The following is a 116,638-nucleotide window of genomic DNA, read 5'->3' as shown; positions in this document are numbered from 1 at the left end:
CCATAGTAAACACCTCCGACTCTGAAAACAACAGTACATTTTCCATAAAGTCGTCCCACCCGCACACCTTTAACTTCCAGCAGACAACTCAAGGGGGGAGCACACGTCTACACACCTTAGATGGGTTGATGGACACACTGCTTCGTCGGAACCGGGCCAACGACACGGGACTGAAGACGGTCATCCCATCACTGAATAACCAAAACACATCTGTATTAGAAGATGAGGAGGAAGGAGAGGCTTCTTCACTCTTCATCAGCTACAGTCCACCTTGATCCACCTCGGGAAAAGTGGACCCGGGCTCAGTTTTAGACCCACCCTGGTTTCAATGTAACAGCTCCAGAAAATTCCAGGCAAGGAATAAATGCACATTTTAATAAAGAAGTACTCAGATAAAAATGGTGTTTTAAACATGTTCTTGTGTCATCTATCTGATGATAGAGGACATAAAGGACATTTAGCTAAAACATGCATTTCTGAGTATTTCTTTATTTAAATCACTGTAAATCAGGAATAGACAAAGAAAAATGCTTATTAGTAAAACCGAAATTACACCGGAGCCCTGCTCCAAAGTCTCTGCAATGGGGGGGGGACGGGGAGTGGGGTTGCTCTGTGCCAATGGTACCGCCCACAGCTCACAGGTGAATTACTAATGAAGTACTGCTGCTCTGTAGACACTATGTCACAGAAAACAACACAGGTTTTGTTCATTTAATTTAAGCTAAAATCAGCATATCATAATTAAAGGTCCACTGGGAATGCTTACAACAGATTTAAAGATGATCACACTGAGATTTTAAGGTAAAATTGAACATTTGTATGACCGTTTTTAAAAAATCTGTTCCAAAAGTCAATACAAATTTTGAAAACATTTAGAAAGAGTTTAATGAAATTTGTTCTAAGAACGTAAGAACGCTACAATGATTAAAAAAATTAGACAAAAAAAACAGTTATACATAAATAATATTAAAATCAGAATTTATTTATTTATTATGTTAATCATTATAAAATGAATACCTCATTTGTTTATTGGCTCTTTATAAGCATCCTTGTGACCAAAATATGAAATGAGAATTTTCTTTTTATAATTCAACTACATACCAGTTGCATTTCTTATTTTTTGGCGGGTCTTCACGTGAGGCTGCAGTTCCACTGACCTGACATTTGTGATCATGGGGGCGCTGTTCGATCTCCGAAGAGCCCCGCCTCCTGCGCCTGCGCATTGGTCCACTTCCATCCGTTCCATCGTTTGGTCCACAGGCCCGTCGGTAACGGCCCCCCCTGCCGGACTCAGACCCTTCGACGTCGGTCAGGGGATCTACTCTAGCCCGGTGGAAGCCCGACCCGCAGGCCTCACGAGCAGGAAACCACGCACCGCCGAGTCAGGGGACTCAAGCCCGAACCTGTGCTCCCTCTAGCGCATTTTTCACCGTTAAAACACAGAGTCCGCGTCCGAATTTCGGCTCCTCAGACATGCACCCCCTCCCCCGCGCAGATGCGCTTCACGTCTTCGTCTTCTACGTAAAATAATGACGGCATAAGTCGAGGGAAAATACGAAGCCCTACCCAAAACACCGGAGACAAAGTTTGGTTACCTCGGAAGCGGAGCCTCTCTCCGTTCGTTCCTTCTCTGTGTGGAAACTTTTAAAGCGACTCCGTACGGGTGACGTGACTTTTACAATTAGCTGTTGAGCTAACTTGTTTTGCAGTCAAACCTCCAACTACACAGGAGAAAACCACCGAACGGGTCCAGAAACGGCCGAACCGGACTCCCGCACGGGCGTAAGGGGGCCTCACAGTCGCGTGAAGCAGCAGGCAGACCTCTGTGGGGGCTGCGGGATTAAGAAAAACGAACAGTTTTAAAGATTTTGACAACATAAGTCCCTCAGCAAAAAGCGGTAGTTCGACAACTGAAGAAACAGCGCCGCCCGCCGGTCAGAGGAGAGATTGCAGCACGGAAAGTGGAGGAGAGAAAGTGAAGTTTCTGCAGAAATCTGCAGCTCAAACCGAAGGAAACCTGATGAGTTACGGGTTCCATCAGTGAAAGTACTAAATATGGGCTTTATTTCTAAACAAGAACATCCTAAACAATTAGTATTAACGAGAGACTACAAAAATAAAAAAAGTAAAAAAAAAAGGTTTTGTAGTTTACTGAACAAAGTGGAATTGTGATGTGGTAAAACCTAATATTAGTGACTTTTATATCCAAACATATCAAGATAAGTCAACACAATTAATGAGAAAAAATACTTTTAAAGCATTTTACATTTAAGTTGGTAGTATTTAATAAAAATAAATTGTATATAGCAAATTTAAAATTATTTTACTCAAACTTATTCATTTTAGTGAATTTCCAAAATATAAGTGTTGATCAAACTACATTTTTTCTTAGGACTTAAAAAAATTTGAGAAATAAAAAGACGTCTTTTATTTTGAAAAGATTTATTCAGTTTGCAAAGTTAGAATTTTAAAAGTACTCTTAAAATTCTAAATAGACTTATGACAAATTTAACTTAACAGACAACTTAGTCCAATAGTCAAATTGTCAACATTTAAAATAATACCACAAAAACTGAGAATTTAGAGAGAACTGAAGCCTTTAAAAAACTTCAAAGGTTTTTTGGCATCTTGGTGGATCCAAAAACAGCAGGTTCTTGAAAAACCTTAATGTCTGTAAGAACAGGAACTCCTGATGATTCTTGCTGCATCTGGTGCATGGCAGAGGAAAATCTTCATTCTGCCTCCAACCATCCAGGGCAGTTTCTGCAACTCAAGACACAAAACATCAAATATATTTTGAACTTCCATCTTGTGTAACCCTTGTGCTATCCTAGACACTTTAACATTGGGAGATGGGTCATCTAGACCTCACAAGACCTGAACCTTTTTTCTTCGATGATTTGCGATCTTCACTGTTGTCCCTGGATGACATGAAATCTTTCCACCTTTGTCATGGTAGGGAGAACACGTCAATGTAAGGGTGGGGTCATAGGATAGCACAAGGGTTAAAAAAGAGCACTCATGGCAATTCAACGGGAATGTGAAACCTGGAAATTATCTTTAAAAAAAAAAACTAGCATGTGTATCAGTTTTGAATATAAGAGAGTGGAAAACCAAGACAGCATCTATGCATCTGCTGAATACTTGTTTCTATGTCTTTTATCTGCTTGCTGGGCCACGAGGAGTTATGGACCAGACTAAAACTTTCTTTCATGGCTCCCAAAGAGGGAACCAGACTGAATTTAAACATTTTGATGAAAATGATTTTATACTTTTCACGACACTGTCAATCATCAAAATGTGAAGGCGATTCGAATGGTCTGCTCTCATCACCACTTTGAATTGTCTGACTTGAAATTGAAGACTGAAAATCACCTCAAATGAATAATTTTTTGTTAATCGTAATAAATTTTTGGGAATTAAACAACGATCCATCTCAATTATGGTTCCAGTGAACAGATGTGCATCCGTAAAACTCTTCTTTTATCTAGAAGACATCAAAGTCTTTCTGTGTTGGGTTGAAAATTAACATTTTAATGTGATGATATCAACCATCCTGGGGTTCACAAATATAAAAACCGATACCAGAACGTTGTTCCAACAGAGCTGGACATCGTCCTCCCTCCCACGGAGATACACAATCCCAACTTTCACAAGTACAGATTGCAGAACCGCAAAGCTACAAAAGTAATAACTTAACTTTTAATAAAAGCCATAAGTGAAAAAGATGCTTATTATTACTGAACAAACTCTGCAGGTTGTGGAAATTCCTCCACTGATAGACCAAACATTACATAATTAGCAATAATTGTTCACTGATTGTGTTTTCAGTTTTTACCTAAATCTTTTTCCTCAACACTTCTTTCTTGTGTGTCTGGGTTTGCCTTGAAATCCTACAACAAACACATGGTCATTTTTTAAAGCTATTTCAACCCAATGCTTAACTTAGTCACGATAAAGACTAAAAGCATCACAAAAACCGTTTCTTGGTTACGCACAGTGTTCATGTAATGCTAAAACTAGCTGACCAAGTTTACAGATCAATATTTTTAAACAAACTGAATGTGAACTACAGAAATATGCTTTCATTATAAGGAATACAACATAGGTTATTAAAGTCAAAATTAACATGACTCACAAAAAACGCTGGATAACTTTCATTCCAACAAGATGTCCACCAAAGTCCATAGAAGCAGTTCTTTGTGAGCACTCGCAGAACAAGTCCAAACTAGTCCAAGTCGGTTACAAGTTGGGCCTTTCTGACATTTAAGTTTGACTGAATTTATTAAAAACTACTTATTCATTCATCTTCTTCCGTTTTGTCCCTTTTGGGGTCACGGGGCTGCTGGAGCCTATCCCGTCCACTTATGGGCGAAGGCAGGGGACACCCTGGACAGGTCGCCAGTCTGTCGCAGACACACCCATTCGCTCTCAAACTCACACCTATGGACAAATTAGAGTTGCCAACTGACCTATGAAGCATGTTTTTGGACGGTGGGAGGATTCCAGAGACCCCGGAGAAAACCCATGCATGCAGGGGGAGAACATGCAAACTCCACACAGAAAGGTTCCCCCTTGATGTTCTGTGTCAGGTCCCCCAGCTGGGAATTAAACCAGTGGCCTTCTTGCTGTGAAGCCAGAGCACTGTAATAAATCCACTTAAATCAATAGCTTTACACGAACAATGCCTTGTTCCCTTGAAAACTTTAACAGTGTACTTTGTCTAAATGCAGTTCTAAACGGGTCGCGGTTGTACTCTACTAAGCATAGATAACACAGAATAACACTCAGATGGAGGGTCTAAAGGCAGGGAGGTCCAGGGTCTGTCTGTTTAGTTTAGTTATTTGCTACTGTACATATTTATTGACTGATTCTATGTTTTTGTAGCCCGTTTAGATAACTGTGTTGTGATATTGTGCTTTATAAATTAAATTGAATTCAATTATTAGTTTTCATGAAGACCCACTCCAATGAAAATTGTGTTTTTGGTGTTTTGAACATGTTCTTGTGGCATTTTGACATATATTTTGAAATTAAGATTAAAAATGAGTTTCTGACTATTTCTGTATTCAAGTCGTGAATCAGGACCAGACACAAAAAATGCAATCTGAAAAAGCTTTTTTGTGAGTTAAAATGTTGAATATTTTTTTAAGGATAATCAATGATAAACTGTCTCAATAAACAATTTTGATCTCACAATCAGTTTATGTTTTTTTTTTGGGAAAACGTTTATTTCCGTTTAGAGACCATTTTTAAAACTAGATCTAAAAAAAACAAAAGCTGAGTTTTAAAAGTGTCCTTAACCTTTTATTGGACTGTTTTATTACTATCATTATTATTATTATTATTATTATTATTATTATTATTATTATTATTATTATTATTATTATTATTATTATTATTATTATTATAAAGTGGTTTGCGGTATTTTGGTTCATTCAAACGGTGGATCTAGCGGCGGTCTGCGGGACTTTGCGGGTGGAGGTTCGGGGATTTTCACGCGTGTTTCCGCGGTCTGAGTCTCCGGAGGTCCAGAGCGGAAGGCTGCGGGAGGAGGAAGAGGAGGAGAGGAGGAAGGCTCCCGCCGCCTGCAGCTGCCTCTGTCCGCCTTAACTCAACTTTCTTCCGACTTTCTTCAGGGCTCTGGACGGCACCATGGCGGCCAGAACCGGACCCGCCCGGACGCGACTGTGAGGTGGGTCGAACCGCTGCTGCGCTGCCGTAAACAACTGACAGACAGCAGGCTCGGTCCGGAGTGTTCTGTGTCCGACCCTAACCTGTTTCAGTCTGAGTTGGAAGTTTAGGGCTTTTCGTTTCGGATCTTTTCGTTTTAGACTCGGATCTGACAATTTTGAAACGAATTAGTTCGTTCCCACACTAAGACCAACGTAACAGAATCAGGAGAACCTCCAGACAGAGTTTGGTCCAACTACAGGGGCGTGTCTAGGACATGGTTACTACGGGCCCAAGATGAACCCCAGAGGCAGTGTTTATGTGTGCGTATGTTTGAGTGTGTTTTTGTGTGTGTGTGTGGATGCGGTGTGCAGGTGTGTTTGTGTGTTCGGGGGCAGATTACAGCAGAGGAATAAATCCACACAACTTTGGATTCTCATTTTTCACCTTATATCCTCAGATTTTGAAGAAATTCTACAAACAAGACGTTACGAAATGACAGTCCATTCCAAAAGTGCACACTCAGCGTAGGTTTAACAAATGTGAAGAAACTCATCAATAAACATGAACAACTGAGGAACACAGTGGAGACCTTGATCCACCAGTTACAAGAGAGTAGAGAGAGAATGAAAGTGCAGAAGATGCCAAACATCATGAGTGCAGCGTCATGTCTGATGGCACTAAGGACAGCTGCAGGACGCCACAGCAAAGCGGCGTTTTGGGAATCCTGTGCTGACAGAAAAGGAAACTAGCTGAGGTCATTTTCTACAAAATAGTTTGTCTCTGTTGTTCACCAGGTAACCCCGCCCCCATGAAGCTGAAATCCAACTTTATCAAACACCATGAGGAGAATTTTCTGTCTGAAAACAAAGTTATATTTTTATGTCATGTGCATGTAACTGCTTTAAAGTTACACTCTGATCATCTTTTGATCTAGTATTCCCAGTTGTCTTTTAATTATGATTATCTCGTCTTTACCCAAAATCTGAGAACGTGTCGTTTCTAGGACATGGTTTCTGCAGAGCAGCAGGAGTTCATTAGAAATTCACCTCTGAGAGCTCTCTGTTTACATGCTCTACTCACTAGCTTACAGCCCCTCACACCCCCAACCTCACATTAGCGGTGCAACAAAAATGGTGACCAATACTGGATCTATCCAGCCGTGCAGTTTAGATCCAGATTCCAGCTCAGACCAGGAAAACAAAGACGTTCATGGATCTATTAGTCTGAGAGTGGATGCATCAGAATGGACGGGAGCAGAGAGCTTGTGACCCACCCTACGTCACAAATACAATCTTTTTCAAAGTTCTTCTGATTCAAACGATTTAAATAAAGAAATATATAGAAATGTAATTTTAAGATGAATTTTCTTTATAAAATTTCTTCCATCTTCAGAAAAATGTCACAAAACACGATAAAAAGAGCATTATCATTTAATTTTTTTCACAACTTTTTTTCAGAAGGAGGATGGAGGCTGAGAAGGAGTCAGCTGAGGAGGAGGAGGAGCTTCATCAGGGTGCAGTGAACTATCAAGACTTTCCCATCATGCACTGGGAAGACCTGGCCCTACGGATTGCTGAGCTGGAGAAATTGGAGCAGGAGAGGGCAAGGGTGAGCTATGAAGACACTACTACATTTCCCATAAGCCCCAGGAACTTCCTTTCTCTGTGTCAAGTGCTGAGAATCACAGCTAAAGAAAGGCTATCAATGAAGAGCAAATTAATCTTTTCTGTTTGTCTGTGTCCACATTTGAACCCCCATGTTTGAGTTCATCTGTTCCATATTTGGATCCTTTTAAACCGTCTTTGTGTGAAAGAAACTTTCAAAGTAGGCTGTATTATCCCGTACCTCCTCCATCAGAGTTATCCCAGCGATGTTACAGAGATGAAACCAGATGTTCATCTGTGGGACAGTGAAGGAGAACATGAGGTTGTTGAACAGCATCCAGGTCATGCTTTGTGCTGAAAAACTGTTGGTCTTTTTTGCTGACAACAGAAAACGATCCGTCATTCAGTAAAGAGAGAAAAAAAAAAGAAAAAAATCTGTAGACAGATGTGATTTCAAACCAAAACGTTTAATTTGAATTATTTGACGATTTAGTTTAGGAAACTTTTGTTTGTTTGTGCATCTGTTAAAGGAAAACGACTGAACGTTTTCAAATCCTGGGATTATTTTCTATCAGGGACAAATCCATGCATCCATCCATCCATCCATCCATCCACCCAGCCATCCATCCATCCATCCATCCATCCATCTATCCATCCATCCATCTTCTTAACCCGCCGTATCCCTTGCGGGACACTGGGTTCCCGGAACCTGTTACAGCTACTTGAGGGACAAACAATTTGTCGAAATAGAAAACGGTTTCATCCAGATTAATTCATCTTTGTGTTCTGCAGAAACGGACTGGAGAGGGGGAGGGGGGTGCCCTAGATGAGGAAGAGGACCTCCGGCGATGTCGGCTCGCCATAGTCTCATCCCGGTAACAAATTATTCACATCATTGGGTGTGTGATGTTTTAAGTTATTTTTCAGTCCTCATTCTCAGGACTACAAACATTGCCACATGGCATGTGGAGAACATTGCAACATTTGTCTGTGTCCCAGATTCAAAAGTACTCTTTGAAGCCACACTCAACAACCAACCACTTTATTAGGAACACCTTGCCAGTACCGGGTTAAACCTCCTCTTGCCTTCAGAACTGCCTCAATCCTTGGTGGCATCGATTCTACAAGGTTCTTGAAACATTCCTCAGAGAGTTTGGTCCATATTGACATGACAGCATCACACAGTTACTGCAGATTTGTCGGCTGAACATCCACAATGCCAATCTCCCACTCCACCACATCCCAAAGGTGATCTATTGGGTTGAGGTCTGGCGACTGTGGAGACCATTTGAGTCCAGAGAACTCATTGTCATGTTCAATAAACCAGTCTGAGATGATTCCAGCTTTATGACATGGAGCCTTATCCTGCTGGAAGTAGCCATCAGAAGATGGTACACTGTGGTCAGAAAGGGATGGACACAGGCTGTGGCACTGGAAATTGATACTAAGGGGTCCTAAATGTGCCAAGATACACTGACCCAAAATGTAAACACAACACTTTTGTTATTACTCCCATTTTTTATGGTATGAACTCAAAGATGTGAAACATTTTCCACATACACAAAATAACCAGTTCTCTGAAATATTGTTCACAAATCTGTCTAAATCTGTGATAGTGAGCACTTCTCCTTTGCCAAGACAATCCATCCCACCTCACAGGTGTGCCATATCAAGATGCTGATTAGACAGTATGATTATTGCACAGGTGTGCCTTAGACTGGCCACAAGAAAAGGCCATTCTGAAATCTTCAGTTGTATCACACAGCACAATGCAACAGATGTCGCAAGTTTTAAGGGGGCGTGCAATTGGCATGCTGATAGCAGGAATGTCCACCAGAGCTGTTGCTAGGGAATTGAATGTCCATTTCTCCACCATAAGCCATCTCCAAAGGCGTTTCCGATAATTTGGCAGCACATCCAACCGGCCTCACAACCGCAGACCACGTGTAACCACACCAGCCCAAAACCTCCACATCCAGCATGTCCACCTCCAAGATCGTCTGAGACCAGCCACTCGGACAGCTGCTGAAACAATCGGTTTGCATAACCACAGAATTTCTTCATATCAAGATGCTGATTAGACAGCATGGTTATTGCACAGGTGTGCCTTAGACTGGCCACAAGAAAAGGCCACTCTGAAATCTTCAGTTTTGTTTTATTGAGGGGGTCAGGGGACTCAGACAACCAGTCAGTATCTGGTGTGACCACCATTTACCTCATGAAGTGCGACACATCTCCTTCGCATAGAGTTGATCAGGTTGTCTACTGTGGCCTGTGGAATGTTGGTCCACTCTTCTTCAATGGCTGTGCGAAGTTGCTGGATATTGGCAGGAACTGGAACACGCTGTCGTATACGCCGATCCAGAGCATCCCAAACATGCTCAATGGGTGACATGTCCGGTGAGTATGCTAACCATGCAAGAACTGGGATGTTTTCAGCTTCCAAGAATTGTGTACAGATCCTTGCAACATGGGGCCGTGTATTATCATGCTGCAACATGAAGTGATGTTGTTGGATGTACGGCACAACAATGGGCCCAGGATCTCGTCACGGTATCTCTGTGCATTCAAAATGTCATCAATGAAATGTACCTGTGTTCGTCGCCCATAACATAAGCCTGCCAATACCATAACCCCACCACCACCATGGGTTACTCGATCCACAACATTGACATCAGAAAAACGCTCACCCACACGACGCCACACACGCTGTCTGCCATCTGCCCTGAACAGTGTAAAGCGGGATTCATTCGTGAAGAGAACACCTTTCCAACATGCCAGACGCCATCGCATGTGAGCATTTGCCCACTCAAGTCGGTTACGACGACGAACTGGAGTGAGATCGAGACCTCAATGAGGACGACGAGCATGCAGATGAGCTTCCCTGAGACGGTTTCTGAGAGTTTGTGCAGACATTCTGTGGTTATGAAAACCGATTGCTTCAGCAGCTGTCCGAGTGGCTGGTCTCAGACGATCTTGGAGGTGGACATGCTTGATGTGGAGGTCTTGGGCTGGTGTGGTTACACGTGGTCTGCGGTTGTGAGGCCGGTTGGATGTGCTGCCAAATTATCCGAAACGCCTTTGGAGACGGCTTATGGTGGAGAAATGGACATTCAATTCCCTAGCAACAGCTCTGGTGGACATTCCTGCGACATCTGTTGCATTGTGCTGTGTGATACAACTGAAGATTTCAGAATGGCCTTTTCTTGTGGCCAGTCTAAGGCACACCTGTGCAATAATCATGCTGTCTAATCAGCATCTTGATATGGCACACCTGTGAGGTGGGATGGATTGTCTTGGCAAAGGAGAAGTGCTCACTATTACAGATTTAGACAGATTTGTGAACAATATTTCAGAGAACTGGTTATTTTGTGTATGTAGAAAATGTTTCACATCTTTGAGTTCATACCATAACAAATGGGAGCAATAACAAAAGTGTTGCGTTTATATTTTTGGTCAGTGTAATATCTCCCTCACCACTACACCACCGCCACCAGCCTGAACCATTGATTCAAAGCAGGATGGATCCATGCTATCATGTGGTTGATGCCAAGTTCTGACCAAACCAAACTTACAAAGAAACATGTTTGTATGAGACAATAGAAACAGAATGACAGCGGATTGTAAAGACCCGATCCATGAAGTTGTCAGCGATGGTGAGGACATTAAGGCTGAATCACAGTGGTCAGTGGATTATTCTGAGCCACCAGATGAAACTGAGTTGATAGTTAGAGAATCTGTGATAAACTGGAAAGAGTCATAAAGGCACTAGCAGCTGGACAATCCAGAGAGGGATGGGGAGATCTGGGGTGAGGTGTTGGAGCTACAGACGCATGGGAGCTCTCTGCAGGTCCTAAAGCCCTTAGAACCAGGAATAAGTCAACAAGGAGGAATAGTCTAGAAGAGAATCTGTGAATTGGTCAGTCCAGGAGAGGCTCACTGAACATTGAAGTGCCAGCTGGATGTACCTCGAAAACAAGAGTTCAGGGAACAAACGACGTTCCAACAAACTCTGAAAGTGCAGCAGCTGCATACAAAGTAGGAAAACAGGTGGGTGGAATAACCAGCGATCCAGAACCTTCGACTCCAGGAAGTGTCAAAGTCTCTGCAGAGGATGAGCTGGATCAGGTCTGTTTGAGCAGAGCAGCATTGCAAACCTGCAGGACAGTTTTTCTGCAGGACCAGGGTTATAAACTGTAGGTGTTGCATTGAAAGTTTAGTGTTTTACCTCACTTCCTCATTGGTTGTTTACTGTTATGTTAGGTTTCTTCACCACAGAAACCTGCAGCTGTGCTTCACCAACAACAGTGACAGCGACGATGAAGAGGAGAAGGTAAAAATGAAGGTCTTCACTACGTCCAAATATCACCACATTAGAGCTTGTTTCTGCAGGAACGATAGTTCCTTCAAACAAACAGCTGTGATCTGACCTCATCCTGGTTGTCTCAGGGTCCCACCAGCGCGGGACACCATGGTTGCCATGGCACCGGATTGAAACAGGAAGTGGCTGCAGCTTTGAGGGCGCTGAGAGACAAACTGCTGGCAGAACAGAAGGAGGAGGTGAAGCAGACGCAGATGAAAGGAAAACCAAAGAGCAACTGTTGGGCTCTCACTCACAGCTGTGTGTTTCTGCATGTGTCTCTGCATGTGTGTGTGTTTTTGTGTGTGAGTGTGTTTTACTGTGTTTGTGTCAGTTTCTCAGTGTGTATTTCTGCATGTGTGTGTTTCTCTGTGTGCATTTCTGCGTGTGTTTCTGCGATTGTGTTAGTTTGTATGTTTGGATGTGCATGTGTCTTGTGTGGGTTTGTGTGTGCGTGTGTGTGTGTTTTGGTCTGAGTGTGCATGTGCGTTTTATGTGCGTTTTTCTCAGTGTGTGTTTCTGCGTGTGTTTGTGTCAGTTTCTCAGTGTGTGCTTCTTAGGGTGTGATTCTGTGTGTGTGTCTGTTTCTCAGTGTGTTTCTGTGTGTGTGTGAGTCTGTTCCTCAGTGTGTGTTTCTGTGTGTGTTTGTGCCAGTTTCTCAGTGTGTGTTTGTGTGTGTGTGTTGCAGTGTGTAGATGGCAGCAGCTGCTTGGCTGAGCGGGAACATCTGGAGCGTTCCGATCTTCAGGAGCGATCGTTGCAGCAGCTCTGCGGCTTGAGAGCGTCTCTGCAGCAGGAAGTTCACGGTTAGTTTAAACGCCGGTTCACGTCTGAACCAACACTACAGCTGTTAACGGGGTTCATTCACTCCTGTTCAGTAAAGATGGAGTTATGAAAATAATCAAATTCCAATGGAGGGCTGGTTCCTCATGAACACTTACCCATAATCCAGAGGATTCTGAACGGTGGAGCAGGAAGTGGGACGGTCTTGATTAACTCCACCTATCTCATCAGCGGCTAGCGTTTGGTCCGCCCACTGCATGACGTGAACATGTGAATGCTGCATGCAGAGCAGCTAACTGAAGAGGCTGAAGCTTATTGCTATATGAGACACAGAAGTTGAAGTTTATCCAAACATAAAAAATTTAACAAAAGTTATTTTATAAGTTTCCTGGAGAAAGTTAACCAAGCTAAGAAGAGGAAGCAATATTGCAATAACCGTATTTTTGGTCAAAGCAGTCCTGCTAAATAGTCTATTAATTGCTACATTGATGCTAAACTAGCTGAAAGTATTTGCTTTGGTCAGATGACAGAAAGTGGAAATAGGATCTCAGTGGCATGAAAGCTGGAAAGCATCCATGTTTCTTACATATTCAAACTTTCTTAAGGTAGTTTCAAAGTGATCTGATGAATTGTATGCTGAATATGTAATAAATTAATCATTAATCCTTCAGTGTTTACACGTCAGCTTCCTTCAAAATAAAAGCATGCATGTGACTTGCAGTTTCCCTGGTACAAGCCCGCCTCTAAACTGTCTCATAAAAAGCTTAATTTGTCCTTAAATTTCTATCTCAGTCAGTGAACAAGACAGGACAAATCCTGACTGTTCCATTTAAAGTGGAATTCTTTTCAAAGCTCTCACAGTTGTGGTTTTCTGGTTCCAGCTCTGAGCTCTGAACTGGTTGCCCAGCTGTTGGTGCGGGACCAGCTGCGGACGAGGCAGGATGCCATGCTGCTGGATGTCCAGGACCTGACCTAGCACCACGATCTAGTTCCCAGCAGTGTTTCTTTGACTCCACTGGAGGTGGTCCAGGACAGGGTCTAACGGTTGGCCCCGCCCGTGAAACATTTCCCCCCAAATCAAAACTACCCGCAAGTTTTCGATACCTTAACAACTTGTCTGATGGTCCTTATGGTCCTCTGGTTTGGACCAAGCAAGAGAGCTCTGGTCCTCTTGAGAACGATGGACTCTGGCGCGGTTCACTTCGGTGTAAACACAGACAAAACCCGGCTGTGGCGTTTATGTGAGGAACAGGAATCATGAAGACGTATGAAAATGTCTGCAGGGTAAACGTGGTATGGTGACGAGCAGCAGACACTTATTCATTAATGTGAGTCAGAGGAGTAGTGGGGTTGGATGCACCTCCTCCTTTTGCTTTTTCCCTCCTGTTAGAAGCTCATTTTGGATAAAGGCCCCCAAATGAGAAGCTCCTGGAATAGCACGTTTTTCCATCGTATCTCCTGAGAGTGCTGTGTGTGAGAGCAAACCAAGCCAGATCAAAGAACGACATTCATTAAAAATCTTTCCAATTCAAGAGAAGACTTTAAAGGTTAAACCAAACCTCTGAAGTTCTCCTGCATCACAGCTCGGAGCCCGAATAGAAGCTCAGCTGCTCCTTGGTTGGCTGAGCAGATTTAAAGTGACTTCTGCATAAGCAGACTGGCAGAACGTCTAACTTCAATGACATCTGCATGGGTTTAACACAGATCAGCTGATCTTATCTAGTTTTAATGAGAAGGACTGCCAGGAGAAGATTGATCTCAGCCGATCTCCAAAAGGTCAACAGGTCAGGAACAAACCTTGATAGACACTTGTTCTGGTTGGGTTTGGTCTGAACCACTGGTTCTGAAGACGATCATCTATGTCTAATCAACTCATCCTAAAACACTCTGTCCTGTTTTTCTTTTGCTGACAGTATTTATGGACATGATCCCCCGTTAGACCACTGCAGAAGTCTCTGTTAGAAGTTTGCAGATTCAGTTTTTGGAACTGTTTAAGCTGCTTTGAAGAAACTCTGGACTCACCTGGAAACTCCTAAAAATCTTACTAGTGATTTCAGACACGGATGTATTGTATCATCATACCAGCTTTTCTCAGCAGCAGGGGTGTGTGGGCCTCTCCCACGTCCCATCCAAAAAGTCAAAGGGGCCATTTCATATCAGTCAATCGTATCGAGCCATGCTACAGCGCCTCTGTTCTCCTCGTCTAAGTTCTTTAGGGGGTTGGTTAAATGTCCTAGCTTTGAAGGATCACGTGTAAACAATCAGAGCAGATCCACACAGTGCCAGAGTCCTCTGAACTGTGATCTAGATCATCTCTGCTAGCCGGCTTCTGCTTGGTTTTACTTAATCGCACCCCAGGATGAAACGAAGCGATAACAGAAGACAAACCAACCGGACTCTAGGCTCAAGCGGACTCGCATACGTAACATCACAAGATCAATGGCTGCCGTTTGCACCAGCTGACAGGAGGAGGAGCAGGGAGCAGCTGCTCTAATTCTCTTGGGGTATACTTCTTGGTTTCATTTCTTTCTCGATCATAACTTGAAGACAAATCTAATGAACCCGAGCTGTGACTTCAGTCCAAACTGTTTCCAAAGTTTTCTGCTCTATGACCTTCTTCTAATGACTGTAACAGCACAAGATGACGTTCGTTCAGCCTGAAAAGACGGTTCGAGCTGAGTCGAAACAAACGGCAATCATCCATTTGAACAGCAGCTGGAGGTTCTCCCTCAGCCTTCAGCTTTGAGGGTTTCTGGATCCAAGCTGTTCTGTCACAACACAAACACAACACAACACAAATGCATCTATACTGTTTTACAACAACTCTTCAAGCAGGGACATAACTTTCCAGTGTGATTAAAACAAGAGTGTTTTCATTATTTATTAGATATATGCAACAAGTAAACTTCCATAGAAGAAGACTTTGAAAGTCTTTATAATTTAAAAATCTTTTTTTTAAGAATTTAACTAAAACTCATTAAAATTCATTTGAAAGGAGTTCAGATCACTGAGCAATTATTGAAGAATCTGCAAATGTATTGCTAAATAATATTTTCATTACTAAGGAACAGTTTTTGTGTTCTCATTTACACGTAAAGATATACAATTATTTTATTTTCAGGGTTGAGAATGAACACTTTAGCTTGAGGGAAAGAAGAATATTTTATGCTCCAGAGAATAAAAAAACTAAAATACTAAGCAATAATTAAAGTATTTATTAACGTTTTTCTGTGGACTTATTTTCTTGTATTTGCAATGTACAGAATAAATATAAATTTACCATATTTCTAAGAAAAAATAAACTTTGAAAATATATTTTGAGAACAAATTCTGCCTCATTTTTTTTACTTTGATTTTCTAAAAATAATTTTTTTATCACTAAATCTATAAAGTGTTTTTAATGGAGAAATTCAGTAAAAAAATATCCATATATCTATCAATTACTTATTTTTTTAATTTATTCATTCTTCTAAAGTTACTTATTCCCGTTCAGGATTGTGTTCTTCTGTTCTGATGCTGTTTGAACTGCAGCAGATCGTCTGGACCATGTCTACATGACTAAATGCATCGAGTTGCTGCCAATGATTAGAAATTTACATTAACAACCAGTTGGACAAGTGTACCAAATGAAGTGGCCAGTGAGTGGCCTTTTGACCTCCATCTCTCTCTGCATGGATGCATACATCAGAAGTGATCATGCTCACAGGACTCCGCTGCAGCAGAAACCAGACCAGGGGGTCTGCAACCTTTAACCCTTGTGCTATCTTAGATGACCCCACCCTTACATTAACGTGTTCTCCCTACCATGACAAAGGTGGACAGATTTCATGTAATCCATGGACACCAGTGAAGATCACAAATCATTGAAGAAAAAAGGTTCAGTGCACTGTCTAGTGGGTCTAGATGACCCAACTCCCAATGTTAAAGTGCCAAGGACTGCACAAGGGTTACAGCTAAAAGAGCCATTTGGTCCAGTTTCTTATAGACCAAAACACAGCAGAGCTGCAAAGTCCCACTTCATGGTTCAGAAAGATGTTCTTTATTAATATTTTTGTTGCCATTAAGTAATTCACATATAAAAAATGTAGCTTATAAATGTTTATACTTACTGGATTATGACAGTGTTTTATTTCTGTTATAGTATTTATGACAGCATAACATTCAAGTTTCTTTCAAAGTAAAATACATCCTGAGTCACATAGGAAATTGATACAATAGATTCATTCCCAATTATACTTTGAGAACTTTGCTTTTGAATAGCTGGATATAACATAAGAATAGGAGTTTAAATTTGTTTTAATAGTAAACCGTTCTGACCATAGATCAAACCTTTTATCATCATTTTGGTAGGTTATCAGACGTGTGTTTAGGAGGAAAGGTAAAGCTCTTAATGCCTCTTGATTGAGGATAATGTCAGCAGTGGTTAAAAAACGGTTCATTTTTACTCATGTTATGTCACCTCTGTTTTAAAATCTAAAAACAAATGTTGAAACTAAACAAACAATCTGATTATTTATGCAAATCCTTATCATTTAATTCAAAGCAGAGCCACAATGGAGGGATGACAGAGCTGCATGCAGCTCCAGAGGCTCAGGTTGCAGACCACTGAGCCAAATGATCTTCAGCATCCTGGTTACCATGGAGACGGTCAAATCCAATCATTCTATTAACCAATCTCCTTCAAATAAGAACAGATTGTGTGTGTTTAGGTGAGCGTGTTCATGAGGTGTGATGTGAGTTCTGCAATGCTGTAATAACATCCTAATGATATTAAATAAGCATTTTAGTTACTTGATAAATGATCTGCACTCAGACTAAAAAAAGTAAAAATAACTTTAAAAAGATGTAAAGGTACATTTGAAAAAATGAAGTAAAACACAAAAGGGGTGGGATTATCTAAATTAGCACCTTCCTACTTTATGGAGTGCCGTTTGCAAAGTTACACAGTCAAATATTGACAGCAATATTGTTGACTATTGGTTTCATTTTTCAAATCCATATTTTCACTTTTTATTTCATCTATTTATAAGTGTTACATTTACTAACTAAACATTCAATTAGCAAGCTAAATATTTAATTGAAAGTTAAATGTATTTTTTTTATATAAAAAGATATTTGGTTTGTAAATGAAATATTCAATTTCATAAAATTGAACATACAGTTTGTAAATTGTATATTTAGATCTGACATCAATTTTTATTTTTCAGACTAAACAAAACTGTCTGAAACAGGCTAAATAACCAAAAATATTGGTATCAATATTTGACAATCATTATGATTAATGGATCCAATGTGTCATGTGTGGGCATTGCAAGTATAAATGAAAATCTGTCTTTTTGCAATTATGAGCGGTTATGATATTAAGAAAATAGAATCATTTTATAATCAATTTACAAATTAAAAGTAAAAAAACATATCAAATAGATTCGATATGCATTTTTTAAAAATATTTTATTCATATTTTTTCATTTGTTTATATTGCTTGAAATAAACTGTAACCACAGATGAGCCGGACTCATGAGGTTTGCTGCAATGAAGATAAGAGTTTAGCTGGAAAGAAGGACCTGTAAATGGAAAACCTTGGACATAAAGACATTCTTTTCTTGACACGCGGAAACAAGGTACTTTGTTATGTTTGTTTTATCCGGTTGTGTTTATTTCCTCCAATGTTTTGTGCTGTTTTATTCACAGCTTTCACTGCATAATGCTGCAAAGAAATGCAGGGTAAACACACAAGAAGACAGGTGTTAATGAGCAGACATGCAAATAAAGGCTTGCTATGAAAAGATTTACATAAACCAATATGTGTGTGCGTGGGGGTATGTTTGCGCGGGTAAGTTGTGTGTGTTGGAGTGTCTGTGTATGTGTGTGTGTGGGGTGTGTGGGTGTGTGTGTGTACAGAATGTGCGTGCACATCTTGTACCTTTCGTCTGAGGTTGGATGTTGACCTCGTAACTTGCATGTGAAGCGGCTTTATTTCCCTCTCCTTTCCTGGAAATGTTCAGATGCTGCTTTTTTTCTCTTTGGTGTGTGTGTTCGTACATTTAGGATTCTTTTATACATCCTTAACTTGTACTTTTAGGTGTTTTGTTTGTAAAGACATGTTCTAAACTGTTGATTGACTGTTTGAATAAAACTGTAATTTTATAAATGTAATGATCCACTCCTCTGTTTTACATCAACATGAAATCCGTTCACTGGCCTTAGCTTGGTCACACAAACACACCGGGACGGATCATCTCTGAGGCATCCAGAAGATTCCACACGGTTAAAGTGAAGCCTGAACTGGGACGGACTCATTGACCGGCGTTTACCACCTCGACAACTTTTGAGCAGAACCTCTGGGTCTGCCTATCTGCCAATCAAAAGTACATTCCCCTAACATCTCTGCTAATAAACCCCACGGTTGTCACAAATAAAAAAACAAAGCAATAAAAATTCACCAAGTTTTAACACCTGGCTAAAAATAGGAGGTGTAAAACCGGACATTTCAACAAGGGAGATGATGTGAAATTTCTGTCTTCTGATATCTGCCTGTAGTGTTTTTTTTTTTTTTTAGGAACTGCATCATTTGATTCTTCCTGGTTTCTGTCAAATTCCAGAATAGAGGTGAAGAGAGTCCTGTGAGATTTGTGGCATCGATGAGATCTTAAAATGACCAGCGCTCCAAAAGCACAAAGAGATGCTGGCTGGTGCCTGACACAGACTGCATCTGCGCAGACGTCTGCAGATGAGCCAGGGATATAGAGCGTCTAAGACGCCCCCTCCATCCTGTCTGGGTTTGTGCATGTGTTCACTACTAAGCAGCACAGCAGACACACTTGTGAATTTCACCAAATGGATGCAAAGAAACCCAGAAATCCTTAAAGGTATTCTAACAAGGTCATCAGTGGGCTTGAGAGGGAAAAAACTGTTGAACCCCCCGCCCACAACCACTCTCCTGGTTGTGATAACAACAAAAACCATCATGTGTTTGACAGATGATGATGATGATGATGAAGGGGGAGGGGCTGAAGAGGTGGAGGAGGGACTGAAGGGTTCACTTTGGTGAGAACCTCAGACGAGAGGAGGCGGACGGACGAGCAGAGAAGGTGAGAGATTTCTTTTCTGCGTGACTCGCCACTGTGTCGCGTCACACTTTTATCCTTAAATCCAAAGCTTAATAGTCGCAGGAAACTGCAGGTTTTGTGTAGAAAATGAAGTTCAGCTTCATTTTGATCCAAAGCCCAGCCCAGATTGGAGCCATTTCCAGGCTCTGTTGAGTTTTAAACCAAGAGAAACTAAAATTTAACATAAAAGATACATTTGGTAATGAGATTTGCGGCTCAGATGTAAAATTGTTTGGTGTTTCAAACATCTGAAGCAAAAGGAACCCATAATGTTCTGTAGAGTGGATCAAGGCAGACTCTGTCTGCACCTCCTCTGCAGTACCTGTATTGAGTTTCAGTGGTACCATTCTGATTGAATGAGTTCTGATCAATTATTTACAGAGCTGAAGGTCAGAAGAGAAACCCACAGAGACCCCACTGCCCCAAAATATGCTCGTCTGGACCACAGCGTCACCATGAAACCAGAGCCATGGACTGACCCTCTGACCTGATACTTAAGTTCTGGTTTAAAAATGTTGCTGAGCCAGTTGGCAGTACGGATGGTTTCTCTGGTTAATGACAGCACCTGCAGCTCTGATGGAAGCCTCAGCATCTGGTGAGGGAACTGCACGGACTTCAGCATCTTCTCCATCATAACAGATCTGACAATGAGCAGGCTCCACAGACCTATGGCACTGCAAAGTCTGAATGTGATGGGCTCAAGTCCAAGTCCACTTTTTAACAAATTTTATACATTTAAGCACTTCATGAAAAATGAAATCAACAGAGCACCAGAACTTTGGTTTAAATTAAAACGTTTAGATTCATACTTACATGCAAAAGGAAAATGTCTCCACCGCATAAAGCACAAAGAAGGGATTGGCTGGGTTTTATGGTAATTAAAGGCTAAACTTTCATCATCTCTGAATGTTGGCAGAAAAGCGGTGGCAGAGGTTCATTCCTCATGTGATCTTCTGCTGCAGGGACCTCCAGCTGTTGGTCGGGGTGAGGGGGGTTGGTGTAGACCTGGATGAGGGACACTGGGCAGATGATGCCTCTGTGGGTGAATGTCAGGGAGGAAGGAATCTGAACAGCTAAGAGATGAAAACATGCAGGAGGGTTTAGATCACCTGCTTGAGAAGATCAGTTCTGGATCAGAGCTGCAGTTCGAGGCAGAGCAACGTTTTCTGAAGGTTCAAAGGATGACAATTAAAAAACGAGAAAGTAGAGAAACAAATGACAGCGTGAAGGAGAGTGGATTCATTTATCTAAGAATTAAAATAATGCAACAGACAAAAACTGGCAATTTCTAAATATAATAATAAAGATACATTCTTTGTGTATTAGCACTGTCTTTATAACATTAGAGAGTCAGTTGCGGCTCCAAACAGATAAAGTCAATTCAGTCACTATTTTTATCAAGCAGAACAGGTTTTGTGTGTTACAACAACCTGTTGCAGTGAATCCATATTTCTGTAAATCTCCAGTTTCTTTCTGTGAAATGCAGATTTCTTTTCTTCTTCCGTTTAACCAACTCTTTTCTGCACAAAAGAAACTTTTTCAAAGATGTTTGCTTTTAATTGATTTGGCTAGTTTAAGAGTTTCAACTAAGCTGCCGGAGAAGCCGTTTTATGTATTTAAGGAACGTGACAGCGGCGACCGTCTTGACCATTGACTGTATATGGGAACTGGACAGAGTCAGTGTGACCTCACCCACAGAAAACAATTCAGGTCCGGCTTCAACCAAATTAGGTCAATTCAATCCCAATTCTGTTGAGATACAGACGCCACCATGTTGAAGCTAGATGATGTAATAAGCAGTGATTGTTCCTAGTTGTTCTGAGGAGTGAGGTTGATGAAAAGCCACACCCCTTTCACTTGAAAAACGGTTCAGGAGAATCTGTCAGTCGATTTTGAACGTTCGACGTCAGACCATACTTAAAATACCTTTTACTACAGAAAAATGTTCTTGAAGAAAAGTCTTATTTAACAAAAACATGTTAAAAAAAGAGTTTACAAAGCAAGAATGGTTATTCTGGCTAATGGAATGACTGAGTAACAGCTGTTTTTCTCGATAGAAGTCTATAGGATTTTGGCTTCTTGGAACCAGCAGCTACTTCCTGGAACCAGCAGCTACTTCCTGTTTGGAACGCCAGTCCAGTTGTCGTATACAGTTTATGGTCTTGAAAAGCGTCAAGAGAGAGTCAGAGACGGATGGAAATAGACCAGTCGTTTTTCAAAATAAAAGCGTTTTCTGAAGGATTTGTTACATAAATCACATGAATTTTGTATTTTTAAGTGGCCAAGTGGCCTAGTGACCCAGAGACCGGTGCCAGTCCATGGCCTGGGGTTTGGGGAGTACTACATCAGAGCGGACTTTTTGCTCCTGGTCTGATCCAGAGTTGCTTTCTGCTGAGGGTTCTCTTGGTTTGGCAGGTGTGAAAGCTCACCTGGGTTTTGATTTGGACCAAACAAGAGAACTCGTCCTTTAAAGAACCAGATGTAATGTATGACCCTCCTCTGGTTCCTGGAACAGGTTAACTTTCTTTGGGCATGTACTCCTTGGCTCACCTGCTGAAGCAGCGGCTTTCAGAGATTATTGGAATTTTGTCATCAAAGTCCACTGAAGAAACATAAACTTGTTCCAGAAAGTGGATGGTGCACATCAAGACAAGCGGGTTCTGCTCTGTCCTGAGACTTTCTCTGAATCCTGCAGCAAGCCTGCATGTAAACTCTGACCCCAACCCCTTAGCAGCTGACCCCAGAGACACTGCATGGTGGAGGTTTCCGGAGAGCTGTGTTAATCATTCAGGGGCTAATGGAGCGGAGCGTGGTCTTCATCAGCAGAACACGCCACTGGTACATTGTGAACAAGCGGCGCCGCACTAATGACCACTGTTGGCTGTTTGTCACTCAGGTCCAGCTGTCCACAGGATCAGTCCCAGCAGGCAGAGCCAAAGAACAGACCTGAGCGCCGCCATGATGCCGGATGAGCCCGATCTCTGCCACTGGTGCCCCCAGTAGCCCTCAGAGGTGCGTGATGGGTCTGACGCCAGCTTCTGGCTCCCAGCCCCAAGGGGGTTTGTTGGTTTTGGAGAACCCCCGGCTCGGGAGTTCCCCCTCAACGCCTCTGCCTTCGCTGTCCTGCAGCATCGATGAGTCCTACAAATACGTCTTCCTGCCCGTCTGCTACTCACTCACCTTCCTCTTTAGCCTCTCCCTGAACTCTGTGGTTCTGCTGCGCTCATGCCGCAACTCCGGGGGTGGGACTGGGGCTGCACGGCGCTGGAACACCTCCCTGATCTACATGGTGAACCTGGCCACCACTGACCTGATGTATGGCCTATCGCTGCCTTTCCTAGTGGCCAGCTATGTGCTGCAGGACCGCTGGATATTCGGGGATTTCATGTGTCGCCTGGTGCGCTTCCTGTTCTACTTCAACCTGTACTGCTCCATCTACTTCCTCACCTGCATCTCTGTGCACAGGTAGGAGTCCAGCATTCAAACAGCCATAAAGTTCTGTAGAGTTTCAGAAATGACTTGTTGAATGGGAAGATTTTGGATCAGTTTCCGTTCTTCCTCTTGGTGCAAAGTTGATCCGGTTTCATTCAGGAGCAGCACAGAGCCACAGATCCTCCACCAGTACTGAAAGCTTGGAGCTGCATTCTGGTGCTAGTCATGGAGACGAGGTGGAGCTGGGACAATTCTCAGTTCCATCTAACCATAGAGTCTTGAAGTCTAAGGAGAAAGAGGTTGGAGCTGAAGATTTAGGGAAACGCAGCAGCGTTTATAGCTCCAGGACATAAACGCTGCTGGAGTCAGGAGAGAACATATCCTGAGTTTGACTGATGCAGTCCAGCACTACTTAGCTTTGGTTAATGGTCTCCTGGTGTATTTTGATTATTTTTTTGTGTCATTATTTTAATCAGAATGATTGATGTGTCTTTGAAAGATCCCCAAAAAAGAAATGAAAAATATCACTGACCAACAAAAAAGGACTTCCTGGGTTAGAAACCTCCTGGATGGCTTCCTGGGGAGGTTTTCCATCTGCGCACCACCGGAGGCAACATTTTTAAACATCCAGCTTGAAAGAGACGCAGGGGACGACCCAGAAAAGATTGGAGAGACGATGTTTCTCGCCTGGCCTGGGTTAGGGTTAGAAGGGTTAGGTCAGGACACCTCCAGAAGCGCTGGAGAAAGAGGCCAGAGAGAAGTAACTCTGAGTATCTTTGCTTAGACTGCTGTTCCTGAAGTGCTGATGAGTGAAGGAAAATGGATGAATGAATGGGTGAATATATGGATTGATGGGTGGATGAATGAATGGATAGATGATCGGTGGATAGATGGATGGATAGATGATGGGTGGATGAAGGAATGGATGGATGGATGATGGGTGGATGGAGGAATGGATGGATGGATGATGGGTGGATGAATGGATGGATATATGGGAGGGGAAAAGGATGGATGGATGAATCAATGAAAAAATGGATGGGTGGATGAATGGATAAATAGATGAATGGGTGGATAATGGATAAGTGAATGGATGGATGGATGCCCTGGAGTTTTGATGTTCTTCAAACTTTTCATGGTCTGAACTGTGAGGTCTCTCTTCTGCCTCTGTGGGATGGATGTGTCACACAGCTGACTAGAACAGAGTCTGATCTCAGGAGTTAAGAGGACTCCAGTCCATTAGGTACGAGACACAAACAAGGTGATCTGTTGCCTCTGCCGAGTGATCAAGGTTTACCTCACTGTCATTCAGGAATGAAGATCACTTTAGCCATCATCATATTGCTCTTTTGATAGTTATTTTATCTGTTTGTGTTATTTTACGTTTTATGTACTTTATTAATTTACTTTACTACACTGTGTGGATGAACGAGTGCTGAGCATTATGTTTAAATGGAGAAAGATTTGAACCGCATAAATGAACCAGACCGTAAAAGGTAGAACGAGGTTGAACAGTTTGCCTGTTTTTCTTTCTGGTTGATATAAGAGTAGCTTTTTTCAAAGCTAACATCTGTTGTCTCTGTTTGCCCTCCTACTTTTAAAGCTGAGCCTGTAAACAGATGGAACTGTTGGGTCTGACGTCTGACCACCTGTGTCCACAGGTATCTAGGGATCTGCCATCCCATGAGGACCATCACCTTGGAGAGTAAGCGGGTGGTGAAGGGGACCTGTGCGCTGGTGTGGATCGTGGTCTTCATAATAACCTGCCCCATCTTCAGGTTCGCTCAGACAGGATACGTTTCAAGAGGAAAACAAGGTTCTGAGGATGGCAGGAACAGCACCCAACCAGGATTTGAGGACGGGTACATGAACTGCTGGGACGACGCAATTGACAAAGAGTTTGCTGATTACGTTCCGTACGGCATTGTGCTCCACCTGCTGGGCTTCTTCCTCCCCTTCGTCACCATCGCCTGGTGTTACTCTCAAGTAGTTCGGACAATCTTTCAGTCTCTCCGCTCTCCGCCAAGTTCCATTGAGGGCGGCGACGACGGTCCGGTGGGGGATGGAGTGGTAGAAAGTGGTCGAGATCGCGATAGGACCTCTGTTTCCATCTCAGGCTCTCAGTACTCTCACTACATCCGCCGCCGGCGAAAATCCATCAAAACTATTGTCACTATCACGCTATTGTTCGCGCTGTGCTTCCTACCCTTCCATGTGACCCGAACACTGTTCCTGCTCCTGCGGCGGGGGCAGCTCGTCGGCTGCGACGCCATGAAGACCGTCTCCATCTGCTACAAGGTCACCAGGCCGTTGGCCTCGTGCAACGCGTGGCTCAACGCCCTCCTCTACTTCCTCACTGGGGACCACGGCACCCCCTGCTGCTGCCCTGCGGGACAGAACGTTCGAAGACACCGCCGCAGCGGTGCCCTCTGGTGGCCGCTTGCAATACTTAAAAAGGACGGAGCAGGAGAGGAGGATCATGTGGCTACGGAGAAGGCAGAGAGGGAGCTGCAGACAGAAAATGAATCCAAGTCTTCCAGGGTGGTTTTTTAAGACATCTAAGAGAGAAACCCAAAGCCATATTCTTACCAAAGTTCTGCTGTCATTTCTTTTGGAAAAATCCCTGTAATCAAAGATCAGTTCCCTTTTTTTATTCAGAACGTAGTTATCTGCTGCAGCTGACTCCTCTCTCTAGTTGATGCTGATGCAAAAACTTTTTGTGGCTGCTTCTCTGGCTTGGACTTTGCTCAGACTTTGTTAACTAACAAAGTTAACATTTCCTCAAGACGAATTCCTGCAATGAATCCATGAATGCGGCAGAAAAAGTTCCGCTCAGTTTGAGGTCTTTTTTGTCTGAAGTGAGACAGCAGCAGCTCATGTTGCGGTTTGAGATGATAAAAAAGGGATGCGAGTCAGTAGAAATGTACTTTGGAATCCTGTGTAGTACATTGTGTGTTTGTAAGCTGGTGTGTTTTTGTGACGCTGTGTTGTTGCTCTGGATTAAAGTCTGCTGTCAGCCTCGTTCATGGTTAACAGGAGCTTCCGATCGCCCTCAAAGATCATTCATTCAGGTAATGTCAGCACTGTGATGCCCTTTGACTTCGCCTTCTCTTCTCACTCTCATTAGTCGCTCACTTTTGTGTCTGTGGTCCCGTTTGGGAAGGACAGGAGCTGCAGCTGGTCGGAATTTCAAAACTGATCATTTAGATTTGTGTGTACAAAAATGACAGATTTATGCATTTTTGGCATCATTCGTTCATTTAAAATTAGTAGGAAAGCACATTACTGATATTGAATCCATTCATCCATGTGTGAACAGCTCTTTGATCCCTTTAACCTCCTGAAAGGTTCAGCTCAATACAGAGTTTTTCTGGCTGTAATGAGGTCAAATCCGTCTACTGGAAGATTTTATTCTTGTTGTAAAAATAACAGCTTTGGGACATTTTTAAGTTGTGTCAGAAAAACAAGGTTCCCTCTTGTGGAGATTTGTACTTCTGCGGACACCTCACTCCCCCTGCCCCCATTATTTGAAATATTTTTTAATTTGATGACACAATTCAAACATTTTGGCAACACTTTTTCAGAATATTCTAGCACCATTTTGAAATAATAAAAGTTTATTATTTTTTATTACTTGAAAGTAAGGCAGATGTAAAAATAAAAACAGTTAAAGGACTTAAAGTGCGTGATTGAATGTTGGAAAAATAAAAAAATAAATCACTAGAAATCATTTTATGATGATGAGGATGACTAAATGTTTAAGGAAGAGTTTAGGGTTTGCAACCTCGGCAGCCGCAGTTCTCACGACAGCCACAAGATGGCACAACAGTAGAAGGGGCTTGGTCAGAAGGGCTCCTCTTTTCAGAGCAGAAAGAGGTTTGATGTTTCTGTGATCTTCGAGTGTAAATTCACAAAAAGCCCCTCCCACCCAGAAGCTTAGAGAAGCACCTGCTGTTCTGTCATTGGCTCACGGGTCAGTCCACTGCCTCCCACTCGGTGTCGCTGACAAGCCTGTAGTTGAGTTTCCGGTAGTTTTCAGGGTGGATCTGGCGTTGTCGCCACACTTCCTCGTACAGGCTGCGCACCACCGGAGGCAGAGGCGGGAAGCCGGCGGAGCGGGCCAGCTCCTCGCAGTACTGCCACTGGTTCTGGTCCATCTTCAGCAGGTGGCGCCGCTGAACTCCACCATCCAGCTTCCTATGCAGGTCCTCCCGAACCTCGTCCTCCATCTGTGTACGAGATGGTAAGGTGACGGAGCCGTCCAACACAGCGAGGGCGAACTGCACCTGCAGAGATGGGAGGAGTCAGGGATGCACGCACACACACACACACCTTGGTCAAACCCAGCTCACCTGGCAGTTGAAGTTGGGGAAGGGGCAGATGATTTTACAGATGCCGATGAAGAAGAGCGAGGGGAAGGCGGGGGGCACCATGTAGCGGTAAAGAGGCGTCACCAGGTGATCCTCGACCTCTAGACCCAGCTGAGCCGCGTCGAGGAACGGGTACCGGAAGTTGTACCCGGTACAGAACATCAGGACGTCGGCCCGGCCCAGAGAGCCGTCCTGGACCGACCACAGGCAGACAGTCAGGCTTCACTTCAACACAAAGATGGAGCTTCACATTCAAACGCTTTCCTGCTCAGATGGAGCTCAGTGACGGACAGATAAAGGGAAATGGAAGAGAAGATGACTCCTAAGGTAACAATCCTTCAAAAACCCCCATGTTAAAATGCTGACAGCTGTGGGTGAACTTCATGTGACACTAAAGTGAGTTGAACTCTGCTGCCGCCTGCTGGTCTCCAGTAGGAGTAGGTTACATTTGTTATTATTTATTACATTCGGAGATTATTTAACTTAATGTTAATGTGTTTAAATTAAACGTAATAACAATAACATTTAGTTGTTAGTAGGCTGCTAAAAGTTGAAGCTGGGGTAACTATGGTGCACTGGGGTTCTGTCCTCTTTTCTCATCTACTTCTCCCTTCATTCTCTTCTCTATTCTTGATTTTCATTCATCATTTAGTTCTCCATGCCTCTGTTTGGTGCAGTGCGATTCATGTACTGTCCCTCTTTTCCCACTCCCCTCCTGGGTGCTTCCAGATCCCAGTGGGCTCATCCGTACTCCTGTACCTGATCGTGTACCTTGTCTCGCTCCTACACCTGGCTGTGGTTCCTGTCTCCGGCTCGACTCGCGCCCCCGACTGTCCCCCCCAACTCCGGCTGGATGGAGCTCGTCTGCTGGACTTTATATATGCAGTCATGGTGTCAGATAAGTTAATTCTTCTCTATCAGTTCTGGTAATCGCCTGTCCGTCCTGGGGGAGGATCCCTCCTTCATGTGGGCACCCCTGAGGTTTCTTTGTTTTTTCAGGAATCCATTTTTTTGGGAGTTTTTCCTTACCGCGAAGGGGGGTCTAAGGGCAGGGATGCCAGTATAGCTTTGTCAGTTTGTAAGTTCAATTTAGTATTTTCCTGTTGAACTCTATGTATTCATGATCCTTTTGATTTTATGTTTCACTTTTTCAATTACCGATACGAAGCCCATCGAGACGACTGTTGTTGTGAATTTGGGCTAATAAAATTGAATTGAAATGAATTGGATTAAATGTAAAGGAGCCATCTGTGAACAAACGTGACCGTGGTACTCTCAGCATCAGCAGCACCGGGCCTGTGGGACGCCGTCGTGGCGTTCAGTCACCTGGAAGCGAAGGCTGCCATCGTCCTCGACCGCCACCACCGAGCTGGCCTGCTGGATCCCGGCAGGAAGAGGAAAGGTGAAGCGGGGATTACCGTGGCTCAGCGTCACCTGCACAGAGGAATGCCAGACTCAGCATCTGAGCGCGTGAGCACCAACCCACCCCCACCAGGGAAGTACCCGAGCTCCAGCTTTGGCCAGTTCGATGGAGATGTCCAGACCTGAGGCTTTGGCTCCTAGAACCACCACAGACTGACCCGAGAACGGCTCTGCGTACCTGTACGAGTGGCTGTGGAGCAGCTGACCTGCGGACAGATCAGCTTCATCTCAGAGCGGCTGTGGTGCTGCAACCGTCAGCATGACCGCTGTCAGCTGCTATTCAGGGTTATAGAATCACAAAAGCAAACATGGACATCACCTTTAAAGTGTTCGATCCCCGGCAGCTCCGGGATGTGGGGGTCCGAGTAGTGCCTACAGGTCAGGAAAGAGAAGGAGAGTTTGGTGTTGAGGTGACAGCAGCAGGAGGTGAAGCTCTTGTCCTGCTCCCTCACAAACATCAGCACTGACTCCTTCTGTCAGAGAGCCAGATGAGGAAAAAGAGGTTCTGCAGTTCCTGCAAGATCAACTCTATGCTTTGCTTCTTGGACACAGTCTGCAGCTGCTTTTCTGACTAAACTAAACGTGAGCCTTAAAAGATCTGCCCTAGAAAAAAAGCTTTGGTGCCGTTTTCGTTCCTGGTAATGAAATCACACACAAACAATTCTTTTATATTTCTGGATGTTTTACTCTATTAAAGTCATAAAAAACCCATAAACGTCTGTTGTCTGTCAGAGAACTGCCGTAAATTCCGGACTGTAAAGCGCACCCGATTAAAAGCCGCACTCACCCATTTTCACGTGTTTAACTACTTTTAAACGTACATGAGCCGCGTCAGAGTAAAAGCCGCATGGATTAGGTAACATGGTAAACCTGGCAAATCACATCCTGACTCCCAGCATGGGTAAGGTTCAGTACCACACTGTGGGAGGAGTCAGCTTGGCCTCAGGCCCATGCATGTGAGTACACCCACACCTGCCAAACAGCATGGATCTCTATTCTGTTCACAAGTTCCTCAGTTATGGTTTATTTATTTATTTATTTATTTTTTAGTTTTTTTAACTTATTGACAATCTATGTATCACACATAGAATTACAAACAGTAACCATATAATCAACATTACATCCCTCAGTTATGATGAGGAAATTTACATCCACGATCCCCCATTTCCCATGAGTCTTAGGGGCTAAAGGCGGGGCCAACGCCCGGCTCGCCACACTGTTGTACGTGTTTAAGAATGAGCAGCAGTGCATGGAGGGGTGAAAAGGAACAGCTCTCCTTCCGCTTGTGTTGCGGCAGCGTTAGGGTACTAACAGGGCTGGTTAAAAAAAAAAAAAAAAAAACACCAGTAAAATAAAGCAGCGGCGACTGAAAAGCGCACGCCTCAACGCGATACCAGCGCTTCAGCGCGGCGCGTGCGTCAGAAGTTTCTTTCCACAACAAACACTGTTGCTCCACGGACGCCTCTGAGCTCCGCGCTCGCCCCGCGCGCTCCCCTTCCTATCTTCTCCGACACCTCTGGCCAGGGCGGCTACAGGGAGGAGGAAATCGTGTCTGTGCAGAGCAATCGGACTTACAACTGTACGTGTTGTGGATGAGGGGTGGATGCGTTGTTACGTGTGGGAGCCATCAGACTGCCATTGGCCCCGCAGCTCTATGTGAAGGAGCAGCAGCCAGGAGAACATGTCTCCAGCTCACACGAAGGCTGTGAGATTTTCAATGCAAAATTCCGGTCAGTCCTCAGAAACCGTTAAAACGATCACGTGGATTTGTGTTTCCAGTCGTGTCCCGACAAAATAAAGGCTAATGTTATTCCCACATGCGCTGTTCTCTCCGTCACGTAGCTGACCGGCTTTTCCAATCCCGTTGGTGATGGTGGATTTTTTCACCCTGCTTTTAACGATTGCTTTTAACTTGAAAGCTTCATCATATTGTAGCGGCGATCACGTGCACGTTGGGTCTAACGGCACCAAAGGATTCTGGGATGCGGCCGGGCATGCGTGTTTCGTTTTTTGAACCATGACTGAAGTGTCTAAGACCTGAAGTGAGGTCCATGCTGTTTGGCTGCTTAGTTTGTTAAAAAACAAATGAGTGTGCTTGGTGTTAGATATTGAATTCAAACCATTCACTGAGTCTGAAAGTCCGTACATGGCGGCCGCCAATTAAATCCATAAATTAGCCGCGTCACTGAATAGGCCGCAGGGCTGTGAGCGCAGGAAAACAGTAGCGGCTTATAGTCCGGGAATTACGGTAAATGGATTTTAAAAAAACAGATCAAAATCTTTGATTTTTAGTTGAGTTTAGTCTAAAAATATTTCATTTTATTGTACTGTAAAAAATAATAAAAATCACTGTAAAACCTTTCATCCACTTATTTAAAAAAAAAAAAATTAAATCTCATCTTATTAGCTTAGCTTTTAGGGAGTTTTTTTCTTTAAAAGCTTTTAAGGAGTTTTACATTTTCTTGTGTTTAATTTGATGTTTATGGACTGTTTGTTGTTTATAATGTGTGTGTGTGTGTTTCGGGGAGCAGCAAACGTCTCAAGTGACTGATTCCATATGGAGCTTCTGACCTCCTTTTAGCGATTAATCTACTCTTTTATAAGCTTCACTGACTGGCTGGAGGTTTTTTTGTAGCGGGGGGGGGGGTCTGACCTCTGACCTGTGGGGGGCGGGACAGGTCGGGGGGGGGAGACTCATGGTGCTTCACGAAAGGCTGCCTCACCCTGAGCACACCAACACCGCGTCGAACGTCTCCATGCTCCGACGGCCCGAGGCATCCGATGATGTCACTTCCCACGCAGTCTTCTCCTCCACTCCCTCGGTTGTCACGACAACAGGTTTCACCTGCTCCACCAGTGTGTTGAACTTGAAACAGAAAACTTTAGCTTAGACTAGAGCAGCCTTCATCTGGGGGTGGGGGTGAGGGGGTGCTGACCCGGATGTGTGGTTGGACCCCGTGGCTCTGGCAGTAGCTCTCCAGGTACCTCAGAACTTCCTGGTGGGACAGGAAGCTGCTGAGGTGGGAGGCGAAGGGGAAGTCGGGGAACATCATGACCTCCTTAGGCAGGTTGGTCCTGAGAGAAACAAAGAGGTCAAAGGGGGGGTTTAGAGGTGGGGGTCCTCAGAGCACCCTAAACAGCAGCATAGCTGAGCTCACCTGAGGTCTCTGTACATGCTGCTGTAGACGGGCCGCCCGTCCTCGTGCACGTGCTCCGTGTAGCACCAGGTCCCGCCAACGCCGCCCGTGGCCTCAAACACCACTGGGGGGGCAAAGCTGCTTGGGGAGGACAAGATGTGTTTTGCAGCACAGAGCCCGGCTGCCCCGGCGCCGACCACTGCCACCCGCAGCATCCTGTCACAGTGACGAGGCGTTCACTGACTGTCCTGGAGCTACGGAAAACAGAACAGCAGTGCAGGAATGCTCCACCTTAAATTCTACTAAGCTCAGACTGGATGGAGTTCTCTCTAGAGGACAAATCCTAGAACCCACAAGGACAGGAGCAGACTGAAAATATAAACTCTAGCCGATATGATCTGTTTGATCACATTAACAAAGCTGGAAAATCATGAAGAAACCAAACTCTGTGCATCATCAGAGCAATGTGCGCAGGAAAAAAAACGCCATTTATTTGATCTTATCTGGACCTCTGGAACAGTTTGGCTTCTGCAGTCAAAAGTGAACCTCTCTGACACCCCTTTGACTTTACACCCCATCGCTGAGGTAAGAGGTCAGCTCCAGGTTTCTGAAATGAGCCTGGAAGATAAAACTTTGTTTTGCCCAAAGTTTGGATTTATTCCTGATGTTTTATCACAGTTTATCACTTTTAGTGCATCTACGCCTGCAGCTCTTACAGAAACTCCTCTGTCTGGTCACATATGTGTTTGTGTGGTCTAGATTGAACGTTTCTGGAAATATCTCAAAATGAGTCAAGACAAACGTCACAGATCTTTAGGTCAAGGGTCATCTGCTGCTAACCATCTTCGGGTTCTCTCAGGTCTGTCAGCACGCTGACAATTTCAGGAAGGCTGAAGGTTCACGCTTAAAAATATTTGTGGAAACATGAAGCTTCAGTTTCATGGAAAACTGTTAATCTGAGTTACACCCATGAATGCACAAATAAGAAACACGAAGCCCCCGAGAATACCCTCCAACCACCGGAACCAAACAGCCTCGGTCTGTGTTTCTGTCGGTCCTGTTATGTGTGCGCACTGTGGACTTTGCACGGACGGGCGAGGCTTCTTTATTAACGAGGCCACTGCTTCTCTTATTTATAAATATACTTCTATTTATCCCTAACAGTATTGTGACCAAATCGAGCTAACAGTCTGTGGGCACACGTCACGTCTGATCGGAAGTTTAACAAGATTTCACACTGCGCATGCTCACAGTAAAACAACAAACTTCAAAGCAGCGAGTAAAATGCACAAACAGAAAAACAGGCACAAAACCAACAAAGTGACAGTTATTCTCCTAGAAATACGAGGACGTGTGGATTAAACGCTACTTACCAAAGATCAGTATCCTTTCATTTGAAAATACGATACGAAAACACACACACAAAAAGCAGAAAAAAAGGGAAGTCTTTGACGATCCGCGGCCCAGCGCCGTTACTTTGAGCGGAGATGCAAAGGTGTCATGAAGAGAACGGCTCACTTTTCCCTTAAGGACCACGACTTCCGATCGAAGCGCTCCAAAATAAAACCTGAGCTCTGGACTCAACGATTTCAGAGAAAAACTCATTACAATTTATGAAGCGGATACAAATAGTGTTATAAATACGTTTTATGTATTCATAATGAATGAACCTTCTGTTTAGGTTAGACTAAAGTAAGATTAGCTAGAAGCTAAACAATGATTTATGTCAAGTAGGAATGATTGACTGATTTTAATTGATCCGGCTCACTGACCTAAAATGGATCCAGGACATCTTTATTCAAAACTTTAACCAGTGTCACTCAGAAAGAAATACCTGCTATTGAACAGTGCAGGTGAAGTGTTTCTGATTCCTTCAAGATAATTAAGTGTAAATTAAATGTGTACAAACAAACAAGTAAACAAGAAGGAAAGTCAAATCCATTCACATTTTGGTTTAAACATTTTAGTAAAGTTCAATCCACTGTTGTTTTTCCACATCCAAAGGGAACATTCTTAGAACATTCTAGCACTCTGTGTGGTCACATGACTTTCTAAATTCAAAGTGGATGATGGTTGATCAGTTTTTGCTGACATCACGTGTTTTTGGCTGTGATGCACTTGGTCTTGAATAATTAATTAAGTTAAGACTAGCAAGAAAAAGGTATCAGAGCAAGCGTGTTTATTCTGACCAATAGAATGACTGAGTAAGCGTGGTTTATTTCTCCATAGAAATCTATGGGATTTGGGCTTCTTAGAACTAACGGGTACTTCCTGTTTGTAAAACCAGTGGGGAAGGGTCACTCAGTCCAGTTCTCATATATTTAACAGTTATAGTAAAATAAACCTCAATCCAAATGGTATTTTCACATTTTGATATAATTTTTTTCGTTAGTTTTTAAATTATTTTATATTGAAACTATCTTTTTGGATCTAGGAATATAAATTGATTCACTGACTAACGTTGATTATTTATTACATCTCCAATATTAAGTGTGAAAAAATATTTATGTGCACAACAGGAAGTAGAACAGACAAAAAAAACGTTTATTTTTGCAAAAAACAATCTTGTGGATGAATATTTCACATTAATGTTCGTGATAATGTTCCAGGTTGGATCCTGACTGCAGTCTGATCCAGGAACAGTCTGTCCAGCTCTCAGGAAGCTCTGCTGCGGCTTCCATCCATCACAGCCTCATCTGAGAGAACGTTATGATGAAGAAAAAGATTTTCTTGGGCGTCACCTGAAGCTCCTCCTCTCCATTCTCACTTAGCTGCGGCGTTGCCGTGCGGCTGTGGCGGCTGCTGCGCCTGCTGCTGCTCAGCCAGCGCCTGCTGCAGCCGCGTGCGCTTGCGGGAGTAATGCTGCCAGTGCAGCAGCTGCTGCTCATCAATGAACTTGGCGCACTGAGCGTTGACCTGCTCCTTCCTGAAGTGCTCGTACTGCAGCAGCTCCAGCATGTGCAGGCAGTGGGGGTACCTGCAGGGGGCGCCAAAGACACGGTCAGAAACCTGCAGGCCAAAGGACCCGCAGACTGTCCAGTGTTCAGAGTGGAGAAGGAAAAAAACGGCGCCTTACTTCAGGAACTTGGAGTACTCTGGCTCCTTCCAGTACAGCAGGTACTTCAGGTAGTTGATGAAGGGTCGCTCCTTCAGGAAGCCCCTCTGAGCCAGAACTGCAGACAAACGGGTCAGAGATTGAGCCTGAGACGCAGGTGAGGCTGCTCAGGCTTCACAATAAACATGCTTTACAACATTCGTGCAGAGAACTATTTCCTATGAAGATCTATGGAGAAAGCCTGCAGTGATAGAATGGCGCCCCCTGGTGTAACAGATCTTGAGGTGATGCCAGAGCGGGACAGGAACCTGGCGTCCTGTTGGATGACAAGGCTCCTGGAAGTGTGAGTGGACTAGTTGGAGCGATGATTCCAGAGACGATCGCCGTTATCCATCTGCTCGCTTTCCTTCAGAAGAATCTAACCCCCCCTCAATTACTGATCCTGACCGTGGAGCGGCCCTTCCACGCCCTCGTGGTCACTAGAGATGACAGGCCCTCTCTCTCTTCTGTTTTTTTTTTTTGATTGACCAAATCAAATTAACTTCTCTGCAAAAGTACAAACCTGCCTATGAAAACAAACTGCATTCATGTGAAGTATATCTACAGCAGTGTCGGGTAAATTACTTCTGAAAAGTCATTGATTACATTACTTAGTTACTGGATCAAAATTGTAATTAAGTTAATATACTCATTACCGATTTAAAAAATTCACTACGTTACTTTACTTTGTTTCCCTCATTTATAAATCAAGGGAAAAACAGCACTGAAAAGATCCTCCTGCCTGTCGTTCAACTTTATTTTTAAAAACATGACCATTCAAAGTATGAAGCTGGTTCAAGACAAATCCTGGTTTCCTTTGAACTCAGACAACAGTGTGAAAAATGAGACAGAAATAAGTTACAGCACATGTGGTCTGTGACACTGCTCAAGGTCAGATGAACCTGTTATTCCAATCTATCAAATCTGAAAACACAAAGAACTATTTAATGCCTCCATGTTCATTTCTGCTGACTTTAAGTTCCATTACAATGAGTTGCACCTTTCTCTATCTACGTCTGTGTTTTGTGCAAAGTCCTTCACAGCTGTGAATCCCCTGAGCTACCCCCCCCCCCTTTACGGAGTGCATCGAGCGCCATCTCATATTGACCAGAGACACAGTCATGTGTAGCTTACAGTTAACAATAAAGTAAGAAAGGCTGAATTAATACTTTAAAAAAAAAAACAACTCCCAGGAAGGATCCGGGTCGTGTCTTTCACACCAAAGAGCCGACTTTAAGGTTGTTTCACTTGCTACTGACACATCAGTACACGAGTCTCTGCTCTGCTGCTCACCTGCTGCTCCTCAGGGATAACAAGACTCCTTGCAGGATCTCTTTTTGTCTTTTTCATCTTTGAGCCAGTTTGGAAAGCAAAGCGACTGCAGCAATGAGGGGATGTCTGTACTTTGACCGATCCCCCATGCTGCTATGTGCCAGTAATTCCGTCTTTTTTTATAATTAGTCTCTGTTTCATTTCAATTAACAGAGAAAAAGTCAAAGCCTGCAAAATCTAAGTAACAAAGTAACAAGGGTTTCTATAGTCCAGTAACTGTAATTCATTACAGAATATGAGCTGTAATTTGTTATGTTCTACCGTTACTGACAAAAGTAATTAAATTACAGTAATTTGTTACTTTGTAATCCATTACCCCAACACTGAGCAACATACAGAAGTGAGGATATTTATCAGTTTAAACAAACACATTTCTGTCTTTAATGAAGAAAGGTCAGGAAAAAAAAAAAAAAAAAACTAAATGAGTAAAATAGGTGAATCTGATCTTTAATGTGATACATAATATGGAAAAACATGAAAATTGGAGTAATATTTTTGGCTTTTCAGAGCTTTTTGTTCCTTCTTTTCATTGGGCAGTCATAAAAACAGGTTTTCATGGAATATTCGTGTTGAGGCCTTGCAGGGCTTCAGATTATTGAAGGATTTCAAGCCTCCAACCAAACGAACTTCCAGTTAAGGAATGTAGTTTCTGGCTTCACTTTTCAGGGAAGTTAAAGAACAAATGTTAAAGAAAAGATGAAGAGACTTACAGTTCAGGTAGTACGGATTTGCCAAACACTGCACAAACTCCAGCTCGGCCTGGAAGCGGTGCCGGGCCTGCTCATCTGGACCAGAAAAGACAGCATCACACAAAAGTAAAAAACACTGCGAATTCTGAAACAATAAGCAGTTTGGGCCTGACGACCTGCTGCAGTTATTATTATTATTATTTTTTTGCTGCTCTGATATTTCCATGATTCGTGTGTTATGCTAACACTGTAAATGAGTTTTATTTCCCCAAACACATTTCCTGTGTTAGACCAGTGGACTGGGTGATAAGTTAGAAACTATATAAGCGCGACGCAAGAACTGGTTTATTGTCAGACTACATTTTCACAAACGAGCCTCTGAGGTTCGGCTACTAAATACAACCAAACAAAAAGATGCGACCGACAAAAACGTCTGACTAAAGTAAATGTGAGTTCAACCAGTACACAATTTTACTAGCAGTGTCCTGAAAACCTTAGAGGGTCAGTCACCGCACAGTGAGTGCGGGAACAACTGTCACCAGAAATCTATGTTTTGAGTAGAACTCCTGGTTCCATGTTGGGGTGGAATCTCAGTCATTCAGGTCATGATAAAATGAAAAGTTCCAAAAGTATTCAACTGGACAAAGTTTCTGGTTTGAAGACGTTTCGCCTCTCACCCGAGCAGTTTCTTCAGTTCTGTCCAACTGGTGCTGAGCTAGAGATTTACATCCTCCTCGCTGGAGTCCTTTGATGGCCAACCAAACCCCCCAGTGACTGATTCGTTGACCCCTGTGTCCCGGTTGTGTCTATCTCTTCCTTTTCCTCACTGACGGTGCTTTCTGCCCAGAGAAACCTTTAAGAGGGCCTGACGCTTGTTTGTGTAATATTCAATAGAATGAGGGTTTTTATTTAGCGTTGTAGTAATGTGCGTTAGCAGCTGAAGGTGGGTAAAATGCCTGACTGAGGCAAACATCAAGCGTCACAGACAGATGTGGAGCAGTGGACGTCGTTTTTCAAAATAAAACCTTCATAAACACCTGATTAACAGAAAAAAGGAAGAGTGGTACCGATATGGAGCTGGAGACCACTGTCCCCGGTGAATCATTGAGTTAATGGGGTAGTTAAGGTAGTATGTCTGATAAAATCTCACATTTACAAAGTTATTCAAACCTGATAGAGCTTTATTAAACCCACGTGAACTAGTGTGTTGTCCTTATGTCGGTCTTTGGTTTATTTATTGGTTAAAGAGAGTTAGCAGTTTGCTAAAATTAGCCCAACGTTTTTGAAATTATGAATTATATGCAGTCTGAAGATCTTACTTATTCCTGCTCAAGCGACCTGTACTAGTATGTCGGGGTTTACTTTGGCTTCTTTATGAAAAATGTGTCAAGATGGACGAGCTTCATATTCTATCTTTTTAAACTTTCTCATAAATGTCATATTACTTATTTTACGGACTACAGCGAAAAAATCCCCGCGTTAATCGCCGACATTATTAATTTATTATTTACGAAAAATTTTCGGCTTGTTGTACGCACGAACTCAGGTTAATAAAAGCATCAACACAGCTTTAAGTCTTTTACAAAAGTTAGAAATACACAGTTTCTCAAATGTCAAATAAAAACACAAGAATAATGAAGACATTCATCATCCTCCCATATAGTTAGACTTAGAAGAACCAAAGCTAACAAAAATAGGTTTAGCTACAAACCTGTTTCCATGGTATCGACCCGAACAGTAACTATTTACTGTCCACAAACTGAGCAGGGCTTCCAGAAAGAGCAGAAAATCCTTATATGTGTTTAAATGTTTAACAAATCTTCAGTCCAGCTGCTTTTGTTTAGCTTTCATCAGCCGTAAGTGAACTACTCGGGCAAAACCACTTCCGACTTTGCGACACCTGCTATCTACTTTACGGCTTTTTTTCTTTTGCAACAAAACTTTGTTGTTCAGCACACGGACAACAAAAACTGAGACAGAAAATACCCAACACAAATAAAAAATACTTGTTAATCATACTTTTGGTTATATAGTGTTTGAAGTCTGAAGAAATAAACATTAAATGTCATCATGAAACAGAAATAATTTGAACAGTGAATAAAAAACGTCCATGTTTATTTGAGTCTTTGTTATTTATTGGAAAAACACAGAAATTAAATGATCAAAAAGCAGTAAACGGAAAATGTTTTGTTATTTTTCATCCAGTCTGATGTTAATGTTTTTCTCTGAACACTGAAAAATATGAGAATATGCAAAAACTTTAGGTAATCAAAATGTTTCACACTTGATTCATAGGATTTCTGATCTTGTAGTTCAGCATCTGGCCGTATGATTGCTGTATGAATGATTGTGGCGCTCCATGTATGTATGTATGATTGTGGCCCATGTGTGATTGTGGCGCTCCACAATCTTACTAGGCTGTGCTTTTCCTGCCAGCATCTTACACCCTGCAGTTATGTGCTGGATTGTTTCAGGCGCCTCTTTGCACAGCCTACACCTTGGGTCTTGTCTGGTGTGGTAGATCTGAGCCTCCATTGCTCTGGTGTTCAGGGTTTGTTCCTGGGCTGCCAGGATGAGTGCTTCAGTGCTGTCCTGTAGGCCAGCCCTTTCTAGCCATTGGTAGCACTTCTTGATATCAGCAGCTTCAGTTATGGTCCGGTTTGTCCTCCCATGAGGATTTGTCCTCTAGCACTGCATCCCTCTCCGTTGCCTGAGACATTCACTGAACACACTGTCAGTTGGGGCCTTGAGTTTGATGTATTTGTGTGCAGCAGGAAGAAAGAAATAAGAAAGTGCACTCGCTGTAGTTAAACACAGTGACGTATGCTTCAGAGGACGTTCAATTGGCTGTTCTGCATGTCAATCAAGTGACATCTTTCCTGCCGAGGATGATGATTCACTGACAGATTTTTAAAAAATATATTTTGATATTTATTTCTTATTTTTGATGACCTGCAATCTACAGTTCCATCCTTCGTGATCGACATAATGAGCACCCCTGACCTAAAGGATTTGAATGTGGACCATAAAATAACACTCTTTACATGTTTGAGTGATAAAGTTTTATTATCAACAAGTAAAAGGAGTTAGCAACAGGTTTGTAAAAAACAGGAAGATACATATGTACACAACACACACATACGTGCATACACAAACACACACACACACACACACACACACACACAAACAGGCACACCTTTGTTACTTATATTGGTTTATATAAAAACTAAAAACCTTTGTAGAGATCAGCAAAAACCTCAATAGATCTGCCGTTTTCAGATTCAAACCACTGCAACACAAGACGTCTAAAAAACCTGCTTCTCCACGTTTCTCTTAGGTAACACAGAGAGACTCTGACCCAAACTTCATTTACTGAATGTTAAATGAAGAAAACTGGTTGTGAACTGACCAAGCTTGATCTAAATTTTACCGTCCTTGAAGGACAACAGGAATGTTTCAGTGAAGGTTCATAGTTGTTTCTCATGCTGCATTTTAAAAATATACTCACAAAAAAGTCTTGTATAATGCTTTTGATTAAAATGTTTGTAAATATGAAATTCAGTAAATACTTTTGTATTTCTCTCCAGTTTCCACTTTAATGTCATCTTGGCTCAGAGATTCTGTGAAGGAAGTCAAAACCAAGTCGACCTGCAAATTGGATTTCAGTTGTTAAAATGTTTTTTTTGCAAGTTTATATTACAAATGTGGATATTTTTTGCTGTTTGAATTGTTTGCTCATTATAATATGAACATTTGCAATTTTGATCTCCAAAAACTTTGGTAACTTTGTGGAACTCTGGAGAACAAACTCATCAGTGAGAAGCTGAAAGCCATGAGTCCATGTTTCTGCAGATCTGAACACCGAGGTTGTTGGTTCTACACTGATGTGGTGGCATTGGCCCATGAAGGGAAGGAGTCCAGAGAGAAAAGGACACGCCCCCAGCTGTTGATGGCCAGACTGATGCAGCCAATCCCAATGATGTTCATTACCACGCCAGTTTTAGCCTGCAGGGGGCGCAGCACAGTTAGCATGACAGGGGTGAAGCAGGGTGTGATCTGAGCTCAGGTCAGAGGCAGAACTCACCATGTCGGACACTTTAAGGAACCCGGAAGAGAAGACAATGGCATTTGGGGGTGTGGCCACAGGCAGCATGAAGGCAAAGGAGGCGCTTAAGGTGCACGGGATCATGACGTACAGCGGGTTCACGCCAATGGACTGCGACTGCAAAGGAAGTGACAAGGCCTCAGCACGTTTTACAAAATAGTCGCCCAAGAAAACAGATTGTGTTCACCAAAACATTTTGGTGAACTGAAACAGAGGCTTTGCAGAAACACCAGTGAAGATCCTTCAGAATAAAAGCCTTTGTTGCAGTTCAAATAGTTTACGCTAAAAAGTGGTAAAAGGTGGAGAAATCTGTCTCCGCCCATTTCCTCTTGTTTTTTTGGAGATGACTAACAGCAGTTTATTGATTCGTGAGAGTGCGTTTGCTTGTCTCTTACCATGGAGGCCAAAATGGGCAGAAAGAGTGTTGCCGTGGCGACGTTGCTGGCACACTCAGTGAAGGTGGCGATAAGGAGGCAAATGATGATGGCGATGGCCCACGGGGGGATGGAGTGCAGCGGGGTCATCTGAGCACCGAGCCAGTGGGACAGGCCGGACACCTGACAGCCAAAAAAATAACAACAAAAATATTTCATAGAGACACCATTTAGGAAAAACGTCTATGATGTTTAAAAAAAAAAAGGTTAAAACTGGAGCTTCCATCAGCAGGATAGAGAAATGAAGGAAAAGCTTCACCTCGCTGCCTTTGGCCAGAGCGAAGCCCCCTCCCAGCAGCAGCACAATGTTCCAGGGCATCTTCTTTTGAGTCACCTGCCAGGTGAGAAGAGGAGGGGCGGGGCCTGGAGAAGCTTGGCTCTCTGGTTGGACAGAGACACAAAGACCTGACTGAGCCTGTTGGAAGCGTTGAGCTGCTCGGCTGCAGCGCTGCTCACCTGAGCCGCAGCTCTTCCAGCAGCAGAGGTAGTACGGCGGCTCCGAGGGCAGGACGAACAGCAGCACCGACACCAACAGCGAAACAGTGGCGTCCGTCACAAACCTGAACAAAGAGACTGTCTCACTTCCTGTTCTGTCTAAGGCAATTAGCATCCGGCAATCCTCAGCCCAATTACAGCAGACATCTTTAGACCCTGCAGCTCAGGTGGAAAACAACGTTTTTATTCGTCAGGTTGGGACCCCTTTCCACTGACCCCCTGATGAAGGTTCAATCCACTCCGCTTTCTTCTTTTTCCTCCTTAATATCAACTCTGTGTCAAAGAAGGACCACATCACTGTGCTGCTGCCTCCACTTCTACGTCTGGTAGTTTACTCTGAGGTGAAAAACTTTTTCTTCCAAAGCTAACAAACACCTGATGCAGATTATTGGGAACCAAAGACAAAACATTTCAGGGTTAAAAAAGATGATTTGAGTTAGCCTAGCTAAAAGACCAACAGGTAAACATTTGGTCTGATGGTGCAGGTAAGCAGGTAAACATCTGCTTTGAAGTTTGCACCATAAAAGTGCAGATCTGAGTAATAGTGAGCAGAAGTGAGTCAAGTCAAGTCCAGAAGTTCTGCTTCCAGGGTTCTTTCTGGATTCTGTTTCTTAACTTTATGTCAAAGGGCTTTATGAAATCAAACCCTCATCAAACATAATTGTTTTATAATTTATACAAATTATCTCTTATTATTTTTAACACTGATTCATCTACAGGTGGATAGCTCAGTTTCATGGCTTTCTATGGCATGCAATGAGCTAAAAACCGGTATGGGTCTTTGGGCAAGACCCTTCGCGCTGCTGCCTATCTTGGTCTCCCTGCGCCTTAAAAATACAGGGTTGTGTCTAGAAAGGCATCCGACATAAAAACTCTCTGCCAAACCTCCTGAAACTCTGTGTTGATGACGAAGAGCCCGTGGTGATAGTCCTGGGGTTGTTTGTTCAAAATCTGACCCTGAACCAGATAGGAACACATCCAAATCCAGCTCTGATCCTTTCAATCAGATTTCCCTCTGTGAATGAGGGCCTCGTGTCCACACTTATCAGAAACTCTTCTTTCATGAAAACGGGTTGAGTCACTAAATGATGAATGAACCGGTGGAGGAAAAACTGCATGGGGTCGTAGAGGTCACAGCCCACTCCGCTCACAGGCTCGTTACGTCAACAGAAGCCCACACACTCAAACTGTGCTCCCTCTTTAGGAGTTCTGCATCACAAGAAATAAAGATAAAAACCGAGTGAACGTGCCAGAGACCAACAACTGTTCAGGACCACATAGAGGCGGCATGAGGCCAGTCAACACCACATCAATGAAATCACCAGACAGTTCTCTCCTATGTATCATCATTTCTATTGGGTTCACGTCATTTTTTAGTCACCAATGTTGAAAGACTTTTATAGGACTTTGCAAAAACCCTTTGCATCTTAACGGACAGAAAAATAATCATATTGGTCGCCCATGAAATAACATGGAGCCACTAAAATAATCTGAACTTCTTTAGATGCACCCTGATGTCCTCACCGCAGCAGTTTTACAAAAATAAAAATAAAAAACACAAACACACTTTACCGTTACCATTAACCCTTTGACAGCAGGGATTTAGGTTCAGTGTTGACATTCTTTTGACTACTGTAACTTTTCAACCATTCCTGCTGTCAATGTAAACCAGCTGATTCTGTCGTAGAGAAAAGCAGCTTTGTGCCGTTGTGTAACGAATACTGGCACAAAGCTGACTTTCCTTTATGTCAGAGTCAAACAGTTGAAGAGTTCCGGTATGTCAGAGAGTGTGTGTTATTTAGGTGTCAGCGGCGACATCTCCAATGTTAAACAGCTATAGGCTAGCCCCCACTTTTGACCCACAGGGTCAGAACCACAGGCTCTGACTTTACACAGTTATCATTTGAAATGTATGCTCTCATTTGTTCTTCCGGAAATTAGTCACAGAACTTTTCCCCAGAAGTTTGGGTTCTGTGGTTCTGTAGCAGACTGATGATTCAGATTACACTGAATTCAGGTTTTAGTGCAGATTTCCACACTGACCTAGTTTTTGTTGATAAAACATGAAAGTGACCGTCCCAGGCCGACCTGTGTCCACACCGTCAGACCCTGACATTTGTACCTAGTACACGTTTCCAGTGTTTGTTCCTCACCTCTGGTTCCTGTTTGTTCACAGCTCCTGACCTGCTGCCAGCAGTAAACTGCCGTTTGAGTTCATTCCTGCATCAGAGTTTTTCCATACATCGGCACTCCAGAGTGACAGATTTATTCACAGCGGCACCTCTGCTCAGGATAAGCAGACCCTCACATGATGGCTCAAAACTCCTAAAGTTCGCTTTCTGCATTAGTGAAAACGAAACAAGAGCCAAACCTTTTCTCCAACTAAACAAAAAGGACACCATGCAACGCTGTGAGGGGTCAAAGGGTTTCCTCCTGCAGTCTCATCTACATCCAGGAAGAATCTAAAAACATTTGAGGTGCCGCAGAGACAGCGTCTCTGACATGAGTCAAATTTCCTTCAACCCAAAAAAACTGCTTTTAACCTCTCAAGACCTGAGCTCTTGCTTGATTTGCCTTTTTTATTTCGTAGTCACAGAGCCTCAGTTAAGCAGAATGAACTACTGTGGTAAGATAACCCAACATGTGATGTCCATAGACGTGTACACCAGGTCTTCAGAGGTTAAATAACAAAAAATGTGCCAATAATGTGGAAAACATTTGTTTCTAAGATTTCCTGTTCACATATATAAAACCACGAGACCGTTTTATTCAAAATACATCTGAAGAATATCAGACGCAAAATTTATCTCCCATGAAAGAATGCACTAAATACTTTAGTATTTTTTTTTAACTTTCATGATGCCTAGTTTTTGGAGTGAAAACATAAAAGCACAAGCAGAGTTTTTGCAATAAAGACTTGTGTTTCTGCTCCTGGTACCACGTGGTCCTCTGGGCTTGGGTGTGGAGGTGCGTGGTGGGGTGGTGGTCTGGCTTGGCTCGGGGGGGTGGTCCCTTTGCCTGTGCTGGGGGGGGTTGGCGGGGGGCCCTGCTCGGGGGGGCCCAGCGGCGCTGGATGGGCTGCCCATCTGCACCTGGGGCTGGGATCGGCCCTTCCCTGGCTCTGGGACGGGACGGGACAACCCTCTCGGGGCCCCCGGTCGCTCTGGGTGTCATCCGCTTCGGCGCTGCGGGGTCTGAGGTGGGGCGGGGTGGGGGGCTTGTCGGCCCTGTCCTGTTGGGGGGCGTTCTGGGGGGGAAGGGGGGCCCATTATTGGTGCGGGGCGGGGGGGCTGACGGGTCGGGGTCTCCTTGGTGGTTGCCTCGGCCGGTGTGTGCAGGTCCCTTGGCGACGGCGGTCGTGTCCCCTTTTGGTGCCGGCTTCCTGGGCCCGGCGGTGCTCTCTCCGCGCGGTGGGGGGGTTCACATTACACCTGAGCCGGGGGTATTCGTGTCCCTGGGGGGTGGGTTCTGGTCCTTGCCCCTGAGCGCTGGGCCCCGCCAAACTTCCAACAGTGGCCAAGCCTGGTCGGGCCATATTTACAACACCCCTTGTGGGCCCCCTTTTTTCCCCCTCCTGGGCGGGGGCGGCGGGCCCCTGCCTTGCTCCTCCCTGGACCAACCGTGGGCCGGGTGGGTGGCTGCCTGGAGTGCGGAGCGGGTCTCCCTTGGGGGGTCCTGGCTCGTACCTGGGGTTGGGGCTGGGGGATGCCCGGATCTCCTGGAGGGTGGTGGGGTGCTCGTCTGGGGCTGTGGGCGGCCTTCTCCGGTGGAGCCCTGCGTTGGGCTCTCCCGGCGCGGCGGGGGGGCTGCATTCCTGGTTGGGCTGGGGCGGCGCTCTCTTTCCCTCCGCGCCTCCCTTCTCTCTGGCTCTGGGGGCCTCGCGGCGGTCCTGCTGGCCCTGGCCTGGTTGGCGGTCTTGGTCGCCCGGGGGGCGGTTGTTCCCTGCCTGTTCCCGTGTGGCGTTGGGGGGATTCCGGCTGCCGCTGCTGCTGCGGCGGGGGTCTGGGTGTGGGGGTGGCTGGGCGCTCCTCCTCCTTCTTTTCACATTCCACCATCCATTTTAGAAGAACATAAACACTCACCTGAGCACAGGTGTTAGCACACCTTTGCACTAATACACTAATAGTTTGCATGATTGAATGAATGAAAGATTTCACACTAGTTGGTTTAAAGGTATAGGTATGCGTTTGTGAACACTATTTTGTGTACATGTTGACATGTGGACATTTTTGCAGCTAGCAGGTGTGTTGATAACATCTGAGTGTGTGTGGACAGGCCCCGCCCTTTTTGAACATTTGAACCTACTGTAATGATAAACAACCAGTAAACCTGTCTGCTCTATGTTGCTTCATGGTCTTACCCCACCCCCCCTCTCACTATCACCCCCCCCCCCCCTCTCTCTAACATCCCCCTCTCTTCTTCCTTTCTTTCCTTTTCCGTCCGGTCCAACACCAAAGATTTTCAAACATGGTTGAAATAAATAAAGTTTGGCCTCAATTACAAAAGGGGTTTATTCAGTCATACCTTTGGTTTGTCTGAAGATTAATAACCCCTCTTGTTAAAGTAAAATATGTCCAACACAAGAGGCCCTCAGCTCTCATCTGCCTGCCTAGCTGTTGGACAGGACAAGTTTAAAAAAAAAAATAAAGACTTGTGTTTACACACTTTTTTAGTTTAGGTCCACTTGAGCTCCGTGAACCTCCGTATACAAATGACGGCAAACCCTCAGAAAGTCCCGAGAAACAGGTGGAGCAGCAGAACAAGAAAACTACATTACTTCCAAATGTTTGTATGTTAGACTACACCTTCATGCTGGACTGATATAAAAGTCAGTTTCTGCTATTGACAGTACATAAGAACTGGACTGAGTGACACTTCCCCTCTGGCGTTCCAAACAGGAAGTACCTTCTGGCTCCAAGAAGCCAAAATCCCATAAACTTCTATAGAGAAATAAAGAGCTGTTACTCATTCTATTGGTCAGAAGAACCATTCCTGATCTGACACCTTTTTTTTTACATATTCTTGATAAAACTCATTTTTCACTTTTTTCATGATTTTTTTTTGTGGAGAAAGTTATTCCAGTCACAAATTGACCAATCAGATGCATCAATCAAAGTTTGTGGTCTCATGTCAAGCGTTTAAAGTGTTTGATTGACAGATTTTGTGTAAATTGTTTTCAGGCGGTAGTGGCATGGACCTCCAAGCTCACTCCTGATTGGCGGGAGTGGAAACGATGACTTAGACCAATCACTGCTTACTGATGCCGTCTGGCTCCAACATGGCGGCGTCTGTATCGCAAAAAATGGCAACTGAAATGACTTAATTTAGTTGGTGCTGGAAGGAAATTATTTTCTATGGTTGACTTCACACTTGCTCGCTCCAGTTCTCACATACAGTCAATGGATTTTACGCAGATGAGACTCTGATTGATCCTCATCAGTGCACATTCAGAATATTGGCTCAAAAACTGTAAATGAAGGCATTATTTCTTCTGTCATCTGCGTGAATGCTGAGGTTCTTCACGCAGCGCCTTACAAACGCAGCTCAGCTTCAACCTACAGTCAGCATCTACTCACTCAGCGTTGGTGTTGAAGGTGTGGGTGGCCCAGCCATCCATGAAACGAGGATCTCGGGTGAACCACAGTGACACCATAAGGATGAAGAGCGCCAAGACGCTGCCCTCTCCGTAGCTCATGGGCCCCAGTCGGTCATACTCCTCCTTGATCACCTTATATGCCGCCTTCTCTTTCTCAGACGGGACCGAACCACAACCCCACATGCTCCACAAGCTGCAGCGGATAAAGCAGAACTGAGAAATGCCACCATGTTCACAGCACTGTGGGACAAACTGTGCTTCAGCCTTTCTTGGAAGAATGGCCTCACTTGCTGCCGATGTAGAGGAACTGCAGCCAGAACCAGGCCAGCGTCAGCATTAACACCATGGTGGGAAAGGCGAACACAAACCACGACGCAAAGTTGATCACGTCACCGTTCTGCGGGAAGAGTCTGTGAGGACGAACGTGGAGAGGATCTAACATTAGCTTTCAAAAACATCATTTTTTTCAGCTTTAAAAATAAAATGAAGTATCAGTTGACAGGTCGTGTCCAGTCAGTTAAACTCATTCATCTAGAGCCAGATTATTTTGGTAAAATTGACCAGCAGATTACAGTTTAAATACAGTTCAATTCCAGCAGGTTCTGTTTGATGAGCTTCAACAGTGGTCTTCATTTAGTTTATTACCTTCAGTGTATTTAAGAATCGGATTTTCAGTTCTTTGTGGTCAGGTCATCAATTTTGTTACACTTTTACTCCATTAGTTTATCATTTTAACATCTTCAAATGTATGTATTAAATGTTGAAGTTTCTGGTCTCCTGCATACTGGGTGCTTCACCACCGTTTCCTGACACTGACCTGCTGGAGACGTTGACCTGGTTGAAGCAGGAGGCAGATGGTGAAATCTGGCACTGTTTACTGAAATGCTGGTGCTGTGAGAACAAAAGCTCTCTTGTGTTTAAGCATCAACCCGGAGCTAATAAAATGGTCCCACCCCGTGAGACCAGCATGTCACAGTAGAGAGTTCTGACCTGAACCAGGACCTGAACCTCTGTGGTAAGCCGTCATGTGTGTTTGGAATGATTGGACATGTGGGACGGACTGAGTTTGAGTGAATAGGAAGTTGTGTGTTCAGTTCTTACTGGCTCATCTGTCCCACCAGCACTAGGTTTGGTCCGGTTCCTGTCAGGGTGGCGATCCCTCCGATGCTGGCAGCGTAACAAACACACAGCAGGAGGCCCTTACTGATCCTTCTGGTCTCGTCTTCCTCATTGGTGAGTTCTTCCAGCTCCGGGACAGTGCCAGTGTTTTCCAGGTTTACGGCAACTGACACCAGAGGGGAGGGGGGTCAGCTATCATTACACAGCTTTTGACTGTAATAACTAACTTTTTTTCCATCTAGGACACAGTGACCATCACACCTGGGCATAGAACCCCTAACAAACAATTTGTGCTTTTTAATTCAATGTTTTGACACTTTTATGCCACATTTTCTCTTTTACTACTATATAAAAAATGAAAGAATTCATTTGTTACAAAAATGTCAGCATATAAATCCCCTTCATTTTCTGATAAATACTTAAATGCTTCTTCGATCTCAGTCAATCTGCATCTGAACATTCAAATGCCTGATGTTCCATATGAGAAAATAGTGCTATGACTATGTCTGAAGCTTTGTAACTTCGTGGTCTAAGGTTTAGTTCTCTGTGGACTAACCTGCTTTGCTGCTGTCTGATGGGGGTTTGTCTTGAGGTGTTGGTTTTACAATCTCTGTATCCTTGGGGTCCTGGGACATCCCTTCATGCCCAGGTGACACTTCGGTGGCGGTTTCCTCTGAGCTGCCTGGCGTCTGAACCTGTCCTCTCACACCTGGACAAACATTAAAGGGTCCAAACACAATTGGCTTGTATGTTCCAGTTACATCCAGATTATTCCAGTGGGGGATAACATCTTTTTCTGAAGTCAAGTAATGTAAATGTTTGAATAACTAACAGATTAAATGGAAGGGGTTTTGGGTGCAATTCCAAAATTGATCCTGAAACTGGGTAACTGTGATGGAAAAGTTTTTTAAAGAAGCAGATTCAGTGAAGGTGACAAACTTACTGTCTTTTGTCGTTTTCTAGTCCAGTAGAATCTTGATTGTTTCAGAAAGACTGGTCCTTTGTGAGAATTTACTATTGTTAAACAATCCGCAGGTTTGCTTCAGCATCCCTTTAAACACCTTTAACTCCTCTTTTTCTAAAATGGGACAAGCTTTTTTTCTGGTCTTAAAAACCCCAAAACAAATTTACGAAGATAAAGAAACCTTCAGTCGGACGAGGATTTAATTATTCTCGTTATGTGTTTGACCACTTTAAGATTCACAACTCAGGAAGAGTTTTTATGGCTGCACGTTTGTTTCCACAAGCTTCCTGCTGATATTCACCTCACCTTCTTCTGAACATACACTGGTTAGTGGTATGCCAGACTCTTTCTGGGGAGGTTTCTGATGGAGATTTGTGGCCCCGCTCTGGTTCCTGGATGAGGCTGCAGGGCCCACCTTGCCGTTGAGCTGCTCCAGGACGGCTTGGACGATGGGAACCATCATTGCAGTGGTGGCTGTGTTGCTGATCCACATAGACAGGAACGCTGTGACACCCATGAAGCCCAGCATCAGGCTGGAGACGAAAGGAAAGGGCAATCAGATGCTCCAGCAGGAAACAGAACAAATAGCTGAAGCAGGCAAAAATAAGACATCTTTAGCCTTAGTCACATGCACCCACACAGGGGTTTGACCGGGATGGGATTGTCTGGGCTCATGGAGGGTCGTAGAGAGGAGCAGCTGCATCTACGGGGCAGCTGGTGTGTCTTGCAGTTCGCTTAAAGCTGGTGCGGCTACCTTGTGTGATGTCGTGAAAATGGAACGTACAATTGTCGTGTGGGTGGTAAGTGTCTGGTGAAGTTCATGTAAGGGTGATAGAAGGTGCTGTCTTATGATGCCCTTACTTTATGTTCTTGTGACGTAAGGTTGGTGAGGTGCAAGTGCTGGCCTTACTGATCCCATGCAATTCTGATGCATGGGGTGTGCAGGTGATATATAAGTGCCCTTGTGAAGTGCACAGGATTTGGGAGGGTGGAGAAACTGAAAAATCCGTACAACACTCCTGCGTTTCATCTTTACTTCCTCTAGCGTGTTGTTTGAGTGTTCACTATGATCTGTCACTCGCAGGAGACCCATAGAAAAAAAGGTGCACTAACATTTTCACCCTCATTTTTTTGTTTTTAACCACTTTGTCGGTAACAAACTTCCCTGAAAACATTGGGTTTTTCTCCCCTTAGAGTGATCACAGGATCTTTCACAGGTATTAATGGTTGACTCTGAAGCTACAACTTCACAAATTCACCAGAAAATCCAGTGAATAAGTAACACTGAAGAAACCTTTTGGTTACTGAGGCTGTTTTTAAAGTCTGGCTTATTTAACTTGATTATTCATCTACAAGTGGCTGTTTTCACTGTTTTGGGTTAACAGTGGCAGCTTTATGGCACTAAAACAGGATATTTAAAACCTTGTATAAATATGTTTGGAGGTACAAAGAAAAAATATAAATGCAAACTACTCCAAGAGGCCTGGGATCCTAAAATGTGACTGATTTGTGCAGATTTTCTTTGGTGTTCACAACATTATTTTTTTCCTCAGTTTTTTATCTTCATGACAAACTCCAATTGAATTTTCTGAGCTGGAGCTAAATGAGCCGTGATTCTTACATTTAGCAGTCACTTCTCTCTAAAATTATGATTTTTTTTTTTTCAATTGCTTGGTCTCTGGATTGAAATATCTTGTCCAAGGAAGATCTGGTTTAGAATTGGAACCTCCGACAAACCCGTTGGCAGAAAAGCTGGTCAGTGAAATAATCCAGTCACCATAATGAACATGAGAGGGGATGTGTTGCTAAGGCTAACAGTTGCTGTTAGGCTCTATCTTTCATTGTGTCTGTAGATGCAGGCGCCCCACAAAGACCCTCTATCTACAGAATAAAGACCAAACAAGGACAGAGTGTTGCAATTCCTCAAATGATCACTGGGGGCTGGTTTAAGAAGAAATGAGGGTCTGAACTGCTCAGAAACTTACACAATAAATGCATTTACTGTTTGCTTCTAGAAACTTCATGTTTTTTAAATTGTTTTTCTTTTAAAGTCAACTGCAGACAGTGAGTTCTTTTGATTGGCATGTGGATGGACTCATGTGTGGACCATTAACCATAGAACCAGAAAATTCAACCTAATGAGCATAACCTCAGGCTGTAAAGCTCTGATGGGTGGGAACTCACAGAGCAGGACGGACTCCAACCAGCAGGAGAACTCGGAGTGCGATGCGTTTGTGTAGGTTCCAGTGCTCCACGGCCACAGCCACCATCAGCCCCCCCACAAAGAGCATGTTGGTGTCCTTCAGGTACTGCATGCACACCTGAGCAACGACAGTCAGATGGTTTGGTACTCAGAAACAGTCAAACTAAGGACTCTGTGTGATTCCAGCCTCACGTCTTTGGACTCCATGATGCCAAGCATGGGGAACAGGATGGTTGGCAGGAGCGCCGTCACCGCCAGAGGCAGCACCTCTGTGCACCAATAAACCGCCATCAGGGCTATGACATAAGCACAGGCCGCTTCCTGCACAGAAAGAACAGTAAAAAAAAATATCCATGAAGAGAAACAAGAAAAAAAGTTTCACTCTTTTTTGTAATCTGATTATTTCATCAATGATACTTCAAGGAGAAAATGGATGAACACAGCCAGCTAACATGCAAATAAAAATCACAAAGTTCACAAAAGTTAAAACATAAAATTAAAACCAGTCATATACATGTTGCAGACAATAATAATAATAATAATAATAATAAAATAAAAGACAGTAAAAGCAAAGTAAAACACAATAAAAAACAAAACTAGATGAACTAAAAGCTCTTCTGAAAAAACACTCAAAGAAGTCGATCTGGTGTAATGACGTTCTAAAGGGGAGGAGCAATAGGAGAAAGCAAGGTCTCTTCGGGCTTGAATGCAGGTTTTTGGACTTTGTGATAGATTTTGGTTTAAAGACCTCAGGGACCGGACTTAAGAGTCAGGGTTAAAAGATCAGCAATGTACTTGGAAGTTTGTCCATGCAACGCTCTGAAAACTAGAAGTAAAATTATAAAATAGATTCTAAATTGAACTGGAAGCAAACGTAAATAGAATCATGTGTGCTCGTTCATTGACTCCTGTTAATAAAAGCCTTGCCGTTAATAAAAAGCTTTGGATAAAACTGGTAAGAAGCGAATTCCAATAATCTAAACGTGAAAGAATAAAAGCACAAATAATCATCTTCAGGTCAGGTCTTGATAAAATGTTTTTTTACTTTTGCTACATTCCTCAGATGATACACGCATTTTTTTTAACAATTTGTTTAGAGTTTCCTTCCAAAGATAGGGATTTGTCCAACAACACCCCAAGGTTTCTGTCACTCGACAGGACAGAGGAGCTCAGGGAACCAAGGTGCTGTTTTATCGAAGGGATTTTATTTTCTCTGGCAGAAATCACTGTCTCTGTCTTTTAAACATTGAAGAGTAAATGGCTATTAAATAACACACGACTATTAAACAATCCAGTAAATTGGTCAAGTCTGTTTCAGGGAAGGAGCAATAAAGTTGAATGTTGTTTGCTTACAGATTGTGGGAAATTTGGCTAAATTGACTAGTTTCCAAAGAGAAATTATATATACAATGAATAGGGCCCAGAACTGCACCATGGGGAACGCCACAAGATGTTTTTTCCATTTTATAGGTTAATGAACCTAAAGCGATGTTCAAACATCTTCCAGTGAGGTATGAGACAAACCCATCTAAAACAGACCCAGACAACCCATAAACGTCTCGAAGACGTGCAATCATAGTGTTGTGGTCAACAACAACCGATTTCAGATCCGGAAGCATCAAGAGAGTGAACTGGTCAGAATCTGTTGCCTTGAGCTCATCATTAAAGACCTTTAAAGGAGCTGTTTCAGTCAATTGCACAATACATAATACATTTCAATTCCATGAATAATTTTTGTGTGGTTAAGTTGTTAGCATGTGCAACTATGTAAAGAATAAAGCATTTGAAAAAAAGAGTATTTCATAAGTTCAGGTATAGGATGTGTTTTTGTAGCGTTTTTTCACTTTGTTTTTTAGCAGTATAATAAATGCACTTGAAAAAATTGAAAAACATAATCCTCAAGATAATCCTAATGTCTCTCATTGCTCTTCAATTCCATTCCTTTCATCTTTGAGCACCATTTCCTCACTGATGTGTTTTCCTAGTTCTGTCAAAGAACTCAGGGATTCACTCTTTGTGCTTGTGTGCTCTCTACATTGTCTCGGTTATTTTGTTAAATTGATGTAAAGGGGTTAAGCAGAGGAAGATGGAGGTCTGCATTCAGGTCTGCATTGTGAGGTCTGCATTCAGAGCAAAGCCTGACACCGAACTCCAGGACGCACAGACAGTCTGTTCAAACACCTGGTGATGAAAGACCTTGTAGGGACCATCAAACATTGCAAGTCACATATGAGGAAACAACACTTAGGCAAGCAAAGAAAATAATAAACCACCCAGGTCACTTTCTCTTCCTGGAATTTGAGCTTCTACCTTCAGGCAGACGATTTAGAGCAGTCAAATACAGAACAAATCGATTCAGATCTTCATTTATTCCAGCAGCGGTCAGCCTGCTGAACAAGAACTGATTAGTTCTGTTTGCAGAAGGAAATCTTTGTAGAGCAGTTGTCCTAGAAATATCAAAATCGGTGTTCTTCTTACTTGTTTAAAGGAACTTATGTATTTATATTTTGGGTAAGTTTTAATAGTTTGTTGTAGATTAATGGAGTGTTTTGTGAATTTATAATGCATTTTACTGAAATTATTCTTAGCAATATGGTTTTATAGGTTTTAATTAGATATTTTATTATGTTTTACTACTTTACTGTTCATGTCCTTGACTGTGAAGGTCAGGCCTTGGGGACAAATCTGTATACTCTGCTTTTATTTATTTATAATGTAATTGTTTTATGTACTTTTATTACTCTCACTCCATGTATGTGATGTATGTAGGATGTTGATGAACGATGACGGATGTTATACAGTTTTTAGCTCTGTGGCTTAGAACAAATTTCCTCTCTGAGGAATAAAGTTTCCCTTTCCGTTTGATCATTGTTTGATCTAACACATGTACTTGCGGGGAGCCAGTGCTCTACTGGTTTTCACCTGGATCAGGTGTGTTTAGTCAACCAAAATCCAAATCCAGCTAGTTAGTCATGACTGGAGCAAGGTTGATTGGAAAATAGCATTCCATGAAGCTCTGGAGAAGCAGGGTTGGAGGTTGCTGGTTCAGCCTCTCTCCTCTGGCTGCTATCAGCTGCTCACTAAAAACAAGGAAGTATGGGAAATCTGCAGAATGGAACCAGCCAGTCCATGCAAACGCAGTTCTTCTGTCAGTAAAAGGCTCCTCAGCGCAGCAGGAGCATGCTCGAGTCGTGGAAGAGCCGCTTTCTGAGAAAACCTTTGATGGAGGTTAGTCCTGAGAGCAGTCGGACTCAAACACTGCTCTTCTTCCAAAACAAACACAAACGCCTGAATCTTGCTGTGAACTTGGATGCTGCTGACATGACGTGCACGGTCTTCACGTGGACTGTGAGGTCAGTGACCTTGTACTCGTTTCTGATGAGAATGGGCTGACTGAAGAATAAAAATAAACAACTTCTGAGCATATTTGCCTTATTTGCCTAATGTATCACAACATATACGAGGCTGACTGACTGAAAATTAACATTTCATTGAGAGAGAATAACGTCTGTTTAGAAAATACTTCTGATATTTAACCTTTTTCAGTTTTAATAAGCTGCCAGCAGAACCTTGTTTTCCTGTAACTTATGTCATACTAATACAATTTTAATATTGTTAACTTGACCAGAATTAGACAGATTTTCTTAGTGGAGTGAACTATTTTTGTGGGGCTCCATGGATAAGGTTAGGGGGCCACAACTGTTATGTGAAATGACCCTAAAATGTGTCTGAAAATATCTCAAGTCATGGAGATGTTTTCAGAACAGGTTCTTCTCACGTTTCGTGGTGTGTTGTTGGATAAAATCAAGTCTCCAGAGTTTCCTGAATGTCAGAAAACTCCCAGTTTGACCGAAAAAATCCTAAAAATAAACAGACACTTTGAAAATCTGTGACAGATGAGTATCTGAAACGTTTTTCCTGACTATTCTCTGAAATGGATGTCAGGGCAACAGTTGACCCCTCCATGCTGTTGGTCAATCAGTGACACTAAACTGTGAATGGAAGCTACTGTCCAAACAACAGCTGCTGTCCGTTTGCATGACACCACCATCCTTATTTCACAATTCATGATGTGAGTGAAAGCAGAGCGTCTGAAATTAAACCACATTTCTGTATTTCTGCTGAACCTCAGAACAAAAACCTTTCATTCCTTTGCATCCTGTTCCAATCAACGTCATGTAATAATAAACCACCCAGTAATGAACGTTTGAATTTTACACTCTATAATTTGACAGAGAAACAAACCTAAACAAGTAGATATGTAACATGTTGAATAAATGAACAAAAAAATGACTCAAAAAATGTAAAGTTCATAGATTAAAGTGTCCAAATTGTAAACACGGTCAGATTTTAGCGCTTTGCCTTTGGTTTTGAATGAATTTCAGGTTAAAAGAAAGCAGTTAAGGGTAGTTTTTCTGAGGTTAAACGTTAATCTGGTCCAATGTGAACATCCCTGACTGTAGCAGATTTGAAGCAGTGCTTTTGCTGTGGTGCATTGTTCTGATCTTAAGGCAGCGAGTGAGTCACCTTCAGCTTATAGGCTGTTGTTATAGGTAATACTCACCTGTTCACATTCATTCCAAAGGTGTGATGCTCTTCGTTAAGTACAGCTAATGCAGCTGAGGCTGGTGTGATTTCAAATTTTTTTGAAAGTTTTTGTTTTGTTTTATTTTTAAAGAGCCAGTAACAGACTGACGTGTGCACATCCCTTTGACCAGGAAAGGTCATCAAAGGACACTTGTACGGTGGCCCTGAAGTGCAAATCGCATCAACAAATCACTTAACCCAGAAACGCATTAAAGATCCTAACGACAATTAAAGAAGCAAAACAATTACGGAAAAAATAATATTACATTTTGGAAAACAAAAGAAAAATTCCAGAGACCAAAACATAATTCCGAAAAAGAAACAAAAGAAAAAGGAAATGTTCTGGAAAAAACAAAAGTAGGTTTGAGAAATCGAAATGAAACGTCAAAACAGGTGGGGATTATGGGACATCGCTGATTGGATGAAGATTTATGATCATCTTGTTAACAGGACGTAATTTGGTTCGGTATTATCAGAAAATATTTCTTTAGTCGTCTGACCATAGTCACTGCTAAAGTTCAGTCATTGATCAATCGGCTCTTCACCACAGTTCCGGCTAAACATCCTTCTACTTCCCTTTTCTTCAAAACTCAAACGTCATCGTCCGATCAGCAATGTCCCATAAGTCCTATCTTTTCCGGCTTCTTCATTGGTTTCATTTTTTAACATTTTCTTTTATTTTCTGGGAATTACTTTTGTTTTCTGGGATGTATATATATATATATATATATATATATATATATATATTTGCAATTTGGTTTCTGGAAATTCGTTTGATTTCTAAAATGTGATGCTGTTTTAAGAAATATTTGTTTTGCTTTTGATCGTTGATAAGTTTTGGTGTTGAGTGATTTGTTGATGTGATTTGAACTTCAGGGCCACCGTAGACTCGTGGTTGTGTCTGTCATCAGTTCAGATGTTTAACCAGCTCGTGTTTGGATCTGAAGTGTAGAAAGAACAGTTAACATCAGTGATCCCGGTTTATTCTGCTAAACTCTCAGTGTTGGTGGTGAAACTAGTCATTGTTGTTAAACCAGCAGTTTGATTCTGTCATGATCAGTTCCTCAAGCGTGAACTGAATTGTTTACTGTCAGCCAACTCAGTTTTTTTGCTAATTAGTCTCTCACTAGTTAAAAAAACATAAAACTTTAATCATCAAAGTTTTCTTTTCTGTCAGTAAACCAAAAAAAAGTTGCAGCTTTATATGTTATTTTTTTCAGGATTTTTATGGTGATGTTTGATTAGTTTTACAGTTTTCAAATGTCCTAAACTCAGAGACACAATCCTTCAATGAAACTGAGGCATGGTTTAGTTAAAAGTCATTATTAGACGACCCAGAAAGCTCCAAAATACTGTAAACAATCCCAAATACTGGTAACTACTGAAACATTGACTTACTATAGGGCTACTGGTTAGTTAATTGGGTAAGCATGTTGGTTAGTTGGCAGTCGGGCTAAGCTGGTGAGTGCAGTGGGGTTTGGGCTCACCGCGGTGCTCACTGCCAGCGGCAGCAGCAGGAACGGGCTGCAGACCAGGATGAAGACGCCTCTCAGCCTCCAGACCTGGTGCAGCATTTTACGATGCAGAGGAAGAACCGACATGATGGAGGATGAGGATGGTGGTGAGGAAGATGAAGCTGAACGATCCGGCTGCTAAGACTTTTCTTTCTTCCTCTGCTGGGGTCTGTGTCTCTCTCCCAACTCAATTGTGATGCATTTCACGGCCGACTCTAAAGATTAACTTTATGTGGATCTCTCTCTCTCTCTTACACACATACACACTGACACACACACACTGAAACACTCACCTGAACAAACTCAGAGGTGGACGTCAGCCTGTTTGCATGAGGCTGCCTGACCTTTCACCTACAGGACGGACCGATCTGTGTCTGAAAGAGCAAACTGTAGGTTTGAGCTTTGATTCATGAAGGTGCGTCAGCCGGAAGCAAACATGCGAGATGTTCCAAACTGCTGGTGGTTGGGAATGGCTGGAGCCTCTTCTGCTGGCCTCCTGCTGAGGCTGGACGGCATGGAGCTTCACTGAAACAACAGAACTTCTGCCCTCATCCTGACAGCCTCTGCACTGACCTGCATGACCTGAGTTTCAATTTCGCAAAGAAATGAATACGTGTGATCACATCTTGATGAGCCACGACCAGACCATGTGAGAGGAAGGTTTAGTGTCCCAGTATTTCAGCTTCTCAGTATAGTTCCCTGCATTTACACTGTTCTTGGAATGTTCTGGCATGAAAGAACGTTCTCGTTGTGTTTTTTCTTTGAGGGATCTGATTTTATATAAATCACAGTCTGACTAAATTTCAGTTCGTCGTGGGTCTTAAGAAGCACCAGATCAAGGAGATTAACCTCCAGCTTCAGGTGGGACCCGAGGTTTACCTGTAGTTGGAGCAGTGCTTCTCGATTATTTTTTGCGAGGCCCCCTAGGAAATTGTATCTTTTCAGATCAACAAAAGTTGATTTTTTTGCTGTCTTTATGTCAAATACTGATACCAACTAAACGACAGGCAGACAAAGAATACATTTATGGCAAGTAAAGACACGTCATAAAAATGTCTACAATAGTTAATAAAGAATGGCATTATTAGCATGAGCTGAGTCATCTAAAGGCACTCGATGATCCTATGAGTCTAATTAGTCTGTTTAGTTAAAGTTTTAGTATTATCCTATCGAATTCTATGCATTTATGTTCCTTTTTTGATTGTTTGTTTACCCTATACAATTACCGGTATGAAGCTCATTGAGACGACTGTTGTTGTGAGTGAAATTGAATTGAATCCTGGTGTTGCACAATAGGCAGCGATCCATGTGCACCGTTCCACCTCGCAGCCTGAACCCACTACCCCTCCCCTTTCCTTTTTATTTATTTATTTATTATAATTTTTATTTTTTCAAACTTGTCCTGTCCAACAGCTAGGCAAACAGATGAGAGCTGAAAGCCTTTTGCTTTGGACATATTTTACTTTTACAACAGGGGTTATGAATCTTATGATACGGCAGATGCATATGTAAATAAACCCCTTTTGTAATTTCAGCTAAACTTTATTGATGTTAATTATATTTGTAAATATTTTTTTGTTGGACCGGACGGAAAAGAAAAGGAGGAAAGAAGAGAGAGGGATGACAGATAAGGGGGGGTAGAGGGGTGACTATAGTAGAGAGGGTAAAATCATGAAGCGTCAGAAAGCAACAAGTTGATGGAGCTTTATAATCACAACTGACAGGTTAAGATTCATGAAAAAACTAAAATGGGCAGGGCCTGTCCACACACACACACACTCAAAAGTTACAAACACACCTTTCACCCAAACTGTTTGTGCAAAGGTGAGATAGCACCTGTGCTCAAGTGAGCCCCAGACAGGCGGCCCACCACCACCCTGGAGTCCTGAGCATCCCCCCGCCCTAACCCCTCCCCTTTCCTTCTCACACAAGCGAGCCGTGTGTGACAGGAGACAGGAGCAGCTGCAGGGACGGCAGTTCACAGGTTTCAGGCTGTTACAAACACTGTAACACAGATCTTTTTTTCCAAGCACAGAGCCGCTGTCACCACCATCCCCGTTAAATTTGCGCCCCAGGTAATTGCCCGTATTACATGTGCCTAAAACCGCTACTACGGCGCGGCCCCTGGCATCACATTCGGGCGCACCCCACTATTTGAGAAGCACTGAGTTGGAGCAACTCCTGGCTCATCTGCAGCTGGTGGAATCTGTCAGACAGTTAAAATGCTTTCATCAGCTCCTGCAGGTTGGTGCACTTTCTCTCGAGCTTTCAGCGCCCTCTGATGGCAGCATAAAGTCCCACTCCAATCGTTTAAAAAAAATATTGTCAGCATTCTTAGTGGTTTTTTAAGTACGAGTTTGCTGTTTTTAGCAAAAATCAAAGAACCCGTGTCATTTTCTAGGACATAGTTTCTGCAGAGCGGCAGGAGTTCATTAGAAATTCACCTCTGAATTGTGGGTAGGACTATTGGTAAAGAGCAACCCAGCCCCCACTTCCCATCACTCATCTTTTTGCGTGCTCTCCCGCTAGCCTACACCCCTCACTCCCCCAAGCTGAAATTATGGGAAAAACAAAAATGGAGCTATCCAGCTGTACAGTTTAGATCCAGATTCCAGCTCAGACGAGGACAACAAAGACATTCATGGATCTATTTGTCTGCAAGTGGATGCATCAGAATGGAGCAGGGAGCTTGAGGCCTGTTGAAGTAACAAACAAAAGCTTTTTCAAACTGCATAATTTGTTTGCACCTGATTCACAACGATTTGATGATGATCATGAAAAAGTTCTTCCTAACCCTAAAGGTGAAGAGAGGCAAAAATACCTGAGAGCAGAAATCTGACCTACAATAGACCTCGACTGACATTTGTCAAGCTATCATTGTAATGCAACTGTTTCCCCTCCGCTCATCAGCCGGTTCTGACAATCACTGTCACCAGACACACCTGAAAGATGCCCTTTACAATCATTCTATTTCTGCCAGATCATCTCACTTTCTTCTCAGTTCAAGTCAAGCTTGTCTCTTTCTGACCAGTTCATCTGTCTGTTTTTAAAATTGTGAAGGGCAGAAACTGTGACCAGTTTCTGCCCTTCACTTTGGTTTTCAAATTATGGATTTGACTATTGCCCCTATGGATTGTAATTCCTGATAGCTGGGGATGGGCAAATAAAGCTTCATGAAGCACTGAAGCCTTTCATCCAATTAGTTCACTCCAGCTCAAAGTTTCTTCATCTTTGGACAGTTTCTTCATCTACTAGCTGCAAAATCATCAGTTGGGATGAACTGGAAGCATATGGCATTTTGCAGAAATCCAGTAAATGACACTATCAGGAAAATAAATAACACAAATGTGTATATTGTAGTGATGAAAATACACTTGTGTGTGTGTGTATATGTATACACATATTGAAAAATGATTATTTGGAAGTGATGAAAATGCTAAGGATGATTGGGGTATGTGGACAGTGGTTGCGCTTTTGCAACTTTCAGGTAAGGCCAGTAATTATTGTTTAGGGGACGCATCATTGGTTTATATTTAAAAACAATGTTGCACAGTAATATTAATCAATTATTAATATTACTGTGCATAGAGTGATGACAACAGAATGTTTCCACACATGACCCCAACTCGATCTGGATGAAGCTCATCTGTTGGACTTTAAAAATGTAGTTGTAGATTTAGATAAGTTAATTCTTCTCTAAGAGTTCTGGTAAATCGCCTGTCCGTCCTGGGGGAGGATCCCTCCTTCATCAGGGCACCCCTGAGGTTTCTTCGTTTTTCCAGAATCTGTTTTTTTTAGGAGTTTTTCCTTACCACGTTCGAGAGTCTAGGGGGCATGGATGCCCAGTTTAGTTTAGTCTGTTCAGTTTAGAATTTTCTATTGAATTGTTTGTATTCATTTTCCTTTTGATTTTATGTTTTACCCAACATTTATCCGCACAAAGCCCATCGAGAAAACTGTTCTTGTGATTTTGGCCTATACACATAAAATTGAATTGAATTGAATTGAATGACACGCATTCTCTCTTGTCTCTTTCTCTTCACTCCTAAATCTCTAAATCAAATAACTTTTTTTTATGTGGCACCTAAATATGACCACAGACAAACAAAGTGTGACACATTAAAACTCAAAACATTAAAACTACAACTAAAAGGGTAATAAAAAACAATTAAAAAGTAAAGTAGTAAATATATATGTATTATACAGTAAAATAACAAAACAGAAAAAAACAAACAAAATAAAACTCACCAGCAGAGCACTCTGGCTGTAAAAATGGGCTTTTTGGAAAAAGGGACATTAAGGATTCTCACTGAAAACTCAGTTAAAAGCTCAGTGGTGACAAGTTCCACAGCGTTTTATCACATAGATTGAAAAGTTCTTTCCCCTCTGAGCTTCCTCTTTGACCTTGGTACCTGCAGGAGAAACTGAGAAACTTTCAGTTATCTCAACCTCTCTCCAAACTAGGGATGTTCTGCTCGTCTCCGCCTAGAGCTTATTAACAAGGAGTCATAGTATAATTTAAAACTGGAGGATGTTTTTGTTATCATTTTGATGAAAATAAGAAGAACATCATATGCCCATGGAGCTGGAACCTGCTGTAATGGCACCCGTGGAGGATCAGCATTGCGAGCTCCGAGGCCCTGCAACCTTGGCGGCGCACGCTAGCTTGCCACGCCAGCTTGCCACGCCAGCTTGCCACGCTGTCCACTGGGCGGCTGGCTAGTGTGGCGGGCTCCATTGCTCCAGCCCACGTGCTCTGTGACAGACTGGCGACCTATCTAGGGTGTGTCCAGCCTTCACCCAACAGTAACAGGGGGGCAGTCTTTGGCAACCCCGTGGATTTAGTGGCCATATTGTTTTTTTTCTTACTCTTTGATCGAGTCATTGAAAACATCACATGCCCAAAACTGAGTCTCTGATATTTTGACGCACCGCTTCAACCTCGCCACGCCACACCCAAACACAGATCGTGTCTGCACATTGGCTTAACATTGAAACTCAACACCCCTGACGCACAAATTGCATCCGGTGTGAATGCAGCATAGAGCCTTGATCCAAAACAAATGCGTCTGGGAATTCTGATTAATGCACAAGATTCCGTTGCCAGGGTAACAACGTTATGTGTCAGGAGCCTGGAATGGGGAGGGAAGTACTGTCAGTTCTTCAAGTATGTCTTGTTGTTTTCTAAAATAGTCTTAACAATATTCAGTGATACTACATGATCTGCAGCTGGAATACTCTCCACATCCAATCAGCAGTCTCTAGAACTTTAATGAAGAAATTATCAGATTGTGAAATGGTGGTTAATCCCTCACATGAACTCATCTTTATTGTTTTAAACTTCCAGTGGTCTGGGTTTTCTAGCTGCACTCTGTTTAGGCGGACTATATCCATGAAAGAGAAGAGCAGCAGAGCAGATGAAACTCACTGCTGACTGGAAAAGCTAAAGGTTGCTTTTGAGAACTTTGAACCACATCGATTAGACCTGAGCAAAGAAGCCATTTAATTTTCAACACAGTTTGCAGATGTTCCTGATCAGCCCACACACGCTTGATTGTCTGTGGCAAACGCTGTGTAGTGAAAATCTGCTTGGCTAATAATGATGCCCAAAACAGAACTTTCCTCATCTCCTGGAACAATGCTGTTGTCCCATGATCAGAGTCACAGAGAGCTCTGCTTCTCATTCAGAGTACTTTCATGCTGACACGGTTCATCCACACACTAAGTCTCTGATGGTCCTCTGGTTTTGGCAAGTGTAAAAATGCAGCTGAACTCGTGTTGATCATCACACAAAATTCTCTGGTCCTCTTGAGAATAAGAGTTCCTGTTCCGTTGCTGATGAACTTTGGTGCGGTTGAATGCAGGCAACAGTTTGGGCTTTTCTTCCAAATGCAGCAAAAAAGCCCACGCAGATGAGCTTCTTAACTGGAATTGAAATGTGAACGCTCCACAGTTGGGGGGTGGGGGTGGGGGGTAGAGGGACTTAGGGGTCGTTCTTACCATGTTACCAGAGGTCATCTGAATAAGATCAGTCTGATACGGCCACGTTTCAGAAGACCACGTTCTGATGAAAAGCTATTGGAGGTCCTGAAGAATATAGGATTGATGTGACAGGTGGTTGGAGGTCTGGTTGATGTGTGACCTGCAGGGTTTCGAACCTGCTGCAGTTTGAGAAAAGTTTTTTCTAGGAAGGGCAATCAGAAGAAGGTTGCCAAATCAAGTCTGGTACTGACAGGATTATGGACAGTGGGAAGGATGAATGAAGACAGTTGATTAATCTGTGAGAGGTGATGGAAAGACAAGTTGTTGATGGGTAAAAGTATGGAGTTATTGCTTTTGTCAGGAACTGGAGGAGAATGACCCAAAATGCAGGAGACCAGGCTTGGTGACAGAAAATAAAAATATTTAATAACTAGGGATGGCCCGTTTGACACCTTCATGAAGCAGAGTGGTTCGACACAATGTTTCGGGGGGTGTCAAGTAGCGCAGATCACTTGGTTGATGACGTATGAAGCGCCAAATGTATTGTTTGGTCGGACCACAGTTCAGATGTCACTTGTGTTCTAACAGTTGGGCGCGCTATTCTCTAGAAATACTAAATGAATCCTGAACGTTTCCCGACCAGTTCCATTGTTTCCCCTGTATCGGAATCAGCGTCAGTTCATTGCACTTTACCATGGCTCCTGGTAAAAAAACGTACTGTGGCTCAGGATCGTTTCAACTCGATTTCTCCTAATAAAGAAATTCTCCATGAACGTTGTGTATAAAAAAAGAATACTTCTATAAATCTATGATGGCACAGCTATTTAGTATCAGTAAAGATAGCTGAGTGGAAAAGTCAATGGTGTGTTTTCATCATTTGAGTATGTGTCCTTTAAGATTGAGTTAAAACAAACTCCTCCCTTACTCTGCATAGTTATGTACAAACCTCCTCAGCACAGCCAAAGTTTTATTGATGATTTCACTGAAATGCTCTCAGTTGTGTGCACAGACTTTGATGGTCTAGTCATTACAGGTGATTTTAATGTTCATGTTGATAATGTCAATGACAGAAATGCAAAAGAGCTCAATGCTGTCCTTGAAACCTTTGGTCTAATTCAGCATGTGAGTTGCCCCACCCACAGCAGAGGGCACACTCTGGACCTGCTCATCACAAGGGGGGTTACTATTTACAATGTCAGTGTGGTTGATGTCGCCCTCTCTGATCATTTCTGTGTATTCTTTGACCTGTCTGTTGCTCCCAAACCACCGCCTGGCCCTGCAGTTGTCCAAAGGAGACAAATAAATGAGAGCACTAGGGCACAGTTTGTAGAAATGATAAACCCTGAAAACGTCTCTGGTGCCAATGTTGATGAAATGCTGAATTCTGTTACTTCTAGCATCTTGAATGTTCTGGATGCCATTGCCCCTATGAAAGTTCAATTGAGAAAACATAGACAGAAAGCTCCCTGGAGGAATGATGATCTAGTCAGGGCACAGAAACAACAGTGCCGCAGAGCCGAGCGAAAGTGGCGCAAGTCAAAACTCCAGGTTCATTATGGAATATATAAGGCGGAGTTGTACGCTTATAACCAGATCTTATGCAGAACAAGGGAAAGGTACTTCTCTGAAATAATTGGAAGTTGCAGCAGCAACTTTCGTATCCTGTTCACAACAGTTAACAGATTAACTAACCCCTCCAACCCAGCTACCAATAGAATTGGTTTGTACACCTAAATGTAATGAGTTTGCTGTATTTTTCAATGACAAGGTTCAGGGCATTAAAAAAGCCATCAACTCAACAACACATATAACTATCGAACGGCCACCTACTCACTCTAAGCTGACTCACTTTATACCTGTCACTGACCAAACTGTCCAAGAGACCATCACCCGTCTGAGCTCGTCTACATGCTGCCTTGATGTGTTACCCACTAGATTTCTAAAGTCTGTCTTGAACAGTGTGTTGCCATCAATTACTCAAATAGTTAACATGTCTCTTCAATCTGGAATATTTCCAGAGGCCTTAAAAACTGCAGTCATTAAACCCCTCCTGAAAAAGAGCGGTCTTGATCCCACTGTACTGAATAATTACAGACCTATCTCTAATCTGCCATTTTTAGGAAAAGTCCTTGAAAAAGTTGTCTACCAACAGCTCACTGACTTTCTCTTATTAAACAATTCGTTTGATGTTTTCCAGTCAGGTTTTAGACCCCATCATAGCACAGAAACTGCTCTTATCAAGGTAACCAATGACATCCGCCTGAACACTGATGATGGAAAAGTCTCTGTCTTAATCCTGCTACACCTGAGCGCTGCCTTTGATACTGTTGATCATGGGATCCTTTTGCACAGACTCCAAGACTGGGTTGGCATCTCTGGATCTGCCCTAAGTTGGCTCAAGTCTTATCTAGAAGACAGGAAATATTTTGTTGAAATTGGGAGTTGTGTCTCAGACTACATGGCCTTGACTTGTGGTGTGCCCCAGGGATCGATCCTGGGACCCCTTCTGTTCAACCTCTACATGCTGCCACTAGGGCAGTTAATACGCAGTAATAACATATCTTATCACAACTATGCAGATGATACTCAGATCTATGTATCACTGACAACAGGTGAATATGGGCCGGTGGATACAATCAGCCACTGCCTCCAACAGATCAGTGCGTGGATGCAGAACAACTTTCTCCAGCTAAACTCAGACAAGACCGAAGTTATTGTTTTTGGCCTACAGAAACAAAGAGAAATTGTCAGCAGCTACCTTCATTCTCTGTCTCTCAAACCCTCAAATCAAGTCAGAAATCTAGGGGTAATCATGGACTCTGACCTGAACTTTAACAGCCATATCAAGTCAGTAACATCAGCGGCATTTTACCACCTGAAAAACATTGCCAAAATCAAAAACATAATCTCAAAGCGAGACCTGGAGATACTTATCCATGCATTTGTCTCCAGTAGGTTAGACTACTGTAACGGCCTGCTCACCGGCCTGTCCAAACGAGCTGTAAAACAGCTTCAGTACATCCAGAATGCTGCTGCTCGAGTCCTGACCAAAACCAGGAAGTATGATCACATTAGTCCTGTGCTCAGGTCTTTGCACTGGCTCCCTGTACCTCAAAGAATAGACTTCAAAGCAGCTCTGCTTGTGTACAAGTCTCTCCATGGCCACGCACCAAAGTACATCTCTGACATGTTAGTGCCATATGAACCATCTCGTACTCTGAGGACCTCAGGGACCGGCCTCCTGTTGATTCCCAGAGTCAGAACTAAACAAGGGGAATGAGCGTTTCAATATTCTGCAGCTAAAATCTGGAACAGCCTCCCTGAAGGCGTAAGACAGGCCTCTTCTGTGTTCATGTTCAAATCTAGACTTAAAACATTTCTGTTTAGCCGTGTATATGACTGAAAGGTCCTATCTGCACCTTTCTTTCCTTCCTTTCTTTTTAAACCTTTTTTTTTTTTTTTTTCTTTTAAAGTAAATTTTATGTTGATTATTTCTATGATGTATTGTGATTTTAATGCACTTTTCTGTTTTGTGAAGCACCTTGAATTACTTTGTGTACGAATTGTGCTATACAAATAAACTTGCCTTGCCTTGCCTTGCCAATGGGGTTTGCATCCACAGGTCCTTGGTTTAAGACCAGCATTATACAATTTTTTTATTTGCTTTGCGTTTATTTTCTTCATGTGATGTGTGTTTTGCTGTGTCAAGCACTTCTCACAGAAAACATCACATGTGTTGTCTTACGTCGTTTTAAAAAAAAAAAAAAAATCAACATTAACAACATTGTTTTGTTTATGTTTTTTCATCATTATTTCCACATTGAAGTGTTACAAGAAGCTTAGTTGAAGCATATAATATACGTCCAGTCCACCATGAACCCCAAGGAAAGATTCATGGGGCTTCTATTCCCATCCCTACCCATTCCTAGTAATAACCAAACCAAAACCTGACAAAACTACAGGGAGAACCAAAAAGGTGATACAACAGAGCAGATGACCTGACAAGGATGAACAGAAACCAAGGCACTTAAATAGGCTGAGGGCAATTAACTGAACTGAAGACAGCTGTGGATCATGAACCTGAAATTGGAGTGACTGACAAAAAGGAAACCAAAAACATAACCAAGAACAAAACCAAACCACTGAATCCTTACGATTTAGCAGGAAAGTAAGGGAATAAGTTTTTGGTGTTTTTATATGTTCTTGTGACGTTTTTCTCATGATGGAGGTCTATAAAACAATATAAGATTAAAACTGTGCTTCTGAGTATTTCTTTATTCAATGGTGATGGATCAGGAGCAGATGAGGACCTGCTGTCTGAAAAACCTCCTGTGCTTCACACCAAACGTGATACGCAGGCAGAGGCGGCCACTTTCAATGTTAAGTCAGTGGTACAGAGGTCCTGCGGGGCGAATTGGGTGGCACCCGTGGTGGGCCAGAGTTAAAAAAAAAGAAGTACTCTGTGGAGGTCGCTGCATCGCGTCAACCAATCAGGGACTCAACTTTGGACATGTGATGTTTTCAGTGACAGACAGTGACAGCATGTAGAAAACAACACAAACACATTTTTGGACATGCGGTGAGCAGAGAATTTGCTGCGCGAATCGCATTTGGATTTCTATTCCATGGGATTGAGCTAGATCAATCTACCTGAGGCTGAATTGAAATGAATCAACCAATACCATAAAAAAAACGTAGTTTCGGAATTAGATATATTAATAATCAAATCAAAATAAAATAAAAATACCCTTTGGATTGAGACATGTTAGGTGTATTTTACCCTAATGTGTAAAAGACCAAGTGCATCACAGCCGAAAACGCGTGATGTCAGCAAAAACTGATCAACCATCATTTCAGTCCAATGTGTGGAAACCCTTTGAATTTAGCAAAGTCATGTGACCACACAGTGTGCTAAAATGTTCTAAGAATGTTCCCTTTGGATTCTTTGGATGTGGAAGAACAACAGTGGACTGAACTTTAGGAAACTAAAATGCGAATGAATTTACCATTCATTCTTGTTTACTTGTTTGTTTGGACATATATTTCATTTACACCTGATTATCTTAAAGAAATCCAAGGAATCTGGAAAACTTCAGCTGCACTGTTCAGCAGCAGGGATTTACAGTATCTCTGAGTCACACAGGTTGAAGATTTGGCTAAAGATGTTCAGGATCCATTTTAGGTCAGTGATTCGGATCCAATTGCATTGTTTAAAATAAACCAAAATTGAAAATGAATTAAATTGGCAACCACAAATATCAAATCGCTGTTAAAATGAATCATTACACCCCTAGAAGGTTCTGCTAGTGGTGAAGATGACTTCACAAAGGGCATACACTTTCTGGAGCTGATGTGCAATTTTTATTAAACTTCCCTTACCATCCATCCCCAAATGATCTCAATTGTTTTTAAATCAGGAAAACATGCAGGATTGTCCAAAAAAGTAATGTGTCAACTGCGGCATTGCAGTGTTGAAAATCCCAGTCATCACCACACAGACAAGAGTCCTCAGTCCACTTTTGAATGTTCCATGTTTGGTGCTCGCTTGCAAAGAGCATCCAGGCAATTTTATAGTGTTGATGGAGCCATGGCCTTAGAAGATGCTTTTTCTTTTTGAAGCTTGCAGATGCCGTCTGATCATTACTGGAGTACAGTCAGCTCCAGTGATGGTCTTATTTCAGGTTGTAGACCATCCAGTGCATTCTCCATTCAGTGCAGATGAAATTCTTTTGAGTCTGCCTCTGGACTTTAGTAATTCATAACCCTCAAGATCTTTTGAAAGGTTCAAAACTGCATCCAGCCTCAGAAGCAATGATATGTTGTGAATGGAGCTCAGTAGTTCTACCACATTAAAAAAAAGAGCTTTTTTTGTCTTTGCCATCAAGACACCTTGACAGATTGATAATTAGAAAATGACATGGTAAGAAAACCTTTGGGGCTAATTCTGGATGTAATGGCTTTTGATAATGTAACGACCCAGCTAGTACGTCACTGTAGTGGGGAAGCAAGAGCTAGCGATGATAATTTAAAATTACTTTCAATAAACTGGGACTTATATTATATAATATATTATTATTATATATTATACTTATAGTATTTGTTTTGTTGCTCCTCTTTGTACTTTGTTCATTTTGAAGTTCTATTTGGAACCTTGTAGGTCCTGCTGTGATAAATGACAATTCTTGCATTTTCTTAACTGGTTAAGGTTTTCATCAGGAGTATATAAGTGTTGATGTGCTTTCAGCTTCTACAGAAATGCAGAGGTTTAGGAAAAAAAAACCTCCACATCTGGATTTCTGTCGGAAAAATTCTTTGCACGCTCCCGTGACCTGTTTGCGCGTGGCTGTGTGCGGACTCGCCCCTGTGGCAGAGGACACATCTCATTAGCAGACAGACGGACTGTGCGCCACGTGGACCCTCCTCCACAGGTGAGTGCGCCTCGTTTTGTCACTTTGCGCTTATTACGCACGAACGTGAGCGCCTGTCTGTGCGCAATCTGGACACTGTTCGAGCGTGAGTCCGAAGAAGCTCATCTTTAATCCTAAAACAGGAGGATCAGACTCTCCCTTTCTGCTCTCTCTCGGGCACGCGCTTTCTCCGCGCACAGATTTATTTTTTCCAGCTGTTGCGCCAGAAATCGTGTTTGTTCCAAAGAAGTGAGAGGGGAGCCGCAGCGCGTGCACTGCTCCACGCGCGCGCACACCCATTTCAAACGGGAAAAGGAGATCGATGGATAAAGTGCGAAACATTTTACGGTTTTTAGTGACAACTACAGTCAGAAGTCAAGTTCTAAAGAAGATCCCGGTGGGGACTAGTTTCTCTGGTCTGGGTCTGTGAGGCTTGATACGTTTAAGGCACATCAATTCTACCCAGAGGAAAAATGGAACCATCTGCTTTTTTGAACTTTCAAAAACAACAACCCCTGTGTTCTTATCAAATAAGAATCATAAAAATAATTACATCCCGCTTAATCTATTCTTCTAAGGCAGTTGAGTTTTCCAGGTGTTTGTAAGTGTGTTTGTAGCACAGTCAGGTTTTATAAACTTCCACCTGATTCATGGTTCCAACACATTTATTCAGCATCAATTTAGTTTATTCTTCTAACTTCAATGAAGAATGATTTTGACAAAAATTATTCAGGCAATGTAAAAATTATTGGGAGTGAGAGCACACCCTTTGTCCCCTTGATTGATAAGAGGGCCCCCCACCCTGCTCTGCCAGTCCAAATCTGTCAGGTTTATAATCACCATGGAGACATTCTCCCCCTTCAAGATAAGATAAAGATAAAGCCGTTCTCAGATTAAACATGTGCCTATTGAAATCCACAGTTTCTGAAACGACACCTCTTGTGTTTTTTTTTTCCTTTCTATTTCTTCCAGGATGAAGCGATTTAGCCTTTTGTTGATGCTGGCAGCTGTCCTGAGCTTCTGCCAGGCTCAGGTAAGAGCTCACCTGTCTCACCTGTCTCAGTGTCAGGAACCAGGGGTGTAGGGCCCAAAATGCAGGAGAGAATAAACAAATTTAAACATGAAAAACCTTGGCAAAACAAAAGAATAACAAAAAAGATGACCTGACAATGAAGGACTGAAAACCACACACTTAAATGAACTGAGGACCATTAACATAAACGTGCTATTGAACCTGAGCGCGGTTCAAACAGTAGCAGTGACCTGCAGAGATCTTCAGTTTGATGAAGACAACATAAGAGGTTTACAGAAACCTACAGTGAATAAACTTAATTTGCATGAAAATGTGAAAACGAAAGGTTCCACAGGTATAATGGACAGCTAGAAGGAGAACTTAGAAGAACTGTCACGATGTGGGTGTGGCTTGAGAGCCGGTAGGACCCAGATGCAGAGGCGGAGGCACGAGGATCAGGGACTAGTGGTTTTAATACGAAAAAACAAACAAAAAGCGCTGCAGAGCAGGTTCACAGAACAAAAACAAAAACTTACTTGGCGTGGCATGAACCATGGACGAGGCAAGAGACAGGAACATGGACTAGACAGGACAGGATGACATGAACACCATAACAGAGCTAATGGACCAGCACAGGAGGAAGGCAGAGACACGACTTAAATACAGACAGGGCAGCCAAGACACAGGTGAACACGATCAGGGCAGATGGGGACCAAAGGAAGTAAAACTCAAGAAACCAGACAAGACAGGAGAACTTTCAAAATAAAACAGGAAACAGAAACAAACAAGACAGAACAAGAACAAGGACGAAAAACAAGGCAACAAACTCAAAACATGACAAGAACTGATGAATGAGGAACATGTTAGAGCAGTGGTCCCCAACTACCGGTCCGCGGTAAATTTTGGCACCGGGACGCACAGAAAGAAAAAATAATTTCCATTTTATTGTCAAAGTCGCGACACAAAACATCACGTGATACACACCGCTAAAATTAAACCCAAACAACCAAAATGAGCAAAAAACAAACTTCTTTAGAAAGTTGCTTTGACAAGGGGAAACGGTCCAATGAAGGGACAGAAGAGGAACCTGCACACGGGAAATCTGCCTTTAATAGGCAGCGGTAAACTTGCCTTGCGTTGCACCTCAACCCCCCCACCGGTCCGCGGTAAAGGTGTCTTGCGTTGTACCGGTCCGCGGTGACAAAAAAGTTGGGGACCACTGTGTTAGAGGATACAGAGTAAAAGAGGTGGATGCTGTGGAGCTGAAAGTAGCACAGATCAGTGAGGATGAAATGAGGAAAACATCAAAGAGGATGAAGAGTATACAGTTGGTCCTGCTAACACACCTGTGGAGGTCTGGTGTAGATTCTTAGAAACTACAGAGGAATAAAGCTGATGAGTCATGGGAAGAATAGTGGAAGATAGATCAGAAGTGAACTTTTGTGAACAACAGCTTAGTTTCATGCAGAGACAGATGTAATTTCTGCTTTGAGGATGTTTCTGGAGAAAAACAGAGAAGGTCAGAAGGATCTGTATCCGGTCTTCTTCGTCAGATCTAGAAAAAGTCTATGACAGGATCCAGAAGAGAAGCTGTGGTTTGGATGAGGAAGTATGAAAACTGGAAGATAGTGGTGAGATTTTCTGTGGGTGTGACAGAGGGTTTCCATTGATGGACAGACTGAGAGTTGAGGTAGACAGGAACCTCTGTGGATCTTGACCATCCCATGTTTCGTCTGCAGTAACTCTGCTGGTTGTTTCTCCTTCCAGTCAGAGTCGGGCGGCGAAGGGGAAGGGTTGGAGGAGGAGCCAGTGGAGCTGTTCACAACACCAACCACAAAGCTTGGCGCTGCGGTCTCAGACTTTGGCTACAACCTTTTCCGTGCCTTGGCAAGCCGTGAAACATCTAGTAACATCTTCCTGTCACCCATCAGCGTGTCTGCAGCTCTGAGCCAGCTGTCCCTGGGTGAAAACGCCAACACCCCCTCTCTTAAACCCACTCACAGCCCATACATTGTCAAGCTCAGAGCCTCCCAACCATCAGTGTCCTAAAGAAACCAGTGAGAAGGGAGCTAATGTTCCAGGCAACTGATTTATGTTTTTAATTTATGTCAACGCTCATGTCAGAACTCACTGCCTCTACAGCAGAGTCACACTCGCTGGTGGGTGGAGTCACATGGTCATATTTATTGATCACTGATCAGTGCATTGAATGAGGAGTCCCTCAGATGAGCACACAAGTGTTTTCAGGACATTCATAATTTTAGAGCTGTGTCTTTCTCAGAATGAGAATCACTCATGGAGACCAGTGAAGGCATCATCTGCTCACTTCCCCATCTATCATGCAGGAGCGTCTGAAGGATCCCAGAGGCAGCTGTTCAGGGCTCTGAGGTATCACACTCTGCAGGACCCTCAGCTCCACAGCACCCTGAAGACCATGCTGGCGTCAGTAACGGCGACGGGGAAGGGCCTGAGCACAGCTGCCCGCCTCTACCTGGCACGAAGTGAGTTCCGCTTGAACTTACAGGACCACATGCAGACCTTTTAGCCTCTGGAGACTGTAGCATCACAACAGAATTCCTGTTTGGAGACACATCGATGTGATCACTTTCCTGCAACCTTGACTAGGACAGAAGCTTTTGGTAGCCTCGGTCTGGATGTTTGGTCCTTCATCTCACTGCAGCCTTATGGGCAGATCATCTGCAGAAGCAGCTCCAGCTCATCTCTGACGCTAAACTGAATCCTTCAACCCTCTGTGTTCAGGACTCCGCCCAAAACAGGACTTCTTCAAAGCGGTGGAGCAGCAGTATGGAGTTCGGCCCAAAGCGCTTATGGGAGGAGCCAAAGATGTGAAAGAAGTCAATGACTGGGTGTCTCAGCAGACGGGCAGGAAGGTTCTGCAGTTCCTGGCCAAGCCCTTCCCTCGCGCCGCTGGGGTAAACGCCGTGAGCGCCTCCTACTTTAAAGGCACGTCTAGTTTCCTGATGATCTGCTTACTGATACAAAGCATTGCAGACTAAAGGACCGTTGGATTTATCGTTCATTTGAAGTCTAAAGTGCGGCTACAAGAAACTGAAAATATTTAAGTAACGATCCATGTGTTCTGCTAAAGTTTCGATAAAAGCCATTATTGAGATTAAAACAATGGTTTTTCCAAGCATCGGGGGCAGTAAAGTCCTGTTTATCCAAGTCTGACTGACCCAAGGTATATGCAGATGGTTACAGCCACCTGAATGCAGAACCTGTGGTTCTTGCTGTGGTGAATATACAGTAGACATGAGGCTATGAAACCAAGAAGAACCTGGAACACCAAGTCATTCAATCAGTGCAGCAGAAATGATCACTTGACTTTGGAGTTCACTTCACAGTTGAGTCCTCATCAGAGATCAGCCCAAAGTTTTTTAGACGTAATTTCTTCTCAACAATCATAATCACATTAATCATATTTATAACAGAGCTGTAAATTACAGAGAAAACTTAAAACAAATGGGTTGGATTCAAATCTAAGAGACACACTGAGCATCTACAGCAAAATATTAGAAATGAATGAATGAATGTATGAATTGCCTTTATTGTCATTGCAATAAGACCAAGTACAATGAAAAGCACTTTTTTAGATGGCAGGAAGGATAAATGCATGAAGACAACGGTGGAGGCAAAAAAAACAACAACCCTCACATCTACTCTGTTCTTGTTGGGGCAAAGTATACATGTTGATGATGAAAAAAAACCCCTCTTGTACAGAGACGCACAATACAAAACAGATACATGTGATATTGGTTGAGGGGGCCCAGGGTATCACGGGTGCATTGCACCATCTCAGGGAGCTGCATCCTCAAGGTGCTGCAGGCTCCGGTAAGTAGTAGGAAAAAGAGGCAAAGAGTGACTGATCCTACCAAGGAAAAAGCACGGTCAGCTCAGGGAAAGTCAGATAATAATTTTTGGTGCCAACAGACTAGTGTTACCCTCTGCCAGCTGTGTCCTTGACTGGTCTGACAGTCTTTGAGATGCTTTTTGGACAGACTCCAGGAGGAGAAGAAAAGCATGTCTGATTTCGACAAATGAGATCCCAATGAGAGCAGCACCGACTAAAGTGGGATGAACTCCTGATTGAAAGCTTTGCCCAGGTGTTTTTTTCAGTTGTCAGTGTAGTCCACATTGTTTTCCAGAACCACCTGGAAGCCAGATGTCAAGGTAAGCATCCAGATTTGGTAGAAGCTCAGAGAAAAAAAGTCTCCAACGCTGTCTTTACTACTGAAGCAACACTGACTCTGGTGACCTTTGATTGATGGAGCCAGGTGTCAGGAATGACATTCTTTGTGTATTTCTGTTTATCCTTAGCCACAGTTTCAGATTTGACGCCGCATCGACCATTTAGACCTCAGGAACGCATTTATGGTTGAGCTTTTCGTTTCCGACAGGAAAATGGGTGACCCGCTTTGGGCAGAGTGGAGCTCTGGACAACTTCCAGGTGGAAGGTGATGTGCCAGTGCGTGTTCCTATGATGCAACAAGACAACTACCCAGTGAAGATGGGATCAGACTCTGATTTGAGCTGTGTGGTGAGTTCTGTGTTTCTGCTTGTTCCTGCAAGCCTCAGAGGTTCTGAGACGTTTGGGGTTTCTCTTCATCCAGATCGCTCAGATCCAGATGCAGGACGGCGTCAGCATGTTCATATTCCTGCCAGACGGTGTCACAGCTAACATGACCCTGCTGGAGGAAAGTCTTACAGCTGAATTTGTTCAGGACCTGGCCATGACGCTGCTGCCTGCAAAGGTGTCCCTCACTCTGCCTGTTCTGAGGCTCAGCTTCTCCACTGACCTGCTGCCTCTGCTCGGTGACCTCGGTGAGTCTGAATGTCAGAACCTTTCTTTCCTTTTGAACCCTATTAGCACTGGTGTTCGCACGGGATGAGGGCAGGAGACACCAGCTTCTTCTCGCTCCTTCCATGGACCGGGGTGGGGGGTGGGGGTGGGGTGTTGGATAGTAGAAGCAAAGGTCTGACCCAGGCAGGAGTGTGAGAAGCATAAAATTATTAAATGTGGAGCTTCTTTTCTTTGCAACAAATAAAGTTGTTCCTGGATAAACTGAAGTTCCTGCAGTTGATGAAACTCAAGTAAACCCCAGGTTTGTGGTTTTTTTCGTTATTATTACTGAGACTTCAGGCTTATCTTCTTGATCTGGATGAACATCAACGTCTACTGGTCTCTGACCAACATGAGGATCTGATCTTGACTTTTAGCGAGAAACTTGCAGAAACGTCATGTGCCGGTTATTGTTTTGATCTTCATTGGGATAGGTGGACATTAGAATGGGTTAGGTGATTAGGAGAGAAACTTGTAATCCCTAATCTAAAAATCCACATTGAAGAAGCTTTTTTTTCTTGGTCTTATGTGGAGATGAGAGGACTCTTCATGAACCTACTTTATTAAACACCCACTCAAGTAAAATCATGTTATTTTTGTTTTTAACATGATCTTGTAGCATTTTTCTTATGGTGGAGGACATATCTAAAGAAGAAAAGCTTAAATTGAAAATCTGAGTATTTATTTATTCAAATCGTTGTGAATCAGGAGCAGATGAAAGTGGCGTTGGAAAAAGCATGTAGGTGTTGATGTGGGGCCTAAAACAGCAGGCCACAAACTCTCTGCTCGTCTCTATTCTGATGCTTTCACTGTCAGACTAATAGATCCATGTACGACTTTGTTTTCCTCGTCTGGAATCTGGATCTAAACTGTACGGCTGGATAGTTCCAATACTGCTCACTTAGGTAGTAAGGTAGCAGGAGAGTGTAAACAGAGGGATAATGGGAAATGAGTGAAGGCTTACTCCTGTCAACAGTACCGCTCACAGCTCCGAAGGGAATTTTGCTCTGCAGAAACCATGTCCCAGGGAACGACCCAGATTTTTTGATTTGAGCTAAAAATGGCAAAATTGTAATTAAAAGACTACTGAGGAATCTTTGAAAAAAGACCAAAAGATGAGTGGAGTGGGTCTTAAGCAAATTCACTCAAAAAAAGGACTGTTGGCATACGATACTGTGATTCTGAGCTGTGGTTGGATGACATCTAGTGTTTTTATCGCCTTGAGATTTTTTATCTAACCAGTCCTCCTTCTTATAGGTCTCTCTGAGTGGATGGAGAATCCGGAGTTGGACAACATCTCCACTCAGCGCAGCAAGCTCAGCAGCCTTGACCACAAGGTCGTCATGGAGACGGCACCAGAGGGGAGCCAGTATCCGGATGTCGCCTCCACACATGGCCACTTGACATACCGAGTGGACCGGCCCTTCCTCTACCTGATCCGTGACGAGGCCTCAGGGGCGCTTCTCTTCATCGGCAGGGTGGTCAACCCCAAAGGCCTGACAATATAACCCCCCGTGTCCCTCCTCAAAGTGCACACTCTTAGCGGGTCCTAGGAGGGATTGGGCGGGCGACTGTGAGGTTTGTGTTTCTGTGGACGTACTCATCAAACACAGACTCGCACAGGAGGAAATCATCTATGGTCTTTTCATCTTAAAAAAATAAAAGCAAAGTCAAACCCTGTTCTGTTTTCTGTCCAGTTCTTTTCCCAAAAGGTTTCCGACTCATCCATGGAAATTTATGTCATTTCTTTACTTTGTTTTTATCCGTCACAAAAGTTGTTGCTCCCAAAAACCTCATTTCCTTAGCAAAAGTGGCCTGAGGACAGAGAGGACCACAAACAAACCAGTGGACTTTTAATTATGATAATGACAAGTTTAGTCAAAATCAAAAACCTTTATTGTTTTTTCTAGGATATAGTTTCTGCAGAACAGCTGGAATTCTTCAGAGAGTCGGACTGTTAGCACGGGGTAAACCCGCCGCCATTGCCAATCTTTTGTTTAGATTCTGTCCCGTAAGCTTTCAGCCCCTCACACCCCCATCCTAACATTAGAAGTGCAACAAAAATGGCAACAATATTTAGATCCAGACAGTTTAGATCCAGATCACAGACAAGGAAAACCAAGACGTACATGGATCTATTAGCCCTTGTGCTATCTTAGATGACCCCACCCTTACTATGACGTGTTCTCCCTACCATGACAAAGGTGGGTAAAGGTGGAAAGATTTCATGTAATCCATGGACACCAGTGAAGATCACAAATCATTGAAGAAAAAAGGTTCAGAGCACTGTTGGGTCTAGATGACCCCACTCCCAATGTTAAAGTGCCTAGCATAGCACAAGGGTTACTCTGCAAATGGATGCATTGGAATGAAGCAGAGCAGGAAGCTTGTGGCTTGCTATTTTAGGCCCTACATCACGTGTCAAACTCAAGGCCCGGGGGCCAAATGTGGCCCTTCATGTCATTGTATGTGGCATGTGAGAGCATAAAAGTTTAGAATTTCTCAAAATAAAAAAATTGGGTGTATATATTCATATCTAGGGGTAATCTGACTTGAAATATCAGATTGGGCAACTATACATTAGGACTTAAACACTGTCCATACAACCTAACCTTTCAGAATCTAATTTAAAAGGATTTATGCTAGAGTACCAAGCAAATATATGTTTTCTATGCAACTGTAATTGTCACTTTAAAAATATATAATAAATACATAAATGAGTTATTTAACATTAAGTTGTAGTTATATTTTTCTTCCATTACATTTAGTTGCATGTATAAGTTATATCTGGCCCTTTGAGGACAGCCACTACGTATGCTGATGTGGCCCTCAGTGAAAATGAGTTTGACACCCCTGCCCTTCGTCTACACTTACAAGCTTTTTCCAACTGCATTTTTTCATCTGCTCCTGATTCACAACCATTTGAATACATAAATACTCAGAAATTCATTTTAAGCTTTTCTTCTTTAGATATGCCCTGTCATGTGCGGGGAGGCTCGAGAGCCGGTAGGACCCAGACGCAGAGACGGGAGGCCAACGGGTTCAGGACTAGAGGGTTTATTAAACGAACAAAAAGCGCTGCAGAGCAGGATGACCAAACAAAAACGAAAACTTACTGTGACGTGACGAGAAACATGGAACAAGGACGCTAAGACCAAAGGACGTGAAACACATGACCAGAAGTTATTTGACCAGCACAAGAGGAAGGCAGAGACAAGACTTAAATACAGACAGGGCAGACAAGACACAGGTGAACACGATCAGGGCAGATGGGGACCAAGGAAGTACAACTCAAGACAAGACAAGACAGGAACCCTTTCAAAATAAAACATGAAACAGAACCAAACAAGACAGAACAAGAACTTGAAGCAAAACCCAAGACAAAACAAACTCAAACCATGACATGCCCTCCATCATGAGAAAAATACTACAAAAAATGTTAAAAACACCAATAACACGACTTTTCATCGGAGTGGATCTTTAAAACCAAAAACCAGGGTGGGGGGGCTCCTCTGAAACCTGGGTGAAAAGGAAAAGAGGGGATGTAGAAACCTTGACCTTGAAAAATGCTCTGGAGCATTCCAAAACCCAATAAACCTGAACTTGATCAAATTCAAAACCTAAGCGCAGAAGAAAACTAGTGAGGGGGGAGGAAATCTGCTACTCCAACGACTGGAGATGACATGGCTGTAAATCTGAATCTTTCAGGGAGGGCGGTGGTGAGAGAGCTGAGGACGGGGGATAGCCCCCTCCAAACTTGAACAGCTCCTGCACCACAGAAAGCTCTCTGCTGCTCTCCTGACAGGACTGTCGAGGGGTTGAATTGGAACAGACCCCGGCCCCATTGTTGTTAATGAGGCTTGTTTCCTTGCGTGTGTACGTGTGTGTTTTGTATGTGTGTGTATGGTGTACTTAGCATACTTTTCCAGGGAAAACAAAAACGTTTTAACATCTTTCCAGAAATGGGGAACTTTCTGGGGGAGCTGTCTGCCCCTGTCCACAGATGATGATTCATCTGAAAATTTTTTCTTTTAAAACTCTTATCCAAGAAATTAGTCTACTTTTGTCAGTTTGAGCGAGGAAGCAGAGAATGAGAGTGCTGGATGCCCTGAAGACACCCCTCCCCACTGACCTGTAGCCTAAAGGCCCGTACACACCGGGACGAATATTCGCCAGCCGTTTTTCGCCAGCGCTTTTCAATATGTTTTTTGTGTTCACACCCAGGCGATTTTCGCTGACGATGAGCCGAGTGAACATGCATGTTCATTCCCTGTCATTAGATGGCGCTTAATGTAAAACAGAAATACCCCTGTGCGCAAGGTGGCGCTGCGCAACTTTACGCTTCTTAAAGTCGCTTTTCACTCAGAAGGAGAGAGCAAGTATTTACGCGCTTTTCAGAATCTAACAAAGAAAACATGAATATTTCAAGCACCAGTAGCTCCAGCTCCAGTTCCAGCGATGAAGAAATTATTCTGTTGAATGATGAAAGACGCCGGAAAAGATGTCAATTTTGGGTACATCCCATAATTACGAGAAGAGAAGAACATGGGGAGTTTTATCGACTGGTACAAGAGCTAAAAATGTATCATGAGCGTTTTCGGGGATATTTTAGAATGTCCGTCAGTGAGTGCATCTTCTTCGTCTTATTTCTTTGCGGCAGTGTAGACGCTACTTGGCGTCTATCTTCTTCGCTGGTATGTGTGCTCAGCAAGGCAGTTTTGTGTTTGAGTGCCCCCTAGTTGTGTTTTACTGTAACTTCAGAAGCTCCAGACACGTGTGCAAAAGCGCCATTCTCATTGGTCGTATAGTTTTTGACGCAGCGCGTCAAACCAAAAAAACGAACCCGAGGCGTTTTTAAAAAAATGACGCTTTTACGCGTGGCGTTTTTCGTGTCGGTGTGCACACTCACATTGGGGCCCTTTGTTTAGTCACGAGGCGTTAAATGTCGGCGAATATCGCACGCGAAATTCGTCCCGGTGTGTACAGGCCTTTAGATAACCAGTGACTGTGGATTCTCCCTCCAGAGTCCAGAATGGGAGAAGTTGTTCTTGGAAATGTGAGCACGTTTTACAGAGAACAACCCCCCACCAGCACCCACAGCATAACCTCAGCACAGGAGAACCTCTCAGCAGGGCCGCTGGTTTACAGACGCACAGTCAGCATGTAGTCTTCATCAGCTTCCCTATCTCACATTAGAGGCCCCCCTCCCTTTCATTTCAACCACGAGCTCCATCAGACATGAGACTCTGATCCAAACCTCCCCATCCACATGAAAGAGCAGCAGCAGGAGCTGCAAACTGCATACAGTCACACAGCAGATGATCTGTGATGTGAAGATCATGCAGCAGAGCTGGGTATGATGACCCCCCCCCCCCACCCCCTCAGTTTTGAGGCTTCATCCCCTTCCACGCTGTTCAGGATGGAGGCTGTTGAGGGCTAAATGAAGCACAGAGGAGAACAAAACTCACAGCACTTCGTCAGAACAGAGATTTTGATTGCAAACCTCACCCTAACATTTAACATACACGGAACAGAAAAGCCAGAACAATCAGACATTTTGACAAAGTTACATGAAAAACATAAACCTGAACCAGAAAGCACAGATTCTCATGCACAAACCTTTCAGGGAGCAAGAGGACTATAGCAGACACAAAATGAAACTGAAAAAACAATTTCAGAGCACAGGCTTTGAGACAACATGGTTTTGAATTGGGGCCTGAGTAATAAACTAACCTGAATTGACCTCTCACCTCTTACCTGGGAGTCCCAGCTGTCATTCAAACCTGCTTCCACTTAACTTCCACCCTGTGTGTATTTACCATCACTGACACCCCCAATGTGCTGTTGTCAACTTTCTGAACGGTGTAAAGATGGTAGTGTTGGTGGGCTTGCACTGAATAAGAATCCTGACACAAAACGGAACTCAGCTTTTCAGAGAGGTCCTTGACAGAACGTGAACTCCTCGTAGACGGAATGTGACGCGTCCTGCAGCCTGACTCCAGGAGGAACGCTTACTTCCTGCTGCTGATGTCGCCGTCTTTGTGTTGAAATGAGCTCCAGACGAAAATCTGTTTCCTGAGTTTGAGCAACAGCTGCAGCTATTTATACAAACAAGACAAAGTGTTGATCCAGAACTCGGAGTTCTAGAACACACTCACATGAGGAGGATCCAATGTTCTCTAAAGCCCTTCCTGCTCTCTGTCTGCATGAGCGAGTTTGTTTCAATGAAGAACAAGATGTTTGTGTTGAAGACACAAAAAAGAATAAGTCAACAATGAGAAGAGTGCCATGGGGGCTGTGAGTCTCCATCATGACCTGATACTGATTCAGCTGAGATTTGGAGGAATTTCCTTAGAGACTCTGGCCCAGAACCCCAGCATCTATGCCCATAACCACAAGCCCAGAAAAATTATAATATCTTTGTTTTGTTTGAAACTAGACTAATTAAATTCACACTCAAATATTTCATCTAGAACAGAACAAAAGGGAAACATTAGATGGGACTCTTGTATGCAACATTGACATCAAATCTGGACAAAAGCAACAGATGATAAAGAAACACGATGATTTAAAAAGTTTCCAGTCAAAGGTCTTCATAACTCATGAAGGTGTTGGGTCTCTAACTGTCTTAAAGGGTGTTTCAGAGAGGTAGAAGTGAACATGGATAGTCACATAAATGTGGAACAAGTCATTCGTGACTTTTGAGAGCGAGTACTTCTTTTTAAGACGGGGAACCACTGGTTGACAGTCTTCGCATAGGAAACCCTATTTAGGGTACTGGAGAGGAGAATTCCACTGATACCTAATTTTCTTTTAGAATCTGGAAGAAGAGCTACATGTTGTATGAATTTAGAAAAAGCGTGGAACGTGATGCTGTAGTAGGAACGTGATGCTGTAGTATCGCGAGACCCAGCGAGACGAGTGTGGTGAGTCGACTTGGCGGCGCGTAACCATTTGAACAAACATTTTCGATCTTGTTTCATTTTTCCGCCATATTAAAATATTTCCTGCTAACTAACATAACCTGTTAAGAGTATTAAGCTTCTGTCAGCCTGGAGGACCTGGAGAATTTCATTGACGAGTGTTTTAATACCTGCAACATGGTGAAGCCCAGAACCGCCACCACCACCCCCTCCGCCAAGCGTGAACGGCCTGAGGACTCTCCCGGGGCTGTGTCCTCTCCGGGCAGCGGAGTGAGCGATATCCTGGATTCGATCGACAAAAAGCTCTCCAGCTTTGATTGTCGCCTCAATTTGCTGGAGATCCTCCATAGAGAATTTCAAGGTCTGCGGGAGTCTCTGGAATTCAGCCAGCAGCAGGTGCGGGAGCTCGCAGCGGAGAACCAGGCCCTCAGAGAGACCGTCAAGATCATGGGCAATGACACCGCCCGTCTCTCCGAGGAGAACCGATCCATCAAGGAAACCCTCCTGGATCTTCAGTCGAGGAGCATGAGGGACAATCTAGTGGTCGCGGGGGTTCCAGAGGAGGCAGGAGAAGACCCCGAGGCCACCGTTAGATCCTTTTTACAGGTCCACCTGAAGCTCTCCAAGGAGGAGGTGCAGAAGATCTCTTTCCACAGGGTTCACCGCCTCGGAGGAAGAAGGTCCGACCACCAGCGCCCGCGTCCTATTGTAGCTAAATTCGAACATTTCAAACAGAAGGAGTTGGTGAAGGGCCGCGGACGGGAACTGAAAGGCACGCATTACAGCGTTAATGATCAGTTCCCGGCAGAAATCCTCCATAGAAGGAAGATCCTGTTCCCGCTGAGGAGGAAGCATCTTGCTGCTGGTTCGAGAGCGATTGTGGCCGTTGACAAACTTTACGTGGACGGCCGGCTGTTCCGGGACCCAGAGATCACCCCCTGGCTGTGCTGAAGGCTTTCAGACCTGCGCTGAGAACATCTGCGCTGCCCAGAAGAAACCCGCTAGACTAACTTCAATGAATGGAAAACCGGATCATCAATAATCCCCACCTCGATCTCAGGAAAACAGTCTTTTTTTTTCTTCGTCACTTCAGTCCCACTCATGTGTCTATCGTTGTTTTGTTGTTGTTTTCGTTTTCCCTTCTATCTCTTTTTTTCTTTCCTTTCCTCTCCCTCCCCCTTCTTCCCCTTCATCATATGTAAATCACCTGGAAGCAACTCATCCTCGGTAAGTATTTATTTATGCACGGAACGGGCGCGCGCGCACACAAGCGCACACAGGGGCGTGCACATTCGATCCCGCACACACACGCCGACATACTGCAATCACCTCACACAGGCTCTCATAGGACGCACGCGACACGCAGCTCACATAGCCAGAAAACGTTCACGCGCACAGCGCTTCTCAATGCGGGCACGCGCACACGGACTGGTACACAAGCACTACTTAGCTTTACACATTTTCAGTCAGAGCAGTTATGAACAGTCTTAACATCGTTAGCTGGAATGTGCGTGGACTTGGCTCTGGCCCAAAGAGACTGAAAGTGTTAAATCATCTGGATGGTCTAAAAGCAGATATAGCTCTACTGCAGGAGAATTCTTTGAATCGCCTTATGTGCTGCTTATAATTTCCAGTTATATACTCTGCCAGTTACAACTCCAAACAACGAGGAGTTGCTGTTTTAATTAATAAAAATCTTAATTTTACTCATAAGGATACAGTTACTGACCCAGAAGGCAGATTTGTAATCGTTAATATATCCATTCAGAATAAGAACTTTTGTATAGCGAGTGTTTATGGCCCTAATGTTGACGACTCTTCCTTCTTTCACAGATTCTTCACCTCACTCTCAGTTCACTCTGACTCCACAATCATTATAGGAGGAGACGTCAACCTTGTTTTGGACCCTGAACTTGACAGACTCAGCACAGCAGCAAATCAGCGTACATGGCGGTCTGCAAGTATTCTAAAGCAGTACATGAATGATCTGGGTCTCTGCGACGCGTGGTGCTCATGTCACCCAAGCACTAAAGGGTTCACCTTTTTTTCTCCAGTTCACCATTCACACTCCCGTTTAGACTATTTATTAATCAGTAACTCTCTTTTAAAAAATATTCAAAGTTCCAACATCCATCCAATTATTATCAGTGATCATGCACCAGTTTCTGTAAATATTTCTAGGGAAATATCCACACCCTCAGGTACAACCTGGAGGTTTAATACGTCTCTGTTAAAGGACCAGGAATTTCTTGAATTCTTTAAAAAAGAGTGGGCAACCTTCTTAGACTTCAACAATACTCCAGACATCCCACCGTGCGTTCTTTGGGAAACAGCAAAGGCAGTCATGAGAGGGAAAATTATTTCTTATTCAACGCACAAAAAACGCAAAGAGAAAGCAGATTTATTAGAATTAGAAAATAAAATCAAAACCCTGGAGACTGCTTATGCTGCTTCTGCACAGGAACACATTCTGGGAGATCTGAAAAATTTAAAGCTGCAGTTAAATGACATCATTAATAAACAAACACAATTTCAATTAAAGCTACAAGTAGCATTTAGCGGGCCCGAGCACGTGCCACCGCCTGGCACGAGCGACCGCCCCGTGAGCAACGCCCTGCTCGAGCCATTCTCGTCATTTTTTCTTGTCCATTCTGGAGCTCCAAGCTATTGTTAATACGACAGCAGCCTGGGGGGGGGGGGGGGGGGGCCTGTAATCTGTTGCCTTAAGGGACAAAGACTTTTGCATATAGCATGAAAAAAATTCAAGCAATGATGATAATTGCTATCACTGTCCCTAAGGATGAGAACAATAGAACTCATTCAATTTCCACTACAATGTCTAGATGAGTGTCAGCTATGTCTGATAACTTGGCCAATTAGCTGGACCGGGATCTTGCAAAGTGCAGGTGGTTAACGTCCAGTGTGATGAGTCTGTGGACGGCAACAGTACAGCATAGCTTTTGGTTTCCACAAGAGAAGAACTCCTGACACATCTGCCCTAACAGACAACTACAAGAGGAGTTGAAATGTATAACACGGTGAAGGAGTTTTTGTGCAGAAAAAGGTACAATTAGAAAAGCTGGTAGCAGTGACTGCAGATGGGACTCCTGCTATGATCAATAGACAAACAGGTTTCATCACTCACTGTAAAGCTGACCCAGACTTTCCAAAATGTCTGCATTACTGCTGCGTCATTCACCAGCAGGCCTTATGTGCAGAAGTGATTGGCTCTGGACATATAATGACTCTTATTCTGAAAATCGTAAACAACCTCAGCTGCAAAGCAAAACAGCACAGGATTTTTAAGGTGCTATTGGAGGAGATGTCTGTTGAATATGGTGAATATGAACATTGTGAATCTGAACTTGCATTCTTGACTGACATTACTGGAAAACTAAACCACTTGATCTGCGAGCTGCAAGACAATGGCAAAACTATTTTTTTTTTGACCAGCCTGCCTTAGCCAGTGTTTTTCTTGTGGGGATCTTTTCTGCCAGGGCTTGTCAGCTTGGTCAGTGGATGTTGCTGCAGTTGTCTCCCTTGCTGGGACAGCTGGAGTTAAACACAGCAGCTCACGGCTCTGAAGTGGACCCCGTTGCTGTCCCAGTCTGGATGGGCACTGTGGCGATGTTCCAATGGCCAGGCTGGCTCCTGGTATAAAGAGATTCCCAAATACCATTTCCTAACCGCAGAGCCAAGGATGTGTTTACATGTTTAGGTCAAAAATGTGATGGACAGCTTCATGTTGTCTAAACATGCCACCCTGTTATTAATCCAGTTGATATGGTTCTCCATCTGTGTCTAGGTGATAGAAAAGCATTTTTTTTATATTTAGAGCTCTAAGCAAACAAACAGTTGTCTATATAAAAGAGCTTTTACAATTGTGCACTTTTAGCAGGTCTCTGAGTTCATGTGACCAATGTATGGTGGATTTTCACAGACCTTGTTTAAAACTGAAGGTGAGAGAGACTTAGAGAAATGGCTTCATTGTTCTGGAGTACTTTGTTTCATCCACAGAAGAGTAGAATTGGTGATTGATTTTGAAAAGCTGCTGAAAAAAGTATCTTTTTCAAATTGCAATTTCTAACTTGGGTTTTACATTTTGTGTTCCATTTTTTGTGCTTTAATTGGGAAGCATTTGTTATTTGTTTGGTGTTTTTAAGGTTCTGCAAATATACACATCATTTTTTAGAGACATTTGTTATCAGTTGTGTTTGTTGATTTGTAGTTTAATTTCATTGGATGTATAGATGTCGTGTGGGGGGGAGGCTCGAGAGCAGGTAGGACCCAGGCGCAGAGACGGGAGGCAAACGGGTTCAGGGCAAGTGGGTTTATTTAACTAACAAAAAGCGCTGCAGAGCAGGATGACAAAACTAAAAACAAAAACTTACTGTGGCATGGCAAGGGACATGGACGCCAGACAAGAAGACGTGATCAACATGAGCAGAAGTTAATGGACCAGCACAGGAGGAAGGCAGAGACAAGACTTATATACAGACAGGGCAGACAAGACACAGGTGAACACGATTAGGGCAGATGGGGACCAAAAGAAGTAAAACTCAAGAAACATGACAAGACAGGAAACCTTTCAAAATAAAACAGGAAACAGAACCAAACAAGACAGAACAAGAACTAAAGCGAAAAAAAAGACAACAAACTGAAACCATGACAATAGAAAGGAAAAGAAGTTCAAACATTGATTATAAAAAAGGATATAAGAGATAAAAAAAAAAGAAAAAGGAAAAGAAAAAAGATAAAATATTGATTTAATTGCATTTTGAATGAATAAAAAACAATGATTAATAGAATCAGAATCAGAATCAGAAATCAGAAAAAGTTTTATTGCCAGGTTCAGTAGAGCGCACTTTACAAAACGAGGAATTTGACTTGGTGTATAGTGCACTTAAGAAAAAGTTAAAAATTAAGTTAACAACAACAACACACTATATACAGTAGAGTAAGGTGAATTAAAGTGGGAGCACAGATGGGCTGGGATGGTGGGGCCTGTAAGTGGCACCGACAGTCCTTTGGTGGGCGGGGGGGGAGGGGGGTCACCTGGGGGAGTTGGGGTTCTGTTCAGCAGGCTGGCTGCAGTGGGGAAGAAGCTGTTCTTGTGGCGCGAGGTCCTGGTCCTGATGGACCGGAGCCTCTTGCCAGAAGGGAGGGGCCGAAAGAGATTATGTCCTGGATGAGAGGGGTTGGCTACAATCCTGGCTGCCCGCCTCCAGGTCCTGGAGATGTGCAGCTCCTGGAGAGACGGGAGGTGGCAGCCGATCACCTTCTCTGCTGAGTGGATGACGCGTTGCAGCTTGGCCTTGTCTCTGGCCGTGGCCGCAGCGAACCAGACTGTGATGGAGGACGTGAGGGTGGATTCGATGATGGCGGTGTAAAAGTCTGCCAGCATCTTTTCAGGGAGGTGAAACTTCTTCAGCTGCCTCAGGAAGTACATCCTCTGCTGGACCTTCTTAGTGATGGAGCTGATGTTCTGCTCCCACTTGAGGTCCTGGCTGATGATGGTTCCCAGGAAGCAGAAGGACTCCACAGAGGTCACCGGGGAGTCACAGAGGATGACAGGGGGGAGGGGGGCTGGGGCCTTCCTCAAGTCCACTGTCATCTCCACTGTCTTCAGAGCATTAAGCTCCAGGTTGTTAGCGCTGCACTATGACACCAGCCTGGCTATTTCACTCCTGTAGGCCGACTCATCTCCGTCAGAGATGAGGCCGATGAGTGTGGTGTCGTCAGCAAACTTCAGGAGTTTGACAGACAGGTGACCAGCTGTGCAGCTGTTTGTGTACAGGGAGAGTAACAGGGGTGAAAGGACACAGCCCTGGGGGGATCCGGTGCTTGTGGTCCGAGTATCTGAGACGAGCTTCCCCAGCCTCACATACTGCTGTCTGTCCGTCAGGAAGTCTGTGATCCACCTGCAGGTGGAGTCAGGCACATTCATCTTGGAGAGTTTTTAATACTAAAGATGTATGAAAGACATACCGAAAAAATATGTCTTTCAGTGTTTAACTGGCTGTCTTTGGATTATGCATGCCTGAGTAATGGCCATTCTTACTCCTCATCTCTCTGTTCACTGCTTGCTAATTTACATAGCAGGGGTCCCAGCAGGAGGGGGCGGGGTTGTAACACGACTCCTTCAGCAGAGCCAGGCTGAGAGAGGCTTTGACATGTAAGATGTTAGATGTTAGAATGCCAGATGTTAGAATGACCAGTTCATTTTATATCTATGAAAATATTCAGGGAGCTATGGGACATGTTCAGCTATAGGTGTGTGAAAATTGGTGTCGATTGTTGAAACATAAGTTACCATAAAAAAATGTTTGTTTGGAGTCTAGACAGATTTAACACAGGTTTTTGGATGAAAAAGGATTTTTTATAAATCATCTGTTACACTTTTAAGTCTGAAAAAAATATGGAAGGCAGCAAACACAGATCCCTACCGTTTTTAATTTTTTTGTGCTGATATTTGAAAGATAAGTTATGCAAAAAAATAGGTGTTTGCAGTTTTGCCTAAAAAGACGTTTTCGGACCTTTTTGGATCAAATGTTGTCTAAAAGTTCACCTGTAACTTCAATCATTCTGAATTTTTTTAGGAAAACTAAACCACTTCAACTGTGATCTGCAAGGCAATGGTAAAACTATATTTTTTATGGAACAGCCTGCAGTGTTTCTTGTGGGGATCTTTTCTGCCAGGGCTTGCCGGCTTGGTCGGTGGTTGTTGCTGTTACCAATCCAGTTGATATGGTTCTCCATCTGTGTCTAAGTGATATAATCAGAATCAGAATCGTTTATTGTCATTGTACATGGGGATACAATGAAATTGCAGCAGCCTTGGAGTGAAGGAGTTACATAAAATAAAAATAAAAATAGAATAGAAAAAGAAATACTGTATTTACAACTCTTAACAAAAAATGAACAATATGGACAGAAACTGTTAAATATTAAATATTTGTGAATAAAATAGAAAGGAATTACATGAGTTGCTGTGAGCACAGCTTAATAAATATCAAGTTATTGCACAGTGACCCGGTTAGACAGTCAGGATATTGCACGCATTGTAGTAAAATTAGAGTGAGGTGTGGTTGGTGGACGTATGTGCATTCCGTATGATAATTGCCTATGGAAAAAAGCTGTTTCTTAGTCTGTTTGTCCTGGTTCTGATGGACCTGTACCTCCTTCCAGAGGGCAGCAGTTCAAACAGAGGGAAAGCAGAATGGGTGGAGTTAGTGGTGATGCTAGTCACTCTGCTGATGCAGCGAGACTGGTAAATGTCCTTCAGTGAGGGGAGGGGGCAGCCGATGATCCTCTGCGCTGTCTTTACCACTCTCTGGAGACTCTGCCGTTCTGCTTCAGTGCAGTGGGAAAACCACACTGTGATGCCATAGGACAGAATGCTCTCAATGGTTGAGCGGTAGAACGTTACCAGCAGCTCCTGGCTGACGTCGTTCCTCCTAAGTTTTCTCAGGAAGTGCAGGCGTTGCTGGGCCTTCCTGATGACAGTCATGGTGTTGTTAGACCATGTGAGGTCAGCAGAGATGGTGGTGCCCAGGAGGGTGAAGCTGTGGACCCTCTCCACACAGTTTCCATCGATGTAGAGTGGGGGTGGATCTGTTCTGTTTTTTCTGAAGTCCAGGATGATCTCCTTGGTCTTGGTGGTGTTCAGGATGAGGTTATTAGCCTGACACCACCTTGAGAGTTTCAGGACTTCGTCTCTGTAGGCCGTCTCGTCGTCCCCAGAGATCAGCCCCACCACAGTAGTGTCGTCTGCAAACTTCACCACGGTGTTGCTGGTGTGGGCTGGTCTGCAGTCTGCTGTGTACAGTGTGTACAGCAGAGGACTCAGCACACATCCCTGTGTGGAGCCTGTGCTCAGCGTCCGGGTGGAGGAGAGGTGGGGGTCAAGTTTGACTGTCTGTGGTCTGTTTGTCAGGAAGTCCTTGATCCACGTGCAGGTGAGTGGGTGGAGTCCTAGTTCAGACAGTTTGTTGACCAGAATGTCAGGAATGATTGTGTTAAAGGCTGAGCTATAGTCCACAAAGAGCATCCTGGCGTAGGTGTCTCTGTGTTCCAGGTGGCTCAGCGCAGTGTGGAGGGTGATGGAAATGGCATCATCCGTTGATCTGTTTGCTTTGTAAACAAACTGGTGGGGGACGAAGATTGGAGGGAGGGAGTCTTTGATGTGTCCCAGGAGCAGCCGCTCCAGACACTTTGTGATGACAGCAGTGAGTGCAACTGGGCGGAAGTCCGTGAGGAAGGCTGTGGATGAGGACTTTTTGGGTATCGGGATGATAGTGGATGACTTCAGGCAAGCAGGGATGAAAGCCTGAGCTAGCGACAGGTTGAAGATTTTTGTGAAGACCTGGGAGAGTTGATCGGCGCAGGCCCGCAGAACCTTTCCGGGAACTCCATCAGGTCCCGCCGCTTTCCTGGGGTTTACCCTGCTGAACATCCGTGCCATCCGTGCCACGTCCATAAAGGCATTGTTTTTATATTTAGAGCTCTAAGCAACCAAACAGTTGTCTATATAAAAGAGCTTTTACAATTGTGCACTTTTAGCAGGCTGAAAAAATTATCTTTTTAAAATTGCCATTTCAAATTTGGGTTTTAAATTTTGTGTTCCATTTTTCTGTGCTTGTATTGGAAGGATTTGTTATTATTTTGTTTACAAGTGCTACATATTGTATATACACATAATTTATTTAGAGAAATTTGCTATACGTTGTGTTTTTTGGTTTTGTAGTTTAATTTCATTGGATTTATATTAAGGAAAAGAAGTTGCAGCATTGATTAAAAAAGGATAAAAGAGACATTTACTGTCTAAGTCTTATGTTACATCTGTAGAACTGTACTGAGAGTTGGGTTTTGTTTTGGAGCACATTCATATGTTTTGTTTGTAAAAAAAAAAGATAAAATATTAAGTTAATTGCATTTTACATGACTAGAAAAGCAATGATTATTCATAAAAATCTATGAAAGACATACAAAACAAATGAAAAAGCAGTCTGCCCTCCCTCTTGTGTCTAAACTCTTGTCACCTCACCTCTGGGTTAGTTAGCATATGAACAGGCAGCTGGTGTGTGTGTGTGTGTGTGGGGGGGGGGGGGGGGTGAAATTTGACTCCAGCAACGGCAGATTGAGGAGCAGGCTGCAGCATGAGGAAAAGACTGAAGCATGTAAGAGGAAATGACAAACTACAGTTGACCAGTTCATTTTATATCTGTAAAGAATATTCAAGAAGCATTTCGACATGTTCAGCTATATGCGTGTGAAACTTGGTGTGGATAATTGAAGCATAAGTAATTTTAAAACACACTTGTTTGGAGTCCAGACGGAAAAAGCACAGGTTTTGGGATGAATCAGGATTTTTTTAAAATCATCTGTTTCACCTGGACTTCTGAAAAAAATATGGAAGGCAGCAAACACAGATCCCTACATTTAAAAAAATAAATGGTGTTGATATATGATGATTAAGTTATGAAAAAAAATAGGTGTTTGTAGTTTTGCCTAAAAAGACGTTTTCGGACCTTTTTGGATGTAATGCTCTCTAAGATGTCACCTGTAACTTCAATCATTCTGAAAAAAATTAGGAAGCAGTAGCACATAAATGCCTATTAAAGTGTAGTCTTTGGTGCTGATAACCTAAACAGAATTTATGCTAAAAATCTTTGTTCAGTCCAAAATTGCATAGGAAAAAAAGAGGTATGAAGTTTCTCATAGACCCTATTGTGTTACATATCAAAGCTGGAGGTTATTAAAGGCATCTAATTCTGAAATCTCAGCTTCCTGAGACAAACGGCTGATTTATAATAAATTTCTATTATTTGGGTGCACATAATCGACCACTTCCTGTTACGCAGGCACCGTCAGGTGTACACCCATGAAACTTCAGATTATGAGAGAGGACCCTTCAGAGTATCTCCAGTTTTAATTTCATGCACATCGGACAAAGCAAAGAGAAAATACAGGGCAGAATGTGCCCAATGCAATAACTAGGTGGCGCTATAGAGCTCGTCCAAGATTGTCATATCCATGGGTTCAGAATAGAAGCTTCATCATATCCATTGAATTTCAGTGAGATTGGACAAGGAATGTGCACGTGAGAGCAACTTTTGTGTGCATGGCGAGATGCCCAACTTTGCCGCTCTGTCACGACCACACCCCCGCATTGAAAGTTATGGTTTTTTGTCAGAGTAAACTTCAATGGCTTTTCAACAGGTGGACGTCATTTTCAGGTGTGTCGGCTCATCCTACTGGGAGCAGTGATGCTCCAAGTAAAATATGTCATTTCCTCTTGCCAGCAGGTGGCGCTACACTTTTTCCAGATTTTTTCACTGCTGATGTGTTCGGAGTCAGACTACAATCATGCACATCAATTTTGGATCAGATTGGATTATGCATGGCTGAGTAATGGCCATTTTTCTTTTCATGGCGTGTTTTCGAAACGACCTCCAATTTTGACGCGCCGCCATGGTCACAAACATCCATAAAAACTTAAAAGCTTTGCAATTTAACATCGGACATGTGTTTAGTTTACAAAACCAAAGTTTGGAGTCATTACTCTCAAATCTCTAGGAGGAGTTCGTTCTAGAGCGAGGCCTGCAAATGACCAAAATACAGCAAAAATGACATATTGTCATCAAAATATCAGACTTCCTGTGCGACTGACAGCTTGGTCCCAAGAGACTTTTTTGTAGGTTTCTATCCGATGAACATGCCCTGTTAAAATCAGGTTTGTACTATAAAGCATATGGAGGTGCTCGCGAAAACAAATTTTGCAGGTGGCGCTATCGAGCCATTTTTGTTTACCTATGCCGTTCTCCTATAAAATATGAAATTTTTCGCGACTCCTGATGTGTATACAAAATTTGGTGAGTTTTGGGGTATGTTAAAGGCCTCAAAAAGGCGACGGAAAAGTCGGAAGAATAATAATAATAATAATTAAAGCTACAAGTAGCATTTAGCGGGCCCGAGCACGTGCGACCGCATGGCACGAGCGACCGCCCCGTGAGCAACGCCCTGCTCGAGCCATTCTCGTCGTTTTTTCTTGTCCATTCTGGAGCTCCAAGCTATTGTTAATACGACAGCAGCCTGGGGGGGGGGGGGGGGGGGGCTGTAATCTATTGCCTTAAGGGACAAAGACTTTTGCATATAGCATGAAAAAAATTCAAGCAATGATGATAATTGCTATCACTGTCCCTAAGGATGAGAACAATAGAACTCATTCAATTTCCACTACAATGTCTAGATGAGTGTCAGCTATGTCTGATAACTTGGCCAATTAGCTGGACCGGGATCTTGCAAAGTGCAGGTGGTTAACGTCCAGTGTGATGAGTCTGTGGACGGCAACAGTACAGCATAGCTTTTGGTTTCCACAAGAGAAGAACTCCTGACACATCTGCCCTAACAGACAACTACAAGAGGAGTTGAAATGTATAACACGGTGAAGGAGTTTTTGTGCAGAAAAAGGTACAATTAGAAAAGCTGGTAGCAGTGACTGCAGATGGGACTCCTGCTATGATCAATAGACAAACAGGTTTCATCACTCACTGTAAAGCTGACCCAGACTTTCCAAAATGTCTGCATTACTGCTGCGTCATTCACCAGCAGGCCTTATGTGCAGAAGTGATTGGCTCTGGACATATAATGACTCTTATTCTGAAAATCGTAAACAACCTCAGCTGCAAAGCAAAACAGCACAGGATTTTTAAGGTGCTATTGGAGGAGATGTCTGTTGAATATGGTGAATATGAATATGGTGAATCTGAACTTGCATTCTTGACTGACATTACTGGAAAACTAAACCACTTGATCTGCGAGCTGCAAGACAATGGCAAAACTATTTTTTTTTGACCAGCCTGCCTGAGCCAGTGTTTTTCTTGTGGGGATCTTTTCTGCCAGGGCTTGTCAGCTTGGTCAGTGGATGTTGCTGCAGTTGTCTCCCTTGCTGGGACAGCTGGAGTTAAACACAGCAGCTCAAGGCTCTGAAGTGGACCCCGTTGCTGTCCCAGTCTGGATGGGCACTGTGGCGATGTTCCAATGGCCAGGCTGGCTCCTGGTATAAAGAGATTCCCAAATACCATTTCCTAACCGCAGAGCCAAGGATGTGTTTACATGTTTAGGTCAAAAATGTGATGGACAGCTTCATGTTGTCTATTGATGTAAGTTTAAACCTAAACATGCCACCCTGTTATTAATCCAGTTGATATGGTTCTCCATCTGTGTCTAAGTGATAGAAAAGCATTTTTTTTTTATATTTAGAGCTCTAAGCAAACAAACAGTTGTCTATATAAAAGAGCTTTTACAATTGTGCACTTTTAGCAGGTCTCTGAGTTCATGTGACCAATGTATGGTGGATTTTCACAGACCTTGTTTAAAACTGAAGGTGAGAGAGACTTAGAGAAATGGCTTCATTGTTCTGGAGTACTTTGTTTCATCCACAGAAGAGTAGAATTGGTGATTGATTTTGAAAAGCTGCTGAAAAAAGTATCTTTTTCAAATTGCAATTTCTAACTTGGGTTTTACATTTTGTGTTCCATTTTTTGTGCTTTAATTGGGAAGCATTTGTTATTTGTTTGGTGTTTTTAAGGTTCTGCAAATATACACATCATTTTCTAGAGACATTTGTTATCAGTTGTGTTTGTTGATTTGTAGTTTAATTTCATTGGATGTATAGATGTCGTGTGGGGGGGAGGCTCGAGAGCAGGTAGGACCCAGGCGCAGAGACGGGAGGCAAACGGGTTCAGGGCAAGTGGGTTTATTTAACTAACAAAAAGCGCTGCAGAGCAGGATGACAAAACTAAAAACAAAAACTTACTGTGGCATGGCAAGGTACATGGACGCCAGACAAGAAGACGTGATCAACATGAGCAGAAGTTAATGGACCAGCACAGGAGGAAGGCAGAGACAAGACTTATATACAGACAGGGCAGACAAGACACAGGTGAACACGATTAGGGCAGATGGGGACCAAAGGAAGTAAAACTCAAGAAACATGACAAGACAGGAAACCTTTCAAAATAAAACAGGAAACAGAACCAAACAAGACAGAACAAGAACTAAAGCGAAAAAAAAGACAACAAACTGAAACCATGACAATAGAAAGGAAAAGAAGTTCAAACATTGATTATAAAAAAGGATATAAGAGATAAAAAAAAAAGAAAAAGGAAAAGAAAAAAAATAAAATATTGATTTAATTGCATTTTGAATGAATAAAAAACAATGATTAATAGAATCAGAATCAGAACCAGGAATCAGAAAAAGTTTTATTGCCAGGTTCAGTAGAGCGCACTTTACAAAACGAGGAATTTGACTTGGTGTATAGTGCAATTAAGAATAAGTTAAAAATTAAGTTAACAACAACAACACACTATATACAGTAGAGTAAGGTGAATTAAAGTGGGAGCACAGATGGGCTGGGATGGTGGGACCTGTAAGTGGCACCGACAGTCCTTTGGTGGGCGGGGGGGGAGGGGGGTCACCTGGGGGAGTTGGGGTTCTGTTCAGCAGGCTGGCTGCAGTGGGGAAGAAGCTGTTCTTGTGGCGCGAGGTCCTGGTCCTGATGGACCGGAGCCTCTTGCCAGAAGGGAGGGGCCGAAAGAGATTATGTCCTGGATGAGAGGGGTTGGCTACAATCCTGGCTGCCCGCCTCCAGGTCCTGGAGATGTGCAGCTCCTGGAGAGACGGGAGGTGGCAGCCGATCACCTTCTCTGCTGAGTGGATGATGCGTTGCAGCTTGGCCTTGTCTCTGGCCGTGGCCGCAGCGAACCAGACTGTGATGGAGGACGTGAGGGTGGATTCGATGATGGCGGTGTAAAAGTCTACCAGCATCTTTTCAGGGAGGTGAAACTTCTTCAGCTGCCTCAGGAAGTACATCCTCTGCTGGACCTTCTTAGTGATGGAGCTGATGTTCTGCTCCCACTTGAGGTCCTGGCTGATGATGGTTCCCAGGAAGCAGAAGGACTCCACAGAGGTCACCGGGGAGTCACAGAGGATGACAGGGGGGAGGGGGGCTGGGGCCTTCCTGAAGTCCACTGTCATCTCCACTGTCTTCAGAGCATTAAGCTCCAGGTTGTTAGCGCTGCACTATGACACCAGCCTGGCTATTTCACTCCTGTAGGCCGACTCATCTCCGTCAGAGATGAGGCCGATGAGTGTGGTGTCGTCAGCAAACTTCAGGAGTTTGACAGACAGGTGACCAGCTGTGCAGCTGTTTGTGTACAGGGAGAGTAACAGGGGTGAAAGGACACAGCCCTGGGGGGATCCGGTGCTTGTGGTCCGAGTATCTGAGACGAGCTTCCCCAGCCTCACATACTGCTGTCTGTCCGTCAGGAAGTCTGTGATCCACCTGCAGGTGGAGTCAGGCACATTCATCTTGGAGAGTTTTTAATACTAAAGATGTATGAAAGACATACCGAAAAAATATGTCTTTCAGTGTTTAACTGGCTGTCTTTGGATTATGCATGCCTGAGTAATGGCCATTCTTACTCCTCATCTCTCTGTTCACTGCTTGCTAATTTACATAGCAGGGGTCCCAGCAGGAGGGGGCGGGGTTGTAACACGACTCCTTCAGCAGAGCCAGGCTGAGAGAGGCTTTGACATGTAAGATGTTAGATGTTAGAATGCTAGATGTTAGAATGACCAGTTCATTTTATATCTATGAAAATATTCAGGGAGCTATGGGACATGTTCAGCTATAGGTGTGTGAAAATTGGTGTCGATTGTTGAAACATAAGTTACCATAAAAAAATGTTTGTTTGGAGTCTAGACAGATTTAACACAGGTTTTTGGATGAAAAAGGATTTTTTATAAATCATCTGTTACACTTTTAAGTCTGAAAAAAATATGGAAGGCAGCAAACACAGATTCCTACCGTTTTTAATTTTTTTGTGCTGATATTTGAAAGATAAGTTATGCAAAAAAATAGGTGTTTGCAGTTTTGCCTAAAAAGACGTTTTCGGACCTTTTTGGATCAAACGTTGTCTAAAAGTTCACCTGTAACTTCAATCATTCTGAATTTTTTTAGGAAAACTAAACCACTTCAACTGTGATCTGCAAGGCAATGGTAAAACTATATTTTTTATGGAACAGCCTGCAGTGTTTCTTGTGGGGATCTTTTCTGCCAGGGCTTGCCGGCTTGGTCGGTGGTTGTTGCTGTTACCAATCCAGTTGATATGGTTCTCCATCTGTGTCTAAGTGATATAATCAGAATCAGAATCGTTTATTGTCATTGTACATGGGGATACAATGAAATTGCAGCAGCCTTGGAGTGAAGGAGTTACATAAAATAAAAATAAAAATAGAATAGAAAAAGAAATACTGTATTTACAACTCTTAACAAAAAATGAACAATATGGACAGAAACTGTTAAATATTAAATATTTGTGAATAAAATAGAAAGGAATTACATGAGTTGCTGTGAGCACAGCTTAATAAATATCAAGTTATTGCACAGTGACCCGGTTAGACAGTCAGGATATTGCACGCATTGTAGTAAAATTAGAGTGAGGTGTGGTTGGTGGACGTATGTGCATTCCGTATGATAATTGCCTATGGAAAAAAGCTGTTTCTTAGTCTGTTTGTCCTGGTTCTGATGGACCTGTACCTCCTTCCAGAGGGCAGCAGTTCAAACAGAGGGAAAGCAGAATGGGTGGAGTTAGTGGTGATGCTAGTCACTCTGCTGATGCAGCGAGACTGGTAAATGTCCTTCAGTGAGGGGAGGGGGCAGCCGATGATCCTCTGCGCTGTCTTTACCACTCTCTGGAGACTCTGCCGTTCTGCTTCAGTGCAGTGGGAAAACCACACTGTGATGCCATAGGACAGAATGCTCTCAATGGTTGAGCGGTAGAACGTTACCAGCAGCTCCTGGCTGACGTCGTTCCTCCTAAGTTTTCTCAGGAAGTGCAGGCGTTGCTGGGCCTTCCTGATGACAGTCATGGTGTTGTTAGACCATGTGAGGTCAGCAGAGATGGTGGTGCCCAGGAGGGTGAAGCTGTGGACCCTCTCCACACAGTTTCCATCGATGTAGAGTGGGGGTGGATCTGTTCTGTTTTTTCTTAAGTCCAGGATGATCTCCTTGGTCTTGGTGGTGTTCAGGATGAGGTTATTAGCCTGACACCACCTTGAGAGTTTCAGGACTTCGTCTCTGTAGGCCGTCTCGTCGTCCCCAGAGATCAGCCCCACCACAGTAGTGTCGTCTGCAAACTTCACCACGGTGTTGCTGGTGTGGGCTGGTCTGCAGTCTGCTGTGTACAGTGTGTACAGCAGAGGACTCAGCACACATCCCTGTGTGGAGCCTGTGCTCAGCGTCCGGGTGGAGGAGAGGTGGGGGTCAAGTTTGACTGTCTGTGGTCTGTTTGTCAGGAAGTCCTTGATCCACGTGCAGGTGAGTGGGTGGAGTCCTAGTTCAGACAGTTTGTTGACCAGAATGTCAGGAATGATTGTGTTAAAGGCTGAGCTATAGTCCACAAAGAGCATCCTGGCGTAGGTGTCTCTGTGTTCCAGGTGGCTCAGCGCAGTGTGGAGGGTGATGGAAATGGCATCATCCGTTGATCTGTTTGCTTTGTAAGCAAACTGGTGGGGGACGAAGATTGGAGGGAGGGAGTCTTTGATGTGTCCCAGGAGCAGCCGCTCCAGACACTTTGTGATGACAGCAGTGAGTGCAACTGGGCGGAAGTCCGTGAGGAAGGCTGTGGATGAGGACTTTTTGGGTATCGGGATGATAGTGGATGACTTCAGGCAAGCAGGGATGAAAGCCTGAGCTAGCGACAGGTTGAAGATTTTTGTGAAGACCTGGGAGAGTTGATCGGCGCAGGCCCGCAGAACCTTTCCGGGAACTCCATCAGGTCCCGCCGCTTTCCTGGGGTTTACCCTGCTGAACATCCGTGCCATCCGTGCCACGTCCATAAAGGCATTGTTTTTATATTTAGAGCTCTAAGCAACCAAACAGTTGTCTATATAAAAGAGCTTTTACAATTGTGCACTTTTAGCAGGCTGAAAAAATTATCTTTTTAAAATTGCCATTTCAAATTTGGGTTTTAAATTTTGTGTTCCATTTTTCTGTGCTTGTATTGGAAGGATTTGTTATTATTTTGTTTACAAGTGCTACATATTGTATATACACATAATTTATTTAGAGAAATTTGCTATACGTTGTGTTTTTTGGTTTTGTAGTTTAATTTCATTGGATTTATATTAAGGAAAAGAAGTTGCAGCATTGATTAAAAAAGGATAAAAGAGACATTTACTGTCTAAGTCTTATGTTACATCTGTAGAACTGTACTGAGAGTTGGGTTTTGTTTTGGAGCACATTCATATGTTTTGTTTGTAAAAAAAAAAGATAAAATATTAAGTTAATTGCATTTTACATGACTAGAAAAGCAATGATTATTCATAAAAATCTATGAAAGACATACAAAACAAATGAAAAAGCAGTCTGCCCTCCCTCTTGTGTCTAAACTCTTGTCACCTCACCTCTGGGTTAGTTAGCATATGAACAGGCAGCTGGTGTGTGTGTGTGGGGGGGGGGGGGGGGGGGGTGAAATTTGACTCCAGCAACGGCAGATTGAGGAGCAGGCTGCAGCATGAGGAAAAGACTGAAGCATGTAAGAGGAAATGACAAACTACAGTTGACCAGTTCATTTTATATCTGTAAAGAATATTCAAGAAGCATTTCGACATGTTCAGCTATATGCGTGTGAAACTTGGTGTGGATAATTGAAGCATAAGTAATTTTAAAACACACTTGTTTGGAGTCCAGACGGAAAAAGCACAGGTTTTGGGATGAATCAGGATTTTTTTAAAATCATCTGTTTCACCTGGACTTCTGAAAAAAATATGGAAGGCAGCAAACACAGATCCCTACATTTAAAAAAATAAATGGTGTTGATATATGAAGATTAAGTTATGAAAAAAAATAGGTGTTTGTAGTTTTGCCTAAAAAGACGTTTTCGGACCTTTTTGGATGTAATGCTCTCTAAGATGTCACCTGTAACTTCAATCATTCTGAAAAAAATTAGGAAGCAGTAGCACATAAATGCCTATTAAAGTGTAGTCTTTGGTGCTGATAACCTAAACAGAATTTATGCTAAAAATCTTTGTTCAGTCCAAAATTGCATAGGAAAAAAAGAGGTATGAAGTTTCTCATAGACCCTATTGTGTTACATATCAAAGCTGGAGGTTATTAAAGGCATCTAATTCTGAAATCTCAGCTTCCTGAGACAAACGGCTGATTTATAATAAATTTCTATTATTTGGGTGCACATAATCGACCACTTCCTGTTACGCAGGCACCGTCAGGTGTACACCCATGAAACTTCAGATTATGAGAGAGGACCCTTCAGAGTATCTCCAGTTTTAATTTCATGCACATCGGACAAAGCAAAGAGAAAATACAGGGCAGAATGTGCCCAATGCAATAACTAGGTGGCGCTATAGAGCTCGTCCAAGATTGTCATATCCATGGGTTCAGAATAGAAGCTTCATCATATCCATTGAATTTCAGTGAGATTGGACAAGGAATGTGCACGTGAGAGCAACTTTTGTGTGCATGGCGAGATGCCCAACTTTGCCGCTCTGTCACGACCACACCCCCGCATTGAAAGTTATGGTTTTTTGTCAGAGTAAACTTCAATGGCTTTTCAACAGGTGGACGTCATTTTCAGGTGTGTCGGCTCATCCTACTGGGAGCAGTGATGCTCCAAGTAAAATATGTCATTTCCTCTTGCCAGCAGGTGGCGCTACACTTTTTCCAGATTTTTTCACTGCTGATGTGTTCGGAGTCAGACTACAATCATGCACATCAATTTTGGATCAGATTGGATTATGCATGGCTGAGTAATGGCCATTTTTCTTTTCATGGCGTGTTTTCGAAACGACCTCCAATTTTGACGCGCCGCCATGGTCACAAACATCCATAAAAACTTAAAAGCTTTGCAATTTAACATCGGACATGTGTTTAGTTTACAAAACCAAAGTTTGGAGTCATTACTCTCAAATCTCTAGGAGGAGTTCGTTCTAGAGCGAGGCCTGCAAATGACCAAAATACAGCAAAAATGACATATTGTCATCAAAATATCAGACTTCCTGTGCGACTGACAGCTTGGTCCCAAGAGACTTTTTTGTAGGTTTCTATCCGATGAACATGCCCTGTTAAAATCAGGTTTGTACTATAAAGCATATGGAGGTGCTCGCGAAAACAAATTTTGCAGGTGGCGCTATCGAGCCATTTTTGTTTACCTATGCCGTTCTCCTATAAAATATGAAATTTTTCGCGACTCCTGATGTGTATACAAAATTTGGTGAGTTTTGGGGTATGTTAAAGGCCTCAAAAAGGCGACGGAAAAGTCGGAATAATAATAATAATAATAATTAAAGCTACAAGTAGCATTTAGCGGGCCCGAGCACGTGCGACCGCATGGCACGAGCGACCGCCCCGTGAGCAACGCCCTGCTCGAGCCATTCTCGTCGTTTTTTCTTGTCCATTCTGGAGCTCCAAGCTATTGTTAATACGACAGCAGCCTGGGGGGGGGGGGGGGGGGGGGGGGGGGCTGTAATCTATTGCCTTAAGGGACAAAGACTTTTGCATATAGCATGAAAAAAATTCAAGCAATGATGATAATTGCTATCACTGTCCCTAAGGATGAGAACAATAGAACTCATTCAATTTCCACTACAATGTCTAGATGAGTGTCAGCTATGTCTGATAACTTGGCCAATTAGCTGGACCGGGATCTTGCAAAGTGCAGGTGGTTAACGTCCAGTGTGATGAGTCTGTGGACGGCAACAGTACAGCATAGCTTTTGGTTTCCACAAGAGAAGAACTCCTGACACATCTGCCCTAACAGACAACTACAAGAGGAGTTGAAATGTATAACACGGTGAAGGAGTTTTTGTGCAGAAAAAGGTACAATTAGAAAAGCTGGTAGCAGTGACTGCAGATGGGACTCCTGCTATGATCAATAGACAAACAGGTTTCATCACTCACTGTAAAGCTGACCCAGACTTTCCAAAATGTCTGCATTACTGCTGCGTCATTCACCAGCAGGCCTTATGTGCAGAAGTGATTGGCTCTGGACATATAATGACTCTTATTCTGAAAATCGTAAACAACCTCAGCTGCAAAGCAAAACAGCACAGGATTTTTAAGGTGCTATTGGAGGAGATGTCTGTTGAATATGGTGAATATGAATATGTTGAATCTGAACTTGCATTCTTGACTGACATTACTGGAAAACTAAACCACTTGATCTGCGAGCTGCAAGACAATGGCAAAACTATTTTTTTTTGACCAGCCTGCCTGAGCCAGTGTTTTTCTTGTGGGGATCTTTTCTGCCAGGGCTTGTCAGCTTGGTCAGTGGATGTTGCTGCAGTTGTCTCCCTTGCTGGGACAGCTGGAGTTAAACACAGCAGCTCAAGGCTCTGAAGTGGACCCCGTTGCTGTCCCAGTCTGGATGGGCACTGTGGCGATGTTCCAATGGCCAGGCTGGCTCCTGGTATAAAGAGATTCCCAAATACCATTTCCTAACCGCAGAGCCAAGGATGTGTTTACATGTTTAGGTCAAAAATGTGATGGACAGCTTCATGTTGTCTATTGATGTAAGTTTAAACCTAAACATGCCACCCTGTTATTAATCCAGTTGATATGGTTCTCCATCTGTGTCTAGGTGATAGAAAAGCATTTTTTTTATATATTTAGAGCTCTAAGCAAACAAACAGTTGTCTATATAAAAGAGCTTTTACAATTGTGCACTTTTAGCAGGTCTCTGAGTTCATGTGACCAATGTATGGTGGATTTTCACAGACCTTGTTTAAAACTGAAGGTGAGAGAGACTTAGAGAAATGGCTTCATTGTTCTGGAGTACTTTGTTTCATCCACAGAAGAGTAGAATTGGTGATTGATTTTGAAAAGCTGCTGAAAAAAGTATCTTTTTCAAATTGCAATTTCTAACTTGGGTTTTACATTTTGTGTTCCATTTTTTGTGCTTTAATTGGGAAGCATTTGTTATTTGGTGTTTTTAAGGTTCTGCAAATATACACATCATTTTTTAGAGACATTTGTTATCAGTTGTGTTTGTTGATTTGTAGTTTAATTTCATTGGATGTATAGATGTCGTGTGGGGGGGAGGCTCGAGAGCAGGTAGGACCCAGGCGCAGAGACGGGAGGCAAACGGGTTCAGGGCAAGTGGGTTTATTTAACTAACAAAAAGCGCTGCAGAGCAGGATGACAAAACTAAAAACAAAAACTTACTGTGGCATGGCAAGGTACATGGACGCCAGACAAGAAGACGTGATCAACATGAGCAGAAGTTAATGGACCAGCACAGGAGGAAGGCAGAGACAAGACTTATATACAGACAGGGCAGACAAGACACAGGTGAACACGATTAGGGCAGATGGGGACCAAAGGAAGTAAAACTCAAGAAACATGACAAGACAGGAAACCTTTCAAAATAAAACAGGAAACAGAACCAAACAAGACAGAACAAGAACTAAAGCGAAAAAAAAGACAACAAACTGAAACCATGACAATAGAAAGGAAAAGAAGTTCAAACATTGATTATAAAAAAGGATATAAGAGATAAAAAAAAAAGAAAAAGGAAAAGAAAAAAAATAAAATATTGATTTAATTGCATTTTGAATGAATAAAAAACAATGATTAATAGAATCAGAATCAGAACCAGGAATCAGAAAAAGTTTTATTGCCAGGTTCAGTAGAGCGCACTTTACAAAACGAGGAATTTGACTTGGTGTATAGTGCAATTAAGAATAAGTTAAAAATTAAGTTAACAACAACAACACACTATATACAGTAGAGTAAGGTGAATTAAAGTGGGAGCACAGATGGGCTGGGATGGTGGGACCTGTAAGTGGCACCGACAGTCCTTTGGTGGGCGGGGGGGGAGGGGGGTCACCTGGGGGAGTTGGGGTTCTGTTCAGCAGGCTGGCTGCAGTGGGGAAGAAGCTGTTCTTGTGGCGCGAGGTCCTGGTCCTGATGGACCGGAGCCTCTTGCCAGAAGGGAGGGGCCGAAAGAGATTATGTCCTGGATGAGAGGGGTTGGCTACAATCCTGGCTGCCCGCCTCCAGGTCCTGGAGATGTGCAGCTCCTGGAGAGACGGGAGGTGGCAGCCGATCACCTTCTCTGCTGAGTGGATGATGCGTTGCAGCTTGGCCTTGTCTCTGGCCGTGGCCGCAGCGAACCAGACTGTGATGGAGGACGTGAGGGTGGATTCGATGATGGCGGTGTAAAAGTCTACCAGCATCTTTTCAGGGAGGTGAAACTTCTTCAGCTGCCTCAGGAAGTACATCCTCTGCTGGACCTTCTTAGTGATGGAGCTGATGTTCTGCTCCCACTTGAGGTCCTGGCTGATGATGGTTCCCAGGAAGCAGAAGGACTCCACAGAGGTCACCGGGGAGTCACAGAGGATGACAGGGGGGAGGGGGGCTGGGGCCTTCCTGAAGTCCACTGTCATCTCCACTGTCTTCAGAGCATTAAGCTCCAGGTTGTTAGCGCTGCACTATGACACCAGCCTGGCTATTTCACTCCTGTAGGCCGACTCATCTCCGTCAGAGATGAGGCCGATGAGTGTGGTGTCGTCAGCAAACTTCAGGAGTTTGACAGACAGGTGACCAGCTGTGCAGCTGTTTGTGTACAGGGAGAGTAACAGGGGTGAAAGGACACAGCCCTGGGGGGATCCGGTGCTTGTGGTCCGAGTATCTGAGACGAGCTTCCCCAGCCTCACATACTGCTGTCTGTCCGTCAGGAAGTCTGTGATCCACCTGCAGGTGGAGTCAGGCACATTCATCTTGGAGAGTTTTTAATACTAAAGATGTATGAAAGACATACCGAAAAAATATGTCTTTCAGTGTTTAACTGGCTGTCTTTGGATTATGCATGCCTGAGTAATGGCCATTCTTACTCCTCATTTCTCTGTTCACTGCTTGCTAATTTACATAGCAGGGGTCCCAGCAGGAGGGGGCGGGGTTGTAACACGACTCCTTCAGCAGAGCCAGGCTGAGAGAGGCTTTGACATGTAAGATGTTAGATGTTAGAATGCTAGATGTTAGAATGACCAGTTCATTTTATATCTATGAAAATATTCAGGGAGCTATGGGACATGTTCAGCTATAGGTGTGTGAAAATTGGTGTCGATTGTTGAAACATAAGTTACCATAAAAAAATGTTTGTTTGGAGTCTAGACAGATTTAACACAGGTTTTTGGATGAAAAAGGATTTTTTATAAATCACCTGTTACACTTTTAAGTCTGAAAAAAATATGGAAGGCAGCAAACACAGATCCCTACCGTTTTTAATTTTTTTGTGCTGATATTTGAAAGATAAGTTATGCAAAAAAATAGGTGTTTGCAGTTTTGCCTAAAAAGACGTTTTCGGACCTTTTTGGATCAAACGTTGTCTAAAAGTTCACCTGTAACTTCAATCATTCTGAATTTTTTTAGGAAAACTAAACCACTTCAACTGTGATCTGCAAGGCAATGGTAAAACTATATTTTTTATGGAACAGCCTGCAGTGTTTCTTGTGGGGATCTTTTCTGCCAGGGCTTGCCGGCTTGGTCGGTGGTTGTTGCTGTTACCAATCCAGTTGATATGGTTCTCCATCTGTGTCTAAGTGATATAATCAGAATCAGAATCGTTTATTGTCATTGTACATGGGGATACAATGAAATTGCAGCAGCCTTGGAGTGAAGGAGTTACATAAAATAAAAATAAAAATAGAATAGAAAAAGAAATACTGTATTTACAACTCTTAACAAAAAATGAACAATATGGACAGAAACTGTTAAATATTAAATATTTGTGAATAAAATAGAAAGGAATTACATGAGTTGCTGTGAGCACAGCTTAATAAATATCAAGTTATTGCACAGTGACCCGGTTAGACAGTCAGGATATTGCACGCATTGTAGTAAAATTAGAGTGAGGTGTGGTTGGTGGACGTATGTGCATTCCGTATGATAATTGCCTATGGAAAAAAGCTGTTTCTTAGTCTGTTTGTCCTGGTTCTGATGGACCTGTACCTCCTTCCAGAGGGCAGCAGTTCAAACAGAGGGAAAGCAGAATGGGTGGAGTTAGTGGTGATGCTAGTCACTCTGCTGATGCAGCGAGACTGGTAAATGTCCTTCAGTGAGGGGAGGGGGCAGCCGATGATCCTCTGCGCTGTCTTTACCACTCTCTGGAGACTCTGGCGTTCTGCTTCAGTGCAGTGGGAAAACCACACTGTGATGCCATAGGACAGAATGCTCTCAATGGTTGAGCGGTAGAACGTTACCAGCAGCTCCTGGCTGACGTCGTTCCTCCTAAGTTTTCTCAGGAAGTGCAGGCGTTGCTGGGCCTTCCTGATGACAGTCATGGTGTTGTTAGACCATGTGAGGTCAGCAGAGATGGTGGTGCCCAGGAGGGTGAAGCTGTGGACCCTCTCCACACAGTTTCCATCGATGTAGAGTGGGGGTGGATCTGTTCTGTTTTTTCTGAAGTCCAGGATGATCTCCTTGGTCTTGGTGGTGTTCAGGATGAGGTTATTAGCCTGACACCACCTTGAGAGTTTCAGGACTTCGTCTCTGTAGGCCGTCTCGTCGTCCCCAGAGATCAGCCCCACCACAGTAGTGTCGTCTGCAAACTTCACCACGGTGTTGCTGGTGTGGGCTGGTCTGCAGTCTGCTGTGTACAGTGTGTACAGCAGAGGACTCAGCACACATCCCTGTGTGGAGCCTGTGCTCAGCGTCCGGGTGGAGGAGAGGTGGGGGTCAAGTTTGACTGTCTGTGGTCTGTTTGTCAGGAAGTCCTTGATCCACGTGCAGGTGAGTGGGTGGAGTCCTAGTTCAGACAATTTGTTGACCAGAATGTCAGGAATGATTGTGTTAAAGGCTGAGCTATAGTCCACAAAGAGCATCCTGGCGTAGGTGTCTCTGTGTTCCAGGTGGCTCAGCGCAGTGTGGAGGGTGATGGAAATGGCATCATCCGTTGATCTGTTTGCTTTGTAAGCAAACTGGTGGGGGACGAAGATTGGAGGGAGGGAGTCTTTGATGTGTCCCAGGAGCAGCCGCTCCAGACACTTTGTGATGACAGCAGTGAGTGCAACTGGGCGGAAGTCCGTGAGGAAGGCTGTGGATGAGGACTTTTTGGGTATCGGGATGATAGTGGATGACTTCAGGCAAGCAGGGATGAAAGCCTGAGCTAGCGACAGGTTGAAGATTTTTGTGAAGACCTGGGAGAGTTGATCGGCGCAGGCCCGCAGAACCTTTCCGGGAACTCCATCAGGTCCCGCCGCTTTCCTGGGGTTTACCCTGCTGAATATCCGTGCCATCCGTGCCACGTCCATAAAGGCATTGTTTTTATATTTAGAGCTCTAAGCAACCAAACAGTTGTCTATATAAAAGAGCTTTTACAATTGTGCACTTTTAGCAGGCTGAAAAAATTATCTTTTTAAAATTGCCATTTCAAATTTGGGTTTTAAATTTTGTGTTCCATTTTTCTGTGCTTGTATTGGAAGGATTTGTTATTATTTTGTTTAAAAGTGCTACATATTGTATATACACATAATTTATTTAGAGAAATTTGCTATAGGTTGTGTTTTTTGGTTTTGTAGTTTAATTTCATTGGATTTATATTAAGGAAAAGAAGTTGCAGCATTGATTAAAAAAGGATAAAAGAGACATTTACTGTCTAAGTCTTATGTTACATCTGTAGAACTGTACTGAGAGTTGGGTTTTGTTTTGGAGCACATTCATATGTTTTGTTTGTAAAAAAAAAAAAAGATAAAATATTAAGTTAATTGCATTTTACATGACTAGAAAAGCAATGATTATTCATAAAAATCTATGAAAGACATACAAAACAAATGAAAAAGCAGTCTGCCCTCCCTCTTGTGTCTAAACTATTGTCACCTCACTTCTGGGTTAGTTAGCATATGAACAGGCAGCTGGTGTGTGTGTGTGTGTGGGGGGGGGGGGGGGTGAAATTTGACTCCAGCAACAGGGATGATTGAGGAGCAGGCTGCAGCATGAGGAAAAGACTGAAGCATGTAAGAGGAAATGACATCCTACAGTTGACCAGTTCATTTTATATCTGTAAAGAATATTCAAGAAGCATTTAGACATGTTCAGCTATATGCGTGTGAAACTTGGTGTGGATATTTGAAGCATAAGTAATTTTAAAACACACTTGTTTGGAGTCCAGACGGAAAAAGCACAGGTTTTGGGATGAATCAGGATTTTTTTAAAATCATCTGTTTCACCTGGACTTCTGAAAAAAATATGGAAGGCAGCAAACACAGATCCCTACATTTAAAAAAATAAATGGTGTTGATATATGATGATTAAGTTATGAAAAAAAATAGGTGTTTGTAGTTTTGCCTAAAAAGACGTTTTCGGACCTTTATGGATGAAATGTTGTCTAAAAGTTCACCTGTAACTTCAATCATTCTGAATTTTTTTAGGAAGCAGTAGCACATAAATGCCTATGAAAGTTGAATTCTTGGTGCTGATAACCTAAACAGAATTTATGCTAAAAATCTTTGTTCAGTCCAAAATTTCATTAAAAAAATCAAGTGATGAAGTTTCTCGTAGACCCTATAGTGTTACATATCAAAGCTGGAGGTTATTAAAGGCATCTAATTCTGAAATCTCAGCTTCCTGAGACAAATGGCTGATTTATAATAAATTTCTATTATTTGGGTGCACATAATCGACCACTTCCTGTTACGCAGGCACCGTCAGGTGTACACCCATGAAACTTTACATGATGAGAGAGGACCCTTCTGAGTATCTCCAGTTTTAATTTCATGCACATCGGACAAAGCAAAGAGAAAATACAGGGCAGAATGTGCCCAATGCAATAACTAGGTGGTGCTATAGAGCTCGTCCAAGATTGTCATATCCATGGGTTCAGAATAGAAGCTTCATCATATCCATTGAATTTCAGTGAGATTGGACAAGGAATGTGCACGTGAGAGCAACTTTTGTGTGCATAGCGAGATGCCCAACTTTGCCGCTCTGTCACGACCACACACCCGCATTGAAAGTTATGGTTTTTTGTCAGAGTAAACTTCAATGGCTTTTCAACAGGTGGACGTCATTTTCAGGTGTGTCGGCTCATCCTACTCGGAGTAGTGATGCTCCAAGTAAAACATGTCATTTCCTCTTGCCAGCAGGTGGCGCTACACTTTTTCCAGATTTTTCCACTGCAGATGTGTTCAGAGTCAGACTACAATCATGCACATCAATTTTTGATCAGATTGGATTATTCATGGCTGAGTAATGGCCATTTTTCTTTTCATGGCGTGTTTTCGAAACGACCTCCAATTTTGACGCGCCGCCATGGTCACAAACATCCATAAAAACTTAAAAGCTTTGCAATTTAACATCGGACATGTGTGTAGTTTACAAAACCAAAGTTTGGAGTCATTACTCTCAAATCTCTAGGAGGAGTTCGTTCTAGAGCGAGGCCTGCGAATGACCAAAATACAGCAAAAATGACATATTGTCATCAAAATATCAGACTTCTTGTGCGACTGACAGCTTGGTCCCAAGAGACTTTTTTGTAGGTTTCTATCCGATGAACATGCCCTGTTAAAATCAGGTTTGTACTATAAAGCATATGGAGGTGCTCGCGAAAACAAATTTTGCAGGTGGCGCTATCGAGCCATTTTTGTTTACCTATGCCGTTCTCCTATAAAATATGAAATTTTTCGCGACTCCTGATGTGTATACAAAATTTGGTGAGTTTTGGGGTATGTTAAAGGCCTCGAAAAGGCGACAGAAAAGTCGGAATAATAATAATAATAATAATAATAATAATAATTAAAGCTACAAGTAGCATTTAGCGGGCCCGAGCACGTGCCACCGCCTGGCACGAGCGACCGCCCCGTGAGCAACGCCCTGCTCGAGCCATTCTCATCGTTGTCCATTCTTGAGCTCCAAGCTAATGTTAATATGACAGCAGCCTGTGGGGGGGGGGGGGGGGGGACTATAATCTGTTGCCTTAAAGGACAAAGACTTTTGCATATAGCATGAAAAAAATTCTTAAATCTAAGCCTCGTTTAGACCTGCTCATTTTCTCATCAAGTAGAAGAAGGTTTTTATCAGATTAAGAAACAAGCAATGATGATAATTGCTATCACTGTTCCTAAGAATGAGAACAATAGAACTCATTCAATTTCCACTACAATGTCTAGATGAGTGTCAGCTGTGTCTGATAACTTGGCCAATTAGCTGGACCGGGATCTTGCAAAGTGCAGGTGGTTAACGTCCAGTGTGATGAGTCTATTGACGGCAACAGTACAGCATAGCCTTTGGTTTCCACAAGAGAAGAACTCCTGACACATCTGCCCTAACAGACAACTACAAGAGGAGTTGAAATGTATAACACGGTGAAGGAGTTTTTGTGCAGAAAAAGGTACCATTAGAAAAGCTGGTAGCCATACCTGCAGACGGGGCTCCTGCTATGATTGACCGACAAACAGGTTTCATCACTCACTGTAAAGCTGACCAAGACTTTCCAAAATGTCTGCATTACTGCTGCTTCTTTCACCAGTAGGCCTTATGTGCAGAAGTGATTGGCTCTGGACATATAATGACTCCTATTGTGAAAATCATAAAAAACCTCAGCTGCAAAGCAAAACAGAACAGGATTTTTAAGGTGCTATTGGTGGAGATATCTGCTGAATATGGTGAATATGAATATGGTGAATCTGAACTTGTATTCTTGACTGACATTACTGGAAAACTAAACCACTTGATCTGCGAGCTGCAAGACATTGGCAAAACTATATTTTTTTATTAACCAGCCTGCCTGAGCCAGTGTTTTTCTTGTGTGGATCTTTTCTGCCAGGGCTTGCCAGCTTGGTCAGTGGATGTTGCTGCAGTTGTCTCCCTTGCTGGGACAGCTGGAGTTAAACACAGCAGCCTCACGGCTGTGAAGTGGACCCCGTTGCTGTCCCAGTCTGGATGGGCACTGTGGCGATGTTCCAATGTTCAGGCTGGCTGCTGGTATGAAGAGATTCCCAATTACCATTTCCTAACCGCAGAGCCAAGGATGTGTTTACATGTTTAGGTCAAAAATGTGATGAACAGCTTCATGTTGTCTATTGATGTAAGTTTAAACCTAAACATGTTTCCCTGTTACTAATCCAGTTGATATGGTTCTCCATCTGTGTCTAGGTGATAGAAAAGCATTTTTTTATATTTAGAGCTCCAAGCAAACAAACAGTTGTCTATATAAGAGCTTTTACAATTGTGGACTTTTAGCAGGTCTCTGAATACATGTGACCAATGTATGGTGGATTTTCACAGACTTTGTGTAAAACTGAAGGTGACAGAGACTTTGGAGAAGTGGCTACATTGCTCTGGACTTCTTTGTTTCATCCACAGAAGAGTAAAATATGTGATTGATTTTGAAAAGCTGCTGAAAAATGTATCTTTTTAAAATTGCAATTTCTAATTTGGGTTTTACATTTTGTGTTCCATTTTTTGTGATTGTATTAGAAAGATTTGTTATTTGTTTGGTGTTTAAAGGTGGTACATAATGTATATACACAATCTTCTTAGAGACATTTGCTATATGTTGTGTTTGTTGTCATTGTAGTTTAATTTTATTGGATGTATTGAAAGGAAATGAAAAGAAGTTGCAGCATTGATTAAAAAAAGCATAAAAGAGACATTTACTGTCTGATGTTACATCTGTAGGAGTGTACTGAGACTGGGTTTTGTTTTGGAGCACATTCATATATTTTGTTTGTAAAAAAAAAAAAAGATAAAATATAAAGTTAATTGTATTTTGGATGAATAAAAAAGCCATGATTAGTGCTAAGGATGTATAAAAGACAAACAAAACAAAGGAAATTGCTGTATTTTAGTGTTGAACTAGGCTTTCTAACTGTTCTACTTTCTGTCTGCCACTCCTGGCTAATTTACATGTGAGCACACAGCCGGGGGGGGGGGGGGGGGGGGGGGGGGGGGGGGGGGGGGCTAACTCCACTCCTGCAGCAGGGGAGACTGATGAAAAGCTTGAGGATGTAAGATTGAATAAATAAAATCCTAGAGTTGACCAGTTCATTTTATAAATGTAAATATTTTTTATTTTGGTGCTGATAAACTAAACAGAAGTTATGATAAAAATATTTGCTTGAGTCAAAATGTCCAAAAATTTGCTTTCAGCACAATAGGGTGATTAAGGTGGTTAAATGTTTCTCGTACGTATAGTGCTGCTTTTCAAACGTGGAGCTTTGTAAGACGCATCTAATTCTGAAATCTCAGCTTCCTGAGACAAACGGCTGATTTCCTATGAAGCTTGATTATATGATCATGCTTCATGATCATTTATGAACATATATAGCTCGTCCAAAATTGTCATATCCATGGGTTCAGAATGGAAGTTTCATCAAATCTATTTAATTTCAGTGAGATCAGACAAGGAATGTGAACGTGAGAGCAACATTTGTGCATGGCGAGATACCCAACTTCGCCGCTCTGTCACGACCACACCCCCGCGTTGAAAGATTTGTTTTTCATCAGAGTAAACTTCAATGGTTTTTCAACAGGTGGACGTCATTTTGAGGTGTGTTTGCTCATCCTACTTGGAGCAGTGATGCTCCAAGTAAAACATGTCATTTCCTGTTGACAACAGGTGGCGCTACACCTGTTTCGGATTTTTCCACTGCAAATGTGTTCAAAGTCAGACTACAATCGTGCACAACAAATTTGGATCAGATTAGATTATTTATGGCTGAGGAATGGCCATTTTTCTTTTCATGGCGTGATTTCGAAACGACCTCAAATTTTGAGGCGCCGCCACGGTCACAAACAACCGTAAAAACTTAAAGCTTCGCAATTTAAGATCGGACATGTGTTTAGTTTACAAAACCAAAGTTTGGAGTCATTGTTCAAAAATCTCTAGGAGGAGTTCGTTCTAGAACGAGGCCTGCAAAGGACCAAAATAGAGCAAAACTGACATATTGACATCAATATAGCAGACTTCCTGTGCGACTGACAGCTTGGTACCAAGAGACTTTTTTGTAGGTTTCCATCTGATGAACATGTCCTGTAAATATCAAGCTTGTATGTTAAAGAACATGGCGGGGCTCTCAAAAACAAACATGGTAGGTGGCGCTATTGAGCCGTTTTTTGTTCACCCATGCAAGTGCTGTGTATCTAAGTTGGAGATATGTAAGAGGCCTCTCATTCTGAAATCTCAGCCTCGTGATACAAACGGCTGATTTTTTATGAATTTTTAATTATCTGACTGCAACGCAATCAACCACTTCCTGTTTGGTGGTGGCTTGCGCAAGCACCGTCAGGTGTACACCCATGAAACTTTAGACGATGAGAGAAGACCCTTATGAATATCTCCTGTTGTAATTTTATGAATGTCGGACAAAGCACAGAGAAAAGATAGGTCAGAATGTGACATAAAATGTATTTGTCAATATCTAGGTGGTGCTATGGAGCTCGTCCAAGATTGTCATATCCATTGGTTCAGAATGGAAGCCTCATCACCTCTATTGAATTTCAGTGAGATTGGACAAGGAATGTGCACGTGAGAGCAACTTTTGTGTGCATGGCGAGACGCCCAACTTCGCCGCTCTGTCACGACCACACCCCCGCATTGAAAGTTATGGCTTTTTATCAGAGTAAACATCAATGGCTTTTCAACAGGTGGACATCATTTTGAGGTGTGTCGGCTCATCCTACTTGGAGCAGTGATGCTCCAAGTAAAACATGTCATTTCCTTTTACCAGCAGGTGGCGCTACACCTATTCCAGATTCTTCCACTGCAGATGTGTTCAAAGTCAGACTACAATCATGCATATCAACTTTGGATCATATTGGATTTTGCATGGCTGAGTAATGGCCATTTTTCTTTTCATGGCGTGTTTTCAAAATGACCTCCATTTTCGACGCGCCGCCACGGTCACAAACATCCGTAAAAACTTAAAAGCTTCACAATTTAACATCGGACATGTGTTTAGTTTACAAAACCAAAGTTTGGAGTCATTATTCACAAATCTCTAGGAGGAGTTCGCTCTAGAGTGAGGCCTGCAAATGTCCAAAATGAAGCAAAAATGACATATTGACCTCAATATATCAGACTTCCTGTGCGAGTGACAGGTGGGTCCTTTCAGACTTTTTTGTAGGTCTCCATCTGAAGAACATGCCCTGTAAAAATCAAGCTTGTACGTTAAAGCGTATGCGGGGCGTCGGGACAAAAGTCACTGTAGGTGGCGCTATCGAGCCGTTTTTCTGCGCCCATGCCAATCTCCTATAAAATACGAAATTTTTCGCGACTCCTGATGTGTGTGCCAAATTTGGTGAGTTTTGGGGTATGTTAAAGGCCTCAAAAAGGCGACTCTTCCGGTAGAATAATAATAATAATTAAAGCTACAAGTAGCATTTAGCGGGCCCGAGCACGTGCCACCGCCTGGTACGAGCGACCGCCCCGTGAGCAACGCCCTGCTCGAGCCATTCTCGTTGTTTTTTCTTGTCCATTCTGGAGCTCCAAGATAATGTTAATATGACAGCAGCCTGTGGGGGGGGGGGGGGGGGGGGGGGGGACTGTAATCTGTTTCCTTAAAGGACAAAGACTTATGCATATAGCATGAAAAAAATTCTTAAATCTAAGCCTCGTTTAGACCTGCTCAATTTCTCATCAAGTAGAAGAAAGTTTTTATCAGATTAAGAAACAAGCAATGATGATAATTGCTATCACTGTTCCTAAGAATGAGAACAATAGAACTCATTCAATTTCCACTACAATGTCTAGATGAGTGTCAGCTGTGTCTGATAACTTGGCCAATTAGCTGGACCGGGATCTTGCAAAGTGCAGGTGGTTAACGTCCAGTGTGATGAGTCTATTGACGGCAACAGTACAGCATAGCCTTTGGTTTCCACAAGAGAAGAACTCCTGACACATCTGCCCTAACAGACAACTACAAGAGGAGTTGAAATGTATAACACGGTGAAGGAGTTTTTGTGCAGAAAAAGGTACCATTAGAAAAGCTGGTAGCAGTGACTGCAGACAGGTTTCATCACTCACTGTAAGCTGTAAAGCTGACCCAGACTTTCCAAAATGTCTGCATTACTGCTGCGTCATTCACCAGTAGGCCTTATGTGCAGAGGTGATTGGCTCTGGACACATAATGACTCCTATTGTGAAAATCATAAAAAAAACCTCAGCTGCAAACCAAAACAGAACAGGATTTTTAAGGTGCTATTGGTGGAGATATCTGCTGAATATGGTGAATATGAATATGGTGAATCTGAACTTGTATTCTTGACTGAAATTAATGGAAAACTAAACCACTTGATCTGCGAGCTGCAAGATATTGGCAAAACTATATTTTTTTATTGACCAGCCTGCCTGAGCCAGTGTTTTTCTTGTGGGGATCTTTTCTGCCAGGGCTTGCCGGCTTGGTCAGTG

The 116,638-nt window shown here is 43.1% G+C and overlaps 7 protein-coding genes and 1 long non-coding RNA gene across 19 annotated transcripts in view; 3 read left to right on the top strand and 5 right to left on the bottom strand.

Annotated features, from left to right (window-relative positions):
• Nucleotides 1–1,990, bottom strand: part of LOC105355668 (P2R1A-PPP2R2A-interacting phosphatase regulator 1) — an 8,745-nt gene extending 6,755 nt beyond the window's left edge. For 3 of the 5 annotated variants that reach the window (XM_023962443.2, XM_078930526.1, XM_023962444.2), the window contains exons 1-2: nucleotides 1,158–1,990; nucleotides 116–191 (exon numbers count right to left, since the gene is read on the bottom strand). In XM_023962443.2, coding sequence (XP_023818211.1) covers nucleotides 116–191; nucleotides 1,158–1,246 — 165 coding nt within the window. In that variant the 5' untranslated portion in view covers nucleotides 1,247–1,990. The remainder of the gene's footprint in view (nucleotides 1–115; nucleotides 192–1,157) is intronic. The other 2 variants (XM_078930525.1, XM_078930527.1) reach the window with 1 other exon arrangement.
• A 3,251-nt stretch (nucleotides 1,991–5,241) lies between these two features.
• On the top strand, nucleotides 5,242–15,751 carry LOC105355667 (uncharacterized). Of its 4 annotated transcripts, none has more exons than XR_013647355.1 (7): nucleotides 5,242–5,695; nucleotides 7,134–7,284; nucleotides 8,073–8,155; nucleotides 11,544–11,613; nucleotides 11,730–11,901; nucleotides 12,329–12,446; nucleotides 13,305–15,420. XR_013647355.1 is itself a non-coding variant. In XM_023962686.2 (7 exons), the coding sequence occupies exons 2-7, from the start codon at nucleotides 7,141–7,143 to the stop codon at nucleotides 13,397–13,399; spliced, it is 621 nt and encodes a 206-aa protein (XP_023818454.1). In that variant the 5' UTR covers nucleotides 5,437–5,695; nucleotides 7,134–7,140; the 3' UTR covers nucleotides 13,400–15,751. The 4 variants fall into 4 exon arrangements, 3 of the variants coding, with proteins under 3 accessions (XP_023818454.1, XP_023818453.1, XP_078786654.1); XM_023962686.2 differs by having other exon boundaries at nucleotides 5,437–5,695; nucleotides 11,730–11,840; nucleotides 13,305–15,751; XM_023962685.2 differs by having other exon boundaries at nucleotides 5,441–5,695; nucleotides 11,544–11,625; nucleotides 11,730–11,840; nucleotides 13,305–15,751.
• A 3,649-nt stretch (nucleotides 15,752–19,400) lies between these two features.
• LOC101161327 (P2Y purinoceptor 3) lies at nucleotides 19,401–25,650 on the top strand. Of its 2 annotated transcripts, XM_078930523.1 has the most exons (4): nucleotides 19,401–19,514; nucleotides 22,429–22,544; nucleotides 22,725–22,997; nucleotides 24,623–25,650. In XM_078930523.1, the coding sequence occupies exons 2-4, from the start codon at nucleotides 22,501–22,503 to the stop codon at nucleotides 25,512–25,514; spliced, it is 1,209 nt and encodes a 402-aa protein (XP_078786649.1). In that variant the 5' UTR covers nucleotides 19,401–19,514; nucleotides 22,429–22,500; the 3' UTR covers nucleotides 25,515–25,650. The 2 variants fall into 2 exon arrangements, with proteins under 2 accessions (XP_078786649.1, XP_020564757.1); XM_020709098.3 differs by having other exon boundaries at nucleotides 22,429–22,997.
• On the bottom strand, nucleotides 20,518–20,776 carry LOC144983623 (uncharacterized). Its single transcript, XR_013647353.1, has 2 exons — nucleotides 20,642–20,776; nucleotides 20,518–20,551 (listed from the first exon to the last, which is right to left on the bottom strand). It is a non-coding gene; the product is annotated as an uncharacterized LOC144983623 (long non-coding RNA).
• A 910-nt stretch (nucleotides 25,651–26,560) lies between the features above and the next one.
• Nucleotides 26,561–33,429, bottom strand: LOC101161078 (uncharacterized). Of its 3 annotated transcripts, none has more exons than XM_023962671.2 (9): nucleotides 33,264–33,429; nucleotides 31,912–32,144; nucleotides 31,690–31,828; nucleotides 31,477–31,619; nucleotides 29,073–29,125; nucleotides 28,835–28,959; nucleotides 28,658–28,765; nucleotides 27,314–27,523; nucleotides 26,561–27,247 (listed from the first exon to the last, which is right to left on the bottom strand). In XM_023962671.2, the coding sequence occupies exons 2-9, from the start codon at nucleotides 32,103–32,105 to the stop codon at nucleotides 26,936–26,938; spliced, it is 1,284 nt and encodes a 427-aa protein (XP_023818439.1). In that variant the 5' UTR covers nucleotides 32,106–32,144; nucleotides 33,264–33,429; the 3' UTR covers nucleotides 26,561–26,935. The 3 variants fall into 3 exon arrangements, with proteins under 3 accessions (XP_023818439.1, XP_078786650.1, XP_023818440.1); XM_078930524.1 differs by having other exon boundaries at nucleotides 26,561–27,190; XM_023962672.2 differs by having other exon boundaries at nucleotides 31,912–32,106; nucleotides 33,264–33,401.
• Nucleotides 33,430–34,413: 984 nt separating this feature from the next.
• med31 (mediator complex subunit 31) lies at nucleotides 34,414–38,914 on the bottom strand. The gene is made up of 4 exons (XM_004076662.5): nucleotides 38,717–38,914; nucleotides 37,027–37,101; nucleotides 34,967–35,063; nucleotides 34,414–34,867 (listed from the first exon to the last, which is right to left on the bottom strand). Exons 1-4 carry the CDS (start codon nucleotides 38,724–38,726, stop codon nucleotides 34,654–34,656), a joined length of 396 nt encoding a protein of 131 aa, XP_004076710.1. The 5' UTR covers nucleotides 38,727–38,914; the 3' UTR covers nucleotides 34,414–34,653.
• Nucleotides 38,915–40,052: 1,138 nt separating this feature from the next.
• LOC101160832 (Na(+)/citrate cotransporter) lies at nucleotides 40,053–58,247 on the bottom strand. 2 transcript variants are annotated; one of them, XM_011483842.4, is made up of 13 exons: nucleotides 57,996–58,246; nucleotides 52,114–52,242; nucleotides 51,903–52,039; nucleotides 50,025–50,251; nucleotides 49,311–49,463; nucleotides 48,737–48,920; nucleotides 47,923–48,045; nucleotides 47,616–47,828; nucleotides 42,001–42,104; nucleotides 41,804–41,925; nucleotides 41,506–41,667; nucleotides 41,090–41,227; nucleotides 40,053–41,010 (listed from the first exon to the last, which is right to left on the bottom strand). In XM_011483842.4, exons 1-13 carry the CDS (start codon nucleotides 58,107–58,109, stop codon nucleotides 40,882–40,884), a joined length of 1,935 nt encoding a protein of 644 aa, XP_011482144.1. In that variant the 5' UTR covers nucleotides 58,110–58,246; the 3' UTR covers nucleotides 40,053–40,881. The 2 variants fall into 2 exon arrangements, with proteins under 2 accessions (XP_011482144.1, XP_020564756.1); XM_020709097.3 differs by having other exon boundaries at nucleotides 41,804–42,104; nucleotides 57,996–58,247.
• Nucleotides 58,248–70,292: 12,045 nt separating this feature from the next.
• serpinf1 (serpin peptidase inhibitor, clade F (alpha-2 antiplasmin, pigment epithelium derived factor), member 1) lies at nucleotides 70,293–77,964 on the top strand. Its single transcript, XM_020709096.3, has 8 exons — nucleotides 70,293–70,432; nucleotides 71,384–71,444; nucleotides 73,191–73,386; nucleotides 73,769–73,924; nucleotides 74,184–74,387; nucleotides 75,842–75,981; nucleotides 76,055–76,265; nucleotides 77,542–77,964. The coding sequence occupies exons 2-8, from the start codon at nucleotides 71,385–71,387 to the stop codon at nucleotides 77,790–77,792; spliced, it is 1,218 nt and encodes a 405-aa protein (XP_020564755.2). The 5' UTR covers nucleotides 70,293–70,432; nucleotide 71,384; the 3' UTR covers nucleotides 77,793–77,964.
• The last annotated feature ends 38,674 nt before the right edge of the window (nucleotides 77,965–116,638 follow it).

The sequence above is a fragment of the Oryzias latipes genome, chromosome 14 (genome assembly GCF_053564925.1).
Source record: "Oryzias latipes strain Hd-rR chromosome 14, Olatipes_Hd-rR_3.1".
In the NCBI taxonomy this organism is placed as follows: Eukaryota; Metazoa; Chordata; class Actinopteri; order Beloniformes; family Adrianichthyidae; genus Oryzias; species Oryzias latipes.
This window is presented reverse-complemented; position numbering and strand designations above follow the sequence as displayed.

Excerpts from the sequence above, each read along its gene's own strand:
- LOC105355667 (XM_023962685.2), top strand. The coding sequence starts at position 7,141 with ATGGAGGCTGAGAAGGAGTCAGCTGAGGAGGAGGAGGAGCTTCATCAG. Across the intron at positions 8,156-11,543 it reads CTCGCCATAGTCTCATCCCG|GTTTCTTCACCACAGAAACC; the intron begins GTAACAAATTAT and ends CTGTTATGTTAG. Across the intron at positions 11,626-11,729 it reads AGGAGAAGGTAAAAATGAAG|GGTCCCACCAGCGCGGGACA; the intron begins GTCTTCACTACG and ends TGGTTGTCTCAG.
- LOC101161327 (XM_020709098.3), top strand. The coding sequence starts at position 22,501 with ATGAGCCCGATCTCTGCCACTGGTGCCCCCAGTAGCCCTCAGAGGTGC. Across the intron at positions 22,998-24,622 it reads ACCTGCATCTCTGTGCACAG|GTATCTAGGGATCTGCCATC; the intron begins GTAGGAGTCCAG and ends CTGTGTCCACAG.
- LOC101161078 (XM_023962671.2), bottom strand. The coding sequence starts at position 32,105 with ATGCTGCGGGTGGCAGTGGTCGGCGCCGGGGCAGCCGGGCTCTGTGCT. Across the intron at positions 28,766-28,834 it reads TGGCCAAAGCTGGAGCTCGG|GTGACGCTGAGCCACGGTAA; the intron begins GTACTTCCCTGG and ends TCCTCTGTGCAG. Across the intron at positions 27,524-28,657 it reads ATGGCAGCCTTCGCTTCCAG|GACGGCTCTCTGGGCCGGGC; the intron begins GTGACTGAACGC and ends TGGTCGGTCCAG.
- med31 (XM_004076662.5), bottom strand. Across the intron at positions 35,064-37,026 it reads AAATCCGTACTACCTGAACT|TTCTGGCTCAGAGGGGCTTC; the intron begins GTAAGTCTCTTC and ends GTTTGTCTGCAG. Across the intron at positions 34,868-34,966 it reads GAGTACTCCAAGTTCCTGAA|GTACCCCCACTGCCTGCACA; the intron begins GTAAGGCGCCGT and ends CGCCCCCTGCAG.
- LOC101160832 (XM_020709097.3), bottom strand. The coding sequence starts at position 58,109 with ATGTCGGTTCTTCCTCTGCATCGTAAAATGCTGCACCAGGTCTGGAGG. Across the intron at positions 42,105-47,615 it reads ACCTTCAACACCAACGCTGA|GTTTGTGACGGACGCCACTG; the intron begins GTGAGTAGATGC and ends CTCTTTGTTCAG. Across the intron at positions 41,228-41,505 it reads TGCCCATTTTGGCCTCCATG|TCGCAGTCCATTGGCGTGAA; the intron begins GTAAGAGACAAG and ends CTTCCTTTGCAG.
- serpinf1 (XM_020709096.3), top strand. The coding sequence starts at position 71,385 with ATGAAGCGATTTAGCCTTTTGTTGATGCTGGCAGCTGTCCTGAGCTTC. Across the intron at positions 71,445-73,190 it reads TGAGCTTCTGCCAGGCTCAG|TCAGAGTCGGGCGGCGAAGG; the intron begins GTAAGAGCTCAC and ends TTCTCCTTCCAG. Across the intron at positions 75,982-76,054 it reads ACTCTGATTTGAGCTGTGTG|ATCGCTCAGATCCAGATGCA; the intron begins GTGAGTTCTGTG and ends CTCTTCATCCAG.